The 130,147-nt window shown below is 36.6% G+C and overlaps 7 protein-coding genes and 1 long non-coding RNA gene across 33 annotated transcripts; 3 read left to right on the top strand and 5 right to left on the bottom strand.

Moving 5' to 3' along the window:
- The first annotated feature begins 510 nt into the window (after positions 1-510).
- On the top strand, positions 511-11,799 carry LOC131937442 (PDZ and LIM domain protein 1). 2 transcript variants are annotated; one of them, XR_009386227.1, is made up of 4 exons: positions 511-950; positions 6,968-7,116; positions 9,031-9,349; positions 9,394-11,799. XR_009386227.1 is itself a non-coding variant. In XM_059294877.1 (3 exons), exons 1-3 carry the CDS (start codon positions 849-851, stop codon positions 9,128-9,130), a joined length of 351 nt encoding a protein of 116 aa, XP_059150860.1. In that variant the 5' UTR covers positions 511-848; the 3' UTR covers positions 9,131-11,799. The 2 variants fall into 2 exon arrangements, 1 of the variants encoding a protein (XP_059150860.1); XM_059294877.1 differs by having other exon boundaries at positions 9,031-11,799.
- A 513-nt stretch (positions 11,800-12,312) lies between these two features.
- LOC131937441 (U5 small nuclear ribonucleoprotein TSSC4) lies at positions 12,313-20,691 on the bottom strand. Of its 4 annotated transcripts, none has more exons than XM_059294875.1 (2): positions 20,556-20,691; positions 12,313-13,773 (listed from the first exon to the last, which is right to left on the bottom strand). In XM_059294875.1, exon 2 carries the CDS (start codon positions 13,759-13,761, stop codon positions 12,862-12,864), a length of 900 nt encoding a protein of 299 aa, XP_059150858.1. In that variant the 5' UTR covers positions 13,762-13,773; positions 20,556-20,691; the 3' UTR covers positions 12,313-12,861. The 4 variants fall into 4 exon arrangements, with proteins under 4 accessions (XP_059150858.1, XP_059150857.1, XP_059150856.1 ...); XM_059294874.1 differs by lacking the exon at positions 20,556-20,691 and adding an exon at positions 20,419-20,458; XM_059294873.1 differs by lacking the exon at positions 20,556-20,691 and adding an exon at positions 20,309-20,396.
- Positions 20,692-20,746: 55 nt separating this feature from the next.
- On the top strand, positions 20,747-26,435 carry LOC131937451 (actin-like protein 6B). Its single transcript, XM_059294901.1, has 14 exons — positions 20,747-20,872; positions 21,479-21,555; positions 21,758-21,926; positions 22,182-22,282; positions 22,383-22,480; positions 22,582-22,676; positions 23,771-23,877; positions 23,966-24,052; positions 24,476-24,537; positions 25,525-25,639; positions 25,744-25,824; positions 25,944-26,039; positions 26,137-26,223; positions 26,311-26,435. Exons 1-14 carry the CDS (start codon positions 20,848-20,850, stop codon positions 26,389-26,391), a joined length of 1,281 nt encoding a protein of 426 aa, XP_059150884.1. The 5' UTR covers positions 20,747-20,847; the 3' UTR covers positions 26,392-26,435.
- Positions 26,436-27,989: 1,554 nt separating this feature from the next.
- LOC131937450 (homeodomain-interacting protein kinase 2) lies at positions 27,990-49,784 on the bottom strand. 3 transcript variants are annotated; one of them, XM_059294898.1, is made up of 21 exons: positions 49,604-49,784; positions 46,081-46,998; positions 45,777-45,968; positions 45,337-45,518; positions 40,366-40,489; positions 39,934-40,056; positions 39,639-39,740; positions 39,283-39,467; positions 38,901-39,072; positions 38,560-38,794; positions 38,384-38,472; positions 37,932-37,988; positions 35,495-35,668; positions 34,923-35,026; positions 34,563-34,844; positions 34,167-34,394; positions 33,955-34,037; positions 33,555-33,856; positions 32,857-33,353; positions 32,658-32,771; positions 27,990-32,568 (listed from the first exon to the last, which is right to left on the bottom strand). In XM_059294898.1, exons 2-21 carry the CDS (start codon positions 46,981-46,983, stop codon positions 32,274-32,276), a joined length of 4,443 nt encoding a protein of 1,480 aa, XP_059150881.1. In that variant the 5' UTR covers positions 46,984-46,998; positions 49,604-49,784; the 3' UTR covers positions 27,990-32,273. The 3 variants fall into 3 exon arrangements, with proteins under 3 accessions (XP_059150881.1, XP_059150882.1, XP_059150883.1); XM_059294899.1 differs by having other exon boundaries at positions 39,654-39,740; XM_059294900.1 differs by lacking the exon at positions 37,932-37,988.
- Positions 49,785-60,591: 10,807 nt separating this feature from the next.
- On the top strand, positions 60,592-107,603 carry LOC131937431 (troponin I). Of its 19 annotated transcripts, none has more exons than XM_059294849.1 (17): positions 60,592-60,727; positions 63,285-63,331; positions 84,495-84,583; positions 87,672-87,767; positions 91,369-91,456; positions 91,999-92,046; positions 94,006-94,044; positions 95,857-96,012; positions 98,630-98,707; positions 102,441-102,539; positions 102,956-103,076; positions 103,266-103,366; positions 103,605-103,648; positions 103,795-103,836; positions 103,945-104,038; positions 105,125-105,180; positions 106,664-107,603. In XM_059294849.1, exons 3-16 carry the CDS (start codon positions 84,525-84,527, stop codon positions 105,140-105,142), a joined length of 1,083 nt encoding a protein of 360 aa, XP_059150832.1. In that variant the 5' UTR covers positions 60,592-60,727; positions 63,285-63,331; positions 84,495-84,524; the 3' UTR covers positions 105,143-105,180; positions 106,664-107,603. The 19 variants fall into 19 exon arrangements, with proteins under 19 accessions (XP_059150832.1, XP_059150825.1, XP_059150830.1 ...); XM_059294842.1 differs by lacking the exon at positions 105,125-105,180 and adding an exon at positions 104,351-104,362; XM_059294847.1 differs by lacking the exons at positions 91,999-92,046; positions 105,125-105,180 and adding an exon at positions 104,351-104,362.
- LOC131937432 (uncharacterized) lies at positions 102,998-105,244 on the bottom strand. Its single transcript, XR_009386226.1, has 3 exons — positions 105,027-105,244; positions 104,602-104,700; positions 102,998-103,125 (listed from the first exon to the last, which is right to left on the bottom strand). It is a non-coding gene; the product is annotated as an uncharacterized LOC131937432 (long non-coding RNA).
- Positions 107,604-109,332: 1,729 nt separating the features above from the next.
- LOC131937458 (ADP-ribosylation factor-like protein 1) lies at positions 109,333-117,541 on the bottom strand. Its single transcript, XM_059294913.1, has 6 exons — positions 117,430-117,541; positions 111,447-111,581; positions 111,014-111,095; positions 110,640-110,751; positions 110,383-110,561; positions 109,333-110,004 (listed from the first exon to the last, which is right to left on the bottom strand). Exons 1-6 carry the CDS (start codon positions 117,431-117,433, stop codon positions 109,974-109,976), a joined length of 543 nt encoding a protein of 180 aa, XP_059150896.1. The 5' UTR covers positions 117,434-117,541; the 3' UTR covers positions 109,333-109,973.
- Positions 117,542-122,725: 5,184 nt separating this feature from the next.
- Positions 122,726-128,506, bottom strand: LOC131937448 (oxidoreductase HTATIP2). Of its 2 annotated transcripts, XM_059294895.1 has the most exons (7): positions 128,238-128,323; positions 127,208-127,283; positions 126,724-126,907; positions 126,524-126,631; positions 126,244-126,381; positions 126,082-126,143; positions 122,726-125,886 (listed from the first exon to the last, which is right to left on the bottom strand). In XM_059294895.1, the coding sequence occupies exons 3-7, from the start codon at positions 126,904-126,906 to the stop codon at positions 125,616-125,618; spliced, it is 762 nt and encodes a 253-aa protein (XP_059150878.1). In that variant the 5' UTR covers position 126,907; positions 127,208-127,283; positions 128,238-128,323; the 3' UTR covers positions 122,726-125,615. The 2 variants fall into 2 exon arrangements, with proteins under 2 accessions (XP_059150878.1, XP_059150877.1); XM_059294894.1 differs by lacking the exon at positions 127,208-127,283 and having other exon boundaries at positions 128,238-128,506.
- Between the last annotated feature and the right edge of the window lie 1,641 nt (positions 128,507-130,147).

Below are 130,147 nucleotides of genomic sequence, written 5' to 3'. Positions count from 1 at the left end.
TTGGCGCGGCATGGGCGTATCACGTGATCAAAGGTTAGAGGCAGGTCAATAGATTCACTTATGTAACATGTATTGGGCGATTCTTGGGCAGGTTTTAATAAGGATTAGCGCCGTGTTACAATTTTGCTTAAAGTAAATAAAAGTGTGACGAAGGAAGGGTTACTAAACGCAGCAAGAGCGTGGGCAATCATCTCTCCCGTGGGTTCAGTTCAGCTTGCATTGAGTGCAAACAGAAATCTAATTTAAAAAATACCGGCAGTGAAAAGTGGGTCGTTGCTTGTGACGTCATCGCTGGCTACAGGCAAACTGTGGGGCTACCTACCTGTGTACAGGTGAAGCTCACGCAGCTACAGACACTGACATCGGCAATTGTTACTCACCACCACAGACACGTGCACTGTTAAAGCTCTGCGTTCTATTATTACCACCTCGCTGTACTACAGGGGGGAAGGGGACGGGTGGGTGGTGAAACGAAATAAAATACCTCAAGGGGTAAACAGTACCTGGAATGTTTGCCTGGGTGATGGGAGGGTGAGGGGTAACTCATGCTCGTCTACTGGCACATTTATTTTGGCTGAAAGAACGGGTTAGCTGCACAATTGTTGTGAGAACAGGCTGTGTTGTGTGCAGACGATATCCAGAGCTCCAAGCTGATGTAGACATTTGGGCGTTTCTGGAAAGTGAGTGGATTCCCGTAGCTACACGCGGTGTCTTGAGAGGCAGGTTCCAGTTTTAATTCTTCATTCCAATATTGTTCTGGACGGGATATCAGGTGCAGAAAATTTCGTGAGAAACTAGATCAAAGGGAAGTGACCGGTGAACTGACCAGTGGTGACCAGCTGATAAAGATGGCCCAAACGATCGTCCAGCTCCACAGAAACCCAGGCGTACCGTGGGGATTCAGGCTCCAGGGGGGACGGGACTTCTCGGCAGAACTCAGTGTTAAGAAGGTGAGTTGGTCAGGGTGTGTTAGAGAGGTGTGTTGGTGAGGTGTGTTAGAAAGGTGAGTTGGTCAGGTGTGTTAGAAAGGTGAGTCTGTCAGGTGTGTTAGAAAGGTGAGTTAGTCAGGTGTGTTAGAAAGGTGAGTTGGTTAGGTGTGTTAGAAAGGTGAGTTAGTCAGGTGTGTTAGAAAGGTGAGTTGGTCAGGTGTGTTAGAAAGGTGAGTTGGTTAGGTGTGTTAGAAAGGTGAGTTGGTCAGGTGTGTTAGAAAGGTGAGTTGGTTAGGTGTGTTAGAAAGGTGAGTTGGTCAGGTGTGTTAGAAAGGTGAGTTGGTTAGGTGTGTTAGAAAGGTGAGTTGGTTAGGTGTGTTAGAAAGGTGAGTTGGTCAGGTGTGTTAGAAAGGTGAGTTGGTTAGGTGTGTTAGAAAGGTGAGTTGATCAGGTGTGTTAGAAAGGTGAGTTGGGTCAGGTGTGTTAGAAAGGTGAGTTGGTCAGGTGTGTTAGAAAGGTGAGTTGGTTAGGTGTGTGAGAAAGGTGAGTTGGTTAGGTGTGTTAGAAAGGTGGGTTGGTCAGGTGTGTTAGAAAGGTGAGTTGGTCAGGTGTGTTAGTAAGGTGAGTTGGTCAGGTGTGTTAGAAAGGTGAGTTGGTTAGGTGTGTGCAACAGTTGTCAGAAAACTTTTTAAACCAGCAAATGGTTTTGGTTATGGCGAGGGTTCCGACGCGTATCTAATTAACGGTTTAAAAAAAACTAGTGCTTGTCTTTATAATTGCAGGCTGTTTACTTAATTAATCAGATAAATACTTCCCCTCTGTGTGTCTTTACTATGTATTTATAGTGCGAGAATATTTTTAAAGCATTTTAAATTCTCTTAACAAATGAGATACAGTTTTCATGAACAGCTTTAAGATAAAACAACAGCATGCTAGACCACCAGGGTGGAAATAATGGCGGCTCGGGGTGGGGGGGGGGGGGGGGGGGGGTTAGAGAACAACGTCAACATCTTTCATAATCCACTCCCTGTGTTCAGCGTTGAGCGGACGATATGAAAGTTTATCTCACTCCTGCGGTGGGTGGGGTCGGTGAGTTGTCTCTTCCTGGCAACTCATCATGACGTCAATGTTTACAACTGGTGACGTCATTTACAAACTGTCGTAACTGCTTTTTGTTATACAACATTCATTTTTTTTTTCAACAGTAAAAAAATAAGTTTCAAGTGTAAGGTATCTTTGGCTTGTCAAGAGAAAAATATAGGAAAACTATTACAATTTAATTGCTTAATTAACTAATCAGTTTAATTTTAAAATTAAACAATTCTTTATTCCTTAACTTTTATAGTGTTAGCGTTGAGCGCAGTGTTACATGATTGGCCCTGACCTTGGCCTCATGTCAGTCCGACTTTGAGTCCGCCCATAAACGTAGTATTGGTGGGAGGGGTGGATCTAGCGCCTAAACTGACCGCCGATCATCTTCCCCTCTCTGGACGGACTCGGAGATGCTATATGGACTTTAGTAGTTGTGCGCTCTTCCGTCCAACCACGCCGTTCCATTCTGAGTTTGCCTCTTTAAAAAATGATAAAGGAAAGAAAATATTAGCGCTAATGTAAACACACTGAATAGAAAAAGAGGGATTGGCATCTTGCAAGATAGATGTATCACTTTTTTTCTATCACACTTGTCGGCTTGGCGGTTACACGTTAGCTCATTTAAGTGTCCAGTACTGGGCAGTTTCCAAATCTATGTCTGACATTACAGCTTTGTATCTCATCTAACATCCCCACACCCCCCATACACTCCCCCCCCCCCCCACACCCATTCACACCCACATTACGTACTTTCGATTTGCCGTACCTAAAACTACTCTACTGTTGACTTCTGCTGTTAGAAAAAGTCGTAACTCTGGAACTCTGTCAAAACATGAAATTGGTGAAATCTTTACAAATCTGCTTCCGCCCACCTGTGTTTCGCCGTCTTCTACACCTGGAATGTGAAACAAAAATAGAACCGTTACCGGCATAGATAATCTGTGCACAGCTTTACTTGGATCTCGTGCGTTGGGTCACGAGCTTGGCACGTGCGTGTTGTGTAATGTTTACCGCGTGCTGCCTGCTCGTCTGATTGCTTCGCGGAAATACGTCATCACTTTCCTGTTGTTTTTAAGGGACACGTGATATTGTTTTAAATTCTTAGTTAATTATGGGATGTACCCACACAAATCATCGTTTTAAATTCTTAGTTAATTATGGGATGTACACACACACACCATCGTTTTAAATTCTTAGTTAATTATGGGATGTACACACACACACCATCGTTTTAAATTCTTAGTTAATTATGGGATGTACACACACACACCATCGTTTTAAATTCTTAGTTAATTATGGGATGTACACACTCACACCATCGTTTTAAATTCTTAGTTAATTATGGGATGTACACACACACACCATCGTTTTAAATTCTTAGTTAATTATGGGATGTACACACACACACCATCGTTTTAAATTCTTAGTTAATTATGGGATGTACACACACACACCATCGTTTTAAATTCTTAGTTAATTATGGGATGTACACACACACACCATCGTTTTAAATTCTTAGTTAATTATGGGATGTACACACACACACCATCGTTTTAAATTCTTAGTTAATTATGGGATGTACACACACACACCATCGTTTTAAATTCTTAGTTAATTATGGGATGTACACACACACACCATCGTTTTAAATTCTTAGTTAATTATGGGATGTACACACACACACCATCGTTTTAAATTCTTAGTTAATTATGGGATGTACACACTCACACCATCGTTTTAAATTCTTAGTTAATTATGGGATGTACACACACACACCATCTCCCATGCTTAGCCTACTAAATACCTTTCATTTCTTCTACTCTTTCAATAGTGTCCGGAAAAAAATTCTCCAACTCTTTCAATAGTGTCCGGAAAAAAATTCTCCAACTCTTTCAATGGTGTCCGGAAAAAAATTCTCCAACTCTTTCAATGGTGTCTGGAAAAAAATTCTCCAACTCTTTCAATGGTGCCCGAAAAAAATTCTCCAACTCTTTCAATAGCGTCTGGAGAAAAAATGGCCTTGGACAATTCCCCCCCCCCCCCCCACGTGACAAAAAAAGCACCTGGACATTCTACCACACACATACCGTCAAAGAAATACCAGTGCTACTCAAATATGACCTAATCTATGACGTACGTTAAAGCCGTCCCACCTTCATTGCGTGTATTTTACTACCTCGTGTCAAGTTTAACGTTTTAGAAGCAACGTTGGGAAGCTTCGTATAGACAATAGAGAGAGCATGAACTCAACATGAACTTAAACGTAACCTTAGTCATCTTCCCCCACACAAAGTTAAAAAAAAAGATTACTACCTCTACCCCACCCCACTCACATAAACACACAGATACTACCCACCATTACCCCCTACCACACACACACACACACATCCTTATCCGGATTAGCGTTAGATCTGGATTTGTGTAATACGTTAGTGGTGACGTCACAAGTGTAATAACCAGATAACAGACCAGCATGTTCACCACAATACCAGCCGTGGTTACAGTAGAGAAGAATAACGTACCAGCCGTGGTTACAGTAGAGAAGAATAACGTACCAGCCGTGGTTACAGTAGAGAAGAATAACGTACCAGCCGTGGTTACAGTAGAGAAGAATAACGTACCAGCCGTGGTTACAGTAGAGAAGAATAACGTACCAGCCGTGGTTACAGTAGAGAAGAATAACGTACCAGCCGTGGTTACAGTAGAGAAGAATAACGTACCAGCCGTGGTTACAGTAGAGAAGAATAACGTACCAGCCGTGGTTACAGTAGAGAAGAATAACGTACCAGCCGTGGTTACAGTAGAGAAGAATAACGCACCAGCCGTGGTTACAGTAGAGAAGAATAACGCACCAGCCGTGGTTACAGTAGAGAAGAATAACGTACCAGCCGTGGTTACAGTAGAGAAGAATAACGCACCAGCCGTGGTTACAGTAGAGAAGAATAACGCACCAGCCGTGGTTACAGTAGAGAAGAATAACGTACCAGCCGTGGTTACAGTAGAGAAGAATAACGTACCAGCCGTGGTTACAGTAGAGAAGAATAACGTACCAGCCGTGGTTACAGTAGAGAAGAATAACGTACCAGCCGTGGTTACAGTAGAGAAGAATAACGTACCAGCCGTGGTTACAGTAGAGAAGAATAACGTACCAGCCGTGGTTACAGTAGAGAAGAATAACGTACCAGCCGTGGTTACAGTAGAGAAGAATAACGTACCAGCCGTGGTTACAGTAGAGAAGAATAACGTACCAGCCGTGGTTACAGTAGAGAAGAATAACGTACCAGCCGTGGTTACAGTAGAGAAGAATAACGTTCCAGCCGTGGTTACAGTAGAGAAGAATTACCTTCAATAAGCTCACTAATGGTTAGGAGAGGCATAATACTCACCAACACTCGTGTAACTGTGTGTTACTGTCAATGTCTGAGGCTGCTAGACATTGTTCACTACAAGATACACGTACCGGTAGTGTTGGGTGGGAGGGGAGGAGGGGAACAGAGGTAACTTGAAAAGTAAGGCGGATATTAATCTGGTTATTTCTGGAGTTGCTTCCCTGCTCGAGGTCAAACAGAGTTGCTTTATCCTGGCAGAGAAAAGGTTTTGTGCCCCAGCCTACCTTTATGCCCCTGCCTACCTATGTGCCCCTGCCTACCTTTATGCCCCTGCCTACCTATGTGCCCCTGCCTACCTATGTGCCCCTGCCTACCTTTATGCCCCTGCCTACCTATGTGCCCCTGCCTACCTATGTGCCCCTGCCTACCTTTATGCCCCTGCCTACCTTTATGCCCCTGCCTACCTTTATGCCCCTGCCTACCTTTGTGCCCCTGCCTACCTTTATGCCCCTGCCTACCTTTGTGCCCCTGCCTACCTTTATGCCCCTGCCTACCTTTGTGCCCCTGCCTACATTTATGCCCCTGCCTACCTTTATGTCCCTGCCTACCTTTATGCCCCTGCCTACCAAAAGGCTTTGTGCCCCAACCTACCAAAGACTGACTGCCTCAGCCTAATTTTATGCTCAGCCTACCCTACCAAAGACTGCCATCCCCAACCTATCAAAGACTGCCTGTCCCCGCATCAGAGGCGTAGCGACCCTTCCCGGGAAAAACTTTTCGATTTGCACCCCCCCCCCCCTCAAATTTTCGATTTGCACCCCCCCCCCTCGAGATTTCGATTTGCACCCCCCCCCCTCAAACTTTCAATTTGCACCCACCTCAACCTTTCAATTTATTTTTCCAACCCATTTTGGCGCCCCCTAAGGTCGGCGCCCGGGAACATATGTCCCCCCCCCCCCCGCCCCTGCCCCCCCCTCGCTACGCTACTGCCCAGCATAAAGACTGCCTGCCCAAACGAACCACATATCAGACGAATGTGTTCTTTTCCTGTAGATCAAACCTTCAATAGAGTTTATAATAACACCGTCAGCGTGGTGTTTGTACAGGGAGATCAGAGTAGGGCGTCACATTGGGAAGAGATTCGTCAGGGAGGGAGAGAAGGAAGGGGAGGGGAGGGGATGAGGTACCGCCTACACAGATGGCCTTGCATGCCCTATGGACCGTTGGGGAACTTACAATTTGTGAATTTTGAATACCTGGTTCTTAAAAGAAGAATGTATCAATGAATCAACCAAAAGTGTAATTATTCTGACACATTGATCAACGAACACACGAAAAATTGGGACCGGAGGCAAACGTCCACAGCGGATCTGTTGATCTTTTTTTTAAAATATGTTTTCTAGTTTCTAACTAGTTAACATTTCAAATTTTACGGCTATTAAATTACGATGGTGTGGTTTGAGAGACAGCATTACCGATGTTGGGGGGGGGGGGAGAAAATGTATTTTGATTTGTAGCTCCCTCCCGTAAACTTTTCCCAACCCCCCCCCCCCCCCCAATCCCTTTGTACAGCCATGTCGCCGGTATGGCCCTGACCCAACCATCCTTTTTGTCCAGATCCAGCCCGGAAGTCCAGCTGAAGGTCATCTGTGGCCTGGTGACCGCATCGTCGGCATCGGTAACCATGGCACCCAGAACATGACGCACATGCAGGCCAACCACATCATCAAGAGCGCCGGCAACGTCGTCCAGTTCACAGTCATCAGGTAAAGTCATGTCAGTCATCATGTAAAGTCATGTCACAGTCATCAGGTAAAGTCATGTCAGTCAGCAGGTAAAGTCATGTTACAGTCATCAGGTAAAGTCATGTAGCAGTCATCAGGTTAAGTCGTGTAGCAGTCATCAGGTAAAGTCATGTCACAGTCAGCAGGTAAAGTCATGTCACAGTTATCAGGTAAAGTCATGTCAGTCATCAGGTAAAGTCATGTTACAGTTATCAGGTAAAGTCATGTCAGTCATCAGGTAAAGTTATGTCAGTCATCAGGTAAAGTCATGTCACAGTCATCAGGTAAAGTCATGTTACAGTTATCAGGTAAAGTCATGTCAGTCATCAGGTAAAGTCATGTCAGTCATCAGGTAAAGTCATGTCAGTCATCAGGTAAAGTCATGTCAGTCATCAGGTAAAGTCATGTCAGTCATCAGGTAAAGTCATGTCAGTTATCAGGTTAAGTCATGCCCCAGTCATCAGGTAAAGTCATGTCACAGTCATCAGGTTAAGTCATGTCACAGTCATCAGGTAAAGTCATGTCACAGTCATCAGGTTAAGTCATGCCCCAGTCATCAGGTAAAGTCATGTACCAGTCATCAGGTAAAGTCATGTCACAGTCATCAGTTAAAGTCATGTCACAGTCATCAGGTAAAGTCATGTCACAGTCATCAGGTAAAGTCATGTCACAGTCATCAGGTAAAGTCATGTCACAGTCATCAGGTAAAGTCATGTTACAGTCATCAGGTAAAGTCATGTCACAGTCATCAGGTAAAGTTATGTCGCAGTCATCAGGTAAAGTCATGTCACAGTCATCAGGTAAAGTCATGTCAGTCATCAGGTAAAGTCATGCCTAGTCATCAGGTAAAGTCATGTCACAGTCATCAGGTAAAGCCTTGCCCCAGTCATCAGGTAAAGTCATGTCACAGTCATCAGGTAAAGCCTTGCCCCAGTCATCAGGTAAAGTCATGTCACAGTCATCAGGTAAAGCCTTGCCCCAGTCATCAGGTAAAGTCATGTCACAGTCATCAGGTAAAGTCTTGTCCCAGTCATATTTTAAGTCATGTAGCAGTCATGATGCTCTCCACTTCACGCCCCAGCCACACACAACGAGTGGGTCTGTCTCTAGTGAGACCTTGATGCTATGTGTTTAGTCGTGTTTGTACATCATCTTCAGGAGCCCCCCCCCCCCCCCAACCCACACACACACCGTGTTAGCTAATCGTCACGGTGTGATTTAACCAGTCTGGTGGGCAGACATGATGCATAGATTACACTTCAGGAGTTCGGCTCTCATTTTGAATTAATTATTGCTTAAATTTTAGCTACTTTTCTACGTGTATCTTAGTGGCGGTATTTCTTTTCTAATCGGACATTAACATAAGTTTATCTATTTACTTTGTTCAGACTACTATCTAGGCTCATTGGTCGTTAACTGTATTTACCTTTATTTCCCTTAAGGGGGTAGGCTCCAGAAGAAAAACTTCTCAATTAATACGTTTTATCTATTAATTTGTATATATCTAACTTAAGGTACTTAAAGGAAAATATTTGCAAGCATCAAGGACTCTTTTTAAAATATGGTTGCCATGGTAACGCCTGCCATCTTGAAATTTCATAAGCTAATATATATATCGGCAATATAACAATTGATCCTTCTTTTACCAACAGTCCGTTTTTGTAACAGAACACACTAGAAATTTATTTATTTTTAATTTTCAAAATTTGGGATGGTGAGTTCCATGAAAATTAATACTAAATTGACTGGTATTTCACTTAAGAAAAACTTTTCAAAAAAAAATATTTTTTCTGTTACAAAAACTAGCCAGCTGACTCTATTAGCGTTAGTAAAAGAAGGAAGAACATTAAGGTTTAGATACCTTGATCAAACGTCATTGTTTTCTATCACCACCAGAGGGCCATCCACTGACTTCTCCAGTATTAAACCCACCGGACCGGTCAAATTTTCGCCGTGGAAGTACAACCAGCAGCAGCAGCAGCAGCCCAACTACTGAGAACAACAGCAGCAGCCCAACTACTGAGAGCAACAGCATCCTAGCATCGATTCTTCTTTGACTAAAAACATTATGCCAACGTGTCTAAACTTTCGGACAACTCTAATCAAATGTGTATGATGTTCAGCTGACCTTTGTGATTTAGAATTAGTTTTTCTGTTAAGGACAGGTGTCTGTTTTCAAGGCGACCTGTTGATGTACCTTGTATCAAATGTAAAGGTTTTCAAGGCGACCTGTTGATGTACCTTGTATCAAATGTAAAGGTTTGGATATCGGTATTCCGTCCAAGTATTGTTGTTTAATGTCGGGTTTCTCAGCACACGATGTAGTCAATGCACTTGTATTCTTTGGGTGTAAGTCTATGTAATGTTCATTATAAAAGTATGTTTTCAGAGCGCAAGTGAGGAGTTTCTAAGGAAGGAAATTATTTTATTTTTAAGTATGCTGTCGGCAATAGCGTCACAATGTGGGGGCGGGGTGGCGGACCACACAGGGTATCACCATTAAATGGGATGACACCAAAATCAATCTGCTTTGTTTAATTTAAGAAAAGAATATACAACTTGTATTACACCAAGTTGCATATTACTTACATATATTTTTATATTCGTTGACAGTGACATCAAGATTTTCCGTACCGGGTGTCATGCGACTTAATGACCTCTGTGCCCAGTGTCACATGACTTAGTGACTTCTGTGCACCGTGTCACATGAACTAGTGACCTCTGTGCACAGTGTCACATGACTTAATGACCTATGTGCACCGTGTCACATGACCTAGTGACCTCTGTGCACAGTGTCACATGACCTAGTGACCTCTGTGCACAGTGTCACATGACCTAGTGACCTCTGTGCACCGTGTCACATGTCTTAGTGACTTCTGTGGTTGTGAGGACACACAAGACAACTGGCAACCGACACAGCAACCATTTCAAAACGCCCACATTGTTGTCTTATGTCAACATTCGGTCGGCTGCAAGTAGAGCCAGTAGCCTAAGCAAGTAGAGCCAGTAGCCTACATGACGGCTGCAAGTAGAGCCAGCAGCCTATGCAAGTAGAGCCAGTAGCCTACATGACGGCTGCAAGTAGATCCAGCAGTCTATGCAAGTAAATCCAGTAGCCTACATGACGGCTGCAAGTAGATCCAGCAGTCTATGCAAGTAAATCCAGTAGCCTACATGACGGCTGCAAGTAGATCCAGCAGTCTATGCAAGTAAATCCAGTAGCCTACATGAGCACAGGTTCTCTTGTAATGTTAACTCATGATCCTCACACTAGAGGAGCCAATGTCAGAAGATCTCAAACAATTTATTACGACCCGAAGAAAAAGTTAACTATAAATGTGTCAATCACATGCTAATTACTTATTACATTAAATATGTAAGCTGGCTTGCTTGTGCAAGTGGGTTCGGAGAAACCGCTTCAGCAATAATTTTTTCTCTTCGTGCAATCTGTTGCCAGTTATGTCTTAGTTCTTGCTGAGAGTGTACCGAAATGGTAGACACATTGCTTGTTCGTTCTCGCTTGATTTCGCCCGTAATAAAAATATTAGAAGCGAGTTTCTGGAGCATGTAAAGATGTTGTCGCTTTAATCAAGCAGAGATTCAAACTTTCTCTTGACCTAAACAAACTGAGTGTTCAGACGTCGCACTAACCTAGAACCTGGTTGCAGCATTTAAAGAATTCAAGTTTATATCACTTGTTAGATATCCGAATGGATAAAATATATAACCAATCAATTAGCAATCCCAAGGTATTTATTTAAAAATTAAATAGAGGACTGAAAATACCAGGTCATTGACGGGTCATTTTTTCAGTCTCATAAAGTGTAATTCTTTTCTTACCGTCCCCTTCTCCACTCATATTGTTAGAGAGTGTAGATAAATGTTGACCTTCAACTCTGTGATGTTGCTGATGTGTGATTTACTCTCATTCGCGTGTTGTGACATCAGGATGTCTATACCTTCAATGTATCGTGGAATATTTAAGGTGCTACTACCATGTATTATATCTCTATGTGCACGCCATGTAGCGGTCTTCACTGCTGGTGTGTGTGTGTCTCAGTTGGTGTGTGTGATTCCCAGCTGTTGTGTGTGTGTCTCAGTTGTGTGTGTGTGTGTGTGTGAGTCCCAGTTGGTGTGTGTGTCTCAGTTGGTGTGTGTGTGTGAGTCCCAGTTGGTGCCAACATGGTGAGCCAACATGTAACAATGGTCGAATGTTTGTTAGAGTCGAGGCCACCTCGTTACTCAGCTGGTTTTAAAACAGCTGAGTCAGCGATGTACAGCCAAACAGCTGGGTCAATGATATATGCAGATCTGATAGAACCTTAGTTTTGTCTAGGTCTAGGGTATGGTATATCAGATAGATATATAACTTAAGCCTACATATACATATATTAGTTGAATAGAACTGTAAATGTATTCAACTTTCTACAGACAATATAGCCTGCACCAGTGTAATGATTCCTGTCGCACGTACCTTATGTATATTATATTTGTAGCAATCATGATTGTATATTTGATGTTGCAATCGTGTTTGTATATTTAATAGCAATCATAAGTATAAATTCGAAGTTGTCCGTAGCAATCATGAATTCAGTTTCTTTGCATTTTTGTCAGTTATTTCCCCTTTTTACGTTTTTTCTAAGTCAATTAAAAATGAGATTTTCCTGTTTATTTTTTTATTTTGGTATGAAGGTATTTCAACAAGTGTTATTTCACAGGGTGAGTGCAGGGGGGTGGGGGGGGGGGGGATAGACATTTATTTTTGGATGTTGAAACAGTGTAGGTGGGGGGAGGTGGGTACTAAAAAAGAAGCTGGATCAAAGTAATGGCAGTCATCAAGTCATCATAGGCTGTTTTTCAGGACAACCAAGCATAAAACAAAGAACCACAGCAGGCTGCTATTAGTAGTGCTATAGAGGTAGTTGATTCTCAATGCAGGTTAAAGAGAAGTTAAATACTTTTGGTGCCCCATGGTGCTTACCCTTACCTCCAAATAAAATAACAAAGGTAAGTAAGGCCAAACATAGTTCACTGACCAGTGCCCCCCCCCCCCCCCCCCCCAACATGTAAGTTATTCCAGCAACAGAACTATTATCGATGCAAGTGATGGAGAACAAAATACTTTAAAAGATAGATTTTATTCCAACAACAATAAAACAATCAAATTCAGTACCAAAATACTTTTGATGATTAACAATCAAATTCAGTACCAAAATACTTTTGATGATTAAAATTCAACTTATTATTACATAAATTATGACAATCATTAACAACATAATTTATATTACATGCAGTTGCAATAATATATAGACAATGTTATAATATTTAGATACCAACATTTTTGTCTGATATTTATACTTAGATATGAAATTTAAAAAAAAATGTATTTTAAAATATATTCTTACAATATTTTTTTTAAGGTTGTCTTTTAGCACATATATTTTTTTTATATTGATGATACACAGTTGATAAGATGAAATAAAGTAGGAAAAAATCTTTATATAATTGCATACTGTACCTTCTGAACTACCATTTATTCATTAGTGATATACATTCACACACTAAGACATGAATTGGCTATACTACTATTAACACAAACTTTTTGCCCTGTCAGTAATGTCACAATTTTAAGCCAAATATCTCTTAGAGAAGTCTTCAAGTGTCAGAATTTTAAGCCAAAAATGTCTAGTCAGTTTTCATCAAAAATCAGAATTTTAAGAAAAAACTCTAGTCAGAGTTGTCGTCACTTTCCTTGTGTCTAATATGTCTCTTGACATTCTTACGTGGCTTGAATGTGTTGCCAGCAGAGTCTGTGCTCTGGTTCTTGTCAGACATCGGCTCACTAAATGGCTCATCAACCTCCTTAATGTCAACCTCACAATGCGGCTCATCAAGTGGCTCATCAATGAGAGCTGACGCCTCTGAATGAGGTTTGTTACTTTTCAAGTCTACATTATCAATCTGCATCTTCTTGCACCTTGGGCGTGTAAATGTCATTTTACCCTGTGAGCAGGCAGTTTCCTCCACATTATACTTGGCACTATCAGTCTCTGTGTACCCAGCTGACAAGCTTGCCTGCTTCTCTTTTTCCAGCCTTCTTTCTTCTAAAAAAGAAAATGCTGCATTAGCATTTGCCTTCTCCGACAGAAGTTTATCATCTACATCTCTGAGAGAGTAGTGGGTATATTTCTCTGGGTTCTTTTTAAAATCAGGTACGTTATCCGACCGCCGGCTGACTTTCCGGGGCGGGTGGTGTGGATGTCTGAAAGTGGCATCGTTAACTCTACCACAGTTGTCTGTCTGCTGTTTAGTTTCTTCTGGCTTATTACCTGTGACTGGCTCATAATCACAACTCTGGGTTTTGCCAAGCTTTGGTTTGGACAAAAACATACTTTTGTCTTTACACTGCAGCATAGATCCAACATCATCTTCCTCTTCTGGATCTTTTTTCATCAATTCAGGTTCATTATTGAATGTTGCTTTGGCCTTGAGAAAAGCTGAATGTTTATTCTCCAACTCCTGTAGGCTGGCAAACACATCGTTCCTACGAGATGTGAACAGATCTGTGCCAGAACGGAGATGAAAATCTGACGACATTTCTAGATCTGTTTTGTCACTTGGCTCCATCGATGCTTAGTCCTGAAAAATTAGCAGAAACATAAAGCCCATTTGATTTTATTGAAATGACTGGCTTAAAGCTACAGTGATGTTTTTTTTTATGCAATTTGATTAGAAAATCAATAATCAAAGTATTTTAACTATAAAAAGTACTATGATAAATGCTAAACAAAATTATTTTTAACGTTCATTGTCTGTTGGGCACAGTGCTGACCACACTAACCCTTTCTATGCTGAGGTCACATAAATAGTGAAATCAACTTCATCAGACCCAAGGATCACCAGGGGCAACTTTACTGGGTGTTTTACTGGATCTTATTATAGTACAATACAGTATGATACCATAAAACAAACTCAAATAGGATTGGGTTTCAGATTAAAGTGTGGTAAAGATATGTAATATGACCACATCATTTTGCATTATCAATAGCCAATTTACACCACTCATCAAGCCTTATCTGCCAGAGGGTTTCTTCAAATTTATCAACCATGAGCTTTTGTTGACTCGACCACGCCTCCATCACAATTAAGGATACGCGTCAACTGGTTATGCGCCATTGAGGCCATTGACTCCAATTTCAGCCTGCTTTTCTTTTTGGCTTTGCTTCCATAGCCTTTGTCCAACCAAGAACAAACTACAAGGTAGCAGTTGTTAGATTTTGGAGTTGTCTCTCCTGGAAGATTGGCTGTCCCCAGCTAACGAGCCTCATCTGCCCGAGGGTTCGAACTCGAGACTTCAGTTAGCAACCATGAGCTGTACCGACCTGAGCACGCCGAAAAATATCTGCTTCTGTGGACTGGGGGTTTGGGTTATTGTGGACATCCACATGTTGAATTTAACAACAAAATACTTATAAAAAATTTTTTTTAAATATGCACATAAAATGTAGGTTATACATTAAATCGGCAGATCTCGTGTTGAATATTCACAGCACAAGGGGTGAATAAATGTATCAGAAATGTAACTATATACCACCCACTCAGTTTCCTCCAGGCATATCTTCAAGGGGCCAATGAAACTCTACCCACCCCCACCCCCTCCCACCACTCAATGCAACGAGCCTGTCGGTTGGTTGAGGCCACGCTGGGGGGGGGGGGGGGGGGGGGGGACGATCTGGCCGGAATTCAAAGGGTCAATTCTAAATATCATCCACATTAACAATTAATAATGTAGCAAGGTAAACATTACATGTGTAAATTACTGTAAATGTATTAAAAGATTTTCAGCATGTTTTGAGAGGTTTACTAAATTTTTGTGGACATCCAATTTGGGGGGGGGGGGAGGTTAGTCAAAAGTAGACATGTGTGGACGGGGGGGGGGGGTCTAAAATTCTAAAAAAAAATTTGATGCCATATAATATAAATGGATGACCCCTAAACTGGAGGCCTCAAGGAAAAAGAAAGCAGGGTAGGCCTTGGGAACCCATTCTCTAGGAACTAGTAAATTACTAATTCATGACAAGTAACAACAGTTGTTTGTACTTGTAGTAATATGTACTAAGTACTATGTACTACTAGACTAGATGTAACTAGATCGATGTAGATTCGGTAATCTATCGTTTTAGCGTAATCAATTCGGCTGCAGTAGTAATGTGCGGGAGAGGTAGCTGATGAATATATTTGTTTAAATAAGTTTATTTAAGTCAAATTTTACAAAATATCACAGATAATTGATTTAAAATAACAAACAGTGACCAAAACAATTTAAATAACATGAAACTAACTTTAAACTAGGTGTTTGAGATAAATATTAGTAGAAAAAAAACAGCGGCCATCTTTCCAAATAAAATTTAGAGTAGTTTCCCTGGATAAAAATGCCTATTCGTATGTATATTGTGTTGACTTTGTTGTTTAATATACATACATGTCTTGTTTAATATAAGTAAGACAGAGGGCCGTCTTCTTATCTTTAATTTCATTTTCAAGTGAAATGAAGGCTATGTATGTATGTACATCTAAGATCTCAAAAAATTTTGGGATGTCCAACATTTACTAAACCCTTTTGTACGGATTAGGGGTCGTCCATAAATGACGTCACAATCGTAGGGGGGAGGGGGTCGGTAATTTTGTGACGATGTGTGATGAGGGGGAGGGGGTTCAGATGGTGCGACGTCACACTTTTGCTTTATAGATAAGAAATGTTAGAAAACGAATTTTAGACATTATTTAGCTTTTTAGAAAACAGTTTTAATAAATTATAATAGGAATTGATTAAAATACTGTATTTTGACATATTTCAGACAAGATTTTGGAAAAATATCGATGTTTAAAAAAAAATCAACTGCAATTTTGATGGGGGGATTATAGGCTGATGTGTGACGTCATTTTAGGGGGGGGGGTCTGACTTTTTGTGACGACGTGTGACGGAGGGGAGGGGGGAGGTAAAAATCGTCAAAACAAGCGTGACGTCATTTATGGATGACCCCTTAACTTGTCAATTATTAGGTCGTCCATATTCCTCATAAATGACGTTGGACTCAAAATATGGGACGGTGTAAAATATTTTTTCAAAAATGATGAAGAATATATTCGTTTTCGTTAGAAATTGTGATTAAGGGTTCGAGTATAGTAGAACTGCGATATGATATTAAATCATCATCTTGCTTTTAGTAACTATTAACTATTGGGTGAGAGGGAAATTGTCGGGAAAAGTATGACGTCATTTATGGGCGATCCATTTAATTAAGCCTAGTTGTTTATTTTGTCTGTAGACATTAGTCTTAGGCCTACACTTTTTTCTGAATTAAGATTATTGTGTTTTTTAAAATAGGTTCAAATTTTAATTAGTTACATATGAATACCACATGGTTTTTTTTTTTTTGCCTTCTGCTGTCATCAGTTTTGATTTCTTCAGTAGTCAATGTTTACCCCTCCCCACCATCCATTATTACAAAAACAAACACCCACAATATGTGTCATAGCGTAGATATATAGAAATAGACTAGACGAGTAGAGGTTACTAAGGACGGTACGAACTTGACTGTAGACGATTTGGTGCGAGAGTATTGTGCGCGTGTTCAATAAAATATGTGTGGCATGAGTGTGACGTGAGCATGGTGCGACAATGTACCGATGACGTAAGACGCAGCAGTGAAGTTAGTTGGGGGTTAGATATAGTAGAAGACGGACGTATTATTTGATATTGTGAAAATGATCTATAAGTGTGTGTTAATAAAGTTCATGTTATTTCATAAACTAAGTTGTTGACATTGTTAATTAGTGTCTGCGGAACATAAGATTGATTCCCGTCCTCCACACGAGTATAATAGTTGCCGTATAAATAGTAGTAGATCAGAATATATTGAGATTATATATAAACCGCCCATCACAATATACTGATATCTCCCTCTAGAAAAAAAACTAGATCAACGTATAGTTCGTAGGAAAATTAGAATCTATCACTTATTCGTCTGTTAAAAAAAAAAAGAAATACGTCATTTTCTCAACCACGCCGTTTCATCCCCCCACTAAGCACAACGTCACAAAGTTCGCGACGCGCGTGACGTCGTTTGTCATTAGGCTAATGTTTAAGAAAGATACCGCGTAATTAAAAAAAATCAAAACAGGCACTAAACGACTATGGCGATGAGACTTTAGTGACATTTAACCTGACGAATAGATCTAAATGACTTTAGTTCGGTGAATTATATTGGTGATTAATTTATTACAGTGGCATGATGTTCTCCCTCTACTATACAAATTCACGTGCTTTTAATTTCTGCAACATGCTGCCCTGAGACGTTCGGCTCTAAAATGCCCGTAACACAGCGGCTTCGGTAAATGCATTTAGGCTCCCGGTCCGACCTATAAACGTCTGTCCATTAAGCTCCACGCAAAACGTGTGATTATTATGTGGACATGCGCTAGTGGTGGTGTCAACAGGGGCCAAGCTCAGGTCTTAAAGGTTCTTCACGCTTTATAAAAGACAAAATTGATGTTCAGATATCGTCGGACTCTAGCATTTTGCCGACGGCCGTATTCCTAATGCACAGTCTTAGAGGCTGTCCACTGCTAACACTATTTTATGTTAAACTCAAGCATATACTGAGCTGTGGCTTTACATTAGCTCAGTGGCGTAGCGAGGTCGAGTGTCACCCGGTGCGACAAACTTTCAATTTTCAATTTGTCCCATTTTACCTGCTAGTCAATAATTGTCTTGGACTCTTGTCGAATATCGTTGCCAGGGGCTACTTGGTTTGAGCCTTGTTGTCAGAAGTTATTTCATTTGGAGTCAATATAGTGCGGCCTATTTTCGTCGGTAGGCATTTAATGACATGCCCTTTTTGGCGGGGATGATGTGCTGTAGTTGTTTAACACCGCTTAGTATAACAGGCATGCAATAGTTATGAACAAATGTATGCATGAAAACGAACGCTTTATGTTCCTCATTTTCATTGAGCACAGCTTTATAGAAGATTCCAAAATAGACGTCACGCATCCCCTCCCCGACCACCCTGCGTAAGTTGACGTCACATTAGCATTGCATATGTGACATCGTTTATGGACAACCCCATATAACTCATTTTGGGTATTTGGTATCAACATTTTGACAACAAAGGTTATTCAAAATGTATATAGGACTTGACATCTACCATAAATGACATCACGCACTTAAGGGGTGGAGTAACTGGTTTTAAGACGACGTTTTACGCGGGAAGTGGGAGGGGTAAGAAACGTGAAACGTTATGTATTTCGCCTAATACAAAAATGCTGAAAATATCTTTTTCATTAGAATTATGGCTTGACTTTTTAATAGACAGGGCAAAAAGGTAATTTTCGACATTACGACTATTTCGTGACGGCGAAAATGGGGGGTGGGGGGGGGGGGGGGGGGGGTTAAGGTGAAGAGAGGTCAAAAAACGGGACGTCATTTATGATTAAATCACTAATTAAAGGAAAAAAGCATGAACATATTAAATGAAAATAGCAAACAAACAATAACACAAACAATAAGAATGAACTCAAACTAATATTTAAATAAACATTAGATATGTAGTGGTAGCTCTATAAAAATAGGGAGTATCTTAATGTATAAAAATTACATCTCATAATAATAATTCTAGAACTGATGTTTATTGTCAGTCAATTAAATTGTTTAAAGGGCAGAATTTTAAAAAAAAAACGCATGCTTTGTATTTAAACACAAGACTAACCTATTTAATAGCAAACATCAATACATTTCCATACAAATAGAAATTAAAGGGAAATGACTCAAAATAATATTTTCTTAAGATGGCCGCTGTTTTTAATAGCAAATTTAGTACCTGTAACATCGTTGTTAAACTTTAATTTCCTGACATTTTTATTGATTTAAACCTTAAATGTGGTTTAATATTCAATTATCTTTAGTATTTTAGTAAAATATGCAAAAATATATTTATATTTAAGCCATATTTATTAGTTACCTTATCCCTACATTACTAGTGACGGCCGAATTGATTACGCTAAAGCGATAGATTACCGTAGATTCTACTAGACCTAGTAACTAACTTAACTAGTTTTTTTACAAGACTTACTTTACTTTACTTAGACGGTAGATGTAGCCTTTTTTGTTAGTATAAAATAATAATCATTAAAAAAGTTTTAAAAAACCCACGTTTTCTGATTGAACTAAAAAGTAGAAAATAAACGCTATACATCACAATAATGCAAGCGATCACTCTACTATAAGCGATGAAAAACGTGGGGCGCCGAAGTAAAAGTTATATTACTATTGATTAGATAATACTATTGACTTTTATTAGGGAGCTTGTAGAAACTGTATTAGAAACTGTAAGAAAATCACGGCGCCCCACGTTTTTGATCGCTTATAGTAGAGTGATCGCTTGCATTATTGTGATGTATAGCGTTTATTTTCTACTTTTTAGTTCAATCAGAAAACGTGGGTTTTTTAAAACTTTTTTAATGATTATTATTTTCTACTTTTTAGTCTTTGTCTGTTTGTTTGCAATAAAATCTTGCTATCCATTTTATCTTTTCACTTTTTTTGGGTAAACGAAGACAACTCGTAAAAAGACAACTCGTAAAAAGACAACTCGTAATAAACACGTTGTGTGAATACGTTACTGACTAGAACACATAGATTTGAACCCGTGTCGAGTGGGATAGCAATCGTGTGCCCAACCACTCGACCATATCGTCTCCCCCAAACTGGCCTACCTCCTGTAAGTTTTAAGTCGGTTCAAACTAAATTATCTCCCCCTAAGCCTGTCGCGTCGTGGAATCGTTCGCTTCACTGCGCGCGAGCTACGCGTCGCTGGTTTTTTTCTAATGGCTCGCTGAGGAGAATTATATATATAGATTATATAGCGGTCTAAAATGCTCAATAAAATGTTTCCATTGATCAATTTAGTAATAATAACAATTGCATATTCTATGGTCATCCAAAAGAAAGCTTCCCTGAAAATTTCAGCGCGCTAGCTAACTGGGAAGTGCCAGAAATTTCGATCGCAAGATTTGATTGGAAAGACAAACACAAAAAGACACAGAGAAAGCAAGTTAAAGAAAACGTGGGAAAAATAATAAAAGTATATAGATCTAGGCCTACTCTACTAACCCTTCCTACTAGTAGCCTAGACGTAGTAGAGTTAGCTGTTAGACTGTAACTGTAGTGTTACTGTTAGAAAATGTGTTAGACACTGTTAGAGTAGCTAACATTGATTGAACATTGAACAACAGGAAGACTTCGTAAGTTCGTTTGTTGGCATGACGCATTGGATTGGACTTGATTGGAGTGATTGGAGTGACTACACACTGCATATTATTATAATTAAAGTAGATCTAGATCTATATTACGTGACTACATTTAGTGCCTTAGTATTACTGCTAGCTTTAGATCTAGAATCTATATCCACTGATCTAAATTTATTTATGTATAGAAGAAGATCTGTATCTAGAAATTTGGTTAGGCCTAGGCCTGACCATCACTTGACGGAAAGCGAAGTCGCACTTTTTTATTTCCATCGCCAGACTAAAATTCTGAACTTCCTGTTTCATTGTTTTTTGTCTATCGAGAAGCTTTCTTCAATCCTTAATAACATATTCTATAGCCTAGTTAATTCTTTTTTATACATTTAAAAATAAGCTGACAGCAAAATGAGTGGAGGAGTCTACGGTGGAGGTACATTAATTAATAATTTTGTGCCATTTTGTTAGGTTTTAGGTCAATTAGCGTCTGCTAGAATCTAATTACAATTAAGAGTTTATTTCAAAATAAAATAATCACAACCAATTATCGATAATACCGGCATTACACACTGTTGTTGTTGTTAGTTTTAGTGATTAGTTTACCTATGGAACTGAGATAAATTTATTTAAAAAAAGGTTGCATAGCCAATCAACAATTATAGTAAAATTGGTTGGTTTATTGATAACAGGACTATTAATTATAGTCTATTAGATTAGCTTTTAAAGTTGGCATTAAAAAAATGTAGGCATGCTCCTAGTAAAATTAAGTTACCAAGTATTTTTAAAGTAGGGCAAGATGTAGGCACTAGTTGTTGTTTGTTTCAGTGAGTTAATTGTATGACTATCGGATCTCAAGACTAAGGGTAGATCTATGTATTTTAGATTTTAGACTAAGGATAATAATTATAATTATTCTTACTGTATTTCATACCACACTACTTGATTGAATTTTTGAACATCATCAGCATACCAGGGAATGTATGCTAAGAAAATTGATTTAATGGTAGGGCCTATATTATTTTAATTTGATATTTCTTAGATGAGGTTGGTGCAGTGGTGTTTGACATTGGATCATATTCATTTAGAGCAGGCTTTGCTGGCGAGGACACACCTAAGGTGGACTTTTTTCTACATTTTAAACTTATCCCTAATGATATTAAGAATACTACATTACTATTAAGTTGTAATGTAATTAGTCTTACTTTGAGAAAATATTGTCAAATGGATAGTATATAAAACAAATTCATTTGATTAAGATAAACAATACAGATTTTCTTGAAAAGCTTGTTTTATATTTATATGCCTATTATTGGTTTAGGCTGAGATACCAACACATGTTGGTGTCCTGGATGATATTGAAGCTTCTGTGGACATGGAGAATGGAGGAGACAACAACATCACCCCAAAGAGATACCTCATTGACACTGTGTACATGAAACATCCAGTTAAAGATATGGAGCTCTCAACCTTTCTTAGGGATGGAATGAGTAAGTTAATAGTTACAACTTTTCTCAGGGATGGAATGAGTAAGTTAATAGTTACAACTTTTCTCAGGGATGGAATGAGTAAGTTAATAGTTACAACTTTTCTCAGGGATGGAATGAGTAAGTTAATAGTTACAACTTTTCTCAGGGATGGAATGAGTAAGTTAATAGTTACAACTTTTCTCAGGGATGGAATGAGTGGGGTGTTAGTTAGAGAAGTAGAAAAAAAATGGTTTGATGGCTTATTATTTTTTACAGTTGAGAACTGGGACGTGTTTGAAAAAATGATGGACTATGTGTACAGCCGCAGTATCAAGTCAGATTCCAACCTCCATCCAGTTTTAATGTCAGAAGCTGCAGTAAGTGGTTTTATCCCCTTTAAGATTAACATCCTGTTTGAAGTTATAAAATTATCACAACACCACTCCTATCTGTTAAATGTAACCAATATATTTTCAGTGGATCACAAAAGCAAAAAGAGAGCAGTTGACAGAGATCATGTTTGAGAAGTACAATGTGCCTGCATTTTTCTTGTGTAAAAACCCAGTCCTTTCAGCGTATCCTTGAAAATTACAGTTACACAAAAAAAAAAATTTTTAATGTGCTTCAAATCTGATATAAACTTATATGGTGAAGATACCTTAACTCACTTGCTCAGATTTGCTAATGGTAGATCAACAGCTTTGATAGTGGACAGTGGTGCTACACAGACTTCTGCTGTTCCAGTGTATGATGGTTATGTAATCAGCCAGTGTAAGTGCTTAGGAAAATGAGCAGGTCTGAAAACATTTCCGACCCAGCAATGAAAATAGTTTTTTCTTGAAATTAAACGTCTGTTAATTCTGACTTCAGCCTGCTTTTTTCTCTGGATTTGCTCACATAGCCTTTGTCCACCCCAAAAATAATCTGCAAAGCAGCAGTTGTTTGATTTTGGAGTTTTCTGTCAGGCATTGCTGCCCCCAGCTAGAGTCCTCATCTGCCCAGATCCAAACTCAGGACTTGGCAATCATGCACTCTCCTGTACAAACACACCATCCCCAGACTCAAACAATAACTTTGTATTCAAAATGGTATATAGTTTTATAGTAGTTGTCAACATGTACAAGCACATGCCCCAAGTTTTGGTGACATGGGCTACCATATTCATGTTGCACACTGAGGTAAAAAAAACTTTCCAGGCCACTTCCTGGTTTATACTGAGATGTAGCTATTGCATTTATTTATTTTTTTGAGAGAACATTTTCTATTATTTTACTCAAAAAAAATCTGAAGGCTATTTACAAGATACATATATTTTTACCTATATTTCTTCAGATGAAGTAGTAATAACTGAATGTATCTGGAAAGTTAAAATAAAATCACTGCATTAGAAGTGAGTCAAAATTGAGCTACAAGTTTTACAACAAACCCACAGACACCAAGAACTAAATAAAACCATATACATTTGTGCTGTAGAGTACAGCTCTAATTTTGTATCATATTCAAGCAGTAATTAGAAGGTTGTAGGGGTCGGCGTGGTCGAGTCTGTAAAGTTCATGGTTGCTAAACAGAAAAGTCTCGTTCAAACCCTCAGGCAGATGATGCTCGTCAGAACTCCAAAATCAAACAACTGCTGCCTTGTTATTTGTTCTTGGTTGGACAAAGGCTTTGGAAGCAAATCCAAAAAGAATAGCAGGCTGAAATTGGAGTCAATGGGCCTCTATGGCACATAACCAGTTGAGACGTATACTTAATTGTGTTGTAGTGGATCCCTTCTAACACTAAAATTAAGGGCAAAGAAGGTTGTCACATTAAATTGAGCTAGCAAATTTGCCGTAACCAACTGACCCTTGTGCTATTGCTTTCAGATATTGTGAAATCTCCACTAGCTGGGGATTTTGTCACAGCTGAATGCAAGAAACTAATGGAGGAAATGGGCATAGAAATTGTCCCCCCTTACATGATAAATAGCAAGGTAGTGTAGCCCATGTAGTCTTTCTAATACACTGTTTTGTTATATAGTTTGCCAGTGTGTATTATGGTTTATCCTTTGATTTTAATAGGAGATTGTAGCAGATGCTCAGCCAGCAAAATGGAAGAAAAAAGAAAACTTGAATGTAACAAAATCATTTCACAACTACATGGTTAAGGTTAGTCACACTTTAACCTCTATATATGGTTAAGATATGTACAGGGTTGTCTACTTGTATGATTTTCCCAGTAATAATTACTGCTTTAGGAACCATTTCAAAATTAACTTACGATATATCCCATCTGACCAATTTTCTAGGAGTTTCTTTAGCCTAGTAATAGCCTTTTTTTTTTATCAAGAGTAATATTAGGCAATCTTAAATCCGTACATGCGCTAACTTATTTGTAAAGAAGGATTGCCTTGAAAATTAGTCGGAGGATAAAAAACAACAAAAAATGTGTAGACTTTTAAAAATTGGACATTTTATTAAAAATCTTTAGCCTTTATTTAAGGAATCCTTTTAAGTTGACATGCATACATACTGCCAAAAATGGTGTACTGATATTGATGTAATATTGTTTGAATGTGTACTCACTTCCAGGATGTCTTGCAAGATTTTGCTGCTACTATTGTCCAGGTTTCTGATGCACCTTACGATCAAAGGTTTGGAGCTATTTATACATTCATCATGTGATCTTGATTTCAAAAACTGAATTATTTGAATGTAAACAATGCCTGGGCTATATTTCTTGGATTATATTTGTCATGGCACGGGTTTGCCCCAGTGCGTCCTGTATGTAAGCTTTGAATGTACATTAACAACTCTCCGTAATAGTGAGGTAGAACACACTTTAGCGTCACCCAGGTGTCAGGGACGTAGAGGGGCACTCTCTGGAGCCCCCGGTTACACTACCGCAGGTTATTCATCGAATGTCATGTGCCACCTTTTCAATATTGTAGGGTGATCCTTAAAACTAACATAGGCGCCACAGTGCTCACATGATAGCCCGGGGTGCCAAATCGCACCATGCCACAGTCATGCCTAATTCAATTTAGGGAACGACTATGATACCCCAATCTTATCCACAGTCTATGGCACTGTTTAAAACAAACGTAGGTGCCATAGTGCTCATGGGATAGCCAAGGGTGTCAAACTGCACCTTGCCTAAGTGCCTGCAAACGTGTCTGATTCAATTTTGTGAACGACCATAACACCCTGTATTATCCATAGTCTATTGCACTGTTTAAAAGAAACGTAGGTGCTCGGGGAACAAAATCGCACTCTGCCAGGGCACCGCCGGTGCTGAGTTGAAAATTTATTTTACCGCAGGTACCATCCCAGGAGTATTCTCATCAACTCCCCATAATTTCATGGCACTTGGATGAACGGTGTTGAACTGAATCAGACTTTTATTTTTTATATACCATATATAGAAAGAAAAAACTTCCCAAAGTTTCATAGCGATCGGATGAAAGGTGTAGTAATGCACAAAAGTCTAACAAACAGACAGACAAACGCACACATACATTGCTTTTTATATATGTAGATATATACATATATGAAATTATAAAATTCCTCTTGTTAAATCAATACATGTGTTATTTTAGCAACATTTTTTAACAATGCAACCTATTGGTTTAAATGTCTAGCCAAGCAGACTCTATGCCTACTGTGCATTATGAATTTCCACATGGCTACAACCAAGATTTTGGCAGTGAGAGATTTAAAGTCTGTGAAGGTCTCTTTGATCCTTCATTTATTAAGGTAAATTTCATTATCTCTAATACACAATGTACCAATATACTATTTGAATTTAAAAAGAGTGAAAATGACTTAGCTGATCTATTATCATTCTAAAATTCTGTCAGGAATCAGGTGGCAACTCCATGCTAGGTGTTGGTCATGTTGTGACATCTAGTGTTGGTATGTGTGATATTGATATCAGACCAGTAAGTATAAGATCCTTTGCCTAGTCCCCTTTCACTTGAATGGATTTTTATTTATGTAAGCTAATTATACCATGACATGTTACCAGTTTTTTTATTAAGAATATTTCTGTTTGCTTCAGAGTTTGTATGGCAGCATTATTTGTGTTGGAGGGAACACACTGTTGCAAGGTTTTACAGATAGACTTAACAGAGACCTAAGTACCAAAACTCCACCTGTAAGATCATTTTTCTCACCAGCCACCAAAACATTTCTTGTTCTTTTGTCAGGCAATTTTTATTTAAAGAAATTTTTTTATGGTTAACTTCCAACAGAGCATGAGGTTAAAGGTAATAGCTGCATCAAGCTCATCGGAAAGACGTTTTAGTAGTTGGATAGGTGGCTCAATTTTGGCCTCTTTGGTTAGTATTTTATTTTCAAATCTAGGCTCAGTTTTAAAATAAAAACACCTTAAAATATATTTTAATACTTTATAACTGAATTTTCAGGGTGCTTTTCAGCAAATGTGGGTTTCAAAACAAGAATATGAAGAGGGTGGTAAACAGATAGTGGAAAGAAAATGCCCATAATTCCTTATGTTCTCATCAAATGTACTTCTTGTCACTAATCTTTTTTTTAATCTACTGTAAAATATGCTCCTATATAATTTCATACTGATGTTGTATTAATGTTAGTAATAAATGTGAACAAACAATCATTTTGTTGATCAAGAATATGTTTTTAATTTGTTTACACGTTGATCCCAAACTTATTTTTAAAGTTCTATAACATGATGGCACACACTCAAACGTACATACACACTAAGCTTGGAGAAGATTGGAAAGTCAAAATAAATCTTTGGCTTAGAAAATAGCCAAAAAATTAAATTAAAAAGGGTGTTTTTTTTAAAACAAGTGTAGTGGAACAATTATTGCACACAAAAATGCACTACATATTTATACACAAGAAAGAAAATCTACTACTCACTACACCAAAAAAAATCTAAGATGAAGACAAGTAAAAAGGTTGTACAGATTTCTAGAGAATCTGGTTACTAGAAAATGCAATTAGAAAGTTCCAGGCTAGTTTTTATGAAAATTTATAAAACAATGAATCCTTGTGATTTTTTTTTTTAATTTGAGTAAAACCTAAAAAATCTGTTTATTTCTTCTAAATGATACAAAACCAGCTCAAACAATTCCTAGAGCCCACTAAAGAATATTGGGATGCTTAAAACTGACTAGAAAATGCAGAAAATACATAAAGCTAAGAATGAAAATTGTAAATGCTCCTGAATATGATAATTACACAAGCAATGGCACCTTTATGAATTGCTTTAAAGCTAGCTATTAAAATCTGTTGTGTCTGTGAAGTTTTATGTGCTCTGTTTAAAAATGTGCCCTTCTCTATTTTGGTGTCATTTTGCAAACACAACAAAAATAAATGGTGTCATTCCTTAAGTACATAATACATTGAAAATTTAATGAAAAAGTCAAATAGAAAAAAATTCAAATGAAAAAAGTTCAACTCTATTGACTATTATATTGAGTAAAAATTATTTCTTGTACAGAATAACTATCAACAACATATATATAATATTGATATATTTATAGCAAATGCACAAAAAATTAACACCAAGAAAAGTGAAAAACAAACAAAAAACTGGACTACATTGAAAAATTCCAATCCAAAAATTATCTTTCTTTATATAAGGTGTGGGCACAAGTCATTTATTGTTTTTAGTGAATAAAATGACAAATGTAAATAAAAATTATTATTGCCAACTTGCATGCAAAAAAAATGGCGACAATTCAAACTTACCTTTTTCTTTATAAGCTAAAAAAATCTTATACCAAGTATAAATATTCAATTAATTAGTCTAAAAAACAACTAGTGAACAGAGTAAACAACGAAAGCTTATTTTTACTTTATAAAATGAGTTCCATAAAATACATTGTGTTTAAGAAGCGATAGGTCTGTTTGTTTTATAGACTGATACATGTTAGCAATACATCAACAAACTATATACAATGTCTGGTGTGTTTTCAAATTGGTTGACCTATTGTGGTATCTTATGGAGTAATTTTAAGCATGCCTCTTTAGTTATGTCCAAACTTGTTAGAGAAAATCTAGTATCAATTGCAAAAGAGAAAATTTAAAACCAAAAAGAAAAATTGTAATTATTAAAAAAAAAGTGCTTTAACACCAATAATCTGATAAACAGACAGTGTTTAAAAAAATCATGGCAGATAATTAGTACAGGACCAACAACGTAAAAGACCATATTTAATTAGTTCTAGCACACAAAGACATACCATCTAGCAGCAATTGTCAAAGTTGTTATATAACATACAATTTAATGTCACAATACATATCTATGGATCACATAATATATACAGATTATAATGTACCCGATTTATGCAGATTATTACAAGCATATGGAAAATACAGGAGGGAAAATGTATTAAATTGTATCCAAACCAGTTTTGAATATTGTTCATACACCTGGGCTATTGAGACAAAATAAAAATACATAAAGTCTGATCACATGGCAGTTTTTAACTGTACAATTATTTTACTCTTCACAGATAAATGATTACATGTTTTAGATCAAGTAGGATTAGTCTCAGATCTTTTCATTCATTCAGCTTATAAATGCAACTTTTTAGAGCAACCTCTACTTGTAATTAAATTTTCTTCTTCATTAAAGTTAGGACAATTTTTAACTAACTAGATTGTTTAAATTTTATTTTTAGATTGTTAATACTTAACAGTTTTAGAGTAAATTAAAGACTCTGAACTGAGACTCAGAATATACTGTCGTATAATTATTATTGATATATATGTTACTATAATATGTAGGATAATTACAATGAAATTTTTAATATAATAATGTAATTAGGGTGTGGATTTGACAATTAACAATTAGGTGCTGGCTTTAAAAAGTATACAATTTAAGAAAACCAATTTAAGTCAAAGGTTGCATTGATTTTTAGTAACAGATAATTACTGACAAAAAATTGCAGTTGTCAAATAAGCAATTAGCCCCCAACAAACCAAGCCCTTTTCCCATTCCTAGAAATTCTAATTAGTTTCCCTTAAAAAGTTATGTTTCTTCCCAAGCTCTTTTTTATTACAATTTTATAAAGTATTTATGAAAATTATACATGTACAAATGAAATGTAAAACAATATTCTTGTAGAATAAAAGCAAGTTCTCTAAGCTTCTCATAAACAAGCAGAGGATTCACAAATAATTGAAAGTAAATATAATTCTGACTACTATGAATACTACTGTATATGTTCATCAAAATCCTTTCTACATATCAGCTCTTACACAATAATGATCCAAAATATTTTTATTTATTTAAGAAAAATTGCTTCTGTTAGTATTTTTTAATCAGCTGTTAAATTATTTTATTTTTTGACTGGAATGTGAGGATGGAGGTGATTTAATGTGAAGAGGAAAAAAATAATTTAATAAACTACTTAAGATAACAATAATACTAAATATGCAGTACAAATAATGAGATGATTGGATCCTAAAACAATAATGCACTAAAAGGATGATTCAGATAATGTACAAATAAGATATTGCTACACTTTGTAAACATTTCAGGAAGTTTAAGAAAGTTTAAATTTAATTGATATATAACTCACACAAAAAATTGCATAAGAGATTTAGCCCTTAGTGTATTTGGTTTTGACAATTTCTCATCCAAAAACTAGCAAATGTTACAACCTTAGATTTTGACCAGTCTTTGACAGCCTTGGTTAAAAGAGTTTATAAAAAAAATAATTTGAAGGTAGTTGACCCCTTATGAAAATGTTTTATTAAGCAACTTTTTAAAACTTAAAGACTAGTTAAAAAATGTCATTCCCTGTGCTTCTTAATGTATTTTTGTCATTAACTGTGCTTCTTAAAACATTTAAATACAAATTCTGCTTCCAAACCTCAACGCAGAAAATATTGTCTAATTGGCTGTAGCAAACAACGAATTTAAAAAATAAGTCAATCTTTCTAATTGATTATGAATTAATTAAAAACCATGCTCCCTTAATAACCAGCAATTTATTTTATTGTTTTTTTTTTAATTAATAAGTGTCTATAACTATCATACTTCTTTTTTTAATTTAATGAAAAGTGAAGGAATGCCCACACAAATCTATGTACATCTTACCAAGCTGTTAAGATAAAAGTGAAAACTGCTCACGTTAAAAAAAACTGTTGGTTAATTTTATTAAACTCCTAAGTGATTTTAAATAATCATGCATGCAATGAAAAAATACTTCAATGGCACATTTAAGTGCTGAAAAGTTTTCTGTTAATTAAACAAGCACAAACTACAAATCTATTTTTTTTTATAAATGGTTAACAGATATTTTGTTCATAAGTCACCAAAACTGCCAAACATATATTAGGAGCCCACAATAACAAAAGCTTTGTGTAGTGACTGACTGTACAAAGACAAGAAATGATCACAAAATTTCAGTGGAAGTGCTATAAAAGAACATGAGACAAAGATTAAAACAATGAAACCCACTCTAAGCTGGAGATCAAAGAAAAATTTAAAACTACTGGTTTTAAAGTCATTTAAATTTTTGAAGAAAAAAATTTTTTCTTTTACTAAAATTTTGTCTAGGATATGAACAAATTATTAAATAGTATTATCAAATATCCAACAAATTATAATACAGGTTTTGCAAAAAAAAAAAAAAAAAAAAAAATATAAACCATCTTCTAACAAGGGCTTCTGGTTGATGTAATAATGCCATATACATAGAATGTGATAAAAGCTGGAATCAACAAGTCTATTATACAAATATATACAAATATCTCAAGTTATTTATATAAATAAATATTTAACAGGTGATATCTTAGGGAAAAAAATCTGTCTAGGTTATATTGGTATTGAAGCCCCCTAGAGGGCAGAAAAAGGCACACATACACTGTTAATAGCAAAAAGAAACAAAAAATGCCCATCTGTCAAATTCTTGAAAGTCATGACACTAGAGTTTTTGGAACAATGTGTTAGCCACTGTTTGATTGTAGGTCAGAGTCTAAGAGACAGGTGTAGGACAATTTTAAAAATGTGTGAAATAAAAACTGTAATATTGTGCAGTACAGTTTATCAAAAATTTGGATTTGTATCCATAAATTGCAAGAGTGAGCTTTTGTAAATCATTCTGACTATAATTTTGTGATTTATGCTGCACCTTTGATAAAAAGAAAAATAAATAATGCTGTACAAGTTAAAAACAAATAAACACTATACACAATTCCTTCCAAAGTTAATTTGGGTAGATTATTAAAATTAAGCAAAGCAAACTTTGTCAAATTATTTCATGCAACCCTAACAACTATGTAATAAAATCTGTAACAACAATTCCATATCCCACTAAAATAATTACAACACCAACAAAAAAAGTCGTAATATATAAATTGCAATGTTTAAAAACAAAAGTTATTAAATGCCTAATAGAAAAGTAAAACTGATGAAATGAAAAATATAATATTGTATCTGATTGCATACACCTGCACCCATATGATTTTAACTATTAAGTTTCTAACACTAATAAATTATTAAAATGAAAAAATGTAATAGCTTATTAGATCAAAATATTTGATTAAACATTTCAACATATGAAAAAAGCAAAAATACCAAACATTTTCTAACTTTTAAAATATTTAACAGTTTACCACTATGCAATACCTTTAAAAATCCAATTTTTTTTTACTATAATATAAAAATTCTTTCTTTTTAATATCCTACAGATATAAAACTTTACAAGAATGCCATCACATGTTCAACAAACAATTATAAGACTTCATTTTCAATTACCATTTTAAATATGGGCTGTTCAAAATAGTACAATGTGTATTTGCAATTCAAGTTCAACTTTATACAATTAACCTGAATCATATTAAGAAATATCTTTGACAATAGTTGGTGCAAGACATTTTCTAACAATGATTGCAAAATATACAACATTGAGGTCTTATCTCAGCCACATGAATGTGCCACTGTGACAACATTACAAATACACAGACATATACTTAGAATATATAGATATAAAACACCCATCACCAATAGAATCCTTTACTGAATAGACAAATATAAGAAAAAACTATCTTGCATTGCAGCAAGTTTTATTTTTTTTTTGAGGATAGAAATATATTCAAGTACATTGTTATAGCAAACAGGATAAAATGAAAATAAAAACCTAATAAAATTTAAAATAAACAACCATGAATTATTTACTTCAGGCAGCCGAAATAAAAAGATTTACAAATTATTAACTGAAAATTTTAAATATTTGATTCATTTTTAAACATTTGAACATTTTAGATAAGTTACTTATTTTAAAATTTATTTCCAAAAAAGAATTTGAATAAAAAAATAAGCAATGCTTGAATAATGCAATCATGTTTAACTAATAAGTGGTAAAAGAATTTTTTGTAAAATGATTCATCAAGCAAAGTACTGAAACTGGCGTGTTTTTACAGGACTAATTTGGTATGTTGCGTATACCCCAGGAGGAGCTGCTGATTGTGCGGCTGAGGCCAAATATCCTGGACCTGTAGCTGCAGCCGCCGCCGCTGCTGCAGCATAATGTGGGTGAATCTGGGCTGGATAGGTTGGTGTGAGTCCTGGTGGGTGAAGCACAGGTACAGGATGCATGTGGGCAGGCAGTGGGTGAGAAGAATACTGCAACTGTCTAGGAGATTGATGAGCTGGTGGAGGTGCAACTGTAGGAGAAAATGCACTGTGGAAAAAGAAAATAAAGAGATATGCTGAAATATTGCTAACATTTTAAAATCCTGTATCAAGACTAAGATTTTTAAATTAACATACCCAAACTGTGTGATTGAAGCAGAGGAAGGCAATGTCATCTGCTGATGTTGATGAGCAGGTAGCAAGTACTGATGTAAAGGAGAGCTATGAAGAGGAGCCATACGCCGGTAATCTCTGCAAGTGATGTAAAAAATAAAATAGTGTGTTGTAACACTAAGAGTTCTAAGAATTAATTACTCCACATCCAAAAACAACTTACCCATGGCTAAGATCTGTATTTAAAAGAACAGGTTGACTCAACTGGACAGGAGACAACTGGCTCATGCCTGATCCACCAGCCTGCTGTACACAAAGACGCATATTGCCTCTACCACTCAGATGAGATGCAGCAGTTAAACCTTGGGTACCATTTGACAAGTTTCCACCAGCAACATTCATTGATATTTTAGCAGCAGCAGCTGTTGGAAGGGCTCTCACAGTGGGAGAAACATAAGCAAGTTTTCCCTGCGCAGCAGCTGAACTCAACTCAAGCTCAAAAGGTGTCAGTTTCTCAATCTTTGGAGACCGGCATCGCAGCCTATCTGCCACAGCATGCATTTCCTGTTTTGGCATGTATGGACTAACTTTTGCATGTTGTTTGCTGCTGGTATGGCTACTAGTGGTAGTAACATTACTACGGGGCAAAAAAGAACTGGTGCTGACATCAGACAAGCGTAAGTGGGATAAACTGTTACTGCTGCTAGCACCACCAAAACTCTGAAATAATAGAATGGTGAAAAATATTTATAAATGTACAGTGAGGGATTATAACAATTCCCAACTTTTTCAATATTTTATTTTTAGTAATATGTGTACGGTCTGTTAAACTTTGACCATCTTGCGTGTGTTGTGTGTATGTGTAATTCCCATAAATTGTGTTTTAATGTGGTTAAATAGTAGTGTTGGTCAATGGCTTACCTGTGGTGTGAAAATGCTATGAGAGACTGGCAGCCTGTCAATAAGCTCATGTTTAATATTGCTTGTGTTGAGGACATGGGGCTGCTGGTGATGCAAATGGCAGTGTTGCTGAACACGCCTGGCATTACTGCTAGTACCACCAATACTACTTGGACTCACTGAAGGATATGGCATGGCTGCAGCAATGCCTGCTGCTAGACTAGTTGTGCTATTTGCAGAGTTTAGAAGGTGCCCATTTGTTGCTATGCTATCTTCATTGTCAGATTCATGTCCCTCAGCAACTGTCAAATAGCTATCATCCACTGTGTAATAAAAATGATTAATTTAGTATGCCAGTAATTATTATGTATGTATTGTTAAAGAGTTTTAATGGTTAAATAATTCAAAAGCTAGAACATACCGAAAGTCTGGACTAGTGCAGAATCTGAAAAGCTAGTGGGAAAGTAGCCAAGGCTTGTTTTAAGTGTGTTATCATGACGCCCACTGGAAAAGTAAAAAAAAATAATTGAGCTCAAATCTATTTTTTAACAAAATAAAAATAAAAAGCTAGCAAGTGGCTTTCTGGAGAAAATAATCTAAAGCATGCATCTTATTCTAGAAAAAAAAAAGCACCTTCGTGCAAGTCGAGAAGTATGACTGTCGTTAAGACCAGAGTCAGTTTCATCACGAGGCACATTTCTTAATTCAAGATAACGATCAGACTGCGCTTCTTGCTGTGTTTGCCTGTGGTGATGCCTATGGTGACGATTGTTGCAACTGCGTCCACTCCTAAGCCCATCTCCTTCGTCTTCACTCTCAGAGCTAATAGTGATGACACTGGGCACAGGACTGGGTGTGTCTCTGCACACAAAGCAACATTGGGTCAGGAATAGAGTTTAGAAAATTAAATATTTAATTAGAGCTATTTCGCTAAGCTACACTTAGTATGTTAACATTTTCTAGCCAGAAGCCTTTACATTTAGCCTAACTACTTTCTAATCAAAATGACACAAGACTAAAATTACACACCTTATGACAATAAATGGATGCCTAGGCAAATGTTCATGTGATGAAGAAGCCAATCCTGCAGTTTGAAGAAGAGGATATGAAGTGGATAGGGTATGGCGGAGGTGGGAGGAGGCTGAGGAGGATGCGGAGGACCAATCAGCAAAATGGAGCAGAGTAGCTTCTTCTGTTGACTGTGCTCCGGGGTGAGAGCTTAGCGAGTCAATAAGTGACATGGGTGGGGTGCTTTCTTTTACTCGTTTTTTCACAGGGGAAAGTTGAGTTGAAGGTATTTCTTTATGTTGTCTGTAAAAAAAAAATATTTGTAGTTACAACACAAAAATTCCAAATCTAACAGCTAGAATTAGTACGGACAAGGCTTACCTATAACGGGTAGGCCTTTTGCTGCTCTGTGCAGAGGGATGTCTAGCAGTTAAAGAATAAGAGGTTGGAACCATTCCTATGTTCCACTGTTGGCTGGAGGTGCTCTGCAATGTACATTATTTAGTTTTCAATAATTCAGTAAATAGTTTAGTAAACCAAAATAAGGTCAATCTTTCAATAGTAATAACACATCTGCAGGGTTACAAAGAGTTCACATGATATAAACTTAGGCCTATCAAACATTACCTCCTTCAGTGATGTAGAACTTAGTGATTGAGTTTTGTGTGTTGTGAGACAAAAAGTGCACCAAACAATGAAATTTTAAAATCTGAATTTAAACTACTAGCCTTGGAAATGCAAATTAATGAAGAAATTCTGAATTAAAGATGTTTACAAAGATTTATTGCCTTTACAAATTCATTTTTTAATGTTTTTTTATTACTTGACTTTTACGCCCTCAACTATCTGAAGACCTTTTTCTAAGATACTTGACAATTTCCAGACTGCTCACAAACCTGGCTCTGATACTCAAAAAGGTTTTATCACCGCAATAAAATTAAAACAAAACTTACCATGGGCAAAACAGCTGTAGGTGTAGATTCGAATGTGTCTGTTCCAACCATGATGGGCTGTCTCCAAGCCTCAGGAGGAATTGCTTCTTGCAAATGAGGAATCCGCTGTGCAGCTGGTGCTAGTGAAGGCCAGGGACCCATCACAACAGGACGAGAACTTGCCCAGTTTCCATTCTAAGAATAAAGTAGGATAGAAAGATGTTAACATAAATATTTATTATAATTCACTGATTAGTGTAAATACATGTGAAGAATGTTCATTTACTTGTAAAATATAACCATTTTGTTTTAAATATAGACATGTCAAAATTAATTATCTTGAACTATTTGTTAAATGGTAAACTTGTAAATCAATTAATGAATTATATATACTTTTGTAAGTAGCAAGATGCGTAAGATACATATAATTTCATTTTGTTTAAAATAATTTTTTTTATATCATGAACAGCTAATATCTGCTAACACAGCAAACCTTGCTGAATACAAATCAAGCATTTCACCATATTAGAATGACTACACTACAGCATCAGACAAACTGACCCAGGAGACTGGTTTAGAAAGAAGCATCCTGTGACAAGGCAGCATGTTACTAAAATCTATCTCTAATTCCCAACTGACCCAGGAGACTGGTTTAGAAAGAAGCATTTTGTGACAAGGCAGCAAGTTACTAAAATCTATCTCTAATTCCCAACTGACCCAGGAGACTAGTTTAGAAAGAAGCATCCTGTGACAAGGCAGCATGTTACTAAAATCTATCTCTAATTCCCAACTGACCCAGGAGACTGGTTTAGAAAGAAGCATCCTGTGACAAGGCAGCACGTTACTAAAATCTATCTCTAATTCCCAACTGACCCAGGAGACTGGTTTAGAAAGAAGCATTTTGTGACAAGGCAGCATGTTACTAAAATCTATCTCTAATTCCCAACTGACCCAGGAGACTGATTTAGAAAGAAGCATTTTGTGACAAGGCAGCATGTTACTAAAATCTATCTCTAATTCCCAACTGACCCAGGAGACTGATTTAGAAAGAAGCATTTTGTGACAAGGCAGCAAGTTACTAAAATCTATCTCTAAAAAATTATGTTTTCATCTATTCAATTTTTTAAAAAAAATATGTTTTATTTTACAAGATATTTATTTACATTTTTGAAAACTAAACCATAAAAAACTTGATAGTTATCAAATTTCTGCACATTCAAAAAATACAACTGTTAAATAAACAAAGTATACCTCACATTTATGCAATCAAATTCCATGTAAAAAAGGAATTTTTTTTAATAGAAAATTGAAAAGTAATGATTTTTTAAAAATCTACATGCTTATTTAACTGTTGACAAATAAAGAAGAATTTTTAGAAGCAAAATATTTTTTTTTTAGAAAATTATAATTTTTACCATGGTGAATAGCCATTTTAACTGCAACTTTAAAACTTATATTTTTTAATGAAGTTGGAAGTTTTAAAGAAAGCATACTTGTGATAGAATAATTTAAATGTGTATGTGTAATCTAAATGATGATGAATGTGGTGTGAAAAAAGAGTGAAAAGCAAAAATAACTATTGATGAAAAGCCTAATTTCAAATGTCAGGTTTGATTATAATATAAAGTGAAATTGAAAATCAAATGCTAGCTTTAAAAAACACATAAAATTAGTCATGCTTGAGATTAGAAATAAGCAAAAGTTTAAAAAACTACTTTGGCACTGACAGCCTAAATAAGATTGCTCAAATAAAATTGGGTATTGTAACTCAAGGAAAAAAAATTCTGAATACGAAACACTGATGACCATACTTAAAAAAGAAATTTGTTATAAGCAGTGTTTTAATGATGCTGAATTATTTATTTTTATTTAATGCATTACATTGGCTTTCGCATAAATGTAGAATTTTAAGTTGTTATCAAATTTCATGTACTGCGTCTAGGAAAATACTCTATACTATCTCGTTCTATGGGTTACTGGACATATCTGTCATCCAAATGAAATACTTGGTTCTTTGACTGGTCATTTTCTTTTAAAAGCTACTGGTAAAGGTGTGCAGCAATATCCTACCAAAACATTTGTGTTTGTACAGATGATGCAATTGCTAAGGAGATTTGAAAAGGTTAAAAGCAGCCCACAGCTCATTAGGATGATACATTTGGAAATATGTAAAATAAAAAAAAAACCTGTCTATTAACCATGTAAAATAGAATTTTCTTGATGTTAATGTATTAGTATATCAATGTAATGTTTGCTGCAGTATTCTTTTGTACATGGGAGTGAAAAAAAACACAAACACGCTATAAAACAATACTTAAAATACAAACAAAGCAAGCTAAAATTTTAAATTGTCTACAAAGCCATAACACATGAAGCTATTTCTACGTTGGCTTCATACAGCCAATAGGTTAGTTGAAAAAAAAAACTCTTTAAAGTAGGACCGATTACTGTTACGTACAGCCATGAGGACTGGTCTTCCAGTTTCTACCATGGTAACAGGGGTCAGCTGAGATGTCTAACAAACAAAAAAAAGTAGGTCACTATTCACACAGAACCTAACTTGATACTGTTTAACATTGGACCATAAATGCTTTGTGCTAAAGTTTAACGTGCTAAAGTTTAACTTTAAAAATAGACAAATATTTATTAGATAAGTATAAATTTATATAGGACAGTACATAAAGCACTTTGTTATAAAAATGTAGTTATGCTGGCAACCAAATCAGTGAATTTGTTCAATAATGCCTATTGATAGTTTATTTGCAATGTGGACGATGTGTTTTAATGTTATAGTAAAGAAAACAAAAACGTTCATTAATATACAGCATGTTGACCCACTGGGAATCTAATCATGAAGAAAATATCAGAATCAATGTAGTGAATGATTTAATTGAAGAAACAATTTAATACCTGACTAATGAGCTGAGGTTGTAACTGAAGCGTAGGAGCAGGCTGAGTAACCATGGAAACCGCACTTGATCGAACAGGTGAATTCAGCCCTGAAAAACAAGTTCATGTATCAAATAAGTAAACTAAAAAGACAAATTATTGTACTTGTAGATAACTCAATTTGTAAGTCAACTGACCTGGCAAAGTTGCAGGAACTACCAAAGATGGCATACACAAGGACTGCCTAAAAGGATCAGAACGTGCAAATTGTCCAGATGAGCGCTGAGCTGCAGCAGCAGCTGCAGCTACTCTCTGGTCAAGGCCTTGACCCACAGGTGTAGCTTGATATGAAAGATATGGACCAGATGGAATGGAATACTGGAGATACTGTAAATCTGTAGCACTCTGACTATGACTGTTAGATGAAGACATCTGAAAAAAAATACAAGAAAATAAAATACCTGACAATCACAAATATAAACAGACTATATATACCAGTGAAAATACAGCCAGAAGCATTTAATTTAAATTTATTTACCTGCGAATGGAGTGCATTGATCTGGTTATTGAACTGGTTGTTGTTAAAAGTAAGAGTAAAATTTCCAGAAGAGGAAGGCACCACACTGTGCATAACACTACTGCAGTTGCTGTCTATCATTCGGTGGGGGCGTTTGTAGGCAATATCCATTGCACTTAAACTTGCTTTGTATCTACAAAAATGCGATCAGAATTACTTTTTATTTTAATCTATAGATTTCTTATAAAATCCACAAATCAAATCAATATATCAATACCAAAATAATCCACTCACAATATTTAACCATTGATCTTCAACATGTTACTAGATCTAATGTTTTTGTATAGATCCCTCTTTTTTTGTCATTTCTAAATTAATTTCAAATATAAATCTTTTTACTCACATAATTGTGTGAGGATAATCTTTGAGGCGATCTAAGCTCACAAATTTATGCACAATAGCTTCTCTGGGTGTAATGCGCCTTTCCTGATCCAGTGTGAGCATCTTCTTTAGTAGTTCTACAAAATCTTGCCTATCCATTTTTTCTACAACCAACTCACTCCCCTCCATGTCTGTAGGGACATTGATCTGTCAAATAGACCATGTTAATACCAGTAGTAATTAACAGAAATACATTTATTGATGCTCAAAAAAATACACCAAACAACTCTACCCACATTTCTTAAATCTTATGACTTTTTAAGCTTACAAAATTAAAACTAAAAAATTTAAAATACATAAATTAACTGTTCAACTTACATCTTTTCTCCTTACCTGGCCAATATCCTCCAGGCAGTTAAAGATATATTTTCGAGCTTCTTTAGATTTGATTTTTGTTTCAAGCTCATGTTCCTCTGGAGACTAATAAAAATTTTTTTTTTTAAGACTCAATGTGTCTCAAAATACTATTTAAAATTACAAACATACAACAATTAAATTAAAATTTGCAGGTCAACTTGTATTTTTAGTAAGAACAGAATTCTTAAGTTCCCATAAATGGGCACTAAATACAAGACTAAGAAATTGAGAATAATCATTTGCTAGATGTTATTACCTTTAGTCTCCAAAAGGGGTAACTTCCATCTGAATTGTCTCGAACAAAGAAACGATTGGTTTTCGTGGCCGCACTCAGCATGTGCTCAGCAGGCAGACCTTGGGTTTGAGAGATGTAGCGAATCTGTAAAAAGTAATTCATTGACTTGGATTAGACATAACATTTCTACAGCACACTTAGCATTTCCAAAGAATAAAGTATACTTGCATAAATATTGTACTTAATGTATCTGCATAGTTTTATGTTAATGTTCATTTTACACTTAATTATGTGCATTAAACAAGATAGCTTAAGATTTAAGATAGCTTTAATTGGCTTGTTTACTAAATAGAACTAGTTAATAGATAATTAGTTCAAAAAGATTAATTAATAAAAATGTTCTAGGTACTTACAAATTTTGAACATGCAAACCATACTTTTTAAAACATTTACCTGGTCATATTCTGATGAGCCAGGATAGAGCGGCCAACCAAGAAAAAGTTCAGCAATAACACAACCCAGAGACCACATGTCAATAGCCTCACAGAAAGGTAGACCCAGCAGAATCTCTGGTGCTCTGTAAAGATAATATTTTATTTTACAACATTTTTTATTTTACTGCGTCAAAATGAATATGAATAAATAAAAATAATAATTAACAATATAAATTTCAGTTATTTCTTTAGTTTTTTTAAGGTCCAAATAACAATTCTTGATCTTGGTTTAGATATACCAGTATTGCAATAATAATTGTATTAATAATGTGCATTAGGCCTATGTATCTATATTTTTTAGACATAGTGTCTAATTTTTTAATGTAAGTATTTAACAGTTAAGTCTGTTAAATGCAATTTATTACTTATTCATATGGTAAACAATAATACCAGATGGAATAGCTGACAATGGACTAATATTTATTTAAATCAAGCGTTTGAAATTATTACTAGATATCTAGATTTTTTAAGAAAAACAGAAATTTTAGCCAAAAATAATTTTCAAAGTAGAATAGGCTTAGATTGCTATTAAAAATTGCCATATAATAATCACCCCCCTCCCCCTCACACCATACACGGCTGAGAGGTCAATGTTATTTCAGTTTTGAAATCAGTAGGCCTGTAGCATTTAGTACGATAGGCCAGTGACAAAAAGCATCATCAAACAGAGGGACAGGATGAGTTCACATAAGCTTAGAAAGCAGGTATAAGGTAGGTTGGAGAAGTCTAGTCCTGGGTCACTCTGAGATTAAATAAAAAGAAACTGGAAATGGTGGGGGTAGGTAAGATTTAAAAGCAGAAGCTGGATTAAAAATACTAGCGGGTATAGTATACCTAACTTAACAAATATGCATGAGCCCTCAAACGGACTCATGTAATGTACGTTTTCTTTAACTTTAATGAACGACAACAATTTAAAATACGTTTTCTAATTTTTAATTGTTAAAATATGTAGCAGAAAAAAAGTAGGACTGGACATTCTAATTCTGATAAATTCGAAAATCCGCCGGAAATAGAGAAAAGTCACATGCGTGTATAGACCTAAACATGAGTGCTACCATAGTATTGAAATCTTATCACGCATCTGGGGGTGGTGTTGCATCAAGAGCAATTTTTTTTCAATTTTAACAAAGACCTTATGCCCCATCAAGGGACGGGTGCGAGAGCGCTCAGTGCAAGCCAGATAGAACAGGTATACAAAATATTTTTCTCGACTATCATTACTATCAAACCAAGAAACGTGTTTGGAAAGGTCAGAAGGTCAAGGTGACAGCAAGTAAGTCACAAGCATAGCCAACGAAACTGCGGTGAGTACCCTAATGCGAAAAAAAAACGTATTTTTAAACGAGTACACTTAATACTTAAAGGGGAGCTTGACACAACGACTGATGTTGACTGGGAAGTTGTTTTTTTTTCCACAAAGCAGATTTAAATGTGTAAAATGTCATAGTTAATCATTGAATAAAAAAGAAAACCCACAGAATTATAAGGCGTTTTATTATTTTTTTGTCCAGTACATGCAATAAAACGTAATCTATATCTTTAATTTAACCCACCCTCACAGTCGTAAAAACTGGAAATAAATTCTTAGGGCCAACTAACTTTTCGGAAAATAGACCTGACAGTTGTTTTTCTCTCTTGAAATAATAAACTTATTAAAGCCGCGTTAAATTTGAATACTGAAATAACAGCGCTGGTAAAACAGACTAAACACGACTGTGTTGGCGGGGTCACAGAGATATGCCTAGCAATCACCGCACAACACGACCAAAAGAGGCCGCGGGGGTGGGTGGTGGGTTTGACGGAGAAGCGTGTAGAGAAGGGTCTCCGAAAGTGGAACGTGACAATCATTTGCCAAGCTGGTGTAGGCTTATATAGTAGATCTATATCAGATGGCGGAATGTTGCAACGTATTGAAGACGCTCATTACTCAAGGCGTCGGAATATTTATTTTAAATAATGATAAAATATGTACAGATACTTTGAAGTCAAACCTTTTTGTGAGAACGAGACCGGTTAAAATATACAAAAAATTCCATTTACTAAAAAAAATCGTAAAGATGGACATTCAACTACCCCTACAAGGTAATCATGAATGAAAAGTAAAACAACTCGCATAAATTGATAGCACTGGATTTATTGCTATCTTTTTCTATCAACAAATACAAAAAGGTATGACCTTGATGTGCTTTAAGTAGGTTTGTTTGTTTAGTTTGATTCTCTTTAAATGTATGTTTTAACTCGTACAACCATGCGGACGAATCACATCAATCAACTTTAACCCCCCCCCCCCCAGGGGTCACACCCAATAGACGTCATAAATTGATTATCCACGACACATGTGCAATGGGGGATTAAGTGCGAAAATATTTTCTCAGTCAGTTTGATTTTAGAATTACACAAAACTTTCACCACCTGATAAATGTATTCATACAGCCTAAATGTGTATTCACGTCACACGTCAAACCACAAACAACGGAGGCAATAACACACAGGTGTAAAAAAAAAAAGTGAAAGAAAATGAGAGGGCGATACCACAAAGAATAGTGGATGGAAACAATCACATAGAAATGTTTAAAAATGCAACAACTGGCCCAATAAGACCAAACAGATAGTTACTATGCTAGACCAGTGCTAAAATGTGTAGTTCGAACAGCTATGCCGTTTTGACAAGCGCATGTGTCATTATAAATTCCTGACTCCACAAGGCAAGCTGAAGCAAGTATCACCCAGCCCTCAAGAGCTGGGGGCGAGCCCTAATCCACCAAGTGGCAACCCCAATCAGACTCAATCAGGCGGCCCAATCTCCAACAACGAGTCGTGTCAAAAAATAAAAGGCTTTTGCAGGGGGCGGGATGTGTTGGTAGACGAGAGAAAGGTCAAGGGGAGATTGAGTTGGACAAAGACAGCCGAAACTAATAATAAACCAAGGCCAAGATTCAGTTTTTCATGGAAAATATTACAAACTTGCATTAAAAATGAAGTAGGCCTATACAAGATCGATTCATTACAGAAACTAATTTCATCAAAAACTATTTTTTGCTTTGTAATCCAAGTATTGAAAGCAATAAATATTAAACACATGCTATTTTAAGGGAAAACAATTTTTTTATTATGGTATCAACATACATTAGGGCACCCAGGAATTATATAACCCCCCTCTCCTCTGGTTACCATAACTATTACTATTCAGCTAATAAAAACTGTTATGAAAGCTTATCACATAATGATGAGAAATAGCGGGGGGGGGGGGGGGGGGGGGTAAATAAAGCACATGTGTCATTTTTACTTCTATTAATCAACAATCAAAATCAAAGTAAACATACAATCATCTATTAAACTGTCAAATATCAAATACATGTAAGCATGCAAAAAGCTAGAAAAGAAATGTAAGCATATAATCACCTAACAAATAAATGTAAACTGTATTTTCATATCATTCTTCTGTCTTAAAAAAGTAAGATGTATGGACAGCAAAGATAAAGGGAAATATATATAAGAGATAAAAATAAGTATAAGGATATGACCTACAACCCACTCAACTGCCAGCAACTTTGAATAAACACAAGCCAAGGTGAGAAAGATGAGGGAGTCAAACTAAGATTGGAAAGATGAAAGACATGAATGAGAATTGGAAAACAAACCAACATTTTACTTCAGTGGAGGGACAAAAAGGTGTACAGAACAAAAAGAAAACTACATATCTACTACTTTCCCTACATCAGTGGATTCACCACATCAACACAATTCAATTATTTAGTCTTTAGATTTAGCTACACTGTAAAATATTTGACACTAGTGAAAATAAATCACATCTGAATGTATGCAGACAAAAACAAAAGATTTTTACATTACTAAGTTAAAGATGTTTTGTCAAAATTTGTCTATCAAAAAAAATATAATAAAAACAAAGATAATATTGTTAACATTTACATGTTTTCAACAACTGGATCTTTCATTAAGAAGCTGCCCAAGAAATGTTTATTGCAAATTGCCATGCAGAAAGTAATTGCTACTTCAGTATTAAACATACAATTTAAACTTACAACAAAAAGATAGTTTTACCAACCAGAATATGGCTAGATAATCTAATCTTAAGTTTACTATTCAATTCTCGCTGATGGCAGAACATTCAACAATGCAGTAAGAACCATAGTTACATTAACACTAAGTAGACAACTACGTTTATACTTTAGAAGTATGCTTACAAGAAACATTATTTTAAGATTCTTCTACTAATTCCAGCTGGATGTGCCTAAGCTATTTTTTGGCTCATACCATCTTGACCCTAATGCTAATACACATGCAAATACAAAATATCACAAAGACAACATTAACATACTGACACCTGTACAAGCCAAAATATTTTTTTAATGAAACTGGATATACTTCTATTAAACTTTGGCCCTATCAGCAAATAATGTAGAGCTTTTAGTAAAATCCCCTTCAAGTTATACAGTCTGGTATTTGAGCACACATTTGTTTACAAGTATTGCGAGTAATCTGATTGCTGTATAAGTAAAAATATGTATTTGTATCAAGAAAAACAAGTATGATGTTTTGATGTATTTATTGCATTGTTTTCAAAGGACTAATAAACCATGTTCTCAATCATATAATGATTAAGTCCATTAAGACAAACTATTCTTGTTTGTCTATGTCACCGTCACAGTAAACATTCTGATTATTAAGCTGAATGGTCTGCACAGGAGAAACACATGAAAAGATGATTAAAAAGTAATGCGATATTAATTAACTTGTCCCACAAATTTTAGATGTATTTTTGTTAGAACCTAAATCACTAAGCAAAAAATATTATTTGAAGTTAAACATAAAACAGTTGCATGCTTTACACAACATAGATTGAAAGAATAAAACATATTAAAACACTTAGGTTTACAACTGATCAGATTAGAAAAAAATTTCCTACCTGTAATACCGTGACTGAAGGTAAGTGGAACAAACAGCCTTTGAAACATGACTAGCAGATCCAAAATCAATAACCTTCACCCTGTAAGGGAAGCGTACAGGGTCCACAAGCATAATATTTTCAGGTTTAAGATCTGCATGTATTAATCCAAGCTCTTTCAGCTTACCCAAGGCATGTAGTACCTACAGAGATAAGACAATGATTACAAAGGGATAGAAACCTATTCAACAATAACACTGGTTTGCTCAGTTATTATCAATTGTCTAACACCTTTAAAGCTATACCATATCTAATATGAAACGAGGTGCAATATTATAAATTAATAATTCAAAATTGCATTGGGCTTAAATTAATAAAAGTGCTAAAAATACTCCTAAAATAATGTTTCCTACCAAGTGAAAGGAAGAAACCTTACTAATAAAAATTAAATTTTAAAATACCTGATATGTTATTGGTCGAATATATTTCAGTGGAAGAGGCTGGAATTTATTCTGCTTGAGAAAATCGTAAAGATTTTGCTCTAACATCTCAAACACAAGACATGTATGATTCTTGTGCTGAAAACATTCATAAGCCCTGACAAAATTGTAGTCATCTGCACTTTCCTGGGCAAGTCGAGATAAAATGCCAACCTGTTCAATAAAGATGGTGGTTGTTAGTATAATAGATAAATGTGTATAAAATATAAGAAATTCAAATTATTTAGTTATGTATATTTGTGTATATTACTCCAAAACGTGTTACCTCAATCTGTCCTTGTCTAGCATATGAGGGGTGGTTCTTAAGGATCTTAATAGCATAAATTTCATTTGAGTGGTGCTTCCAACACTTGCAGACTTGTCCAAAAGTACCACGCCCAAGAAACTCAAGCACTTCATAGGAAGCTGTTTGTGAGTAAAGAACCTCATGCTGAACTAGCTGGTAATCTCCCTCAGAGTTGGCAGAGCTAGCATTGGCAGCAGCCTTTTTGGTGGTGGTTGTGGTGGTGGTCGTGGCCGTGCCGCTCTCATCCTCACTAGAAATGGCGTGCACTTCTGTCAGCTGCATCAGATTACTGTGTTGGTGGTGCAATCTGCCACCGTTGGAAGCTCCGACTGCTCCACTTGCAAGTGTACGGATATTATTGCTCTTTTGCAAGCTCGTGGATGCAACAATAGGCTTTGCAGCACCTACTAGAACTGTTCCTCCACTTTCAGAGTTATCGTAGACTTTCCTCTTCACACCTCTGGGGGCAACAGAAACTTGTGGTGTTTGATGAAAAGTCTGGCTCTGATGGTTAGGATTCTGCCCCTTTCGGGCGGATGAACTGGCTACAGATGCAAGACTAAATCCTGTTGCCGCAGTCTGAGTGTCACTAATTGATGAGGAGGTGCAAGAAGATGCAATTTGTGTAAGCAGAGCGTCGTAGTCTGCGTTATATTGATTTGAAACAATACTGAAATTGCTGCTTGCATTGTTGTACAGGTTTTCATTCAACTTGAAGACGTTGCTAGCACTTCGAGAAGAAGTCAAAGACTGTGTCAAAAAGGGGGAGACAACCTGAAGCGAAGAAACTACATGCTGCTCTATTGGCAGCGACTCCACTTTAACTTTTTTGAAATCACTAAATGCACTTAATTTGGCGTAATTTTGAAGGGTTTCTTGCATCAGTGCATCAGGTCACTGGAAAAGCAAATAATTGTAGAAAAATATTACTTTAGTTATGATAGCACAATTAAAATTTACTATTTTCAAAACTTTGCAACAGAAATTTAACCTTCCACCTATGTTGTGAGTGTAATACTGATGTTTTTAAGTTTAAAATTTGTGCTGTATTATTGCACTATCTAAGCAACACACTATATGTCCCAAAAATAGAAATTTGTGATACTTTGACAGTCAACACTTAGTTCCCAGAAGTAACATCACTGTTTTATACAAAGCTAATCCAGAAAAGTATGGCAAAAGACACCAATTAAAACAAACTGTTGGTCAAAAGAAAAACTATAACATTTTGGTCCTTGCCATCCTTAAGAATTTTTGTGGTCACAGCACAGATAAGCAAGAAGGCCAGTGTAAGTGTAGTATAGTAAATGCATTTTTATAGACCAAACTTTACAATTTGAAGATTACAAGGCAAATATAAAGAAGTATGCCAGTTTTTAGTCATTCTTTGGGAATGATGGAACAATCCTTACACAAAAACTATTGCAGAACAGAAAAGATGTGAAGTTAATTTTTCACTCCATCCCCCAATGTTATCATGCCACCCCTCCAGTATCAAAATGAAATTATTAAATTTTAGGCCTAACACTACTTCTAATAGGCATAAATGTAATTCTAAAAAAAATGTCAGGATTTCTATTTTAACACAGGTAAATCACGTAGAATTTATAAACAATTTTTAATTCTACATGCCTATAAAAAATATAATATATTTATGAAATGACTATTACACTTTGAATTAATTCAGTTATGAGATAAATTTCAGAGCTGACAGAATAGACTTGTTTTTATTGATACTAGACATTATCATTACCTAATGGCACAATGCTCTGATGCTCAAATATCAAGAGAATGAAGTTAATCAATTAGCACATACTTTCTACTAGTTAGCCTAGTAATTTTTAGGGCCTAATAATCAATAATTAACATCATATCTTATCTAATAACTTTAACATGATGGTCAGTAACTTTAATGATCACATGAAGAATAAGCTTATTTGCATTTGGGAAAAGAAAAATAAACAGGCTACAACACTAAAATCTAAGACTAAATTATATTGTTCAATTAGAAAGAACACAAGCCTAACAACATGCCATTAGAAATACTAAATAATAAATAGGTCTTATCACACTATGTATGAAAAGCCTGCGCAGGGCGAAGGTGAAAACTATAACAACTGGGGAAGCTAAAGATTTAAGCAACAAATCCAAAAATAAATATCACTGCTCTGCATACCAGAATTGTCTAAGCTGGATGTTACTTTCATCTAAATTATACCCTTTAAAAAGGAGATTCAATTAGGGGCCTATATTTTAAACTAGCCTTATTTGTAGCCTTTGGGGAATGACGATCGGGATCATGAGAGGGACTAAAACCACATTGCAAAGCTATGGAAATAACAGGAAACCATTCTACTTTTAATGAATAGGTGGAAATGACATTGAAAATTAATTAGGCCTGTTTTGGCTACCATAAATTAAAAAGTTAATGATATGCAAAACCAAATCTCAAATCTCGTGCGAGCGGTATCAATATGTAATGGTAGTTTTCTGTTCATGTTTTTTCACACAAGGTCGATACCAACAACCCTGAGCTTTTTAATAAAATTTAGGGCCTAGGCCTTGATTAATTATATAGGCCCCTAGGCCTACCTAATAAGCCCACATCTATGTCACTTTTTGGAAATAAAGAAATAGGATTAGGCCTAGGCCTACACTTTTTATTTTTAGTTCTAGATTACTACTAATAAGCCTAATGCCTAGCCTAATACTATTTAGTAGTATTTACTAATACTAATAGATCTAGAATCTAGTAATACTTCAAGTCTAATATTAGATCTAGAAGAAATCTACTAGGCCTATATTATTCAACTCACAGTGTATGCCATAATCGCCCTAATGTCACATAAGGGTGATTTAGATTTAGGCCTTCAGCCTAACCTAACTGAACAATAGGTCACTCATACAGACTCATACTCATAGATTAGAAGGTAGATTCCAAAATCTTTTATTTATATTTTTATGGAATAGGGCATAGGGCCTATGGAAGTTAGTTAAATAAGTTAAATTCAATTAAGTGCCTTAGGCATCAATGACAACAGTAGAAAGAAGGGGTTAAACTGGTTAAAGTTTAGTTTGTAGGCCTATTTAATGTAGATCTATTTATTATTTAGTATTTAGATTTCTAGATTCTAATCTAGATTCTAGATCTAGAAATCTAGATTAGATCTTCTAATCTAATTCTAGGCTAATGAATCAATGAATGTTTATTTAAAATTAAACAAACAGGCCAAGCCTATAAAATAGTATTAATAGTTACTCGCATTTACAGCAAACTGCGTGAGAAATTAGTCTGCTAATCAAATAATTTAGTAAACCATAGCATCGTTCATAACTAAAAGAAAGGTTGTTTAGAACTCCCTGCCATGCTTGCTAGCAAGAAAGAACCAAGCCAGGACAAGAATTAGGAATGCTAGTCTAGTCGTGGCCCTGACCCAGCAAGGCCTGGCAAGCGGGATAACAAGACAACCTGGCTTGTCGTGTCAAAAAAAACCACATTTACCATCACTTAATTCAGTAGAAATATCCAATCCTTTGTTCTGTACACTATAAAGAAAGAAGCCCTTAAGTTCCTTGAATTAAATATTGCGAATGTTATACATATACCCCCGAAAAGTGGCTCAATTAGAGCCAAACTATTTTAGCACTGCAACATGTCTGTCTGTCATGAAGGGGGATAGACAAGGAACACCAAGAATACTCGAAGGGAAACATTGTTTACGACTAAAGGCAAAGCTTCTCCTCTCTTTCATTATAAAATTAAATACAACACGCTGACACATTAATTTAATATAGCGCACAAAAGTGTAAAGTTTTATAAATGAACAGAGTTATTAATTTTGCTTTAGAGAATTAAATAAATAAGTACTAATAAAACAAAATGTACTTGTTTCCTAGTTTCCTTACGAACATTTCTTGACGTCACTTCTGCTTTGCGCTCACCGATATGTAGCCGAACCAATGAAGTGCTGCGGTAAATATAGGTACTGCCGGGGTCACTCACGTGTTAGCAAGGACCTAAATGACAGGCGAGCTAAAAATAAAACAGACTAAATAAATATTTTCCTCAAGTATGAATGTCATAGGCCTATACTCAGTGGCGGAACTAGAAATCAAAGGCTCCCCCGCAAAGAAAAATCTAGGGCCCCCTATATATATATACATATATATATATATATACATATATATATATATATATATATATATATATATATATATATATATATATATATATATATAATTTTATATATATATATATGATCTATATCCTGAGTAATTTAGTTTACTTCATTGCAATATATAACCATTCTGAGAGAACAAAACAGAAAAAATTTAGTCAAACTCATTTTGAACCAAAGGCACTGTCTAAATTGTGCTGGTCAAAAATATATAAAGACGTTAGCTTGATTCGTGAATGGTTTCTCGCGTTATGTTTATTTTTTTCATTTTTGGCTTTTATAATATCAATTTTGAAAACATTGATTTTTATAGCTATACTATTGTATAGTACGTCTTATTTAAGTAACAATTCAGAGAATCAATTGCTTTTTAATATACATAGTACAAAACTATTTAAATGAGCTTCGTGGGCATCCTATTTTAAAGAAGGGCAGTAAGTCATGGAAGTAGTGTGAATGTTTACCTACCTTTCAAACTATAGCTCTTGTAGATTTTAAAATATTTTTCTACGCAACAATCTCTGCTATAGTAGACCTGATTTTTTTTTTTACAAAACCACTTTCAAGATGCATGAAAACATAATTTTTGAAAAAAAAATGCATTGTTTTTTGGTCGGAACTGGGCCCCTAAACGTCCTGGGCCCCCCCGCATTGCGGGGTCTGGCGGTATGGTAGTTCCGCCCCTGCCTATACTTTGTAATTTGCAGGTTTGTTTTGATTTCTAGACTATCGGTTCTGCTATTTAGCATATTAAAGACTATTTGTTGACATAGAAAGAAATCTAAAGAAAGTGCTTAAAGATACTATAATTACTAGATTTTTTTATATAAAAAAAACAATTGCAAAGCTAGATCCACTTTTTGTCGACTAACCCTCACATAGGCACACAAACAGGCGACTTATTCACCAACAGTAGAATAAAATAAAAACAGTAAGAAATAAGAGGCGTGCGAGGGGAGGGCGGACGTACCTGGGACCGAGCCTTGGTGGAGGGCGCCTAAATGGAACTGGAAAAAAAATCATAAAAAGTTCATTAGCTTTATTACTTATTTAACTCTTTTCTAAATCAAATGGGTGATACCATAATAAAGAGGGAAAGTAAAAAGCGCCCCAACCTTTCAGAAGAAGGGTTAAAGTTTTTTTTTAAAACCAACGTGAATATCTAGAAGTAAATGTGGGTGGGGGGGATTGATAGTTCACCCCGGACGCCGGAATGAATCGTTACGTCTCTGAAAAAAAACATTTTATTCTATATAAAATATATTTCTTTTATTTTAACTTACACGCGCACACATATATAATATTTATTATTAAAATAGAATTTGTGTTGCCTGTTGATATCCCCACATTTTATTTGGGTGTGTGTGTGGGGGGGGGTGTTGTGGTTCTAGCCTCTCTCGAGATTTTAATTATGCTTGGTAGTTGGCAGCCCTGATCCATTTCCGTGTAGGAGTGACGGGAGATCGTGACGATTTGTCTCCCTTGATTACTTCTGTTTTGTCTAGCGGATCTTAAATTTTTATGTTCGAGTTTGAGATCTTGTTCTTCTAGTCAACAATTTACTACCGTCTATACAAGTTTGTGTACGGCTCCGGATACACGTCAGCCTTCACACGTTTGTGCTTTGGTATTAAGCAACACATGTTTTCTTGCCAGTTGAATTACACTAGAAATCTGCAATGCAGAGGCGTAGCGAGGGGGGGGGGGGGGGCGGGGGGGGGACATATGTCCCCGGGCGCCGACCTTAGGGGGGGGGGGGGCGCCAAAATGGGTTTGAAAAACAAATTGAAAGTTTGAGGGGAGTGCAAATCGAAAGTTTGAGCGGGGTGCACATCGAAAGTTTGAGGGGGGGGGGGGGGTGCAAATCGAAAGTTCGAGGGGGGTGCAAATCGAAAGTTTGTCCCCGGGCGCCGGGAAGGGTCGCTACGCCTCTGCTGCAATGTTAAAGAAAAGTGGCAATGAGTTCAATAGGCCTATCTATCCGACAGATTTGTATATCCACCAACATGGAAAAATTAAGTTTGGGTGGGGTACCTGGGTGAACATTGTTCAATACCCTGCGACTGTCACTAATTGCAGCTAACCAGTAATTGGTGCAGCAAAGATTAGCATATAATGGCCTATTTCATATTTTATTAACTACGAAGGCAGATACATATAACCATATATATATATATATATATATATATATATATATATATATATATATATATATATATATATATATATATATATATATATATATATATATATATATATATATATATATATATACAAAGCAATACGAAACAACAGAGATGGAATGGAAGACCTGAACGGAAGATAATTACATATTAGTAAAATATTAAAATTATATTATGATTCGCACACAGGTTAAGAGTAAAATAACACATGAAACTGAATAGAATTTCAGTTCGTTCAAAGTGCGCTAGACTATAACAAATCCTATCGTCTAAGTCTCACACGCTGCTGCGTTCAATCTTGCTTTAATCAATTGTAATAGAGTTTATGCTTATGATGTCTTTTTATTACACAGCAGGTTGTACACAAAGTACAGACACAATAGGCCGACCCCTGAGCACTTTCAGATCAAGTAGGAAGGAATGATTGATCTTTGCTTGTGATCATACACATTTGTCCTGCTTAAATATATTTTGTTGCGATTTGTGTATTCAAATTGTAACATCAGCTACATCTAGAAGGTAATTAAGCTTGATCATTTTTAGAATAATCGCTTATTATTATGGGGTGTTTTTTTTCTAAAAATTTATTATCTAGACATTGTAAAAAAAAATAATCCATTGCCAATATGTAAGTTTTCAAAGGAGCTAGATCTATATTCTTTCTATCCTGTTCACGACGTTTTTAACCAAGTCGGCATACGACTCACCATTAAGAAATGTGTTTTGAAACCCTGTCAGTAGGTTACAACATATCGACAATTAACTATAGCTTAAAACCCTGTCAGTAGGTTACAACATATCGACACTTAACTATAGCTTAAAACCCTGTCAGTAGGTTACAACATATCGGCAATTAACTATAGCTATACGCCTGCTGTTAGAGGCAGTGTTTAGCTCTTCAGATTTGTGAGCAACGTCTGTGAACACTAGCCCACCCCACCAGCAAGTGGCCACTAATACTTTTTATTGTTATCTCCAATTTTTGTTGGTGAGTAGAATATTGTAACTATTTTCTTCCTTTTTATCTGAAACGTGTTTTCTATTAGACCATGGGAGTATTCGTCAGATTTTATAACAGCACTGTCGTCTGTGGTTTACACCAGTCCATTCACGCTAAACGTAACCATTGCTTACATAGGACACTGAACAGATATAAACCTAACTTCAACTGATGAGTTTGGGGGGCCCTTTGCTGCTGCCCGGTTAGCCGCCCTCCTTAATCCGTTACTGATACTCGAATATCAAGATTCAAATTTCGACCTACACCTAGATCTAAATGTTGTGATTCATGAGCACACATGATTGTAAACAAAAGTATGGACCCTATTTTTTTTTAAATGCATTGATAAAAATACTACGCCAGATATTTAGTCCGACTAAAAATTTCCGCTTACTAAGTCTACATGACCTTTGTAGCAGACAAGCATTAGTGTATTGTGCTCACCCTTTCCGTGAGCCTATTTTAACGTGTTACTTTGATAAGGGATGCGTTAAAATTTGTTTATTAAATTAAAAAAAAAACAACAGTCATGTTCTATGTACAATATCTTCTCTGGCCAATTAGGTCGACATAGCATATATGTTTTAATGTGTACCGGAATCAAATCAACACAGCCATATATGGAACCCACTTACGCCTACGCGGATCTACGGAGGTTTATGGGCAGGGGAAGGAGGGGAATTACTCTTTCTCCTCAGAGGTATCTAAAACTATAGTGTTTAATATTGGTTTATTAAATGGTTTTTTTTCTTTTATTCATAACTTTATTAGACAGTGTTAAGAAACAATGACGATCACTAAATCACATGCATGTGATGTGTGATTGAAAACTTCTAAGATGTAAAAAAAATGTTAGCAAATATAAACATATGGCAGCACCAGTCGCATATATAGAGCCTCTAAAATCCGAGCAACTTCTGATATGTGCAACCACAAAAACCCATTGCAAAACAAAGTGTTTCTGTTGTAGCAAATGTTTAAAACAAAAACTAACGCACTGAGATGAGAAGCGATTGGACGAGTGCCGGAAAACCTGTTGAAGGGTTCTGAGTGTCGAACTGAGCGTGTAAAAAAGTTTTTGTTACAAGCCGCTGAAAACCTTCTAAGATGGCTCTACTCCACCTTCCTTTCTGGCCAGGCAGGACAGATAACTGCTGGCTCCCAGTCATAATTCGCTTGACCCTCCACGCCAATCACCGCTGGGTGGCGCCACTATGTTCTTCAGTACATACTGCAACGTGTTTCAGCCAATGATTGGCCGTGCTCTGCTTTGAGACAATAGAATTAATGGAAGCATTTTTAAGTTTAAAAAATTAATGTAAGACACTATCCAATTTTGTTTATAACTTTATTTTAGAAGCTGTAATGTTACGTTAATTATCACTATTTTTGCTAAAAGCGGATAATAAGTGCTTTAACAAATTAAAGTACTCGAGCTATCCAGTTCTGTGGCCAGTAGTCAGTTGGCCAGCCATAAGTGGAATGGAGCTTGAACTACGTGGAGCAATTGCTGGCTAATCGATTCATCATCACATGAATGAAATAAGCCTACAACGTAGTTTGTGACGCCTCTACCACAGATGGTTAAAGCTGAAGACACTTTAGTAAGTTCAATTTATCAGACAAGCAGGTTTTCTCATTCAAATCTGATTTTGTTTCGTCTTCACCATCTTAGGTAGAGACACGTGATTCTCCCCCACTTCCCCACCCCAACACACACACTGTCTAGCGATTCTGTTCATTCCAGTCTACATTCTAGGGCTTGTATTACTCTACATAGACAATTTGCCGTTAAAAGCATTATCGAATGTGATCACTTGATTCAGATTAAAACATATTTTGTCAAATATGTTTTATATTATACGCACAGAAACATCATACTCACCCCCTACACCCCCCCCCCCCAAAGTTGTTCTGGTAGTTAATTTTTTTTTTTGCTGGTGTGTGTGTGGGGGGTGGGGGTAGTAACTTTATTTTAGTTGGCCGTGTCTGCTCTTCAGAAAAATTGCCAAAAAGATAATAACGTAGTAATATCACATTATAGTAATTTTTTTAAATAATTGTATAAACTAAGTGTAAGAAGTGTATAACAATGTAAACGTGTGATTATAGCATTATAGGCGTGTGATTTAAGCAGCATAGACGTGTGATTAAAGCATTATAGACGTGTGATTATAGCAGCATAGACGTGTGATTATAGCATTATAGACGTGTGATTATAGCATTATAGACGTGTGATTATAGCAGCATAGACGTGTGATTATAGCAGCATAGATGTGTGATTATAGCATTAAAGACGTTATTATAGCAGCATAGATGTGTGATTATAGCAGCATAGATGTGTGATTATAGAAGCATAGTCGTGTGATTATAGCAGCATAGATGTGTGATTATAGCAGCATAGACTTGTGATTATAGCATTATAGACGTTATTATAGCAGCATAGACGTGTGATTATAGCAGCATAGATGTGTGATTATAGCATTAAAGACGTTATTATAGCAGCATAGACGTGTGATTATAGCAGCATAGACGTGTGATTATAGCAGCATAGACATGTGATTATAGAAGCATAGACGTGTGATTATAGAAGCATAGTCGTGTGATTATAGCATTAAAGACGTTATTATAGCAGCATAGACGTGTGATTATAGCAGCATAGATGTGTGATTATAGCAGCATAGAAGTGTGATTATAGCAGCATAGATGTGTGATTATAGCAGCATAGACGAGTGATTATAGCAGCATAGACGTGTGATTATAGCAGCATAGATGTGTGATTATAGAAGCATAGTCGTGTGATTATAGCAGCATAGATGTGTGATTATAGCAGCATAGACATGTGATTATAGAAGCATAGACGTGTGATTATAGCAGCATAGACGTGTGATTATAGCAGCATAGACATGTGATTATAGAAGCATAGACGTGTGATTATAGCAGCATAGACGTGTGATTATAGAAGCATAGACGTGTGATTATAGAAGCATAGACGTGTGATTATAGCAGCATAGACATGTGATTATAGAAGCATAGAAGTGTGATTATAGCAGCATAGACATGTGATTATAGAAGCATAGACGTGTGATTATAGCAGCATAGAAGTGTGATTATAGCAGCATAGACGTGTGATTATAGCAGCATACAATTGAATATAGGGCCTAGTAATATTTTATCATTGTATTTGGCGTGTGGACATTTGCGTCAAATGTCGGTCTACATTATGGGTCGACTTTTTTTGTTCCACGCTGTATGATGTAATGAGCGAAGTGAATGTAAATAGTAAATGTTGTTGACATATTGTTGTTTGTTGTGTAGGCTACATCAAAGGTAAATGTGGTCTGGGCTTTTCGCACTCGTTTAAAATGTTTGATAATATATTTTGTTGCCATTTAAAAACTATATAAACACATTTGCTGGCTTAAAAAATAATATCTCGTGATTATATCTCTTTAAACATTTGGTTCGTAATAAACTACTAATACATCTGTTTTATCTAAACATTTCGTTCAAAATAAATTGTGAATATTTTCCACTTTGACATGCAGACCCCCCCCCCCCCCCCCCCATACCTACATCACCTGCTGTCCGAGAGACAGCCCCCAGCGAATTAATTTCCTTTTAAAAATTAAATATAGCTCTGTCTTCACAACTGTCTTTGTCCTGTTAGGCGTATAAAAAGTATGTTATGCTCGTGATATTGTGAAAAATATACTCCGTTAGGCCTGGTATTGTATCTATTTTAAATTTCATAATCATTTAATGAAACGATGGGAACATGATTTTATATTCATTAGGCCTATGTATTAGAACTTTTAATTTTTTAAAACCGATCTGGTTACATTTTTAAAACACTTGCTGCAAGCAAAATTGAGAATGTAAATGCATTCCAGAATTGTTTGACTTCCCATTGTTAGCATGTTTAGATTGCTAATTTGTAAACAAAAATTTTGATCCTGTTCATTTTTGTAAGAGATCTAAAATACACTGAAAAGGGGGATAAGAAAGGTGTGGGGAATAGTGGGAGCAGAAATAAAATTGGACACTGCTAATATTTGACGCGGTCTAGACTAAAGAAAGATAACTCAATTATTTAGCATATATAATCTAAAATAGTAGCTTCCCCTGAAAAGAATGTTAACTAACTTTGAAACTAATGAAATTTCTATTTTCGTTATTTGGCCTGTGAACTTTCTTTTAATGAAGACAAAAAAATATCTAAAAACATTATAAATGCATTATCAGCTCTTGGTAATAAGACATAACAGTAAATAAAATTAATCTCTCAAAAGAGAATCGAGATTTTCGATCTGGCAAAGAAAATCTTAGCCAACAAAAAGATCTCAAATGTTTTTTTTTAAATTAGTGAATTATTAATTTAATAATATATTATTATTAATGTATTTTGCTGTCATCCCAATTTCTTATTCCAATCGCTATAGTCGATAAATTTTAAAAATTAAGCCCGGTTTATTATTATAAACGAAGGGTGCCGGGGCGGGGGGTACTGTTAAATCCGACTGAGGGGGGGGGGGGGGTCACAGTGTAAGAGGAGACTTCACAGTGTAACCAAAGTCACGGTTTCACGGTTTAGCCTGCGCTCCGGCTAAACGGTTTACGTTGAGTGATAAGGGTTTAACCACATTGAGGATACGAAGGTTAAAGGTTAGGTTCTCTGGGCCTGCCGATCCTATGACATGCCCTCGCATGTGTCATTAGTGGGGGAGGGGTTGGGACGGCAGACACTGTGGACAGTCACGTGGTTCAGTGGGCAGGATGGTGGGTGGACAAAGGATGTGTAGGATGGCAGAAAGAGTCGGATAGTAGGCGGATTTTGATTGGTGGGAGACAGACAACACACCTCCACACAGCCCCTCCTCCCACACCTTCATTCTGTGCTGATAGTGTGCTGAGACAGTGTGTTAAAGATCGTGCTTTGAGACAGCGTGTTGAGACATTGTGTTTCGAGTAAGGGGTCGTCCATAAATGACGTCACACTCGGAGGGGAAAGGGGGTCCATAAGTTTGTGACGGTGTGTGATGAGGGGGAGGGGGGGGGGGGGTTCAGATGTTGTGACGTCACACTTTTGCATAATAAAAAAGCAATGTTAGTAAACGAATTTTAGACGTTATTTCGCGTTTTAGAAAACTGTTTTAATAAATTGCAATAGGAATTTATTAAAATACTCTATTTTGACAGAGTTCAGACAAGATTTTGGAAAAATATTGATGTTTTAAGAAAAATTCAACTGCAATTTTGAGGGGGGGGGGGGGGGGGGGGTTGTAGGCTGAGGTGTGACGTCATTTTATGGGGGGGGGTCTGGCTTTTTGTGACAATGTGTGACGGAGGGGAGAAGGGGAGGTAAAATCGTCAAAGAAAGCGTGACGTCATTTATGGATGACCCCTAAGACAGTGTGACGAGATAGTGTGTTTGAGAATGTATATGAGACAATGTTTTTTTGTGACAGTGTGTAGCGACAGTGTGTTTGAGCTTAATACAGTGTGGTTAAGTTTATGACAGTGTGCGTTAGAGACTGTTTGAGACAGTCTGCTGAGACATGCAGGTGGGGGGAGGGTGAACCAGCGGCGTCCTCTAGACCACCCCCACCCCATACCTGACCTACATGACACCTGTGATGTCCCTTGGGTCGGGAAGTTACAAGAACAGCCCCTCCCCCCCTTCCCTCCCCCATTAGAATAATCGCTGAGTTGGTCCACTGGTTTTTTTTTTTCTTTTCCAGATCGAATGGCTTAGTGTGACAGTTGTTCACACAACTGAGCTGAATGTTGAGACAGACACAGTGTTGAGACAGACAAATTAATGGTTGAGACAGAGAAATTTTATTGTTGATTGTTGAGACAGAAATTTATTGTTGATACAAACTGATTGTTGAGACAAATTGTTTGTTGAGACAGACAAATTGATGATTGAGACAGACAAACTGATTGTTGAGACAGACAAGTTGTTTTTGAGACTGAGTGACGGTTAAGACAAATTGATGGATGAGACAGACACATCGATTATAGAGAGCAATTGACTGCTGAACTCAATCGATTATTGAAGGCGATCAATTGATGATCGAAGCAGACGAGTCAAGCGGCTGTTGCAGTGAGATGAGAAAAGACACACAAAAAAACGGTACAATAAACACCAAGACGTGTAGGGGGAGGGGAGGAGCTGGGATGGTGTAGGGGGGTGGGGCGAGCCTGGTAGCAGAGCAGCATCACAATCAGGCAAGTGCACCTCTCCCGTGTGAGCCTACACCGAGGAGCACGCGCCCGTGCGCATGTGTTCAGCGCAGCCTAGCAACCATATAAGCTTCACGGCGTGTCGGCGCTGGGAGCCGAAAATAACTCTCCCCTTTTTGGTAGCAAGTTGTGATACGGGATCCCAACCAGCCCCCACCTCCACCACCCCAGCTTTGTAGTGTTACATTCCGTGCAGATATACTAAGATAAGCGTTACCCCCTCATCACATTTAAAAAAAAAAACCCATGTATTATCTAGTCCCTATCGGCGCCACGATGAATACTGGCCACAGTCAGTCCCCCACAGCTTCATATCCGGCCTGTCCAGTGTCTAAAAATAGCCTCGATAAATAAGTTGAAAACACGTCCATCTGTTATACGATATACCAATGAGAAACATATGACATCACGTGGTTCCCGCCACGAGGAGACCAATCTGTAGTGAAGTCCTCCGGTTGTGATCTTTAATTACTTTCTGTCGTGGCCGGCCGGCCGGGTGCTCGAGGGTGGGCGGAGTGCCGGCATCCTGGCTCAGGTAGAACCCGTGCCTGGCAGCCTGTTCGTCTGTACGTACGCCGGTTTCAAGCAGAACCCCCCCCCTGCCTGCCCCCTCCCCCGGCTTTAAACATGAGCTCAAGTTTTAAAGGCGGCGACCGTCTGTTTCATAACGTAGGCGATAACGTTAAGCTCTGCCTCAAATCTAGAGCTAGACCCTATATCTACGTCCCGATTTATAACGCACAACTTTGTTTTATTCTTTTGCTTGGTTGGGGATGGGGGAGGGGGGGGATTTCTTGTGTCCAGAAAAAAATTAAAACGCAAATCGCACCCACCATCCCAACACTTATTCGCAACGGCAGGCGCCCTCACAGAGTTCTGGTGAGCAGCCTTCCCCTTCCTGTTACTCCCCCTTCTCGTTTCCCATCATTCCACCGGAATAATCGCGAAATCGAGGCTCCTTTCCTGCTGATCCTGTCTCTACTGTCTCAGACCGCGGGTACTGCTGGAATTTCTGGGTGAGTACACGTTCTTTTTGCACATACCCGGCCTAGTACATTAAGTTCTTTTTGCACATACCCGGCCTAGTGCCATCTCTAAAAACTGGGAGAGTATGGGTTTACTCGATAGTTGATTGGGGGAGGGGGGATTGGGGTGGAGATGATGTGACAACATAATCAAAACAAAAACAAACTGACACAGTGACAGATGATGTGGTTGTGTCATGTCAAGTTTATGATGACAATGTCATCACCTTCCATCACCTTCCTCAATAGCATGACCCTCACATAAACTAACACATCCGTAACGAAACGTCAGTCTTTACATGTAGAATGTAACACATTCGTAACGAAACGCTAATCGTTACATGTAGAATGTCTTGTCTTTAACATATCTTCACTGTGACCAGACAACAGGTTTTGGTTTAAAAACATCGGATTATAGAGAGAAAATATACCGTCGAAATCTGTTCAACATGCTCTACATTTCTTGTAATACATTTGGTGGTTTGTTTAGCAGCTGGATTAAAAAATTAGCAGTGCTTTAATCACCAGCTTTAAAAAAAAAAGTAGCATGCCTAATCAGCCTTGGGTTTCTGTTTCCCACGATGCACACAATGACATAGTGTTGGCTGGCAGTCCCAGCGGTTTGAAATCATTGGCGTCTAGACTACATCTAATTCATCTTGCTTGCAGTGAGCTGAAGCGTGTATAATTTCAGTAAAGTCCTTTCTAAAACATTACGCTAATGGTGTTTTCTATACAAAGCATCACGCTAATGGTGTTCTTTCTAAAGCATCAACCACAAACGTTACAAAACCAACAGCATGTTGCGCGATCTGAAACATTATTTTTTTAAAGATTCATTTAATGGTGTGTTTGTTTCGATATACACACTCTTACCCACACATACACACACTAGCCCACACAAACAAACAAACAAACGAGTTTTGTCTCAAAGCTTCTCTAAAACTCCATGCGATACCCCTCTACCATACAGCGTGTTAACAATATCGTGGATCATTGTAAGGGCTCCTAATCCCCTAACCAGCTAAATCCATAAGCTAATATATCCTTTCTTCTGATAGGCCGATGGTGTTATTTTTAGACGTTCGTCAATAGCTATATTTAAGATCCCTTATCGGAACAGCCCGGAGACTAGGGTATCATTTTGATTGTAATTAGACGGATTGAACATTGTGTTTACCGACACAAGTGAACTACAGACCTGGCCAACGTTGGAGGTTTACATTTCACTTCAGTACAGCAACCCGTATGCATGTTTCGTTACTTAACGCGCAGAGCTCCTAACGCAAGCTGTTTTTAGATAAAAACATGGACAAAAGCAAGTAACCTGCATATAAGATTATAGGTACTCATCAAAGTATCTTTACCAACAGATTAATGCTGTGTTTTTATTTTGTTATTTTAAATCTCAGACTATAGACAAGAACAAATATCCTAAATACACGCGATATCTTGAGCTAGTAGTTTTATTTTAAAAGCTCTGTATGGGGATTTTAAAATAATGAATAAATACATAGATGATGGTTAGTTAGTGTTAGAAACGTTGCACAGCGTGACACCATTTCATCATGTTAGAAACTTTACACAGGGTGTCACCATTTCATCACGTTAGAAACTGTTAACAGGGTGTCACCATTTCATCACGTTAGACATTGCTCACAGGGTGTCACCATTTCATCATGTTAGAAACTTTACACAGGGTGACACAATTTCATCATGCTATAAACTGCTAACAGGGTGTCACCATAACGTCGTGTTGCTCACAGGGTGTCACCATTTCATCATGTTAGAAAATGCTCTCAGCTATACAGGCTATACATTGTATCAATGTCGTACGCCTTCAGTGGTAGAATAACAAAATATACAGGTGGAAGAAACAAAGTTTAAGAGATTGTTCGTTCTGCGTTGACCCCAATGAAATCTTTGTATGTTTAATCGCCATAAGCATAGTTTTTAATACAGAAGTTTGACTATGTAAAATCGCCATAGCATAGTTTTTAATACAGAAGTTTGACTATATTTTCACTTTCTTCCACGTTCTCACTTGAAATGTTGCAAGGGATTTCCTCCAACAAAGTATTACGAGTCAACTGGTTATGCGCCATATGGCCAGTTGACTCCGATCTCAGCCTGTTTTCTTTCTGGATTTTCTTCCATAGTCACACCAAGAACAATATATCTCCCCTGATAAATGACAAATCTCCCCATATGTTTACACTGATCATTGCTTCTGATCTGTTAAATCTCCCCATATGTTTGATCATTGCTTCTGATCTGTTAAATCTCCCCATATGTTTACATTGATCATTGCTTATGATCTATTAAATCTCCCCATATGATTGATATCTGACTTGTTAAATCTCCCCATATGTTTACTTTGATCATTGGTTCTGATCTGTTAAATCTCCCCATATCATTGCTTCTGATCTGTTAAATCTCCCCATATCTTTACTTTGATTATTGCTTCTGATCTGTTAAATCTCCCCATATGTTTACATTGATCATTGCTTCTGATCTGACACGAGCAGTTTTTGTTTCTCAACTACAGGGGGCATCAACGCGGCAACACCATCAAGCATTCCACAGCCTTCCTCCGTAAGTTATTTTTAGGCTCCCATTTCACCATTGAAAACTTTTAGCACGTCATCTTTGTGTGTTTTTTCTAGCGTGAAACTAACCCCACAACTCACGCACCGCCATTACACGTGAGATACAAGCTTAGAGGCTACCGTAGAGTAGCTTCAAAAACGTGTGTGTGTACGTGTGTAGCCTGTGTATGTTTGTATGTATGTATGTGTGGGTGTTGGGTAAAGCTCTAAGTGTCGAGTTATCAGCCCTCGCACCTGTGCTCACGATATGCTGCACACAAACACCAAACGAGTGAGTAACTCGTCTATTATTAGAAGTCTCGGCCGATGTTTTTAGCTCTCCGCCACGCGTATGTGTTGTTTTTTTTTAACATTGATTTGTCGAGCAAACAGTTTTGTGTGGGGTCGTGGTGAGTTAGATAACACATGACACACTACACAGTAAACACACAGTGCTCAGCAACACACAACAAACAGATGTTAAGCTATGTGTGTAGACATCATATACACACAAAACACATACTTTTAATAAAACACATGGTTTAAATGTTAATTTTAAAATATTTACCGCGAAAACGGACTGTTTATTATTGCTTAATGTCATGTATATGTGTATCAGGCTAGATAATATACGAGACCAAACTATAGAGACAAGGGGGTTTTATTCTGTGAAATATGAAACAATGAATCCGTGTAACAAAAAACACATAAAATGGTTTTATTTTTTTTTAAATATAAGAAAACAAAACCAACTTTATTCTGTAAAAATGTAAATAAATTTTTAAAAAGTCAGTGAAATAACACAGCGATGGTGACTCCAGTAACCATATATCATACAGTGACGCAAGACTCCAATTAAGTTTAACGTCAAAAATAGGATTGGCTTTTAAAAAAATTAAAGCCATGTGTATCACGTGATCGGATCTGTGCTAAAGCGACTGTTTACTTTTATCTGCTACCCTGGCTGACACAGGATTTACTTTAAGATGGTTAATTAGCCGGTAATTAGCACCAGCTCTGTCCGGTCTAATGACCGAATTCGGTACTCATGTTAATGACTTTCATTTTACATCCGGGTACCTGCCACAGCCGTACAGCCGGGTACCTGCCACAGCCGTAGGTACCTGCCACAGCCGTAGGTACCAGCCCACAGCCGTACAGCCGGGTACCAGCCCACAGCCGCACAGCCGGAAATTTACCTACAGCTGTAATGGCGGACTGAAGTAAAGCAGAGTACCAATTTTTATTTCCTGTAGAAATTTTTACGTTACCAGACTCCTCGTTGCTAGGGAACCAGAGCCAGATGGCTAGAATGTAACCTACTTCAGGGGTCGCATGTTATCTATCTCTGTATGTACACCAGCAGAAGTAGGGGCACGATTGTATGCCCTGCCCTGTATGTACATCATTATATCATGAAAGTAGGGACAGGGACGTATGCCCTGTGTGTACACCAGCAGAAGTAGTGGCACGGATGTATGCCCTCTATGTACACTAGCAGAAGTAGGGGCACGGATGTATGCCCTCTATGTAAACTAGCAGAAGTAGGGCACGGATGTATGCCCTGTATGGACACAATCCACCATCATACATACACACAATCCACTATCACACATACACACAATCCATCATCACACATACACACAATCCACCATCACACATACACACAATCCACCATCACTATACACACAATCCATCATCACACATACACACAATCCACCACACACATACACAGAATCCATCATCACACATACACACAATCCATCAGCACACATACACACAATCCACTATCACACATACACACAATCCACCATCACACATACACACAATCCACCATCACACATACACACAATCCATCATCACACATACACACAATCCATCATCACACAATCCACCATCACACATACACACAATCCACCACACACATACACACAATCCACCACACACAACAACAACCACACTGCCTGCTCTGAGTTTTGGACCAAGTCTCATCTGTGTTATAGATCTCAGTGGCGGGGAAAGCTTGGCTGTTGCTTTCAAATAAACTACGAAAATAAAACTGAACTGTATTTAGTCAAACATTTAATGTATAGAAACAGAAGAATTAATTACCGTTAGAATAATTAAATAATTGGTAATTGGTATTTCAAATTAGAAAAGGACTTAGTTCTCAATAAGTTTAAACCTGAAATATAACCTTTAGAGTAAGCGATACATTTAGTCTTTTTCCCTGTTAGTTTTATCGTGGTAGATACAGAATGGTCTCTAGTCACGTGTCGGTGACGTGGTTGCCATGGTTACAGGATCAAGTCGCCAAGGACGCAGGTTCTGCTACCAGCAGCTGTGACAGATGACCGCTGTCACAGGATATCAATATGGCTGCCGGCGCCACTGTCCAGCCACTCCCCTCTCTAACTACTCCCTCCACTCCCCACTCTCTCCGTCCTAACCCAACAAAGCCTCAAGTCGGCCCCGACCTTACGACCCCCATCTCACAGGCTCATTCAATCAACGGCCCAACAGGCATGGCTTCTCCTCGACTATGAACCCTCCCCCCCCCCCCAACACATTATATCATCCCCATCCAAAACGTCCCTACCATAAACGTCCCCACCACTAACGTCCTACCCCAAACGTCCCTACCACAAACGTCCCTACCACAAACGTCCCTACCCCAAACGTCCCTACCACAAACGTCCCTAACACAAACGTCCCTACCCCAAACGTCCCTACCACAAACGTCCCTACCACAAACGCTCTACCACAAACGTCCCTACCACAAACGTCCTACCACTAACGTCCCTACCACAAACGTCCCTACCACAAACGTCCCTACCACTAACGTCCCTACCACAAACGTCCCTACCAAAACGCTCTACCACTAACGTCCTACCACTAACGTCCCTACCACAAACGTCCCTACCACTAACGTCCCTACCACAAACGTCCCTAACACTAACGTCCTACCACTAACGTCCCTACCACAAACGTCCCTACCACTAACGTCCCTACCACAAACGTCCCTACCACAAACGCTCTACCACTAACGTCCTACCACTAACGTCCCTACCACAAACGTCCCTACCACTAACGTCCCTACCACAAACGTCCCTACCCCAAACGTCCCTACCACAAACGTCCCTACCCCAAACGTCCCTACCACAAACGTCCCTACCCCAAACGTCCCTACCACAAACGTCCCTACCACTAACGTCCCTACCACAAACGTCCCTACCACTAACGTCCCTACCACAAACGTCCCTACCACAAACGTCCCTACCACAAAAGGTCCATACTTTAATCTTCCCTTATTTTCCATACACCTTTCCCACCCAACGATAGGGCTAACAATGTATTTCACCTCTAAAATGAATAAAAAGTATCGAATATAGAACTCTCGATCTACGAAATATTACTTCATCCTATTAACATTTTAAAAAAAGAAATTTTAAAATGTATTCGCAATCCAATGTTTCTACCAATCCAACGTTTAATTAAATAACTTACAAGTATTATTTTAGAAGGGAAGTAACTACGTTTGAAAAATGCCACCCAAGGGACGTAATTAATGTGACCCTGCTGCACTAGCGGCCATATTGTGAAGTGGGATAAAACTATTGGTTGACGACGTCATTAAATAATACCCCACAGACCAAGGGCGGCTACTACGTTTAATTTTTTAAAAATAATTCCTCGGACACAGACGTGTTCAACTGATAATGTATTTGAATTAGTGATGCCGATAATTAAAGTTGTTTTAATGAATAAAAATTATACAACAAGAAGCACATTCAGATTTTTAAGATCAAGAATGACAGGATATAACATGGCATGAACGTCATGACATGAACATTTCAAACAATTTTTTTCGCTGTTTTTATTTTCTAACGATGACTTCTGATCAACTTTTTTTTATTTATTTCACCGTTGAAAGCCAAAATGTGTAATATGTCTGTGATTATTTATTCACCTTTGAAATCTTCTGAATCTGAAATCTTTCTTTCAGCCCCTAAAGTAATAATAGCAAGATGAACAAATTTTAATGTGATTTTCACAGAAACCTTCGTGTACTAGAAATAAAACGCATTATATTTGTTTAATATATTAAGACCTAAACTGCTAATTGATCGTATTTAGCGTGATGATCCCACATGTTAGCGGTTAGGGTGGTATAAACGCGCTAAATGTGTATGTTTGCCAGCTTGTTCGGTCGTCTGAACTAATTATCTCTCCACCCAACCCCCCCCCCCTCCACCCCACCCCGACATACCTCTGGTGCCATATTTACCTTTCCCCCGCCGACCTTATCCTCGCAGGTAAGTTTAAAATTAGCTCAACCCGCACGTGTCTTTACCCCACATTTCGGGGCCAATTTATGGCTCCACCTCGCATTGTTTGGTAATTACAGCTCCCAACTGGTTGTACTTAATTACAGCTCCCAACTGGTTGTACTTAATTACAGCTCCCAACTGGTTGTACTTAATTACAGCTCCCAACTGGTTGTACTTAATTACAGCTCCCATAATTACAGCTCCCAACTTATACTAGCCCTACTGGTTGTATTTAATTACAGCTCCAAACTTATACTAACCCTTATTGTTGTACCTAATTACAGCGCCCATATTGTACCAGCCCTTCTGGTTGTACCTTATTAAACTCACCTAATTATACCCCCCCCCCCCAATTATAGAACACAGATTTTACCAGTCTACTTTAAAGGCTTTTGATTGTCTAAAGAAAACTTCATTTAACCGATAAATTCTAAATTTAGCATTAAATATAACAGAAAGCCGTTTATAATTTTGTGGCTATTTAAATTTAATTAATTTTTTATTGCAATTAAAAGTATTTTTAAAACGTCCACGATAGTGTCACATTATTTTGGTGTTTCCCGCTCGCTGATGTCACGATTGTTTCACGCTAGCTGATGGCACGATTGTTTCACGATAGCTTACATCACGTTAGTTTCACGATAGCTCATGTCACGTTAGATCGAGGTCGTGTTTGCTTTGAATACATAACAAAACTTTGAACGATCCCAAACCTGTTTTAACATACGAGTAATATGATGAGTAAGCTCCATGGATATCATATCATGTACAAATATGATTATAGGAAACATGAAGCTTTGATAAAAATATATCGGACACAAACATTTATGAGAGGGGGGGGGGGGGGGGGCGGCTACCAATTTACTACCACAATCCAACCTCAAACCTCACTCATGAAAACGAGATTTCAATTCTCTACAACTTTTTTTTTTCACTCCAACCTCGCGTTGAACTAATTGTTAGAACATAGTCTAGCCTTTGATCACGTTATACCCAAGTCAGCGTGATCTAATTGTTAGAACATAGTCTAGCCTTTGATCACTTTATAGCCACGTCAGCCTAGCGTGATCTGATCTATAGAAAACGAAGTCTCGCGTGATCTGATCTTTAGAAAACGAAGTCTTGCGTGATCTGATCTTTAGAAAACGAAGTCTCGCGTGATCTGATCTTTAGAACACGTAGTCTCGCGTGATCTGATCTTTAGAAAACGAAGTCTCGCGTGATCTGATCGCTAGAACATAAGGCGGAACTACAGCACGTCTGGCTATAAGAATTCTGGCATAAAAACATCAAAGCATTTTTTGGCTCGCCTTTAATTTTTACAGACACAGCCAATATACACTGGATAAATTCTAGCTCTAATACCTCCACGTGATAACTTTCAGACAGGTACACTGTATATACATGTTGGCCTACTGATTCAATGTAGACTAGCTCCTACATAATTCATGTATGTTGGCCTACTGATTCATTGTTCACTACCTCCTACCTAATTCTTGTATGTTGGCCTACTGATTCAATGTTGTTCCTACATAATTCATGTATGTTGGCCTACTGATTCCTTGAAGACTAGCTCCTACATAATTCATGTATGTTGGCCTACTGATTCCTTGTAGACTAGCTCCTACATAATTCATGTATGTTGGCCTACTGATTCCTTGTAGACTAGCTCCTACATAATTCATGTATGTTGGCCTACTGATTCACTGTTCACTACCTCCTACATAATTCATGTACTGATTAACCACGGACTAGTAGCTGTAAGACATGTGTACGGATTAGCTATACAAAATGCTACTTTACTTCTGGTGTACCGCCTGACGTAATGACTCGCACTGTCACGTGTTTTACCCAGTGGCGTAGCAAGGTCGGGTGTCACCCGATGCGGCACTTAATGGTGTCACCCCCCAGAGGCGTAGCGACCCTTCATATTTTGGATTTGCACCCCCCCCCTCAAACTTTTGATTTGCACCCTCCCTCAAACTTTTTATTTGCATCCCCCCCCCCCCTCGAACTTTTGATTTGCACCCCCCCTCAAGTTTTTCTCTATATATTTTGCTATTTTTTGCCTTGGTGTCACCCCCTAAATGGTGTCACCGGGTGCGGTCCGCACCCCCCCCCCCCCCTCGCTACGCCTCTGGTTTTACCCCATAATCTCGTCACCAAAAAAATCTGGCCAAATCGAATTCCCTGCTCGGTAGAGAGTCAAATTGAAATGAGTTTATATCGGCGTGTATTGGTGGGTGTATGTATGTGTGTACATCAAAAGGGCCTTTATTTATATTTATATTTATCTGAACTTACTTCTGCTTTGCTTTCGAATGTATTTTTTTTTAAATGTTACTTTTAAAAACAAACTTTTCAAAATTGTTTTCGCTCACAATTTGACATTAAATAAACAAATGCATTAGATATCATGTCTGTACGTTGTTGGGAGAAATCCTCCAGTAAACGAATGTTTTGATAAACAAAACAAAAATGTCGGAATGCTTTAAAAGCCATTAGTCCAGACATTACCGGTGTAGTTTTTTAAATCTCCAGTTAGTTTTGTCACGGAACTCATATGGACGGGCCGGATGTTTAGAATTGATTTCAGCAGACGCCAGCGCAACTTTTTATTTCTTCTGTTGTTACAATCTGTTTTAGTCCTGCACGTGCAGATACCAACGCTCACGTCTGCAACATGTGAGGTGGGGAGAGGGGGGGGGGGGGGCTGTGTCTGCTTAATGAACCGTGGCACGGTCCCATGTGACATCTGGCACTAAAACCTTCAGGTACCGACAGCTTTGGTTGTAGGCGCTAGTCGTCTAAGGTCCTTACATCAACTGTATCGAGTCTGTGATGTTTTTCATCAGCGTAATTTCAACAGACATTATGTTAAGTGATTAGATGAATGAAATTGGGGGCACATGAAGAAAGTGTATTGAGGACCACTGGGGGCTCAGTTGTGAGTCACCTTAACTTTGGCACCAGGTTGTGACGTAATGAGGCTCATCTGATGTAGGATCGAGTTACTGTATCTCTTTAGTGAGTAATACAAATAAATACCGGGCAGGGTGGTACATCAAGTTGCGTTACTTACGGTCTTAAAACTAACACACAAATATTTCTGTCTATTGAAAACACAAATACAGCACAATGTAACTAACAAGTATAGGACAATGTAACTAACAAGTATAGGACGATGTAACTAACAAAGATAGGAGAAGGTAACTAACAAGTAAAGGACAATGGAACTAAGAAGTATAGGACAATGGAACTAACAAGTATAGGAAAATGGAACTAACAAGTATAGGACAATGGAACTAACAAGTATAGGACGATGTAACTAACAAAGATAGGAGAAGGTAACTAACAAGTAAAGGACAATGGAACTAAGAAGTATAGGACAATGGAACTAACAAGTATAGGACTACGTAAGTAACAAGAAAATGGCTATGTAACTCAACACACCAAGTACCGCCAAGCCAATCCACAGTTTATATTTCTAGCAAGCTTTGGGTAAACTTTCCACAAGCCATCCTTGCTGTATTGTTTGGCACTAGAAAGAGATTTCCATTAACCACTCGACAGACAAAAGGTAATGCGCGAACACTTGTGGGCATTCGGCGCCTAGTGCCTGCCTCTTGTCTGTAGAGTACAGGCCTACCCTAGGCACGAGTTTTCAGGCACCGAGTTCCAGTAAAAAAAAATGGTACCTGGCCTGTCAGGTGGTAGGTTGTAGCTTCCAGGCTTCTCATCCCGCTGGGGTCAGGTTAGGTTTAGTAAGGGTTAACACGAACACGCGAGTTCCCGTTTAGTTTTTGTAGGATATCAAGCTAACTAGATATATCTAAAGTGATCTAAATCTGTTACAAAGATCTGGGGACGTAGATCTATTTGTTTTTTTCTACAATATACCATGGTGGTGAGTAAGAAAATGAAGATGTACTCACACACAAACCAGGTGTGCGCGTGTGGAATCTCCAGCAGCCAAGATCATGCCAAGGTGAAAGGGTTACCTGTGAGCAGGGGACGACCCAGGCGCTGGGAGCCTGCCAGAGACGGGATACACCAGTCGATGAATGAGCATAGAGGCTAGCACTGATCATGTCGCCGCTATAGTCTGTTCTAGCCGTAACATCTCAGTCATCTAGTTTATTTAATGTTGTAACTTAGTTCAACATCTCTGACAAAGTTAGCTTGTTAATTGAACGTTGTAACTTAATTCAACTAGGTTGTAGTTTTCATTATTCTTTTTGTCCATCGAAGTTTTAACGTCCATTATTCTCATCTACCAGATTACAACTTTATGCCCATAGTTGAAATAAATTATATATTCCATTATTCTCATCGTTCAAGTAAATTATTGCTTCGATTTTTGTCATAGTTAAAATAAATTATAGATTTCACCGTTCCTATTGTTTGACTAAGTAATAGCTGCTATTATTCTCATTATTCAGTTAAATTATAGCTTCCATTATTGTCATTATTCAGTTAAATTATAGCTTCCATTATTGTCAATATTCAGTTAAATTATAGCTGCCATTATCATCAACTAAAAAGTCTGTTAATTTACAGTACATTTACATCTAACTGACACCATTGCCTAACCTAACAGGTTAAAGGTTAAATTGGTCGGTCACTCACCCTGGGTTAAATTAGATTAGCCTGACAGAGGCTGTCAAACGGGGTTAACCTATCTGTCTGTATTACTGGTTAAATGTAGTTAGCCTGTCAATCTACCGACCGATTAGGATAGCCGGTCTATCGTGTCGATAATTGGGTTTAGCTGTGCCAGCCTGCGGGTTGATTGGTCAGCCCGTCAGTCATCTGACATAGACGTCAGACGACAATGTTTTGCCGCCCCAGTGGTATTTCACGTGACCTGCTGTCTCGACCTCGTCACGTGATGAGGTGTCTCGCCCCGTGACCTGGTGTCTTATGTCTCATCACGTGACCATGTCTGTCTCTCTTCATATACCGTGGGTCATTTCGTATCAGCTGTGATTTAAGGCTATAGATGTGTGGCGGACAAAGGGAAGGGGCTGATAAGGCTGCAACCAGAGGCCCACAGAACTTTAGCGGGCTCGAACTATTGTGAGCTCCAACACGATATAGTGATATTCAGAAAGGCCCCATTAGTAAACAACCAGGGACCCCGCTCAGAAGGGCCCCGTTAGCTATCAACGAGGGACCCTGCTCAAATCAAATCACCACGATTTTATCGATCTCATTGATGCCCATCTACAACAGCTGATTTTTAAATGTCGTTTTTCAATTGTTTTAATTTCTCGTTATTTTATAAAGTTGATTAAGATCAGCGTGTAAATATAATGTAAGTTGTACTGGTAAAACACGGTGTAGTCTACAGGCTTTCAATCAATGTACAGCTGTATGATGGTTTTTAATGTTTGTATGAATATATTTATGTGGGTATACGGCAAACGTCTGGGGTAAAAGGGTAAAAAATGATGACATGAAATATGCAACTAGGCTGCATTGATGTAAAACATGAGCTACCAAGATCTTATCAAAGTAGAATTACCTGCACCCCGCCCCCTCTCCCAAACCTCACGTGACTTACTTAGCCTACAACACTGAAGAAGAAAGCCTAGATGCGAGTGAGCAGATTTTTTTATTTAATTTACGAACTTTTCATCGCCTGTATTAAAAAAAAAAAAAAAAAAAAAAAAAAAAAAAAGCCATCATTAACCTCTCCCCCTTCCTCTTTGCCTCTTATTTCCAACCCCCACCCCCGCGCGCGCCCCTTCTCCCCTCGATAAAAAAATCACCTGTATTTTTAAGACGAGAATCTCGGTAATAAAGCGAGCCGTTAAAGATTCCCTAGCACTCGCCCTCTGCACACTTCCCGAGCACTACTGTGTGTGAAGAGCGTGCGTGGGTGAGCAGTTACTCTCCCTGCCGTGTGGAGCCTAAATATTCCTCAATACACCTGTGTTCTACTGGCCAGTTTTACATTTCTTGGAAAAAAATTGTTTCACCCTCAGGACCAAGTAAGTTTTTTTTTAAATGTAATATTCATCGTTGTTTCGTAAACGTCATGCACTCGGAGTAATCGCAACTTCCGGATAGTAGACACACTTTGAAAAACTTGAGTTTTCAACAGAAGAAGATCATTTCTTTAAAGTTTTTTTTTTTATAAATTCAGTTTTAAAACAAAATTAACAGTTAAACAAAGGTACATTAGGGTAATTAAACATAATTTTACTTAGCTTATGTATAGGGTAAATAGGTCGAATATCAGAGGGTAATTAAACGTAATTAACGTAGCTTATGTATAGAATACAGAGGTCTACTATCAGAATCTATTGGAACTAATTATCCAACCAAAATTCATGGAAAAATAAAGACATCATTAGTTAATTAATTAAAGTGCAGGTGATGACCTTACGAGCAAGGTTACCTCACACAAAGATCCAAGAAGAAATGTCTGCTTCATGTCTGCTTCATGTCTGCTTCATGTCTGCTTCATGTCTGCTTCATGTCTGCTTCATGTCTGCTTCATGTCTGCTTCATGTCTGCTTCATGTCTGCTTCATGTCTGCTTCATGTCTGCTTCATGTCTGCTTCATGTCTGCTTCATGTCTGCTTTTGTGCAGCTTTTGATGTACTAGTGGCTTTTGTCTGCTTTTGTGCAGCTTTTGATGTACTAGTGGCTTTAAGAACTTGATTAAGGATGTGTTGTGTATTTGTATGGTTGCAGTATTTTGTAACTGGTGTTTGTGTGTTAGTAGGAGGTTGTGAATAGAAAGGTCGTTTGTTTAACATTGAATTGAGCTATGTTCTAACTGTCAATCGATTCCTCCGATTCAGCAATTTATATTACGTTCTATTTTTAAAAATCTGGCAACTTAAAAAGTCCCACCCCCTCCCCTAAGATATCTGCCAGACTCCTTTTATTTTTCTACAACATTTTTAAAAGTAAAAATTTCACATCGGCTGCCAGTAGATTAGATAGCATCATTGGGTTTTGTGACGTCATGGCGCCGTCACGTGATGCGTGTGCTGTAGGCCAAGATTTGACGTCACAAACTTTGGTCCGGATGTGTAAGACAACCAAAGACGTCACTAGGGGGCGCCTTGAAAAGTCACAACCTGCTGGCGTAATCACTGAACACGCCTCGTATGTAAGCTCTCTGGCTTTATGGGGTATGGCTGTAAGCTCTCTGGCTGTAAGGTCTCTGGCTGTAAGGGGTATGGCTGTATGGTCTGTCTGTATGGGGTATGGCTGTATGGTCTGGCTGCATGGGGTATGGCTGTATGGTCTGGCTGCATGGGGTATGGCTGTAAGGTCTGGATGTATGGGGTATGGCTGTATGGTCTGGCTTTAAGGAGTATGGCTGTAAGTTCTGGCTGTATGGGGTATGGCTGTAAGTTCTGGCTGTATGGGGTATGGCTGTAAGTTCTGGCGGTATGGTTATGGCTGTAAAGTCTGGCTACTTGGGGTATGGCTGTATGGTCTGGCTGTATGGGGTATGGCTGTATGGTCTGGCTGCGTAAGGTATAGCTGTAAGGTCTGACTACAGTTAGTAGCTGCAAGTGTTGAGAGCCCTATAGAAACGTTCAACCCACCAGAAAAGTCGGCTAATGAAGTCGACATTGTGCGACTACAAGCTCAGTTTTTGTAGCGTTTTTTTTTTACAGCCGCCATCTTTAATCTACCTTTTCACGTGCGCTCACCTATTCTGTTTGCCCCTCGTGCGCTCACCTATACTATTTTCTACACAGCGTGCTCTAATTTGGTTCTTCTAATTAAAAAAAAAAACCAACACACCTTTGACACAGTTAGTGTGTTCGACATTAACGGCGGGGTTGTTGGGCCCTCTCCAATTGTGACACGGGAACCAAACGAGACATTGTTGAGGGCAGCCCTCGGCTTAAGCATGGGTTTATTGACGCTCTAGCTAGCGGTCTCAGGTGGGACTGGTTGGAGTAGCCTCCCCTTGAGTCAGCCTGTTTGTCAGGTAAATTAGTTGGGGGGGGGGGGGGGGGGGGGGCGTCAAGGGGGCTTGTCTTGGTACATCAGCAGTCTTATGGTATTGTCTGCCTTAATACATCAGCAGTCTTATGGTATTGTCTGCCTTCATACATCAGCAGTCTTATGGTATTGTCTGATTTAATACGTCAGCAGATTGCTATATAATTGTCTGCCTTAATACATCAAATTTGCTTCTGCATTGTCTCCCTTAACGTAATAGATCATCAGATTGCTATAGGCGTGTCTGTGTTAATTCGTCAACTGAGACACCACTCGTCATGACATGTCTTGCTAACTACAGTAGATTTAGCAGTTGGTAATACAGGGTTGTTAATGACGTCTTGCTAATACAGTAGCAGTTGGTAAGGCAGGATTAGAGATCAAAGCATCCGACCGACGAGGGACAAAAAACACAAGTTGACAAAATGCCGACATACCATAAGGTGTGCAGGACATGGCCGATAATCAAAAGGCCGACGGATATACAAAACACTTCAAGTCTTCCCGTGTTTTAGGTTCCCCTCCAGCCACACAGCCCTGACGGTACAGCTTCCGCTTCCATTTGCTCTTGTTTGAACATTAGCCGAGCCAACGGACGTTTGTCTTACTATATCAGCCATGCTGTCTTGTTTGTCTCTGCATTAACACATTTTACTGCATAAAACTTAATTGATGAAATTCAGACGCCAGTACGGTATAACCGGAGAATGCCAAAACTGCAGCAGTTCGTGCTTAGGTCGATGTGACAGCCGCAGCTGAGCTGTACCACAAGTGAGAGGATGTGATGCCAGAAAGTGAAAGTGTGATGAAACGGATTGTGTTCGACACGTTTGGCCACTGGTGGTACAGCTGACCTTATTCTCGACACGTTTGGCCACTCTTTGACCACTGGTTGAACTGGTGCTGTTTGGTGCACATTGATCGACAGCAGTTTAAAAACCTTGACTGTCATGCAGTGTGGGACGGCCTTTGTTCACATTCCTGCCAGAACTGCCTGAACCTGTCAGCCTGCCGACCTGAACAAAGTCCCAGTACTCCCAGCTGAACAATAACGTGAACCTTCTAGAAGGCCCGAGTTACCTGTTGGTAATTATTGGTCCTGTGGGCAACAAGTCGAGCCTGCCAGGATAACTACACCCCCCCTCTCCCCAAGCAGATTAACTAACCTCCCCCCCCCCCCTCGCTCAACACACAGGTTAACCCTCCCCTCTCTATCCTACATTGCCCTCCATTCTTCCCCCTCCCCAGAGTACCGAAGACTGAGCACAAAAAACACGTCGCACCTTCAAGTATCAAGTGCCCAGCCCTGTCATCTGCCGCTAGACTGACCACTGGTCTTTGTGGCGGCCCACCTAATCCATCTTTTCCCTCTTTGTGGCTTCAGTTACAACAAGGCTAACATTTCAAAAGCTAATTTCCTTTCCAAAGAGAGAAAAAAAGAAAGAAATTTTCCTGTAGTTGTTTTTAGATGAATGTCTCTGCTGGAACTTATATTTCTCTAGATACAATAAGTAATGTTTTCTAGGAACAAAATGTTCTAGAAACAATACATTCTAGATACAATATAATGTTTTCTAAGAATAGAAGGTTCTAGATACAATAAAAATGTTTTCTAGGAACAAAAGATTCTAAGAAACAATACATTCTAGGTACAATAAATAATGTTTTCTAAGAATAGATGATTTTAGATACAATAAAAATGTTTTCTAGGAAGTAAAGGTTGAACATTTGTTTAACTTTTAGACAGAAGGTTGAACATTTGTTTAACTTTTGGACAGAAGGTTGAACATTTGTTAAACTTCTGGAAGGTAAAATGAGAAAAATACATTAGTGAGAGCCTTCAAGGTTGACTTGAGCTCTATACAGCTAGTGTGTTAGGATTGTGTGGATTGAGCTAGTGTGTTAGGATTGTGTGGATTGAGTTAGTGTGTTATGATTGAGTGGATTAAGTTAGTGTGTTAGGATTGAGTGGATTGAGATAATGTGTTAGGATTGAGTGGATTAAGTTAGTGTGTTAGGATTGTGTGGATTAAGTTAGCGTGTTAGGATTGAGTGGATTTAGTTAGTGTGTTAGGATTGTGTGGATTAAGCTAGTGTGTTAGGATTGTGTGGATTAAGTTAGCGTGTTAGGATTGAGTGGATTTAGTTAGTGTGTTAGGATTGTGTGGATTAAGCTAGTGTGTTAGGATTGTGTGGATTAAGCTAGTGTGTTAGGATTGAGTGGATTACATAGATACATAGTATGTAATCTTTCGAGACTAGAACACGTTTTATTTGTCAAGGTTTGAATTGTTTCCTTGTTGATTTCCTTCCTGCTTTTTGTTTGTGTTTTTCCTGCTGCGAGAGGTGTCTTGTTCACGTCTTGCTACGTTCCATTAGAGTTGTCGCTCTTCTGTCGTCGTGAGCTGCAGGTCTTGTAGAGGCTGCTGTCGATTAACGGGCGATTGCGTAACAGCCTAATGTCAGTCTGAAACCCGTCACGTGATACCCTAGCTCCTGCGGGTCAGGTGTGAAACATTGGCGTTTGGCGCAAGCTTTTTCTTGCGTACCTGTGTGTGTGTGTATGAGTGTGTGTGTGTGTATGAGTGTGTGTATGTGTGTGAGACTTTGAGTGTATGTATGAGTGTGTGTGAGTGTATGCGTTAGTAAGTGTGTGTGAGCCTGCGAGTGTATGTATGAGAGTGTGTGAGTGTGAGTGAGTGTGTATGTGAGTGAGTGAGTGTGTGCGTATGTGTGAACAAGACATCTTGTTCAGTTCAAACAGCCGGCAACTGTCACGGCATAGGTGCACGTTGGGGTGGAGGTGGGTGGGTGGGGGAGCCTGTGACTGACGAAGGGGCCCGCCGGGCTCTGAAGATTATTGTAAGTGGACGTACACCAAGCAGACTTGTGTCCGAGTAAACAAAGAAATCCACAAAGTCTGACCAGTGAACAGCGCGCTGTACCGGGTCAATGAAATCCCCAAAGTCTGACCAGTGAACAGCGCGCAGTACCGGGTCAACCTTTAGGCTTTACAAACTATAACTTAGGGCCTGCACAAACCTAAAGAAAAGACTTCATGTTCCCTATTGTAAAACAAATAGGTAAAAAAAAAAGATAAAAACATATTATTGCAACAATTTTTCAATAGCTATTTTTTTATGTGACCCTTGTCCTCTAGAGTCCATTAAACATACACAGGGGGCGGGGCGTGTCTCAAGGCGTGTGGACATACAAAGGTCATTATCTCTTGGTGCCTCGCCGGGTGGAGCTCTGGTTATTGTCGTAACACACACTGTAGCACACTATAAAACACTAATAACACAAACTAGATAAACTATGACACACTATAGCACACACTGTAACACACTGTAGCACAAATTATAACACACTGTAGCACAAACTATAACACAAATTACAACAACCCTCAACACAAACTATAACACAAATTACAACAACCCTCAACACAAACTATAACACAAATTACAACAACCCTCCACACAAAATATAACACAAACTATACCTCTTTTACAATATCAAGTTGGACATTTTAGAAACAAACTTAACGTATGGTAATTATCTTCTTCTATATATATAATTCTCTTCTGGGAGACGTTAGAAAACAAGCTGCAAACGCCTCCTTACCGTCCCCTCTCTTTCTCTCTATCACTATCACTACCACCCCCACACCGCCCCCCCCCCCCCCCCCCATTGTCTGGTGAGTTGTGGTCACGCTAACTTAAATGTTTACAAATCGTAGAGCCGGGTTTAGTGACGGCTATTAGGGGCAGATAATTTAGTTTGAAACGATTTTAAACTTACAGGAGGTAACTAAGAGGAGGCTGCTTTCACGGGGGGGGGGGGGGGTAGTGTCGGGGTTAGGGGAAAGAAGGGGGGTAGTGTTTTAAAGCAAATATTTTCAGTGGCAGCATTGGTACTGTCGAATTCACAAATTATGAATTACTGAAAAGTAGAAAATAAAACAACTAAAATAGCGGCGTATGATACGCCCCGGGTCGGCTCGTATATTATATATGACAAAGGAAAAGCCGTTTTAAACATTGTGATGAATGAAACGTATAATAAAAGATTTCAACCGTCAGAAGATACCCCAGACAAAGCCGGGAACAACTGCTAGTTGTGGTCTAAAACCCTCAGAACACGGGGTCACGGGTTGGATGTTTGCACACGGTCTAGACTCAGACTCGGCAGACATGTAGGTAACTACAGCTCACTATAGACTCAAGCTATTTTTAGCTCTATAGCCAATCAGTCGCCAATTTCAAGTGATCAAAATAACTTGAACATTTGGGGGAGGGTAGATTTAATATATATTTAGACTAGGCCTCAGTGTACTCCCCAAGTCATAGCTATGCAAACATACATTGAAACATGAAGAACAGCACGTATATACACATAGTTATAAAAACGTGTTTACTTTTGCCCTCCCCCCTCCCCCCCCCCCCCCCCAGCCATTCCATAGAATACAATATGCTAGGGTCTAGCCACTGACATGTATTTGTGTGGTATATATATTTTTTGTTTCGTCTCTACGGGTCTAACTTTTTAAACATCTCGTCCTCACCCCCACCCCCTACTCTACTTCGCTGTGTTAAGACCGCCCTTTCAACAACCAATTACAATTTACTATACATCAAGTGTTAACAATTATTTGTTGTAGCTCTATGACGTATTTCATAAAGTTTAGTCTGCTTTTTCTAATTGCATATTTAAAAATCAATAAGATGGTGCCTTCAAAAGAAAGTTAAGGGAAATGGAAATAAACGTAACGTATATAGTATAAGGTAGGGGAAATAACCGATGCATGGAATTTAAGGGAAATAACCATTAGGTCCTATACTAAAGACTTGGGAAATAACCACAATGGAAAAAGGTTGAAAAATATCAATTATACGAAAGCTAAGGGAAGCTACTACTATAATAACTCTTTTTTTTATTGCACAATAAATAAAAACAATGTTGTCCAAATATAAATAGAAAAAGTAAAATCCAGAAAGAGTATGTAGATCACATCCATACAGTCCCCCTACACCAGACGCCCATACATCTATTAGATTATTTTAAAATAGTTTCTATGAACAGCCCGTATGTAGACCACATCCATACAGTCCCCCTACACCAGCCCCTATTGGGACGCCCATACATCTATTAGATTATTTTAAAATAGTTTCTATGAACAGCCCGTATGTAGACCACATCCATACAGTCCCCCTACACCAGCCCCTATTGGGACGCCCATACATCTATTAGATTATTTTAAAATAGTTTCTATGAACAGCCCGTATGTAGACCACATCCATACAGTCCCCCTACACCAGCCCCTATTGGGACGCCCATACATCTATTAGATTATTTTAAAATAGTTTCTATGAACAGCCCGTATGTAGACCACATCCATACAGCCCCCCCCTACACCGCCCCTATTGGGACGCCCATACATCTATTAGATTATTTTAAAATAGTTTCTATGAACAGCCCGTATGTAGACCACATCCATACAGCCCCCCTACACCAGACGCCCATACATCTATTAGATTATTTTTAAATAGTTTCTATGAACAGCCCAGCGATGTTGATCCTACTCGGGTTGCCGCGCTCTGTCTAGCAGAGATAACGCCAGCCCACAACTCTTTTTATTCTTTCCTTAGTTCGCGTGAGATTAGCTTCCCACTCGCTTCCAATGCCCGTTCTTTTGTTTCCTTTATCTCAATCTAAAAAAATTAAAATTAAAAACTTTGGTCTGAAATTTATTTTTCTGAAAAAAATAAATCAAACAGGATGTGATTAATGACATTAGTTATCAAGAAAAACACCAGCACTTAACCGTAATTACTCCACATTTGAGTCTTTAAACATCCCTTTCCTTCTGATATCCACACTGTTTTTCTTTTCTCGAGTAGAATCAGTCTTCTTTAAAACTGTTAGCTTTAGTCATTCTAATATTTAAAACAAGTTAATAAAAAAGTCTAGTGACATTTGTGCGCAATTTCCTTATGTTATCTAAAAATAGCTCTGACGTATATTGCTGGGGTGCGTTCAAGCTAGAAGAACGATCGGTTTGTAGGTGTTTATGTAATTTTAAAATTTGTGACCGAACGAGAGGATATTTTTGAAAACTTTCTTCGGCAATATTGTTCTAAATTATGGCAGGAATCGATTGGTACATGTTTCAAGTCGCTAAGTGGTCTGGTTGCCGAGATATGGGCCAAAAACTGAATTTTTTCGAGGTTTTTTGGCTTTTCCGGGAAATACATGAAAGAAACCCGGAATTTTTATGGCCTATGCTCATTCTCGTAACTTGCTTAACATAATTGCTTTTGGAACTAGTCATCGATATTGCTTCGTTGAGGAGGAGATACGACTTAAAGCCCGGACACACATTCATCCATACATTCATTCATCCATCCATCCATTCCCAGAAATGACGAGTTAATAAACGCAATTCTCCAGAATGGAAATTGCGCTAAAAATTAAAAAAAAAAATAGACTACTCGCATATTAGCTATTATTAAAGTGGCGAAATTCCCGGTGCTATTTTTTTTACTACCAAAGGGAAACTACTCTAAAAATAATACATTTTTGGAATTATTTTTTTTGCCCTTTCTCCGCGGGTAAGATGTTGGCAAGAGTTGGGAAAACGATGCACGCCATGTTGAAAGGAAACATTTTCTGTGAACTTTACATTTGACTGCTGAGCTTGCAAAATATAAATTCTATCAGATGATAACATTTTGATACCCTTGAGAAAGAAAAAAAAACTGCCTAATCATTTCTCCGTCACTTTAACATGCATGTAGTAATTGCCATAGTAATGAATTTTTCCATGCCTTCAAAGGGAGGCAATTCTAATTAGAGACTGAACAGCTTAATGAATTGATTCCCTTAGTTAAAAGTTGTTTTTTGTCAACAAACAAGTGCTTGACGATGCGAGAATGAGATAGCCAAAAAGGAAGAGTGAGAGAGAGAGAGAGAGAGAGAAAGAGAGAGAGAGGGGGGAGAGAGAGAGGGAGGGAGAGAAAGATCTAAAGGAATAGAACATTCGCGTGTTAATACCTGGTCTAGCATAGCTAAACCGATCTTATCGCATTGTTTTTTATCCCCCCCCTTTCACCTCTGCCTGTACTGCTGGTACATACAGGTAAATTCTGCCCAGGTATGTCGGCTCTGTGCTCAATACTGGTGGGGGGGGGGGGGGGTGAGATGGGAAGTAAAGCTCAGCAAAACGTCTAGGTAGGGAAGGTTAATGTCAGACATTTGGCTTAGAAAGTCTTACAAAAGGGGATTGTCAGGTATTTGGCTTAAAAAGTCTTACAAGACAAATTGGCCCGAACAAGATGTATAGAAAAGGTTGAGGTAGCTCGACATTCTGTTTTGTATTGTTCTATACCCAGATGTTGTATTGTTCTAAACCCAGATGTTGTATTGTTCTATACCCAGATGTTGTATTGTTCTATACCCAGATGTTGTATTGTTCTATACCAAGATGTTGTATTGTTCTATACCCAGATGTTGTATTGTTCTATACCCAGATGTTGTATTGCTCTATACCCAGATGTTGTATTGTTCTATACCCAGATGTTGTATTGTTCTATACCCAGATGTTGTATTGTTCTATACCCAGATGTTGTATTGTTCTATACCCAGATGTTGTATTGTTCTATACCCAGATGTTGTATTGTTCTATACCCAGGTGTTGTATTGTTCTATACCCAGGTGTTGTATTGTTCGATACCAAGATGTTGTATTGTTCTATATCCACTATATGTTGTATTGTTCTATACCCAGATGTTGTATTGTTCTATACCCAGGTGTTGTATTGTTCTATACCCAGGTGTTGTATTGTTCGATACCAAGATGTTGTATTGTTCTATATCCACTAGATGTTGTATTGTTGTATACCCAGATGTTGTATTGTTCTATACCCACCAGTTGTTGTATTGTTCTATACCCAGATGTTGAATTGTTCTATACCCAGATGTTGAATTGTTCTATATCCAGATGTTGTATTGTTCTATACCAAGATGTTGTATTGTTCTATACCCACCAGTTGTTGTATTGTTCTATACCCAGGTGTTGAATTGTTCTATACCCAGATGTTGTATTGTTCTATACCAAGATGTTGTATTGTTCTATACCAAGATGTTGTATTGTTCTATACCCAGATGTTGTATTGTTCTATACCCAGATGTTGAATTGTTCTATACCCAGATGTTGTATTGTTCTATACCAAGATGTTGTATTGTTCTATACCAAGATGTTGTATTGTTCTATACCCAGATGTTAAATTGTTCTATACCCAGATGTTAAATTGTTCTATACCCAGATGTTAAATTGTTCTATACGAAGATGTTGTATTGTTCTATATCCAGATGTTGTATTGTTCTATACCAAGATGTTGTAATGTTCTATACCCAGATGTTATATCGTTTTATACCCAGATGTTTAATCGTTCTATACCCAGATGTTGAATTGTTCTATATCCACTAGATGTTGTATTGTTTTATACCCACCAGTTGTTGTATTGTTCTATACCCAGATGTTGTATTGTTAATATACCTAGAAATGAAGACCCTTGTTCTTAAACTAAAATGTTGACGCATTTGACTGACCCTAGATTTGTACGATTTCTAACTCGCTTTTATCAACTAACTTAAAGCAGAGTCTCTCAGACATATATGAGTACACTCAGCTCTAAAGAGTACCTGAATAAATCTTACGAGAGAAAAAAATTATACTAATATGAGTGCTCTGTTCTTCTGTTACATGTAGTGTCTTGAGTCAGCCAGTCTCATGTATGAATTCCTAAACCGTCTCACCTTTGACCTCTGACTAACGTGACCCCTACCTTGTTTGTTGCAGTATTTCGCGTGTGACCAACTCTGACCAATCATGTCTTCACTAGAGGAGAGACGTGCAGCCCGTAGGAACAGACGGACTCAAGATGACGAGTAAGTTCTGGCTTTCTTCACACTTTCTTCTTTACTCCAGGCAGTTGGCCAGCGATTGAAATCTACAAGCTTTATCTCCGCATGAGTTATTGCATTGCTCGATTGTTCATGGTGCATTGAAGCATTGCATGGATTTATGATATTAAAAATGACATGTGTATACAGTATTCGTACGCTATACAATTTTAAGCGTATGCTTACAATTATTTTTAAATTAGTTACTATATATATATATATATATATATATATATATATATATATATATATATATATATATATATATATATATATATATATATATAATATATGCGTATACCCGTTGTAAGCACTTTTTACAATACATTAACCGTGCACTGTGGAGTTACCATGAACATAAAAAACGTTATCTAAATTCTGACATCAGTTGTCAGTAAACAAGGGGAGTAACTGTGTACATACAACGAAGAATTCGCGTCAAACAAGAGTTGTGTTCCCTGCCAACTATCTCAGTACCTTTAGTCTTTTGGCTTGTTTGTAATTGGTTGAGCCCCTCCCCCCATCCCCACCCCCTTTCACTTCGACTTGCCAAGGTCGTGTTGTTGTCGGTTTCACAATCGCTTGACAGTTGTTGGTTTAACCACCCCTCCACACCACCCCTCCACGCCACCCGTCCACCCTACCCTAACTACAACAAGTCAACCTCTCCCATCTAAACACCACTGGTTCCTGCCAAAGGCCATCGTCAGCAGTTCTACCAACCACATACAGCCCAGCTGCTCGTCAGATCCAAAGTTCGAAATTTTCGAGAGAGTCGTGTTGGTTATACCCTCTACAACATTTCGTGTGAGTCCAGTTGGTTATACCTTAGACAACATTTCGTGTCAGTCAGTTACTAGTTGGTTTTACCATCTAGAACTTATCCGTTCTTTCATCGTGTTGGATATTGTTGGATAACACCAAATCACTTGGATACTGACAGAAATGTATGGATAGTTGTGCTTTAGATAGACTGTATAGAGCAATACTGACAGAGAAATGTATGGATAGTTGTGCTTTAGATAGACTGTATAGAGCAATACTGACAGAGAAATGTATGGATAGTTGTGCTTTAGATAGACTGTATAGAGCAATACTGACAAAGAAATGTATGGATAGTTGTGCTTTAGATAGACTGTATAGAGCAATGGGATGTTAATGTTAGCCTAGACTTATAGACAGTGTGAAGAATAGTTCATAAAATCAGTGTGTCAGAAAACAGTAGATAGCAAAAAAGTTTAGGGTTCTAGAATCTTAGTTATTTATTTCATTAAGCACTCTATTGTTGTTGCACTTTAATATTATATATATATATATATATATATATATATATATATATATATATATATATATATATATATATATATATATATCCAACAACGCTTGTATTTATATCCGAATTGTAGCATATCTCTCTTGTATTTTACGTCAATATACATGAAAGTACATAAGCTTTGCTAATATCTATAGGCTAGACTTTGACTAACAAGCTTTTATAAAACTTACAATAAATTAGAACTAACACAAGCTGGAAAAAGTTTATTTAAAAATCCTGGAGAATTAAACGACATTTCTAGACAATGGTCTCTGTTGCTAGTAAAACTATTAGGGCTTGTAAGTCTCGTTCTCTCTCACTAAAAATTTGATGTCACGTTAGCAAGGGAGAGATATAATTTGTAGAACTAAATTAATGTGTTGTGAACATAACTCCCTTTGGTAACCAATAAAATGGCGGCTATTTATTCATAGGACTCGCTTCAATATCTTAAAATACTTTTTTCTATAAGCTAGCCCATTAAAATAATAATTATCATTATTTACGATAGTACATAATTTAACAATAGCGGAAGTAACTTTCTACCTTTTTTTTACCAATTCAATAAAAAATATTTACATTTGGTTTACAAATACTAGATCTAACTGGCAAGTACGAAAACAAAAGGTTGGTGACCTACTTACAAGCCCTAATAGGGCGTATGTCAAATAAATAAAAGAGGTTTTTTTTTTTAAATTCCCATCCACATATGAAAATATACATTTTATACAGAGAAAATGACTGCAAAACTTTTTGAAGGCTATAAAAAGTTGTATCGTTATTTAAAAAGAAGACAATTTCATTATTTAAATTACCAACAGGAAGTTAAACAAAATTGTAATGATATAAAGAATATTTAAAAGCACCAAATTAAAACTAATTTCGAATGAAACAGATTTTTAAACATTAAAACTTGTTTACTGGTCTTACATATGTATAACCCTTGCATTTGTTATTCTAATGTCGAATTACTATCTATCTGATCAACTGGCACTTAGTATGAATTGTTATAATAAAATTAGCATGTAAATATTAATCGCCTGCACTTTTTTCGGTGCTTTTTGTTTCACGGAGAATGTAGACATTTCCATAATTTCTGCATGCATCCATTAAATGCATATTAGTTGTTGGTAATTTCAAATTTTATTTTCAGGATTTTTAATGTTTTATGTCAAAAATGTTTTTAGAAATTAGAAGCTTAACTTTTTTTAAAAATTACTTTTATCTGCATGTTTAAACTTTGAAGATGAGAGTTGCCAGTTTGTGATATTAATGTAAAAAAATATTTAAAAACAAAAACAAAAACCAAACGTAAACATAATGCTGAGTGTGTGTGTAAACATAAACGTAATATTCATTGATTTGAAAATACTAAAACCAAAAACGAATTATAATCCTTACTTTTACAAATTGTACTAGCAACTCCCATTTTCCCTTCCATTTTTTTCTTCTGTTTACTTTAGCTTAAAAATGGCGTTGGGTTTTTTTAAGATGAGAAGGCCTACCTTTGATGTAAAAAAAAAATTACAGCATACAATTTAATGAGAAAAAATATTAGATTGTTTTTTTTTTTTTAAATTGAATGAATAAATTGAATAACCCCAATTATTTTTTTTTATAAAAATCTCGTTCAAAATTTGAATGATGCATAAAACCCAGCGCTGATTTATGAATTCGTTCCGTTGCTTTTAATTTTTTCGTGTGATTTTTTTGTTTTGCCTAATGCGGTGTGTGCCCCCTTGAATGGTGTTTGTTTAGATCTACCCAAGCTAACTCCTACAATGACGCAGAAAACGAGCTCGAGCGACGGCGTCGAGAGCGGAGGGAGGCCAGGTTGAGACAAGACTATACGCAGTAAATATCACGTGATCAGTTCTCTCTACTTGTAGGGCAAGGTTGAGACAAGACTATACGCAGTAAATATCACGTGATCAGTTCTCTCTACTTGTAGGGCCAGGTTGAGACAAGACTATACGCAGTAAATATCACGTGATCAGTTCTCTCTACTTGTAGGGCCAGGTTGAGACAAGACTATACGCAGTAAATATCACGTGATCAGTTCTCTCTACTTGTAGGGCCAGGTTGAGACAAGACTATACGCAGTAAATATCACGTGATCAGTTCTCTCTACTTGTAGGGCCAGGTTGAGACAAGACTATACGCAGTAAATATCACGTGATCAGTTCTCTCTACTTGTAGGGCCAGGTTGAGACAAGACTATACGCAGTAAATATCACGTGATCAGTTCTCTCTACTTGTAGGGTCAGGTTGAGACAAGACTATACTCAGTAAATATCACGTGATCAGTTCTCTCTACTTGTAGGGCAAGGTTGAGACATGACTATACGCAGTAAATATCACGTGATCAGTTCTCTCTACTTGTAGGGCAAGGTTGAGACAAGACTATACTCAGTAAATATCACGTGATCAGTTCTCTCTACTTGTAGGGCAAGGTTGAGACAAGACTATACGCAGTAAATATCACGTGATCAGTTCTCTCTACTTGTAGGGCCAGGTTGAGACAAGACTATACGCAGTAAATATCACGTGATCAGTTCTCTCTACTTGTAGGGCCAGGTTGAGACAAGACTATACGCAGTAAATATCACGTGATCAGTTCTCTACTTGTAGGGACATGGACGAGACTATACAGCAGTAAATATCACGTGATCAGTTCTCTCTACTTGTAGGGTCAGGTTGAGACAAGACTATACGCAGTAAATATCACGTGATCAGTTCTCTCTACTTGTAGGGCCAGGTTGAGACAAGACTATACGCAGTAAATATCACGTGATCAGTTCTCTCTACTTGTAGGGCCAGGTTGAGACAAGACTATACGCAGTAAATATCACGTGATCAGTTCTCTCTACTTGTAGGGCCAGGTTGAGACAAGACTATACGCAGTAAATATCACGTGATCAGTTCTCTCTACTTGTAGGGTCAGGTTGAGACTATACGCAGTAAATATCACGTGATCAGTTCTCTCTACTTGTAGGGTCAGGTTGAGACAAGACTATACTCAGTAAATATCACGTGATCAGTTCTCTCTACTTGTAGGGCAAGGTTGAGACAAGACTATACTCAGTAAATATCACGTGATCAGTTCTCTCTACTTGTAGGGCAAGGTTGAGACAAGACTATACGCAGTAAATATCACGTGATCAGTTCTCTCTACTTGTAGGGCCAGGTTGAGACAAGACTATACGCAGTAAATATCACGTGATCAGTTCTCTACTTGTAGGGACATGGACGAGACTATACAGCAGTAAATATCACGTGATCAGTTCTCTCTACTTGTAGGGCCATGGACGAGACTATACGCAGTAAATATCACGTGATCAGTTCTCTCTACTTGTAGGGCCAGGTTGAGACAAGACTATACGCAGTAAATATCACGTGATCAGTTCTCTCTACTGGTAGGGCCAGGTTGAGACAAGACTATACGCAGTAAATATCACGTGATCAGTTCTCTCTACTTGTAGGGCCAGGTTGAGACAAGACTATACGCAGTAAATATCACGTGATCAGTTCTCTCTACTTGTAGGGCCATGGACGAGACTATACTCAGTGAATATCACGTGATCAGTTCTCTCTACTTGTAGGGCCAGGTTGAGACAAGACTATACGCAGTAAATATCACGTGATCAGTTCTCTCTACTTGTAGGGCCATGGACGAGACTATACTCAGTGAATATCACGTGATCAGTTCTCTCTACTTGTAGGGCAAGGTTGAGACAAGACTATACGCAGTAAATATCACGTGATCAGTTCTCTCTACTTGTAGGGCCATGGGCGAGACTATACGCAGTGAATATCACGTGATCAGTTCTCTCTACTTGTAGGGCCAGGTTGAGACAAGACTATACGCAGTAAATATCACGTGATCAGTTCTCTCTACTTGTAGGGCCAGGTTGAGACGAGACTATACGCAGTAAATATCACGTGATCACTTCTCTCTACTTGTAGGGCCAGGTTGAGACAAGACTATACGCAGTGAATATCACGTGATCAGTTCTCTCTACTTGTAGGGCAAGGTTGAGACAAGACTATACGCAGTAAATATCACGTGATCAGTTCTCTCTACTGGTAGGGCCAGGTTGAGACGAGACTATACGCAGTAAATATCACGTGATCAGTTCTCTCTATTTGTAGGGCTATGGACAAGACTATACGCAGTAAATATCACGTGATCAGTTCTCTCTACTGGTAGGGCCAGGTTGAGACGAGACTATACGCAGTAAATATCACGTGATCAGTTCTCTCTACTTGTAGGGCCATGGGCGAGACTATACGCAGTGAATATCACGTGATCAGTTCTCTCTACTTGTAGGGCCAGGTTGAGACAAGACTATACGCAGTAAATATCACGTGATCAGTTCTCTCTACTTGTAGGGCCAGGTTGAGACAAGACTATACGCAGTAAATATCACGTGATCAGTTCTCTCTACTTGTAGGGCCAGGTTGAGACAAGACTATACGCAGTAAATATCACGTGATCAGTTCTCTCTACTTGTAGGGCCAGGTTGAGACAAGACTATACGCAGTAAATATCACGTGATCAGTTCTCTCTACTTGTAGGGCCAGGTTGAGACGAGACTATACGCAGTAAATATCACGTGATCAGTTCTCTCTACTTGTAGGGCCATGGGCGAGACTATACTCAGTAAATAGCTAGTAAGCAGTTTTGTGTGACCAGTCAATTTAGTGCTCTGATACAGCCCCTACCTTGCATGTGTTTGTACCACGGGGTATTGAAGATCTTGTGGACAGGAAACATTGTCAGAATCACGTAGAAACAATGCCACGCTTACATGAGGCCATTTAGTGACGTCACAAACATCTGAGTGAATGTCTGATGGTACCGTGCAGAAGTTTCGGTGTCTCGCATTTAGACATGTAGATCTAATTGACTTTCGTTGACACACTTGCTTTTACTTGACTTAAGTTGATCTTTTTTTTTACTTCAAATGACAACGAGACCTTTTATTGATTCACTTAACTCAGATATCTTCATTTGGTTGAAAATAGTTAACCTTGACGTTTCTTTAAAAATTTTAAAATTTTAAAAGTTTAACTTTTAAAAATTTGCAATCATGGCGTATATAAAACGTAACAAAGAAACACTGTGATACTTTGTTGATTGAGCTTTGTTAGGCTACTACACTAATTGACCACATTAACGTTTCATTTTACCAGCCTTATGATAGTGTTTTAACAGATTGACCAGTGACTGACCACTCACTGACCACCGACTGACCACACGACTGACCATCCGACTGACCACCAACTGACCGCCAACTGACCTCCAACTGACCGCCAACTGACCACCAACTGACCACCAACTGACCACCAACTGACCGCCAACTGACCACCAACCGACCACCGACTGACCACCAACTGACCCCCAATGACCACCATAACCCGACCTTGACCCCCACTACGTCTCTCCCCCCAGCGGCGAGCAGCAAGCAGCAGAAGAAGACACCAGCAGCCGCAGAAGCAGACGTCGCGGTGGTGACGAGGAGGAGGCCCCTGCAGCTGAGGTAATGGCGTCTGCTGGTCAGCTGTCACTGACACCACATGTCACTGACATCATGTGTCAGTGACATCGTGTGTCAGGGACCCGTGTGGGTTTAGTTCATTTGAAACGTTAAATAACAAATTAAAACGTGTGTAGTTTAAATTTTATTTTGTGAAACTAAAAACCTAATGTTAAACCATCACCACAGTAACAGTATCGTAGTGTGCCCATACAAAAAAAAATCTATAAATTATCAAACAAGTATTGCACGTACCATTCTACACCACAGAAAACTAACTAGAGTACAATTAAACCATTCACTTTTCGGTTAACTTGTCGAAAATTGTTATCCCCCCCCCCCCCCTACAACAACGAATTTCAAATCCAATGTTATGTGAAAAGACGGATTTCAAATCTAATTTGTTTGAAAAGACAGATTTCAACATTTTAAAAAAAAAGAGAGATCTAAGGCTTGCTTTAACTAACCAAATGTTTTTTTTCTCTTCATTTTGGATTTCCTATTAATTTATTTTGTGTGTTGTCACTTCCGGTTTCTAATTCCAGGACACCTCTAGCGCTCGCAGCAGACGGAGAAGAGGGGGAGATGAGGAGGTATTCTAAATGCAAACACTTGCTCTTAACTCTTGCCTTAAGCCTAATCGTATAATCTAGCCTGATTTGTCGTAGATTATCGCAGTACTGACCCGTTCTAATGTTGTTGTTAAATTGCCTTCCACCGTGATCATACAGCAGTGTTATAGATAATCCTTTCATAGACCCCTCACTTTTTTCATAGACCCCCCTCCCTCCTTTACTATGTAGCCCCGTGTTACCTCCCATGGAGTTGCAGAAAGGAAGCAGACGTCAATGTAGCACCAACTTGAAGTTTTACCCCCCCCCTTTACCCCCCCCCCCTCCTCCACCTTTACCCCACCCCCTTACCCCACCCACATGATCATCACTAGCCCATCATTTTATCGTCTGCATCTCTTTCACCATTGGCGTTTTAGTTTAGCTTGGAGGTATAACCCATCCACCCACCCACCCATCCACCCACCAAACCTAAAGTTGACCTCACCTTTTGATTATTTTAGTTACACACCATCAAGTTCTAAACCTTACTAGTTTAGCTAGTTTAGAACTATCAATTCTCCTAAATCCCACATTCCCTAAATCCCACATTCCCTAAATCCCACATTCCCGGTTGTGTCCACATATATAGCCAGAATTGTGACCTTCACCTATTTCATCCCTACCTACCCACCCCACCCCCTTCCCAACCTTTAAACATTTGTCATATTATCCCTCCAACTTTTAGTTCTATGAAAGCATATCTGCAACTATTAGATTGCACCAGTTCACCTTCTCATATATCTAAACTTTACAAGCATGCATCGTGTCTTTTTCTATTGATTATTAGCACTCAATAAACTGTTCCAGTAATGTTTTCTCTCTACATAGCTTTCGGTTATTAGCCTATTCAAATGATTGCTGTCATGAAAATATTTTATAGCAAGCGAGTGTGAAACATTCCAACTTCAAGCCAGATGTTTATGTACAACGAAAGCTAAAACTAAATCCAATAGATTTGGAACATATGCAATGAGAAATTTTTAAGTTTACCAGCACACACACAAATATAGATTTCCCCTTGTAATCAGTATTAGAGTAGTACATAGTTAGTAGAGTAGACTAGCAGTAAAAAAAATGTAGCAAGGGATTCTTAACTTTGACAGCACTTGTTAATAACATTCTTTACTTGAAATCATTGAAGTTACTGCTATAAGAAAATATGATTGGAAAGTTAAAACTCCCTGCTGCAGAGAGAATTGTATGACAATAACACCTGGAATAGTGCGCCTCACGCTATTGTTCATAGTATTCTGTCATATGTATTGAGATATCGTGGTGTATGCTATAGTTCATATCTTTATATCATATTTATTGTGGTATATGCTATCGTTCATATGTTTATATCATATTTATTGTGGTATATGCTATCGTTCATATCTTTATATCATATTAATTAATATGTTGTGATTGCTGTCTGTTAAACCAGTATTATGTGCAGCTAGTATTAAAGATCTCTGTAAACTTTGCTTTTTATTCGCTGTGTTAGACAATGTGTCTAATCAAGGTTTTTGTACAACCAAATATTTATGCATTATCTAACAGGAAATAACTTTGTAAATGTTTGTATAACCGTTTGTCTAACAATCACCAACAAGTCTGTGAATTTTTCGTGTTTTAAGAGTTGACGTGTGTATCTAGTTCATCTCGGACTTCAGATTTTTGTCTTCGTTTTGTAAAACCAGACTTCTGAGTACTGTTTGAAATGTGTAAAACCAGACTTCTGAGTACTGTTTGAAATGTGTAAAACCAGACTTCTGAGTACTGTTTGAAATGTGTAAAACCAGACTTCTGAGTACTGTTTGAAATGTGTACACTTAACCTCTGGGTACTGTCTAAGTTGTGTACGATCTGGTGATAACAGTTGTGTGTTTGAATACAGCCGTTCCTCTTGATTGACACATTTTTTCCCTCTCTACAAACGGTCCATTAACCGAACAGGAAGAGGCGCCCCGTGCAGCCAGGGACCCTGAGCCTGAGGTTTGTTGGGCACGACGGTATTTTTTCTATCTGGATGGTTCTTAGAGTTGACTTTGTAGTTTCCAGTCTTTAGATAGCAAAACGTCTTCAAGCAAGACAAAGCTATCGGATCCTGGCATGCCTTGATTGTTTTTTCTCTCCTTTTTTTGTTGTTGTAATTCTATAGCTGTTCTGAGGCTAGTTAGTAGATTATAAAGTTTAAAGACTTGATCATCGATTATCTAAATTTCTACTGTTGCAACAAACTTGAACACTTCAGATTTAAATGTTGCTCGTAGACACAAGTTGAAATGTCCATGTTAATTTATTGTTTTAAATAAAGTTCTCAAGACATGCCAAGAGTCAAGCAATTTACACTTGAAGTTTAAGATGTTTTACTGCTAGTTTAAGCCTATTTCAGATATTCTCTCGCATGCGTTTCTTAATTTCGAAATGATTTTTTAAAAATAAAAAGACTATAGAAGCCTGTTACTTTATTGTATAGCTTTAGGCCAGTAGTGGCTGTGTTTTAGTTAGCCGCCCCTCTAGCTTGTTATAGCAAGATGACTTGTGACACCAGGAAAAAAGCTTTTGCTGATGTTTACTTTGACTGTTACAAGCAGACCCTGACTCACCTGTTAGACGCTGATCTTGGTACACCTGTAACAGGCTGACCTTGGTACACCAGTAACAAGTTGACCTTGGTACACCTGTTACAGGCTGACCTTGGTACACCTATAACAAGCTGACCTTGGTACACCTGTAACAGGCTGACCTTGGTACACCAGTAACAAGTTGACCTTGGTACACCTGTTACAAGTTGACCTTGGTACATATGTTAGACTTTGACCTTGGTATACCTGTTAGATGCTGACCTTGGTACACCTGTTAGACGCTGACCTTGGTACACCTGTAACAAGTTGACCTTGGTACACCTGTTAGACGCTGACCTTGGTACACCTGTTAGACGCTGATCTTGGTACACCTGTAACAAGCCGACCTTGGTACACCTGCAACAAGTTGACCTTGGTACACCTGTAACAAGTTGACCTTGATACACCTGTAACAAGCTGACCTTGATACACCTGTAACAAGATGACCTTGATACACATGTAACAGTCTCACATTGATACACATGTAACAGGCTGACCTTGGTACACCTGTAAAAAGATGACCTTGGTACACATGTAACAGACTGACCTTGGTACACCTGTAATTGACAAGTCAGCTACTTGTTGACCTTGAAAAGTAATTAAAACAACTTAAAACTAAATCCCCTCAACCTGACAGTAACCTCTTGATTATTTCCCCTTGTTATAATTGTAATCCCCCAGGTGGGCAAATCCTTGAAAATTTCACCTTTCTTTGATTTCTCTGTTTGAAAGCATGCCAACGAATTACCTCTGGATGACGTCATCACTGGTTTACAATGTGAAGACAGAAATTCTCTTTCTTTCTCGGCATGTGTTTTTCTAGTTTGTCGTCGTGTTTTCTTACTTTTTTTTATTGTGTTTACTCTTTGTCCACAACGTTTTGTTTACATATCTTTACATAAAACGATGGTTAAATCCTCTCTATGTTGACATAACTATGCAGACTTATGGCAAATGTTTATGCTCTTTTAACTGAAAACTTACGTTGTTTAACAACACGGATACACTTCCTTAACTGTTTAAAAATATAAAAGTTTACTAAAAATAATTTTTCAGCAAAAAAATAAATCTTTCCTTTAATTAATCCTTAACAATAGTCAGCTAAAAATCCCCAACCAAACCAGCATGTGATTACCGCCCTTGGCGTGATGTAAAACATCTCCCTTCTGCTCGCTGTCAGGAATCTGCTCCTGTCGACGACTCTGCCGAGAGGGAGGCCGCTGAGAGGAGGAGAAGAGAGGAAGAGGAGGCCGAAGCTGAGAGGCAAAGACAAGAAGAGGAGAGAAGGCGGCGGCAGGAGGAAGAGAAGAGACAACAGGAGGAGAAACGTAGAAGAGTAAGTTTTGATCTTTTGTTTGCATGTCAGTTCCAGCAGTTTGGAGCGTCTGATTATAACGGAAACGACAAATGTCCGAGCATCTTTTGACCGTGTGTGGATTTAGCTTTACAAAAAGTTTGCACGAGTTCAGTCACTTGAAAGATCCAGCCTTGATTACGGCTCTTTACTCCACTAACACTGGATTCCCCTTTCCCCCCCCCCCCCCCAGCCAAATAAAAAGATAAGCTAATACAAAGTAACTGCTGTGACTACCAGTCCAGTGGCGAAGGCAAGGGGGGTTAGGGGGGGTGTAACCCCTCCCATGGACTCACGCCCATATATATATATATATATATATATATATATATATATATATATATATATATATATATATATATGATTTTATTTTATACATATGGAAAAATATTTGAACCCCTCCCATGACCAATTTCTGGCTACGCCACTGGTGACTACCATCTAATGAAGATGTTGTTTGTTACACGACGCTGACACCTGGCTCATTCTATAAGTGTAGACTAGTCCAACTATGTTGGTGCATGTCTGGTTTGATCCAATGGTGAGCTAAGCCTGGACATATCGATTGGTGAAAATGTTAAGGTCATTTTAAAATGATGATTGCAAGCATGTGTTTTGACGTGACAAAAGAAATATTTAACATATTACTAAGCTGTAGTTTCAAGAAGTTGTTTTTCTAACTTGTACTAATACATTATCAATTTCTTTTGATCCTAATGTTGCTCAGTTTAAAATATTACAAGCACGACCTAGAGACAGTTTTTTCATATGGTTGTGACAGGTTCGGAGTTCGAAACCACGGTCATCGGTGGATTTTTTACCACCTAATACTTTTATTTTAAGCAAATTGTTGACGACTTAGAACCCCACCCCCCTTTGTTGTCCCTCGCTAACGAAACCTGCGAACACCAAACCACCTATCTTGTGTCAACATCCACCAATGAAACAACAGAAACCCACCTTTCCCACATTGCTACTGCATAAACAGAGTACAAAGCCGACTATTTATAGCTCAAACAACGCGTCTTGACGTATTTCATTTAACAGATGAGCGCCACTGGTGTGTACGACAGCCTACTGTACCAGCCTACCTTTCATCCAGTAATAGAAAAATTCACTTGATTTTTCCATCTCCTGGGCAGAATCTCGTTTCAGCGCTATAGCTTCAAATTGTGTGGCCTTGTGGGAATGTATGGGAAGGGGTGGGGACGAACAAAGCGGAGATTTAAAAAATAGATGGAGATCGAAAGTCGAAATAAAAGAATAAAAAGAGATGTTTAGGGCAAAAGCTAGCAAAAAAAAAAAATCATTCATTTATTTAGGATACACAAGCCAATTCTGTCCTGAAGATTTTTAGATAACGATTTTTTTTTGGGGACAAAGGAGACTTTCGTTGTACTCTCCAAAACATTTACTCCAAACATTGCAGAATAAACTGAAGAAAACAGTTTCTTTCATCTCCTCGTCCTATCTTCACCTGACTGTAGACTCCTCTCAACTCGTACCCAATCATTCTGGCGAATTCTCTTTACCAATCAATCTGGTGAATTCTCTTTACCAATCAATCTGGCGAATTCTCTTTACCAATCAATCTGGCGAATTCTCTTTACCAATCAATCTGGTGAATTCTCTTTACCAATCAATCTGGCGAATTCTCTTTACCAATCAATCTGGCGAATTCTCTTTACCAATCATTCTGGCGAACTCCTGTATAGTTTTGGCGAACACGTGTACCATTCTGGCAATGTTTGCAACCATCAAGAGACCCATCTACCTACCATACTTCAGGCAGATGTGGTTCACTTCATCTACCCATCATCTCCTCCTTCGTTTCGCCGTTTTCTCTGCATTTTCCAGTTAATGTTTTTTGTTGTTTACAATGACTTACTCGTACATATTTTTCTTATAGCTCTAACTCTAACTTAACCCCTGACCCCACATCCACACAGCATTAGTATAAGAAACTCAGCAATGTTGGCGAATACCATCAAGACAGGGTATCCGTTTCGTTTGGCACCGGTGCTCTGTTCCCGCAACGCCTTCGTGTGTCTCAAGAATTGGCATGGGTGTGCTCACGTTTTTGCATGTTTGCATGTTACCAGTAGCAACGGGTATCTAGAAGAACCGAGACTTGAGCAGCCCGTGAGGTAAGGAGGACATGTTTTTTTTCTCTCCTGTTGCTTTTGGTTCTAGATCAGCAGAAATCAATTTCAGACTACCGGCTTCAGACGCGTAGATTTTCTGACAAGGGTTTGTGTTGAAATTAAACGTAAATATACCTGCAGCTTACATAAATAATGGGCTGCAACTACGTGTTCAAAAAGACTCACAAGATTTGTGTGACATAGATCTATAGCTTTTGAGTCTTGATCATTTTTTCAATGTGATATTACAACAGACTCATTTTAAAAAAATTGATTCTAGATCTAATAGATCTACAAGCCAGTGAAATATTTTTTTAAAAGAAGGATTATCTAATTAATTAATGCGTTATAAAAATATCTGTTAATTTGATTTTTTAAATCAGAAAACCTGATACAAATTAGACTGATAACTTGATGTCTATTTATGTTACAATTTGCGGGTTTTGTATTGACAGGAGGAGGAACAGAGGCGCAAAGAACAGGAGGAAAGAGAAGAGAGGGAAAGAGAAAGAGAGAGAATGGAGGCCGAAGAGGTAAATGTTTTGTTTATTCCTTTATGAAAAACGTTTATGCAAAAGTTGGTTTTTTATACTTTGTAAAAAAAACATGTTTATTATTTTTTTTCTTATTGATGTTGTTGACGTGTGTTACATTTGCTAGATGTTGACTTCTACGTAGTACAAAATGGTTTAATTCAAGCTATTCTGCATCAAACGCCAATCATACTTACTACATCCACGTTTAAAAAATATACCATATGGGTAAAATTTACGTTCAAAATGTTTACAATAAAAAAACGTTTACAAGATTAAAACGTTTGCCGTAAACACCTGTACACGTTGATTTGTGTGGAGCGGAAAGGGGTGCGGGTGAAGAAATTGATAGACAAACTCTAGCAGCCTAGCAACATATTAAAAAAAGCTATTTAAAAACTTCAGATACTAGTACCAAACATCAGTACAAATTATCAGTTTTAAAATAATAGCAGTACCACATATAAGTACTAAATTTCAGTATCAATCATCAATATTAAACTATCAATACCACATGTCAGTACCAAACATCAGTACCAAACATCAGTACCAAACATCATTACCACACATCAGTACCACACATCAGTGCGAACATCAATACCACACATCAGTACCACACATCAGTACCACACATCAGTACCAAACATCAGTACCAAACATCAGTACCAAACATCAGTACCAAACATCAGTACCACACATCAGTGTCACACATCAGTACAACATATCAGTACGACACATCAGTACCAAACATCAGTACAATACACCAGTACCAAACATCAGTACCACACATCAGTACCAAACATCAGTACCAAACATCAGTACCACAAACATGAGTACCTAATATCGGTACCGTACCATCAGTGGGCTACGATAACCCAAATAAACACATTCACCTGTACTGATCTAAGCAAGAAACCCCCCCCCCCCCCGCCCATCCCTTCTAATGATAAAGATAAATTCCCTAGCTCAGCAGCTAAATTGTTTTGTTAGATTCACCCCTTCCCCGACCGCTCTATCCAGAACGAAAAAAAAAAAACGTTACCATGGCGACATGTACCCGAATATTATTCCCGTTAAGAATCTTGGCAACAGGCGATGTGATTTCTGGCTCTGTACTCAGCACTTTAGCAGTAGCAAAGATGGAGGATATAAATAAACGTATATACATATATACATATGTACATACTTACATATATGTATATATATATGTATGTTTGTATGTATATATATATATATATATATATATATATATATATATATATATATATATATATATATATATATATATATATACTTATAGAGGGAATCATAGTTTATAAAAACACTACTTCTTTTTAAAAACTCCACACTTACTTTTGGCTGTAATTATTAAATAAAATATTTGTTTACATTGATGGAGGAAAACCAGTTGTAGTGTGTTATGTACAAAGCCATGTAATGGCATCGGTTATTGCCCTTTAAAGCCTGCTGGTCGCTGGTTTCTGTTTTATTTGCACTGAGTAAACCATCTTGTCGTAGAAGAGACAAACCTCTAGCGATGGGAGAGCAGGTAGGATGCCCTGCTATGTAACCAAGTCATGGAAGGTGGCCATGTGTGTGTGAGTCATTCTGGCTGCTCATACCAAAAAAAAGCCAAAAACGTTTTTCTCGTCCGTTGCTTGGGCTAGCGCGTCAGTTAAACTAAACGAGTAAATGAGAATGGGATTATTTTAAACTGCTCGGTTAAAACAAATAAGGTTTAAGGCGGGGAGCATCACCCCGATAACGAAAAAATAACTAACACATTTTCCACACACAAAAATATATATAATACATACACTAGTACTTTTTTACGATAGTGATTATATGATGACACAGCTAATTTGGCAGGGTTGTACATCTATAGATAGCATATCTATCTCAATAATTAAATGAAGATGTTCGGCTCACAGATCGTTGTGTGTTGGACTCGACACACATTGGATAATGAATATTTTGGCACCATAACACCAGTTTTCCATTAAATGGCGAATTGAATAACGCGCATTTATGTAGGCATAGATCATGATTGAACAGCCGAGTATAGTCTAGTGCAAACACTATTTCGGTTGTCAGAAATGTAGCTCCACCCCCCCCCTACTCCGCCCCGCATCAATATATTAAATTATTGAAGTCGTGGCAAGTTCTATTGTTATTCACTTGAACATAACGATTCTGATGTTTTTGTATACTAAGGCTAAATCACAGTTCTCAAGCATTCTTCGATTCTGACGTCACAAATCGTCGTCACAAAAATCTGACCTTCTCCCCAGTGGCGGAACTAGAAAAAAAGCCCCCCCCCCGCAAATTTTTTTTGGGCCCCAAATATATATATATATATATATATATATATATATATATATATATATATATATATAAACAAAATACGAAATTACGAACTTAGAATACTCAATACGGACTTGTTCGAAATTAGAAAAAATAAAAAAATTCTTAGTTTTTATTTTTAATGAAAACATGTTACAACAACACGTCATTTGTGTGAGTGCTATTAATCTGTTTTGAAATTCTCTGTTTTAATGTCTGACATAATGCTTCTTAAATTACAAGGCGGTCAATAGAATATGAAGCATGAAAGCTTTGACAGTGAAATGGTTTCTCGCCTTATGTTTATTTTTATGTTTTGTTTTTGTTTTGTATTTATATTATTAGTTTTTAATACATTTCCTTTTTATACTATGTCATTCTGTATTACGTATTTAAAAAAAAATAACAATTAAGAGAAATAATTTTTTTTTTAATTTGTTTAGTGTAAATCTATTACAAGTTTCTTAAGGTCACACATATTTGACTATTTAAAAAAAAATAAGTTATGGAAGTGGTTGAACGTTTGTCTTTCACACTACAACTCATGTAGCCTATACATTTTTTCCTTTACGAAATAGCGTGTGTTAGCTACTGTAGTAGATCTGTTTTTTACAATAAAATAATTTTTTTAACTATAAAAAAAATTGATTCTGGTCGGCTGTGGGCCACTAAACGGCCTGCCCCCCCCCCCCCCCCCCCCGCATTGCGGGGTCTGGCGGCACTGTAGTTCCGCCCCTGCTTCTCCCCACTAGTCCCCACACCAACCTTCTCCCCACACCACATCTATTTCCGCGTAATTTATGGACGACCTTTTAAGTTAAGGAGTCAATTGTCGTAAAGGCTATCCTATTTTCATTTCCATCAAGTATGGGTTAACAATTTAACTATTAAAATGTCGCCCCCGTGTTTAATAAAAACAATTGATTTCAAATTTCACAAAAGTAATTGCTGTATATATTCAGGTAAATTATTTAAAATTGTATTTAATTAATATAATAAAGTTTCGTTTGAAAGCTTGGGTCGCCGATTTTTTTTTTTTTTTTTTTTTTTTTTTTTTTTTTTTTGGCTTTCAAAGTTAACATAATCAGGCTAAAATAGTTGTTAAAACACGGTATGTTATAAAAATTAGAAGAGAACGGAGAATTAACTAGATTAACTCTAGATTAAGAATACTGTATCTGGTATCTACTTATTTTAAAAATGATTTTAAATGACCATCGCCACTACTCAAGTTTCATTTGAGTTTTTAAAAATCTAACAATAAATTAAATCAAAATGTTCAAATCCATTGAATTAAATATTAATTTAATATTAAAATTAAAATTTAATATTTTTTTAGGCATTTAAACTTTGTTACAAGTAGAGATCTATTTGTCTTATGTTTATTTAGGCTGCCCGCGTGAAGGCTGAAGAGGAGGAGAAGAAGAAAAAGAAGGGAAAGAGGAAAGGTCTCGGTGGTCTCTCAGCTGAGAAGAAAAAACTCCTCAAGGTAAAGCGTGACATTGACACATTTTAATAATTGTATACACATCATTATGATCATGGACACAAGAAGTTGTTAAACATTCACATGTTAACAGTTATACGGATCATGGACACAATAATTTTTTGACACTCACCATATACACATCATTATGATCATGGACATAAAGGTTGTTCAACATTCACCTTTTATATGCATTATAGTTTTTCAACATACACATTTTTATACACATTATAGACACAAGAAGTTCTTTAACATTCACATTTTCAATAAACACCCAGCATTTATTATAGATTGATCTAGATTTTTATTTACAAATTGATATACTTTGTTTTGTTTTCAACCTTTAGATTTTTAACCTCTAAAACTTCAAATTTTAAAATGCAACATCATTTTAATGACCAATTATTTTGATATTGCAGAAACTCATTATGCAGAAGGCTGCAGAGGATCTGCGCAATGAGGCCAAACAGAAAGCTGCTGAGAAAGAAAAGTTCATCAACGACAGAGTTACTCCCCTCAAGTTGGATGGTCTTGTTCAGGGTGATTGTCTTTATAGCTGTAGTATTGTTTTCTGGTTACCATTTAGTGCCTACTTCAAAATAATAATGAAAACCAGTCAATTATTTTAACTTTCTTAAAAAATTCAAGCTAAAAACATTTGAATTTAATTGAAAAGAATATGTGGTGTTGCTCTATTGAAACTAAAATATTTGTGTAAAACCATTTCAGCTGACCTACAAAAATTGGTTAGAGATCTGCATCAAAGAGTTGCAAATCTTGAAGAAGAAGTCTATGATTGGGAGATTAAGATTCGTAAACAAGATTTCGAGGTGGGTTAAAGTAAAACACTAGATGTATAATATGATGCACTATTTTGAAAAGAAGCCTACAATTTATGAACTTTGGTTAAAAGTATCATGGAGTATAATTTTTTAAATAAGTAGATATTTAAAATCGGTATACTAATAATCTAATTTGCTTGAACTGTTAAATTATTACCATGTATTGATAACAATTACAATCATTGTTATTTGAATCAGGTGTAATTTCTTGTATAATTATTTTCAGATTAATGAACTTACATTGAAAGTAAATGATACCAAGGGCAAATTGTAAGAATAAATTTTTAAAATAATTAATTATTATTACATAAATCAGTAATTATTTGTCTTTATAATCTTTGTTTTTTGCACACACAAAAATGAAATTAAAAAGATGTTTTAAGCAAACTATTAAAATTATTTTCTTTTTAACCCAGCATCAAGCCAGTTCTTAGAAAAGTCAACAAAACAGAGAGCAAGTAAGTATCAGCACAGCTTCATTTGGTTTTACATTGACAATGTTTTAATTTTTTCATTTTAGTCTTTAAGCCCTTATTGCAAACTACAAAAGTTTTTGTCTTTTTCAGACTCAAAAAAATTCAGCAGGCCAAGGAATCCACAGATTTCAGAGGCAACCTAAAATCTACAGGCCAGAACAAATACGCCCTAGAAGAGGATGAGGTACGTTGACAACCCCCAAAGGTTTTAGAGCTATATACACACAGCCTTATTTATTTCAATAACTCATAAATAGTTTTGAGCATTAGAATTACAATATTTTTATTTATTTGCTCTTATTTTAATCTATATTATTTTGTTTCTAGTTTCATGTGTAGGCAATGTGTGTTTTTATTTTGTAACTCTCTACTTGGCTATTAAAATACATTTATACATATTGAGGTCAATGCAAATTAGCTGCATATCACTTTAGAGTAATCCTAAAGATTTCTTAATTCTAACAAGTGCGCCAATTTTTTCACTTGCCCCCAGAAGAAGCAAAATGCGGTAACTGAAACTACTTATTTCCTAAACTAGTCGTTTAGTTTTAATGAATAATCCATCATTCGATAAAAAATTATTAGTCAGAAAATACCTGTTTGCACTGTGCTAGATTTAGTTCTCATTAGAAAAAGCCAAATCTATAGTTATAATACTTTTAAAAACGCTTGATTGAAGTAGAGTACAATAGTTTGTGTGTTATAATAATTAATAGCTTTGTTTTATGTAAGTTTGCTTGTACCCACCATTAGCACACCATTAGCTGTCATGCACTGCATAGTAAACACTCCTCCATGATGACGCAAACATCTGAGTATCCACAAGGCTGTTTTTTATATTTGTAGCTACAAGAAAAATACAAAATAAGAAAACTTTTTTCAACACAACTTGAATTTATATTCTGCATTTTTTAATATCCTAATCACATAATTTTTCTATATAAAATAAACTATGGAGATTTTTTTAAACATTACCTAAATTGATTTTTAAATACAATATAATATTAGCCTTGTTACAACAATGTGCTGATAAAATTAAACTAACAAGATATTAATATAATTTATCTGAAACACTTTTTTATTCTCTTGATAACCTAAAATTGCTATTGAAGTTAATTTTAATCATTTTAACTGCGTGGAAATTAAAATACCAAATAACTGTCTTCACATACACAAAATACATTTCTTTGCAAAGCCATGGATGAAGTGATGAATATTTAACTAGAATATATTTACTGGTAACTGCATGCTAAATCACGGATATTTTCAGCCTCATCACCATCACTGAGGATTCACTTTTTTAACTGCTAATGGGCGGTAGTTGAGGTAGTCTGTTTAATGCTTATGTTGACATCTTTAAGACATCTAATCACAACCGTATTGTTCCCACTTACAATTATCTATTAGCTTTACTCAGTTGCAATCTCTGCTGTTAAACCAGTTCACATTTATCTTTTTTTTCCATATCAAGTAGGTTATACCTTGCACTATGATCTAAAAACAATTTTAAATGAAATTTAAAAACTAAAATGATTTTTTAATTATTTCAAGAGAATTTTTTGCAAATCAAAAGTATTAATAAGAAAAAATACGGTTAGATGATTGATTTTTATTGACTTGATGTTTTAAACCTAACAAGCAGAATGTGAAATATTTTTTTTTATATTCATAAATACCTATTTGTTTATGCATATTGATAATTTATTTTGCTTCAAGGCAGCATCCATATTGCCATTTTACTGAAAAAAAGATAATCATATGTATATGCTTTAACTGTGCTTTTAAAATTCTACAAAATATTATGCTAGAGGTTAATAAACTATTGCAGTATCATTGTTTTGCCAGCGTGTTTATAAACTATTTGTGCAATTACTACATAAGCAGTTGAAATTTTTCATACATGGGTGTATGCCAACTGGCAACAAGTTGAATGTTTTTTTGAACCATTTAATACAAACAAATGTTTCTTTAAAATATATCATTACTTTTTTTCAAACGTCCATTTAGTTTTTATATTTTTTCCAAACACTATTTCTGTTTAACACCCATGGATGCTTTTTAAAAATCATTTTATAAATTAAGCATGTTATTTGGATTGAGCTTTAACCTCTGCAGCTAAGTAAGAAAATTTTCACATTTTTTAATAAAAGTGGAGAATCATGTTTAATATTGTGATGTGAAGAAATAGTTTATTAATAAGTGGGAAAAAAGTTTAAACAAATTCCTCTTGTAAACGCTCATTGCCTTGCGAGCCAACGGAAATATTTCTTGTTGCAGAATTTCAAAACAACATGCCTCATAGTGCACAAACTTCCCTGTTTATTATGAGTTGTTCACTCAAGCAACAAATTCCTCCTTTAACCAGAACTCCAAAATCATTCTTTCATTCACAGCATGTTTCAATTTTATTTGTTAGATTTTTTGTGGTGACCTGTTTTAGTAATTCTTCGTTTTTTTCTCTATAAGATAATTTATTGGAAATAGTTTACATATTTTCAATTTTTTATACAACTAAATTTAACAAATTTTTTTATCAAGCTTATGCTTTTTTTTGAGTCAATTTCAACTAAATCCATATATTAATTATTTCATAATACTAATATTTATAACAAAAAGTCCTTGTTGTAGTTAGGCTTATAGTTCTGAAATAATTATTTTTTTTCATTATTTATTCAGTGCAACTAATTTATAGATAGTACAGTGCCTATTATTACTTATAATCTGTCAATAGAAAAGAATTTTTCCATACGTCTTATCATGTGAATATACCTTAGTAAATGTTTAAAAGATGATTTTGTTTTTTCATCAGCCAGAAAAGTCTAACCCCCATTGGCGTGATGAACTAAAACCTAAAGAGAAACATGAAGGAGAAGAAGAAGGAGAGGCAGAGGCTGCAGAAAGTTAAATGTCAACGCTGGGGAGATTTAGGCATAGTCAGCTCCAAATTAATTTCTTTTACTAAAAAATTTTGTATTTAAAGATAAGCATTTCTAGCAGCAAGTAATTCAACAAAGATAAAAGTAAAATTTGGACAACTTGTGTCGGTGAAAAACTACTTGGGTTAAAAACAATTTGAGCAAACTTCTTTTATTGAGAACATTTCAACATAGCATAAAATTTTAAGGCCATCTAATGCTGCCTGGAAACAGATGAAATGCTTGTATAACTGTGTTAGAGAGTAACCTAGGTCCATTAAAAGTGATTGGTGCAAGATGTATTATTTTTATTTTGTGTCAGTACTTATGATAGGTTTTTATGAAATTATTCAATTAATCTTTACATATTTATATATATCAAATAGAGTCTGCAATTAACACCTAACTTCCTTTTACAACAATTTTTGTATTTTGGAAGATGTAGTTAGTAATTTGTCTTCAATAGCAACATGCAGCTGGTCTTGTTTCTCTTTTGATTAAAGTCATTTTCCTACTTCTCACCTTGTTTTGTTTTACCTCTTCGTGATTTGTAAACAAAAAGTTACAGTAGAAAAATTTTAACTTGAATGTATCAAAAGAAAACAAACATTTTATTTATAAAATTGTGATATTGCATTGCTATTTCGCACCTAAAATTTTATTTATTTATTTTGCTTTACTTTGTTCAATTAGGTGTGAAACAGACTTTGGGAAAATGCAGTTTTTCATTGTCTTTAGATACACAAACTTCTACTATGCACATTCAATGAAAAACTTAAAATTGTGTAATTTTTTTTAGTTGGTGTGAGTGTGTAATAAATCATTTAATAAGTGTGCAATTCGTTGTTCACTTTTTTCGATTTCAGTACTTAATTAGTTTTTTTTATCTTTTATATCTTTTAAACAGTATGTGAGGACTGTATAACTACTGTATGTGAAAAATACTCTGTAAAATGTTCATACTAAACTTTTCATTTCTTCCTTTTTCTTACACTACTTATATGTCCAGTTTTTTATTAGTTGCTTGAAAATAGTTATTAAAAATTTAAAAAAAAAAACGTAATTTAACCCAGCCCTACATCTTAGAAGCAACCATGTCTTAAGTCTGTTCATATTTAATCCTGCAGATGTATTAAAACTAAACCAACAATTATTGAGATGCATAGCTCCATCCTGTATGCATCAAAGAGTGCTATTTTACAATGACAATGCCCATATAATTTTCCATCACTCAGTATAAATGCCTAAATCTGCAGGTTTGAATGAACGGCTTTCAGCACAGGGACTAGTTTTTAAGACAGTTTAACCTTGTACAAATTTTGTATATTATTTCACCGTGTGACAGTGATGTGGATTTTGTGAAAATACTGGATCAAGAACAATCTTCAGTTCAACTAAATGTGACAGCTGGTAAAGATTCACACAAAATTATTTTGTGTGTTTAAAAAATTTAATGACAAACATGTATTAAATAAATCCTTTGAGTAGTGTGTCAACAGTATTTTCATAAACAAGAAAGACTGAGAAAATGATTCATTGTTTGTTTTTGTCATTTTTCTTATAGCGCCTATCCTACCAGTTACAATAAAAATTCTACCAATTTTCGGAGAAAAAACCAAAAAAATTTGTTTCTTTGACATTCTTTGTTCAAAGGTGTTTTACATTTCTCCATCTAAGCATGAAAGATGAACATTAGGACCAAAATTTAGAAATTACCAATATGTCATGTTAAACACACTTGATAAAAATATTTAACAAAGTCAATTATTTTCAACTTTCTGAAAAGTTTCTTTAATCGACAAGACTGGAAGAAAGACAAATATATTTGTCATATTTACAGATGAATGTTATTAAGGAGTGAAACAAAAATGGTAACAAAATGACATTATATAAAAATATTTGGACCACTTTATCAATATATAAATGGAGCACCCTCAGATAGTCTAATTGTACCTAGTAATAAAAGCACATAAAATCCTATTTATAAACAAGCATTGCAATTGTTGGCCTTCTACAGATGAGATGGCAAGTAAACAAAAAAAAAAAGCATTTAACAAATTCAATAATATAATTGAAATAAAAAATAAACACACACAGTAAATTTTTTTCTGCATGTACACAGCAACCTATAAGCCTAGCTAGTTAAATTTTTAGAAGTTGATACAAAGGATACTGAGTTTGTTTTTAAATGTTGAAAAAAGAACAAATATCTTATAAAAGTGTAATTAGCAGTTTACACACTCAACATGCCAGATACTGTACAAGAGGCACCACACACTGTACACAACATTGGGTGAGAAAAGAGTAATCGTGTTAAAATTCTACCAAAAAAAAAACTCAGCCAAATGGACAGAAAGCATACATAAGAATAATTTACTTTTTATAAATATCTATGTGCTATCATTAGTGTGATGCCATTAAAAAATTCTGGTTACAAATGTGCTACTGAACATAAAGAACACATTTGTTGTCATGTGTGTGTATGTGTATGTATGTATGTATATATATATATATGTATATATATATATATATATATATATGTATATATATATATATATATATATATATATATATATATATATATATATATATATGTATATATATATATATATATATATATATATATAAATGCATATTAAAATATGATAGAACTTCAAATCTGTCACAACACTACATAAATAATTCAACATCTATTATGAAAAATATTAACACAAGAGAATGAAGTATCTATATTTTAAAACCGCATAATCAAACCGTTCCTTTGTTTCAAAACAAAATACAACTACAACATTTAACCTCCCACGTACTAGTGTGATTCAGAAATGAAGAGCAGGGACATTTTATTTTGTTTTATATATAATACAATTTTAAAACTTTGTTTTGTGACAAAATAATATCCACAAAATCATTCTCTCACACAAACCTATCACAGAGCTTTCTTCAATTCACACAACTGTTGGTAGCAATAAATAGGGCTCATCATACATTCTAATCACCCACTGTGTTTTGATAGACAACTGAGAGCCTTTATGCTTTACATTGAACTTAGGTTGTCAATGGAATAAATATATGGTTGTTTAAAAAATTTTAAACATAACTTTGATTCATAAATTCCATAATTTTTTAAACTTACGCACACAACTATCAAAATTATTCAGAAGAAAATTAAACCAAAGACTTTCACCCATACATCATGTGTATCCTTTACTTGGCTTGAACTAAAGTGTTGGTTAACCTGCAAAGAAACAAATTCTTTTGGTTTATCTTAGTCTAGTAATAAAAAAATAGACAAAGAAAGACACAGAAACATGAATACCTCAACCTACATAACATAATTACTTGTTTATAATGGACTTTGAATGTAATACTTTTCATACACATATAAATTGATTTGTAGAATTGCAATGACTCTCAATTAAGCAGGAATAAAAGAAAACACTGTATAGCAAAAAATACACCAATAAAGGTTAATACTAAAATAGAAAACTATTAATCATGAGGAAACACAAATTAAAACAAATTACATTCTTATGCTGGACGAATGGATTAAAACAATATAACTGCGTCAAAGTAAGGAAAAAAAAGTTGACCAAGCATTTAAAAATGCACTCACCACTCCATTGCTTCATCCAAACCTTCTCCTTTGATAGCTGAAGTTTTAAAAATCTGGTATTTCCTATTTTTCAATGCAGGCAAACCTAAAGAATTAGCAACTTCTGTCACTGTCATGGCACCTTCTATATCTTGCTTATTAGCAAAGACAACAAGCACTGATTTTTTCAGCTCATCTTCCTGTGGGAAATCAAAAAGATGTTAGATGGGTTTCAGATAGATCTGCTACAGAAGATTTTAAATACAAATTGTACCAACCTCTAACATAGAAACTAGTTCTTGTTTGCTGATGCCAATACGATCTCTGTCCATACTATCAACAACATAGATAATGGCATCTGTATTTGAATAATAACATCTCCAGTAGGGCCTGGAATAATTAATTATACTTATTTAAAAATTCTGAAATTACCATTTGGATGAAAAATATCAACATCAATGGGACAAAAAAAATTGATTAAAATTTAAATAAAGTAGTAAAGTTCCCTTTCAAACCTGACGGTCTATGAGGCAAGTGAAGTAGAGCTCACTTGTTTCTGTGACTTCGGCATATGAAGGGCTAGTGTAGTCAGCTTTTACTTTAAATATTATAAAGTTATTTTTTCAAATGTATTAAAAAAGTAATGAAATACCTAATACTTGTCTGTCCACCCAGGTCCCAAACTTGAAATTTTAGATTCTTGTATGTTACAGTCTCCACATTAAAACCAATGGCTGAAAAATAAAGTTAATTTAATTAGTGGTCAGAAATGAGATGTTTGATTATAAATAAGAACCTGGCAGCAAACTACACACAAAGATGCAATTAAATATTTTTGCATAGTAGTATCCAGATCATGTTCTTTAATTTAAACTTTGATGTGAAGTCTAGTTATGGTTATAGAAAAACCATATTCAATATTAATATTACAGTGCAGTTTCAGTCAAATAAGAAAATTGCTGATGTTACAGTTGCATTTCAGAATCTAGAAATACCTTATTAAAATTACTATTGCCTTTAATTTTAATTAAAAGATGTATGCAGCAAAACTTAAACATGCCCAAAAAATAATAAAGTGTATTTACTTGGTATTGTGGTAACAACTTCTCCTACTTGTAGCCTGTATAAAATAGTTGTTTTCCCTGCACCGTCTAAGCCAAGAATAAGAATTCTTCGCTCTTTACTTCCAAACAAGGCAGAGAAGTAGCTGAGCAAACCACCTACAACAGCACAAAAAATAAAGTTAATAACTTTAGGTTTTTTAATGTATAGGTCTATAATTGTTGTTCACTGCACAGTATTCACATTTTTAATAACATCTAAATATGTGTGATGCCATTTAAATACAATAAACAGACTGCCATGAAACAATATTAGCATTCATATTCTGGCATTTGTACAGTCATTCTGGTAAAGTGAATTATACCTATACAAAAAGAGTTTTGTGACAAAACGGAAAAATAGTTTTAAGCGAAATTACACTTATACATTCTGTGTCCTCTTCATATGAAGTTTCACAAGTTTCTCTTCATTTAATAATTAAATAGCTTCAAGGTATTATTTAACTTTGCTAATTATCACTGTCCTTATTTATTGTTAGATCATGTTTATTAGGAAATAAATCCCAATCTGAACAAGATACACCAATGCCTAGACCTTCCTGGTGTTTTATATGGCTCTAAAGTTAATAATAAATGCTGCGAGTAGGGGAGGGGAATTTATCACCAGAATAAATTTTTTTAAATAATGAGGTCATCAATAGTTCACACATCCTAGGCCTAATGAGGTTAAAAGTGTAGAGGGTGGGGTTATTTAAACAAAGGAGCTGTATTTCTAGTAGTAAGAATACAGGAAATCCCGTTTGAAGCCAGCATTTCATTATTTTCATTGTTATTGAGTACAGCCCATTATTCTAATTTAATGCACGACTAGGCTACTCATGAAATCTAAAAAATGTAGATGTGCCACCATGCAAAAGTAGCATAATAAGTTTACTGAATGGTATTTGAATTTGTTTTTTTAAATGCATATCCCATTAGCCTAAAAATATTTGGAAACACATTATAGTTATATCTGAAAAATTAATTTTAAAATATAATGCATATATTCTGGCAGTCCTTCATGTATTAGTAGTTATTGGACTATTCATAACTTGTATTTTTAGGATTTATACTGAGCCTGATGCACTGATGTTTAGTATTACTATTAGTAGCTGTTGTGCATGACATCATTCCAATAGTTCACTGATGAAATCTGAGCTTGACGAGACTTTAATCGCCAAGCAATTGTACGATGATAGACCTAGCAAGCATTACTTGTTAAATTCGACATCATGACTATACAAGTCCCTGACAATGATTTTCATTACAGAATTGTAATGCCTTGTTCTTTTTTTTTAAAAAGTTTACCAGCAACAACGTCATCATAGGCCAATACCGTGGTAGATTTTTTTTCCCAATGAGTATAAACCACACCCCCCCCCACAGCATACAGCAGTTCTTTACAAATGGGGTTAACAGTTTAACTTTGAGTTCAGGAATTGTACAAGGATATATTATAATTTTAAGATAATCTAGCATTTTAGGTACATAAAATTGTCCGAGACTAGTTACATAAAAAAAGGTGACTCAGTAGCCTAATTTTAGTAATTATTTCACATGTTTGAAAAATCTTTTAAAATAATAGAGAAATCCATCCATGGAATCAGGTCAGTTCTTGTAGTTTTTTTCTTCATTAGCTCATAACACTAATAGGCTGAACATGACTTTGGAAATTTTATTCAGTTAGGCCTAGGGCCTAATAATAGGTTGAATTATGGATTTTTTTAAATAAAATATTCTGTTATTTCAAATACACCATTAACTTCCTTACCCCTTAAGAGAACATTTGACACCACATTTAAATATCTAGCTTACTCGGTTGACGAGAAAAGAGAGAATTTGAAAATTAATCAAAATTGAAAATGAATGACAAAACAGCGTTCTTGGCATAACATGACGTCGTCGACTTGTGTACACGAGCTTTTAATTCCCGCCATGGTAATTGCGTCAGCTTAGGTAATTTACTCACCGGAAAATAACAAAAAGCAACTGGTTGATAATAAAACTAGATCTAGTTATTTTATTATTTTTTAAATTCTACTCTACATGTTATTCATACCATTTTATGAAGTAATGAACACCTGCATAAATCAAATGACCATAATAAATATTTTTATTTCAAATTCTAATTTTAAATAATAAATAATAAATATGCTTAAAATAATATGATAGTAACAGTTATGATCGTTTATAAATACAAATACATTTTACACTCAATTCACATTATATTGAGTCAACAGTGTGGCAGCTGAGGTTCATACATGGTATTTTTTTTTTTTTTACATTACATTTTTTTTTCATCTTGAAAACATGACGTATGTGATTTTTTTTTTTAAAATCTCCAAACATCGTCACTCGCGTGATTGCTTGCTTACGTTTACTATCCTGTGGATGAAAAATCCCACCACGGTAGCGGGTCACCGTGAGTTCAGCAGGCCTATAGTACACGTCATAACATGAACACGCGTACACGAGATGGTCGGTGTCTTCACTTCTCTCTCTTTCCCCCCCCCCCCCCTCCCTCTAGCCAATTGAAAAACAGACCTACTTCCAGGGGCGGAACTACCATACCGCCAGACCCCGCAATGCGGGGGGGCCCAGGCCGTTTAGGGGCCCAAAATCCAACCAAAAAGCAATGACTTTGTATTCCAAAATTACGTTTTCGTGCACCTTAATTATTGTTTTGTAAAAAAAAAACTACTACTGTAGTGATGTTCTACAGTAGCTAACACACGCTGTTGCGTAAAAGAAAAAAAATCTACATAAGATTTAGTGTGCAAGATAAACAAACATTCAAACCACTTCCATGACTTATTTCCCTATTTTAAATAGCCAAATAGAAGTGACCATAAACTCCTTTTAATAGTTTTGTACTACGCAAATTGAAAAGCAATAACTTCTCTTAATTATATTTTTTTTTATAAAATACATACTAAAGAATGACATAGTAAAAAAAGGAATTGAAAAAAAAATTAATATAAATTACAAAAACCCCATAAAAATAAACATAACACGAGAAACCATTACACATACAAAGCTTTCATGTTTTATATACTTTTGACCGGCTTTCGCATGGGAAGCAATACGGCCGACATCAAAAGTGACACACAGATTTTCAAAACAGACTAATGCACTTAAACACATGACATGTTGTTGTAATTTGTTAGAATTGAACTTAAAAGTATTATGTATTTTTTAAAACAATGTGTTTTTTAAAAACTAGATTAGGCCCGAAATGAGTGTCCTACGTTCGTATTTTGTGTTTATATATATATATATATATATATATATATATATATATATATATATATATATATATATATATATATATATATGGTAATCTATCGTTTTGGGTACGTAAAATCGCCCGCGGCTAGTAATGTACGAAAAAGTTACCTCATTGTCAAGGCTTTTAAAAGTATATTTTCATATATGTGTGTCAAATATTATAGAAATGAATAATAAACCTAAATCAATAGCTATGTATATCAATAATTAATATAGTCATATAGGCAAGAAATTAACTTTTAACAGCAGTGTTTGTGAGCAGGATTTCCTATATACTATATAAACAGCAGCCATTTGTAAAATAGAGTTGCCTTCCCCTGAATCTCCCGCTATAAGTTAACGTAGAAAGAACTTAAACAAGATAGCTGCTATAGTAAATGAGCATGGTTGCATCTGTTGGAAACATCGCTCGTCTTCATTTATTACTGAAAAGTTTTAATTCAATTGTTTGAAAACAGGTACATAAATGAAACAAGGAAACATTTCTGTATTTTTCAAAACATAAATCCTCCTCAAAATGTGAAATAATTATTAAAATTTAAGGAGTCACCTGTTTTTCACATTACTAGCCGCGGGCGATTTTACGTACCTAAAACGATAGATTACCATATATATATATATATATATATATAGATATATATATATATATATATATATATATATATATATATATATAGGGGGCCTCAAAACATATTTTGCGGGGCGGCCCTTTTTTTCTAGTTCCGCCACTGCCTACTTCCCTACTTCTGGTCATTTTTTTTAAAAGTTCGGTCATTTTTTTTGTTTAAGTTCACATATCAGGCATGCAAGACAGCCAGCCAGTGGCGTAGCGAGGTCGGGTGTCACCCGGTGCGGCACTTAATGGTGTCAGCCCCCCCCCCCCCCCCCCAAAGGCGTAGCGACTCTTCCCGGGGACAAACTTTCAAATTTTCGATTTGCACCCCCCCTCAAGTTTTCGATTTGCACCCCCCCCCTCAAACTTTCGATTTGCACCCACCCCCTCAAACTTTCGATTTGCACCCCCCCCCCCTGCAGCCAGCTGTATTAAAAAATATTTTTTAAACTAGATCTACGTCTAGCTTAAAAAAATAAATAAACGCTTAAAATGCCCGTAAACAGATTATTTAGCGCCAAAAAAAAAAAAGGCCGCTGAACGAGCATTTTTTAAAATACGCAGCAATGAAAAGGGCTAACGGCCGATCAATTAAGTCTAAAAAACGCCCGTAATTAGGCCTAGCTCTGAAAAAGGCCACTGAACGAGCATCACTAATTATATAAACGAATAGGCCACGCAGCGTTGACGAGGTTAACCACCGGTCACGAATTAAATTCAATGCAGCTACTGTCGGCCCACAGTGAAGAAAAAATCAATATACTAATAAAATTACTAATACAAAAATAATTTCCATAATTTTACTTTTTCTGCACACGCTACAATTGAATTATAATTAAAATACTAGACTTAACAGTTCATTCCGCAAAAAACAAAAACGAGTTGTTTCTGTGAGGTAACTAGCGTAACAATGACGTCACGATAGTAAACAAAGCGGACAGAAATGTCTGCATGGGTACCTCATATGGAAATTCGATATAAAATAGGCGAATCAACATAACTGTAATTACTCATTATAAATATCTCAATTATATATTACTACTTCTGTGCCGGGGGGTTTCGACCGAGTGCTGGGCCGTTTAAAGCGACAGTTCAGTTTTTCCCAAGAGTACTCGACAAGAATAGCATGTATTAATTAAAACCACATATCTGGCTATTTTTTCGGCCATTTTCAGGCATGGCGTCCATTTATATAGCATGTCTCATTAAAATAATGATGAGAATTAGCGAGATTAGCAGTTTTTTCATTTGTCGTGTATAGGACCCCTAAAATAAACGTAAAAACCGTCAGAAAACGACGCGTGACGTTTCAGGGTCAGAGGTCAATCCAGCCATCTAAGCAATGAGAAAATCTACCTAATAAACTATAGGCCTAGATCTAGATTCTCATCAACATGCCTAGATTCATATTTTTATTTGGCCTTAAAGGCCGATGCTAGCCGGAATAAGATACGCATGCGCAATGGAGAGAAACTACGACTTGCCTTCGCGGCGATGTTTTCTATGGTACTACGCATGCGTGTGTTTACAACCGCAGAACCCTAACACTTAACACCAACCCTAATCCTATCCCTAACCCTATCCCTAAAAAAATCCGAAAAATCTTTTTCCGAGTAGATCTAGTCACTTCGTTTTTATTTAGGTCTAATAAATATTATTTATGTAGATTGTAGTTGATAGGAGAAATCTAGATCTAGAGATTGAAAGATTCAGCTAGACTCTAAATGATAAATCAGAACTAAATCTAGAAAAATCTAGATTTAGATCTAGTCAGTCAAAGTGCACTTAAATTAAAAATGATTTCCCAAGGCGACCTAAGTAAGGGCTTTAGTATTACTAAGGGTAAGGCGTAAGAAGTAAATATTAAATTATAATAAATAGGCCTACGGCCTAAGGGCTGAATCATGAATGGATGTCAGTGGTCGTGGATGAGGAGCGTCATTCTCATTTCATGATTGCGTCAAACGACGATACTAATTTTAAAAATAATTACAAAATGATTATGCCATATAGATCTAGATCTAGTCTAGTTTTAGATCTAATTGCATTGTAGTAACCGATTCTTACCCATTGCAAATAATTAAATGCACAAATATAGAAATTATATCGGAAATGAATATTAATTCTCTATTATTCTAGCAAGTAGGATAGTAATCGGCGACGTGGAAATCACTATAAACATATAAAAGAGTTCTATTTCCGCTAAGCTTAGTTGTATTGTGGGTAATCAAATCCCAGACCTTCAGCCTAACGAAAGACTTATTTATTAGGCCCTAAGTGTCTTAAAAAGTTAAAGATACTTGAGCCTAACCAGTGTCCCACCCCCACCCCGAAAAATGTAGTCCGCCCCACCCCCCCCCCAAATATCAAGTTCCCCACCCCCCTTCGGAGAAAAAAATCTGGAAGAAACACTGGTGTTAGTGTTAGTCTAAGTCTATGTGTATAATATGAACTTTCTGTATTCTTTAATTTCTTTATGACATGAACATTATCGTTAAACTCAAATACCAATGCTGCTGCTCTCCGCTTTATATCGGACCCTCAAATTTATTTTAAATCCTTGCAAAGGGCTGTGTAACCGCTGTCAAGTGGCGTAACAACCACTTAGCCAAGGTGGACAAAGTCCACAGGCACCGCGGTCTAAAGGGTCCTATGGCTTTTTAACTTAAGTAACTAGATCTAGATTTATTTTCTAGAGACTCGATATTTTAATTTTTGTTTTCTTTGACTGATTTATTTAGCTTGCCTCCAGGGGCGTAGCGAGGGGAGGGCGGGGGGTGCGGACCGCACCGGGTGACACCATTTAGGGGGGTGACACCAAGGCAAAAAATAGCAAAATATATAGAGAAAAACTTGAGGGGGGGGGGGTGCAAATCGAAAGTTTGAGGGGGGGGGTGCAAATCGAAAACTTGAGGGGGTGAGGGGGATGCAAATCAAAAGTTTGAGGGGTGTGTGCAAATCGAAGACTTGAGGGGGGGTGCAAATCGAAAGTTTGAGGGGGGTGCAAATCGAAAATTAGAAAGTTTGTCCACGGGAAGGGTCGCTACGCCTCTGGGGGGGGGGGGGGGGGGGTGACACCATTAAGTGCCGCACCGGGTGACACCCGACCTCGCTACGCCACTGCTTGCCTCACAGAACCCCATTCTATACGTCTCTCACGTAGACCATCATTTTAGGAGCAAATTTTTGGAAACCCTATACAAATATATGGGGGAGGGGGGATAACTTTGTACGTACAAAAAAATTTCATTCTTTCACATCAACAGCTTGTGTATGAGTCAAGGGTTCCCAGAAAGAACCGCAACGGAAAAAAGCGCAACGGAAAAAAGCGCAAAACAAAAAGCGCAACGGAAAAAAGCGCACACGGAAAAAAGCGCAAAGAGAAAAAAGCGCGAAAAAGAAAAAAGCGCAAAGAGAAAAAAGCACAAACGGAAAAAAGCGCAAACAGAAAAAAAGCGCACACAGAAAAAAGCGCAAACGGAAAAAAGTGCAAAGAGTAAAAAGCGCACACGGAAAAAAGCGCAAAGAGAAAAAAGCGCACACAGAAAAAAGCGCAAAGAGAAAAAAGCGCACACAGAAAAAAGCGCAAACAGAAAAAAAGCGCAAACGGAAAAAAGCGCAAAGAGAAAAAAGCGCAAACGGAAAAAAGCGCAAACAGAAAAAAGCGCAAACGGAAAAAAGCGCAAACAGAAAAAAGCGCAAACGGAAAAAAGCGCAAACGGAAAAAAGCGCACACAGAAAAAAGCGCAAACGGAAAAAAGCGCAAACAGAAACAGAAAAATGCGCAACCAGAAAAAACACAACGAAAAATGTGCAAAAGAGAAATTTAGCACAAAGACCATATGAACTAGATAACACATTTATACATGACTGTTAGGGCTGCTGTGAGAGTGTCGTGTTTGATCACGTGATCTACTACCATTTAAAGCGTACCACTACCATGTGCATTCCCCTCACCACGATACAGGCGATAATCACTTTACACAATGCCTATTATTTTCTTGGTCAATAATTATTCAACTACTATTCTTGTATAAACATAAAACTATCGACATTACACGAAGTATCTTTCCGTTTGCGCTTTTTTCTGTTTGCGCTTTTTTCTGTGTGCGCTTTTTTCTGTTTGCGCTTTTTTCCGTTTGCGCTTTTTTCTGTTTGCGCTTTTTTCCGTTTGCGCTTTTTTCTCTTTGCGCTTTTTTCCGTTTGCGCTTTTTTCTCTTTGCGCTTTTTTCCGTTTGCGCTTTTTTCTCTTTGCGCTTTTTCTGTGTGCGCTTTTTTCTCTTTGCGCTTTTTTCCGTGTGCGCTTTTTCCCGTTGCGCTTTTTGTTTTGCGCTTTTTTCCGTTGCGCTTTTTTCCGTTGCGGTTCTTTCCGGCCACCGAGTCAAGATGGTCGGCACGCGTATAATTGTTTTAAATACAGTACCCACGTTTTCCGCATCACTAGGATATATGATTCGTGTAGGCCTATATCCTGGGTAAAGAATGGAATACTAAAATACATCGGGAGGAAACTAAGTTAAAACAATAGAAAATAGGGGGGAGGGATTTGCCTAACATAAAACAGCTTTCACAACGTGAATCATCATGCTGCGGAGAAGCAAAAAAAAAACTTTTTTGTTATCAGAAACCAGCCATAAGGCCCATAATTTGAAGTTCTCTGAAAAATTGTTTTTGATATTTATCAGTATTTAAACGATATGTTTGAACAGTACAGTGATTAGCAACATGTTGTAAAGTAAACAAGTTAATTAAAAAGTCTAGTGACAATTTTAGCGCAATTTCCTTATATCGAACCTCAGCTTATTAATAGGGTACAAAAATAACGTTTGATTTAATAAGTAAATTAAATCGAGATAAATCATATATTGAGCAAATAAATAATGCAACACAAGTAGTTTTAATAATTCAAAACAAAATAGAAACTAGCCTCCCGTATCAGTCGGAAAAAAAGGGGAGAGTAGCCTCCCGTATCAGTCGAAAAAAAAAGGGGAAAAATTTAAAATATCCTTTCGAACCTCCGCTCATTAAAATCCTTTCGATCCTCAGCTTTTGCGCTAAAAACCTACAAGACGCTCAGTTTAAAAATTCTTAATTAATTTTTTGTGACCGAACGAAAGGATATTTTTGAAAACTTTCTTCGACAATATTGGTTTAAATTATGGCAGGAATCGATTGGTAAATGTTTCAAGTCGCTAAGTGGTCTGGTTGCCGAGATATGGAGCAAAAACTGAATTTGTTCGAGGTTTTTTGGCTTTTCCGGGAAATCCATGAAAGAAACCCGGAATTTTTATGGCCTATGTTCATCGTCGTAACTTGCTTAACATAATTGCTTTTGGAACTAGTCATCGATATTGCTTCGTTGAGGAGGAGATACGACTTAAAGCTGCGGACACACATCCATCCATCCATCAATTCATTCATACATCCAGAAATGACGGGTTAATAAACGCAATTCTGCAGAATGGAAATTGCGCTAAAAATATCTGAGAACGTAATAAAATCCTGTCAGAGCAAACAATACACTAATTTTAAAAGTTAGGACAATTTTAAGTTGTACATGCTCAAAAAAATTAGATAATGTGTCGGCTATGTTGCTCCGGCAAAGGTTAAGTTTTTGTAACAATGCTCTTAAACTATATATTAGTACATTTTTTCCCCTTCTTTTGGTGTATGTAGTGAGTGGGAGGTGACACCATGAGGGGCCAAACCGGGTGACACCCGACCTAGCGACGACTACAACATAAAGAGCCGGGTGATCTGTTTGTCACTGCAACTTTCGCTGATTTGAAACGTATGCGAACACACTGTGATCCCGTTCTTAATACGGCTTGTTTTAAATAGTAAATGTTCCTGTTATGACGTACACTTCGGCGGTTGGCACCTGAATCACCTTTTCGCTATACTGGCACCCGAAGTCCGCTGTTTGGGCGTTCTGCATAGTCAGTCAGGGGTACTACGTCAGTTGACGGGCGTATATATATATATATATATATATATATATATATATATATATATATATATATATATATATATATATATATATATATATATATATATATATAATTGATACGCAATTGCAATTTAAAAAAAAAACTTTTTAGATATTTAGATACAGTAGGCCTTATATATGCATATTTATATGCATATATATATATTATATATATATATATATATATATATATATATATATATATATATATATATATATATATATATATATATATATATATGTTTCTTCCAGCCTTTTTCTCCGCGGGGGGCACGATGTTTTCGTGGGGCTGGACATTTTCCGGGGGGGGGGGGGGGGGGGACACTGGTAAAATTATATGTTTTCTACATAAATTCCATTTGCGTTCGAGGGGGGGGGGGGGAGATAGACTGTGTGTGATTTTGAATGATAGCCATGTTTTTACTGCTTCATCAACCAATTTATTTGCCCAGCTTTTGTTGTTGAGAAGCCTTGCAAAATACAAGTTGTCGAGTTTCAGTTGGATTTTTTTTTTGTCTTTTGCGTTGTTTCTTTCATCTTACAGCAAATCAGCAGTCAAAATGTTATGGCAAACATCCTTATCTCGTCCCTTAAGCTTATTTTTTTCTGGTGGGGGGGGGGGGGGGATAACTATTAGGTGTCACAACGGGTGACACCCGACCTAGCGACGCCACTGTTTTCAACACAAATTGGGTTGTTGTAGAGAGCAATGTCATCTGAATGTAACACTATTTCGTATTCTCTTTGTTCTTGGAATTTGGAACTTGTTTTTTTTAATGTTACGACAATTTCAAACATAAAATTAGACTTTACAACCTTATATTAAAATGTTTTCCATTTCATCCAAGGAGGGGAAGAGGGAGGAAAGAGGCTGGTGGGCGAGCTACATGAAAGAAACACTGCGACCAAGTGAGACTGGTACCGACAGATGACGTTACTTAGTTGGAAAGATGAAATTAATCAAATTCTCAACTTGCATTGAATGGCTATATAGATACTGCCTATGGAACTATTGCCATTGATGTGTCTCTGACTGACATTGGGGAAACAAAGGTGGCTGTGCATATATCTGACCACAATATCCCCATTGAAACAGATGAGCTCCGTTTCACTTGCACTGTGCATTTTGGGCACAAACGGAAAAAGATGATGAGTAGGATAGTAGACCTATAATTCAGAAGCTTTCAAATAATTTTCAAGCATAGTCTTTCATTTTTTTTATAAGCAGCGTCTGTAAACCATGTTTTATGAATATGATAGGTGAGAGTCAACCATACATTGAGACAGTTACAGGCTATAACACAAATCAAGTTACAAAAAAAAACAAGCATTTGAACAAGCAAAAACGTGGACCATCTTTTTACAATTTTATTCAAAAAAAAAAAGAAATTATTTTATTTCTTATCAAGCTTTTCAAAGTTTATAAAATTGATAAAACTTGATAAAAGTATTAAGGGCCAGATAATACATCAATGTAACATTTAATTAAAATTCATGAATTGTAAACACAGACTTACAAACAGATACAAGCTTAAACAGGTCATTAGAGAAGAAAATACTTACATGATGATACATAAAACACTTGAAACAAATATTGCTGACTGGTCCAGAATCACAAATTATATGTAGTAAATTTAACTGTAACACACTAAAACAATGATAAAATAAATGACATTTTGTATTTTGCTAACACTTAGCTACCATGTTAGTCTGGTTAGATACCCTCAGACTTCGATTTCAGTCGGGATTCTAGTTGATATTCTAACCATCATGTCCAGTAAATTATGTGCTCATAAAGGAACTTAAAAGGACAGTAATTAATATAAAGAAGGAAAAAGGGGATTACTTAACCTGTAGTGTTTTTATCCATTATATTATAACTGATTTAAGGGGATACAAATACATGGGACAATAATGTTAATGTATAACATTAATATGTAGAAAATTGTTGGGAGAAAAATCACATGAGTGATTCACATTTTATACATAAGTAAATGTTATAATTTATAATTCACAACAAGAAAAAAAATCATTGAAAAATAAAAGTAAAGAATTAAAAAGTTGGAATGAAGTTAAAATTCTGAAAAATTTGTATCGGCTGATAATGTCCTTTTAAAATACTTTCAGCTCTGCATAGCTTGATCATTGTAATATCAATAGTAATTACGGTTAAAAGCAGTAGCTGTGCTCGATTACAAATAATTACACTGTTGATGTTACAAAACATAAACAGCTAAAATATTTACACAAGGGTATAAATTATATTGCACTAATGGTGCAGAACATTGTCCAACTTTTGCATTCTGTTTGGAAAATAATCAATTAGAGCTGAACTGCAATAATAATATATTTTTTTAAATGTTTGCAGTAATAATAAACAACCACAAATGAAACAATCACAAAGATATGATGTGGGGAATACTAGGGAAATCTAATTCTGTTTCCAAGTTTAAATATCTATTATCTTTCTATCTCCAGTAATCTGCTGATAAACTAATTGCACTGCGCTGAAGACATTTAATATTACATTCCTTGCAATAGTTATAGAACTGAGATCTTCCTAGTACTTTTGAACCGTAAAAACTATTTTTCTAGCAAAGTACTTAAGGAAATAAAAATCAACTACCAGAAATGACAAGTATTTTTAAGGATAGACTGTGTGATCTATTTCCATACTCATTCCCAGGTATTTAACTAAACTCTAAATTATAATCTAATGACATTTCTACTACGTTGAAGAATTTTTATGCCACACCCAGATAGTCAAATCTCTTAAAAACTGACCTTCAACTCTGCGGTCTGTCACGGCCAAGCTTCAACAGTTACAGGCAAAAATAACTTTTGAATCAATAAGCAAATAATTAATAAGCAAAACAAATAATAATTACCTTGTTTTAGAAATAGTTAGTGTTCACAGTTTCTAATAAGGCAATATCGAAAGCAAAAATAGAACATGAAATTAACAAAATTGCACAAATAAATATATATAAAATTTTAACAATTGAAAAATGCAGTTTCATACTCTTAAAAAAAACACTATTAAGGCATGTAATAATAGATATATAATTTGCTGTATCTGATTCAGTTTAGTAACAAAGTGTTCTTGTTTAACATTTTGAAGCAACTAACAAGATAGATGTCCAAGTTTCATTAATTTGCTGGTTGTAAATGTTTTTCTGGACAACTAAAGTTGTTGACATAGATGGCCTCATATAAACTTTATTTACAAAAGAGCTATCTACACTGTAATGGTTTTTTACCTAATCAAAAGCTGAGTATGTTATATTAAGTACATATTGAAAGAAAAAGCATATTAAAAAAGATAAGCAAATCTCAATCGGCCCTTGTATTAAAAGCTGATAACATTTAACCACGATAAAAATCAGAAAAAAGTAGGAATGATCATTTATAGAAGTACAAAACACCAGTAGCTTTGAAACAATTTGTGATGTCAAGCTTATTCCCCAGTAATTTGCTGACAAGATATAAGAAATTTTTTATAATTTAATATATGATTATTGTTCGTGCAAAAATAGTCTAGTCTTATAATAGTTTACATATAAATAAAATTCATGTTATCTAAACTATTGAGATGAAATTATCTTTGGGTAAGTATATAACATTTGAGTGTGCAATCAAATGTATGATAATTGTTGCATTAACCATACTAACACTTCTATATCATGAAGCTCAATTAATACAATCTTGTATATGCTCTTTAAAAATACAATATTTTATATTGTTATACTCTGAAAGGTAATGTAAACAGACAATGTTATAGTTATATATTATATTAAGTAATAAAACTCTAAAACAAAAATGAATTCAAATTGGGTCCCTAGTCAAGAAGTACAGCTAGATTTTAACCATTCCTACTTTCATGTTTTAAGCTCTCTACAAATATGCTAACTAAAAATTAATCATTCAATATATCTAAAGGCACATTCTGATTTAGCCTTAATCTGCTGGAAACACATTTAGCAAATATTAAAAACAACCATTTGGTAATTTTTTATCATAAGAAAATGGACTGCACTAAAGAAACAGATGGCTACTAAAATACTCAATAAAAATAGTTTAAAAAAAAAACCAATTCCACAATACGGCAGCAATAAGTATTTCAAAATTGTGAAGGTCTATTTTCTTAGTAAACATTCATTGCATAAGGTAATGTTAAAAATAGTCTACTTAATTTGGCATCACTAAAAAAAATGACAAGCCATAAAAAAAGAATAAAGAAAAGACAAGAAAAGGTATTTTGTCTTCACTTAGTTTTAGTGCTTTCTGGGGCGGACTGACTCCTTTTCAAATGGTTGCAGCCTTTGGAAATCCCAGACAGTTGGTGAATGGCTTTATTGTCATACACTTCAAAAGTTGAGCTGTTGGATGATGCCACAACATTATTGATCATTGCCAGTGTCACTACGCTGACAGGTGTTGTGATAGCAGTAGGAAAAAAGTACGCCACAGGTTTCAGGACTAAACGAAACGCTGCTTCCATGGGTCTGCTCTCCTCCCGGTCACATAAAAGCACACTGTAAAAAAAAGTATTTTAGATAAGGGTGTGAAAAAATGTTGGGAAGAAAGCTTATGAGTGTAAGTGAATGGCTAATTCTTTTGACTACAACACCGTAAAAAAACAAACATAAAAACCTAGATAGTAACAAATGCACTGAAAATAAAAAAATTGTTTTAACTAATTTGCTTACTTTAATAATGACGAAACTTACCCGGGCCTATAAACTGAAAGCCTATTGAAATGCATCACCTTAAGAGCTTCCTCTACTTGCCCCTAGAGAAAAATCAAATCAATTAAGTTTGAGAGATCAATAACTTACTACACATCTACTGACTCAAATGCCCCCAGCCCTAGTGAACTAACATTTACCTACCTTTGTTCTGGGATAAAGGAAACCACTGTTTTTATCTGCTCCTTGTGATGATACAATAGAGAAGTGTTTACATCCTTCTGCCTTAGCTATTTCAGCAGAAAGTAGTACGTAGTCATGGTCTACTCTTATGAACCCTTGCTAAAAAAGATATGTTAATATAAGTTGATTTAAAAATTTGGAATAAAATTCTTTAAATAAAAAGAAACAATCTAAACTGTAATTTCTGTCAGTGAAACCAAATTGCATCCCTTATTAACACTGAATAAAAATACACTCTTACCACACCAGCCTTTGCTCTAGTTGTACCCAGGCAACAAAATCCTGTGTCAATTCCTCTAAACACTCCTTTGTAATCATCAATGTTTTCAAAGTCCACCACTTTTTGTTCCTTTAGGAAGCAAAACATTTGGTTTAATGAAAAACACTTCTAATTGTTTATACATGAACAAGGCAGATACATGCACTATAAATACTACTTACAAATTCTGGCCCTAGATCCAAAGGTATCTGACGACGTCCAATAAGCACAACTCTCTTGAAAACTTTCAACCTGTTTAGTTCCTCTACAAGTGCCCTGCCTACTTCTCCAGTGTACCCCAACACAAATGCAGAGTGACCTTCTGCTTTAAATTTCTCCAAACTTGTCTGTGCTTCAGCAGCCATGCTAAATACACATGGTTTATATTTAACATTTTATTTACTTAAACTGTAATATTTTTTTTTACATTTAATAGCAAACACTTTTTGAGGGCATCAATATAATAATTTAACTAGTTAGAAGTGTAGCTGTTCATAGTTTTAATACATATTAATAAGGAGACCTACTGCTACTTGTTATTTTAAATGTGCAAAATTTTATTACATCAAAGTTGTTAAAATATCAATAAAAACAATTTAAAAACTTCTTAAAATAAAATAAAAATTAAACCAAAACAAAAGAAACCTTTCCTCACAGATAACGTACATTTAATTAGTAGACTTCTTGTTTCAATATTTCCTGATGTTAGATTTCCATAAGAATACAAGGAAACGAGTTAGGCCTACACAATTTCAAAACAATGAAATACTTTAGTTACTGATAGGGTTTAAAGAAGTATCTTATTTACCATCCTTTGTTTGACAGAGGAGTTTTCAAAATAAAGAATTGTAATATCAGGTTTTTATTTAGTTTAGGGTCAGGACTTATAACAGGTTTATGTGTTGTTATTTGTTATACCAGTGACACAGTAATTTAAATAATGGAATGTTCTTATAAAGGGGATGTTGTGTTACTATTTATTGGTACTAGATCTACCACCAATAGTAACATGTTGACATAGATCTAGTTAAAGTGTATATTATTTCAACACCTAAGAATCTAGATCTAGTCTAGTACATGTAAAAAAAACAGTACAGTGTCAGTTAGGTACTAGAATTACGCTAGCAGAGGACACGCCGCAGCGAGATTTTTTCCCCCGTTACCAAGCTGTTAAGTGTGCGGCTGTCAGTAGTGGGTCAGATGATAGTCCTAGAATCCTAGATCTAGCAGCAATCTAGCTAAATCAAACTGCCCTTTAGTAAACAGTTTTTACAGCTATATAGCATGCATGATAGTGGATCTAGATCCACGATGTTTGGAAATGTTATTTAAAATAAAAGAATAACACGTCATGTTTTCAATATGATAAAAATAAAATGTAACAATGAAACCAGTATTGGTCGTGCTAACCCCGGAGCTCCAAGTCTATGAACTACAGTCTACAGCTGACACACTGTTGACTCTTCCACACCGGATGTGTTAGGGAAAAAAAGTAAGCATTTTCAATCATAAGTATTAAGTATTAAGATGTCAAATCCAACCTGCAAGGAGCGTAGTCACTTCGTTACGGGCTACGCTCTGCGAGACACGTAGTCACTTCATTTTAATTTAATTAATCTAAAACAAATTCAAAAATTAGTTATCTTTTCAGTAAAAACTAAATTTAGTCTAAAAGTCTAAATTAACTAAAACTTACGCGCAGTTTCTTTCCGTTGTTTCTGGTTCTTCCAGCTCGCGTTTCACGAAAAAGCCCCCGAGGGCTATTGCAACAACTAGAACTGCTAATGCAGCCGATGGTAATATTATGTCACATCGAAACCAAAGAAACTGCATTTGGCCTTTAGCCACTTAGCCTTCTATAATTGTGAAATAAGTAAGGCAGCAAATCGTTCTTTAGAATGCAGATCTAGATTCTAATAGCAAAATGTAAACAACTGCACTACTTAAAAATAAGCCAGGTAATTGGATCTAGATCTAGATCTAACCTTAACTCAAAGTTTACAAAATATCATTTGCATCGTAACTTCCTGGTTTGGTGCTTCGTTAATTTATGTCCAAATTATTATAGTACAAGACTGCACATTTGTTTGATATGGTGCGTTCTTAAACGACGTCACATTACAAGGTCAAAATCTAGAGGGAAAGGGTAGGGGTTTGGAGTTTTATGAGGATATGTGATAAAGGGTGGTGAGTAATAGTGACGACACACCTGTGCATTTTGTTACATTTTGTAGATCTATACGTAATGTTAGGAAATGAATTTTAGACGTTAGTACGGTTAGTAAGTTCGCGTTTTTAAAATGCTGTTTTAAATTGAAATAAAAATGGATTGAAATACTCCAATGTAGATCGAGCTTGTAAAATATGTTAGAAAGAAATCGATTTTGAGGGGGGGGGGGGTGCAGAGGTATAGCGACCTATTCCGACGCCCGGGGCGAACTATCAGCTTTGCACCCCTATGCGTATAGTTATTCACATTGGCTTTGGCTAAAAAGCGCCCCCATCCCAGTTAGGAGAGGTCGGGGGCCTTATTACCAGTCATTGTCCCTTAAAACCCAGTAATGGTTTATTTTCCATAGCTTCTGCTGTGTATAAATTTAGTGATACAGCTAAAAATATTTATTTTTCGACCCCTTTCGGCGCCCATCTAATGTCGTGCCCGGGGCGACCGCCCCACCCGCCCTCCTCAAGCTACGCCTCTGATGTGAGACGTTATTTTAAGGGTGTAGATCTAGCTTTTTTTTTTAACCAAGGAATGTTCTAAAATAACTTTTAAAACAAAAAGTTTATTGAAATAAAAATCGAATAAATCAAGACAGTACCGCATGTTAAGAAAAATGGCTTTAGTTGTTTTTTTTTCTTTTTCTTATGTAGGAAAGACAATCTTAGAATAATTTAGTTTTATTAATGTAAGAGGTAGTTTCCCTTTACAGAAATTTTGGTTACCGGTGGAATAAAATCCACATTATGAAAAGTCTAGGATTTTAGAACTTGCCTTCTGCAAGTTTTGGGAAACGCAATATAAATCACATGGAGACAGTGGCGTAGCGAGGTCGGGTGTCACCCGGTGCGGCACTTAATGGTGTCACCCCCCAGAGGCGTAGTAACCCTTCCCGGGGACAAACTTTCAAACTTTCGATTTGCACCCCCCTCACACTTTCGATTTGCACCCCCCCCCCCCGCCCTCAAACTTTCGATTTGCACCCCCCCCCCCCGCCCTCAAACTTTCGCACCCCCCCCCCTCAAGTTTTTCTCTGTATATTTTGCTATTTTTTGCCTTGGTGTCACCCCCCCTAAATGGTGTCACCCGGTGCGGTCCGCACCCCCGCACCCCCCCTCGCTGCGCCTCTGCATGGGGATAACAAGGGCTTTACGTGTTTTAATTATTTACTCTCTGCGTTGTCGATATTCGGAATTAATTATTTTTAGTTAAAGTAGGAATCCAGGTTTCTAAGATGTTTGAAATCCAAACACAGGGCCTTGAATTTATTTTTTACCTTTATAAAAAATATTTAGTGAACTCACATAAGAAACGCATTTTTCTTCATACAAAACTGTGGATATTGCATTGACAACAATACCTATCATGTTTACTTAAAAATATCA

Source organism: Physella acuta, unplaced genomic scaffold, assembly GCF_028476545.2.
Source record: "Physella acuta isolate Inbredline_101_S28 unplaced genomic scaffold, ASM2847654v3 ptg000210l, whole genome shotgun sequence".
NCBI lineage: Eukaryota > Metazoa > Mollusca > Gastropoda > Physidae > Physella > Physella acuta.
The sequence above is the reverse complement of the archived record's forward strand: the minus strand, read 5'-3'. Positions and strand labels throughout refer to the sequence as shown.

Bases quoted from the DNA above. Each gene is read 5' to 3' on its own strand.
- LOC131937441 (XM_059294875.1), bottom strand. From the start codon at position 13,761: ATGGAGCCAAGTGACAAAACAGATCTAGAAATGTCGTCAGATTTTCAT.
- LOC131937458 (XM_059294913.1), bottom strand. The intron at 111,096-111,446 runs GTAAATACACTT...TTTATTTTTCAG, and splicing joins AGTTGTTACCACAATACCAA to CCATTGGTTTTAATGTGGAG. The intron at 110,005-110,382 runs GTGAGTGCATTT...GTTTCTTTGCAG, and splicing joins TTGGATGAAGCAATGGAGTG to GTTAACCAACACTTTAGTTC.
- LOC131937448 (XM_059294894.1), bottom strand. From the start codon at position 128,374: ATGCAGTTTCTTTGGTTTCGATGTGACATAATATTACCATCGGCTGCA. The intron at 126,908-128,237 runs GTAAGTTTTAGT...ATGTGTATTTAG, and splicing joins ACAACGGAAAGAAACTGCGC to CATGGCTGCTGAAGCACAGA. The intron at 125,887-126,081 runs GTAAGTTTCGTC...TTTTTTTTACAG, and splicing joins CTTTCAGTTTATAGGCCCGG to TGTGCTTTTATGTGACCGGG.
- LOC131937451 (XM_059294901.1), top strand. From the start codon at position 20,848: ATGAGTGGAGGAGTCTACGGTGGAG. The intron at 22,283-22,382 runs GTAAGTGGTTTT...ATATATTTTCAG, and splicing joins TTTTAATGTCAGAAGCTGCA to TGGATCACAAAAGCAAAAAG. The intron at 25,825-25,943 runs GTAAGTATAAGA...TGTTTGCTTCAG, and splicing joins GTGATATTGATATCAGACCA to AGTTTGTATGGCAGCATTAT.
- LOC131937450 (XM_059294898.1), bottom strand. From the start codon at position 46,983: ATGCAAGAAACCCTTCAAAATTACGCCAAATTAAGTGCATTTAGTGAT. The intron at 37,989-38,383 runs GTATTAAATTGT...TTTGTTTGTTAG, and splicing joins AACCTCAGCTCATTAGTCAG to ACATCTCAGCTGACCCCTGT. The intron at 35,027-35,494 runs GTAAGTTTTGTT...TGTACATTGCAG, and splicing joins CTACAGCTGTTTTGCCCATG to AGCACCTCCAGCCAACAGTG.
- LOC131937431 (XM_059294842.1), top strand. From the start codon at position 84,525: ATGTCTTCACTAGAGGAGAGACGTGCAGCCCGTAGGAACAGACGGACT. The intron at 84,584-87,671 runs GTAAGTTCTGGC...GTGTTTGTTTAG, and splicing joins AGACGGACTCAAGATGACGA to ATCTACCCAAGCTAACTCCT. The intron at 102,540-102,955 runs GTAAAGCGTGAC...TTGATATTGCAG, and splicing joins AGAAGAAAAAACTCCTCAAG to AAACTCATTATGCAGAAGGC.
- LOC131937442 (XM_059294877.1), top strand. From the start codon at position 849: ATGGCCCAAACGATCGTCCAGCTCCACAGAAACCCAGGCGTACCGTGG. The intron at 951-6,967 runs GTGAGTTGGTCA...CTTTTTGTCCAG, and splicing joins CAGAACTCAGTGTTAAGAAG to ATCCAGCCCGGAAGTCCAGC. The intron at 7,117-9,030 runs GTAAAGTCATGT...TATCACCACCAG, and splicing joins GTCCAGTTCACAGTCATCAG to AGGGCCATCCACTGACTTCT.